At 35.2% G+C, this 144,179-nt stretch overlaps 8 protein-coding genes across 14 annotated transcripts in view; 3 read left to right on the top strand and 5 right to left on the bottom strand.

Moving 5' to 3' along the window:
• Positions 1-1,677: 1,677 nt before the first annotated feature.
• mthfd1l (methylenetetrahydrofolate dehydrogenase (NADP+ dependent) 1 like) lies at positions 1,678-46,386 on the bottom strand. The gene is made up of 28 exons (XM_051138366.1): positions 46,017-46,386; positions 44,253-44,337; positions 44,096-44,146; positions 43,897-43,950; positions 43,654-43,778; positions 43,310-43,410; positions 41,195-41,331; positions 40,791-40,902; positions 40,324-40,406; positions 38,537-38,634; positions 38,253-38,426; positions 37,178-37,314; positions 36,045-36,091; positions 35,455-35,562; positions 35,199-35,273; positions 34,132-34,234; positions 30,483-30,559; positions 28,947-29,087; positions 28,067-28,135; positions 23,658-23,769; positions 14,758-14,897; positions 14,621-14,662; positions 13,691-13,791; positions 13,276-13,453; positions 11,552-11,659; positions 9,670-9,822; positions 5,129-5,253; positions 1,678-3,839 (listed from the first exon to the last, which is right to left on the bottom strand). The coding sequence occupies exons 1-27, from the start codon at positions 46,244-46,246 to the stop codon at positions 5,164-5,166; spliced, it is 2,931 nt and encodes a 976-aa protein (XP_050994323.1). The 5' UTR covers positions 46,247-46,386; the 3' UTR covers positions 1,678-3,839; positions 5,129-5,163.
• A 2,386-nt stretch (positions 46,387-48,772) lies between these two features.
• On the bottom strand, positions 48,773-54,095 carry stx11b.2 (syntaxin 11b, tandem duplicate 2). 4 transcript variants are annotated; one of them, XM_051138373.1, is made up of 2 exons: positions 53,341-54,095; positions 48,773-51,501 (listed from the first exon to the last, which is right to left on the bottom strand). In XM_051138373.1, exon 2 carries the CDS (start codon positions 51,484-51,486, stop codon positions 50,611-50,613), a length of 876 nt encoding a protein of 291 aa, XP_050994330.1. In that variant the 5' UTR covers positions 51,487-51,501; positions 53,341-54,095; the 3' UTR covers positions 48,773-50,610. The 4 variants fall into 4 exon arrangements, with proteins under 4 accessions (XP_050994330.1, XP_050994329.1, XP_050994327.1 ...); XM_051138372.1 differs by lacking the exon at positions 53,341-54,095 and adding an exon at positions 52,129-52,247; XM_051138370.1 differs by lacking the exon at positions 53,341-54,095 and adding an exon at positions 51,901-52,122.
• Positions 52,910-55,982, top strand: stx11b.1 (syntaxin 11b, tandem duplicate 1). Its single transcript, XM_051138374.1, has 2 exons — positions 52,910-53,064; positions 53,944-55,982. Exon 2 carries the CDS (start codon positions 53,949-53,951, stop codon positions 54,834-54,836), a length of 888 nt encoding a protein of 295 aa, XP_050994331.1. The 5' UTR covers positions 52,910-53,064; positions 53,944-53,948; the 3' UTR covers positions 54,837-55,982.
• A 191-nt stretch (positions 55,983-56,173) lies between these two features.
• LOC127182789 (adenosine 5'-monophosphoramidase HINT3-like) lies at positions 56,174-58,872 on the bottom strand. Its single transcript, XM_051138376.1, has 5 exons — positions 58,371-58,872; positions 57,475-57,592; positions 57,243-57,312; positions 57,030-57,150; positions 56,174-56,913 (listed from the first exon to the last, which is right to left on the bottom strand). Exons 1-5 carry the CDS (start codon positions 58,488-58,490, stop codon positions 56,824-56,826), a joined length of 519 nt encoding a protein of 172 aa, XP_050994333.1. The 5' UTR covers positions 58,491-58,872; the 3' UTR covers positions 56,174-56,823.
• Positions 58,873-59,609: 737 nt separating this feature from the next.
• Positions 59,610-63,236, bottom strand: LOC127182788 (adenosine 5'-monophosphoramidase HINT3-like). Its single transcript, XM_051138375.1, has 5 exons — positions 62,627-63,236; positions 61,731-61,848; positions 61,499-61,568; positions 61,289-61,409; positions 59,610-61,172 (listed from the first exon to the last, which is right to left on the bottom strand). Exons 1-5 carry the CDS (start codon positions 62,744-62,746, stop codon positions 61,083-61,085), a joined length of 519 nt encoding a protein of 172 aa, XP_050994332.1. The 5' UTR covers positions 62,747-63,236; the 3' UTR covers positions 59,610-61,082.
• On the top strand, positions 61,856-72,832 carry irf4b (interferon regulatory factor 4b). 2 transcript variants are annotated; one of them, XM_051138367.1, is made up of 9 exons: positions 61,856-62,336; positions 65,854-66,051; positions 66,873-67,059; positions 67,156-67,241; positions 67,320-67,422; positions 67,510-67,617; positions 69,689-70,021; positions 71,519-71,631; positions 71,718-72,832. In XM_051138367.1, exons 1-9 carry the CDS (start codon positions 62,232-62,234, stop codon positions 71,877-71,879), a joined length of 1,395 nt encoding a protein of 464 aa, XP_050994324.1. In that variant the 5' UTR covers positions 61,856-62,231; the 3' UTR covers positions 71,880-72,832. The 2 variants fall into 2 exon arrangements, with proteins under 2 accessions (XP_050994324.1, XP_050994326.1); XM_051138369.1 differs by lacking the exon at positions 61,856-62,336 and adding an exon at positions 65,614-65,709 and having other exon boundaries at positions 67,320-67,429.
• Positions 72,833-76,342: 3,510 nt separating this feature from the next.
• On the bottom strand, positions 76,343-112,620 carry exoc2 (exocyst complex component 2). Of its 2 annotated transcripts, XM_051139281.1 has the most exons (29): positions 112,542-112,620; positions 110,280-110,408; positions 108,344-108,520; positions 107,792-107,918; positions 106,737-106,850; positions 106,523-106,647; positions 101,175-101,255; positions 100,406-100,551; positions 98,831-98,912; positions 98,611-98,713; positions 97,773-97,891; positions 95,882-95,986; positions 94,558-94,682; positions 94,395-94,463; positions 92,448-92,605; positions 91,303-91,424; positions 90,767-90,828; positions 90,589-90,669; positions 90,436-90,495; positions 90,286-90,347; positions 89,832-89,897; positions 88,168-88,234; positions 86,227-86,343; positions 83,154-83,295; positions 81,687-81,742; positions 79,774-79,896; positions 79,604-79,665; positions 79,430-79,489; positions 76,343-76,680 (listed from the first exon to the last, which is right to left on the bottom strand). In XM_051139281.1, the coding sequence occupies exons 2-29, from the start codon at positions 110,395-110,397 to the stop codon at positions 76,587-76,589; spliced, it is 2,823 nt and encodes a 940-aa protein (XP_050995238.1). In that variant the 5' UTR covers positions 110,398-110,408; positions 112,542-112,620; the 3' UTR covers positions 76,343-76,586. The 2 variants fall into 2 exon arrangements, with proteins under 2 accessions (XP_050995238.1, XP_050995239.1); XM_051139282.1 differs by lacking the exon at positions 89,832-89,897 and having other exon boundaries at positions 76,344-76,680; positions 112,542-112,603.
• A 17,492-nt stretch (positions 112,621-130,112) lies between these two features.
• foxf2b (forkhead box F2b) overlaps positions 130,113-144,179 on the top strand; it is a 24,271-nt gene continuing 10,204 nt past the window's right edge. The window contains exons 1-2 of one of the 2 annotated variants that reach the window (XM_051139269.1): positions 130,113-130,139; positions 135,851-135,974. The gene's annotated coding sequence lies outside the window, so the exon portion shown is untranslated. The remainder of the gene's footprint in view (positions 130,140-135,850; positions 135,975-144,179) is intronic. The other variant, XM_051139270.1, reaches the window with a different exon arrangement.

The following is a 144,179-nucleotide window of genomic DNA, read 5'->3' on the forward strand; positions in this document are numbered from 1 at the left end:
TAGTTTGTGGTGGTAAGGGACTGTATGTTTTGAACAAATTGTTAAATACATAATTTAAAAAGCAAAAAAACTCAAATTATGAGAATGTATTGAGAATGTACTGCAAGGGAGTGGCTTCATAACATATATATATATATATTGTCCTCAAAGAACTTTTTCTCATTACTTAGAGCAGTGATTTACTTACACTGAATATTTTGTAGGATTTGGATAATTTGATCAAGGTTCAGACTGAATCATAATGCTTTCACACTGTAATTAAATTAAATAACATTGGCTTTGCCCCATGTGACCCCTCGCACATGCATTCCCGTGTTCAAGTGATTCAAAATAATTATTGTGATGTTTCTTTACCTTTAGGGATCACTTGGTGCAGAATGAGGCCCAATGATAATAAGCTGAAATCCAAAGTAAAGCAACTACAGTTATTAGTAAATAACAGCTGATGCTAAATGAGGCAAATAAACAAGAAATTAAATAATTGGTGCCTGAATTCCCAAGAACTTTGTCTAAATGTCACAAAAGAACAGCTTTAAAATATAATTGAATCAGCATCTCTATGACCCAGACAACAACATAACTTAATTAAAACACAATGACTGATTTGAGTTTCTTGACATAGACATGAACTTATGAAATGCCTTTCAAGGAACTGACGTTCAAGACTCGGTACAGCTAATTCAGACAGCTGGCTGTATTCGTTACGCTAACAGGCTGACGCTGTAATAACCTCAATGATACACAGAATGTTACTATTATATAATACCATTCAAAAGTTTGAGGTCACTAGGATTTTTTTTTAACAAGGATGCATGAAGTGAAAGCAAAGACACTAATATTGCTGACAGCGTAAGAATAAACATTTTAAATACTAAAATAGTTATTTTAAATGGTAATATTTTACAACATTACTGTTTTACTGTATTTTGATCAATTAAATGCAGTGTTGGTGAGTATAAGGAATATTCAAAAACATTACAAAATCTTAGAAACCCCAAACTTTTAACTGTAGTGTATTGTGTGAAATGCATTAAATAAGCAGTAACAGCTCCACATGTGCACCTGACGAGGTGACCACAAAAAAACACCTACAAAAGGTCAAAAGGTCAGATGTCACTATAGCAGCAACAGAAACATGCACTAAATAATAAAACAATTACTTTTCCTCTTTTAAAGTGCACAGTCGATTCATTCAAAAAGGAACAATAACATTCTAGACTAACTGGCCATTCATTTTGGGCACCCCCCAAAAAAAGAGATTAGAAGTACAAGAGACTACAAGTTTTTGTGTTTGAGTATTTGAGTAAATGTCAAGCTGAGCTGGTCAGCTAATTACGGGTGTCTTCAATGACAGGGCAACAGGCCTCTCTTTGAAAGGGGTATGAATGAGTACTGCCGCCCTCACGGGGTGTCTCTGATTGGACTGCGTCCTGTAGTGGCACAAGAATGGAAAGATCCTATGGGGGCTAGTCGTCTGATACATCACAGCTCTTTATCCTAATAAAAGACCAAGAAATCTAATCTAGAGGAATTTCATCTTTGTGGACCAACAGTCTGAGTTCACAATATGGATTAGTGATTCATTAACTCGCTCATACAGTTGAAGTCAAAAGTTTACATACACCTTGCAGAATCTGCAAATGTTAATTATTTGACCAAAATAAGAGGGATCATACAAAAAGCATGTTATTTTTTATTTAGTACTGACCTGAATAGGATATTTCACATTAAAGACGATTACATATACTGTGAAGAGAAAATAATAGTGGAATTTACAAAAATTACCCTGTTTAAAAGTTCACATACACTTGATTCTTAATACTGTGATGCTGTTACCTGAATGATCCAGAGCTGTTTTTTTTTTTTAAAAGTGATAGTTGTTCATGAGTCTCTTGTTTGTTCTGAACAGTTAAACTGCCTGCTGTTTTTCAGAAAAATCCTTCAGGTCCCACAAATTCTTTGGGTTTTCAGCATTTTTGTATATATTAACCCTTTCCTGTATGATTTTGAGATCGATCGTTTAACAGTGAGGACAACTGAGGGAAAATGATACAATTCATATACTTTTTAATGTCAAACGCTCATCTTGTCTCACTCTGCCTAAACTCTTTTCGTTCCAGTTCATGACAGTTAGAGTATGTCGAAAAACTCCCATCTCATGTTCTCCCTTAACTTCAAAATCGTTTGTTATCGCTGTTTTACCATTTTTTTGTTAAGGGTGTTTAAGGGTTAAGGGCGATTGGAGTTTTTTGACATACCCTAACTGTCTTGACAGAGTTCAATAAAAGCAAGGCAAGACGAGTTTGAGAATAAAAAGTATTTAAATTGTATTTTTTTTATGAAAATAACCGATCGTTACGCTAGATAAGACCCTTCTTCCTCGGCTGGGATCGTTTACAACCGCATTGGGATTGTTTGAAGCCACATTTAAACTGCATTTTGAAAGTTCAAAATCGGGGCACCATACCAGTCCATTATATGAAGAAAAATGCTGAAATGTTTTCCTCAAAAAACATAATTTCTTTACGACTGAAGAAAGACAGACACGAACATCAATGGGGTGAGTACATTATATGTGAATCTTTGTTTTGGAAGTAGACTTCTCCATTAAGAGCCGGGGGTGTAAACTTTTGAACGGAATGAGGATGTGTGCATTGTTTCTTAGTTTGCCTAAATATCATATTTCTTTCATGTAGTACTGCCCTTCAGAAGCTACAGAAGATACGTACATGTTCCTTAGAAGACAAAAGAAGTAAAATTTATCCTGATCTTCAAATTTAGTTTTTAATGCATTGTTTTTCTTTCTGAAGCATCAGTGAGTTCTTGAACCTTCTTTAATAGTTGCATATGAATGCCTCAGTTGTCCTCAGTGTGGGACATGAATAAACAAAAATAAAATGAATGAATGAAAATGTTCACAATTCAATTCGATTTACAGTAATTACACTGAAATACTGTTTTATTTTTGTCTGGCCAGTCATCTTGTTCTCTGACCGCCTTTTAGAATCTGTCATCACTGTAAGAATGGAGGTTTTCAAGCACACACAACTATTGCAACAGTCAATGGAATTCTTCTTTACTCACGTAGCACACTGTAGTTTAAGACTCAGAATAACAGATAACAGTGGAATGTCTTAAAATTTTCACAAGACTTTCTGGCATGTACCCACATGCATGCTGAAAACGTGCATTCACAGGTAGTGAGATCTACACTCTAAAAACAAATGCAACACTTGTACATTTATGTCATTTGTATCACAGAGACAGACAAAGGAAGAGAGAGAGAGAGTGAACAGGTGTCAAACCACAAACATCACTTGTAATTTTGTTTTGTGTAGTGTAAATAAAAGCTGTTTAGTCAGATTAATGGCATATTTTGCTGAAACTGTTACACATGATTTAATACTACAAAAGGAAGATGGTAGCAGTACCTAAACAAAAAGAAAATAAATGGATACCATAGCATATTCCATAGGAAATCTGAAACATTCAAGACAGAACTATTACATTAAATTGTAAACACTAAAACACAATGTAAACAGAAATGTTTATGGAAAGAAAAACAAATTGTAAAACTCCAAACTCCAAGTCTCCAAACCAACAATTTAAAATCGATTACATTTTGAGAAAAACAAGAAGTTACTGATAAATACAAAATTCATAAACACATTTAAGATTTAAGACTTAACTTTGTTTTAAAAAAAACAAAAAACCTGTGCAAAACAAATAAGGCGGAATGTTTGTTGATCTAACACTTAGTAGTTCTATTGATAGGAGGCAGTGGATAAGCTGTAAACAGTGGCAAATGAATGGAGGCCTACACGGACACAGAGGAACACCTGAGAATGGAGAAAGCAAGAAAGAGGAGAGTGTTTTAGGTACATTTTGTAAAATCTTTTTTTTTTTTTGTGGCACGTGCAAAATGTAGAGATGCACCGATTGCAATTTTCTTGGCCAATTCTGGTTTGCGGTGACTTGCTAATAATGATTTTTGCAGATTCCGATTTTCTTTCAAATAAAAACAAATGTCACTTCCCACTGTTTATAAATGGACATTTTTTCCCTAACCTTATTAAATGTGTCATCTTTCATATCAAATTCTTACATTGTTTCAGTTCATTCATTATGAATAATAAGAAACTGTAGAGTTGTTACCATTTAAATAGAATCAGTATCAACAAACTCCATCTTTTCACTGCAGGAAACAGAAGCTTCATCTGAAGTGGCATTTGATGCATTTACACAAACTGTTTGATGAAGCTGAGGTGCCATAAGTTCACGTAAATGCATAAATACTTTTATAAGATTGATGTTTTAAATAATTTTTTTGGAAAATACAAATAAGAAATGCAATGATACATTTAAATACAGTCACTGCCAAAGTGTACCAAAACATTTGCAACTGCAACAATTTTCTGAGAGAAGGGTTGCATTTTCTTAAAGAATTGCAAGGGTACCGATATTTTTGGCCAATGACTGTTTTAATGAGTGAGTAATTTCTTCATTCATTCAGCCGATTCATTCAAACGGCTGATTCATTCAGAAACAAAGCAAATTACTGTTTTTATGAATGCGTTACTGAATCATTGACTCACTCAATTCGTTCAAAAAAAGTGAATTCATTCAGTAACGAAACCTTGCTGTGTGTTGCTTGGAGGCACTCAACAGTTCTTCTGTGGCTTTGATTGGAACCATTCTCGTTTGAGAAATTAAGCCAAAACAGTCAACACCGTCTAAAACGTAAATCACTTAAGTTTAAAGTCTTGTTTAATGAACTATTGTATAAAATTGTATTGTATAATACACTGAAATCGGAACGGTCGTGAAATGTTATCTACCTACATTATATATTATAAATATCTTTTTTTTTCTATCGCAGTATGAATCTATAACTTTCTGTGAGTGCTGTTGTGCTCATTTGTTTTGATTTCTGCATAAGTCTCTCTCTCACTCACTCAGACTGCACAAGCCTCATCTGGCACGACATAAATACACTATCAGCTGCCGTAAGTGTGACGTCAAAACAGGCCAATCATGTGAAAAATCGGCTAATTCCAGTCCCTGGCCGGTTGATCGGTGCATCTCTAACAAAAAGTCATTGTTTTGATACTCTTAATTGTGTTCCTACTGGTCAAAAGCATCTATGGGACTGGAGGAATGTCCTCAGAAGAGTCCTTTTATCTCCTCCGTCACAGGATCAAGGTCAATGTCGTAGAAACAGGGTCGCGTAGGCAAGCCTGGCATGGTGCTCATCTAAAAGAAACAAAAAAAAAAAAAAAAAAAAAAAAAAAAAAAAAAAAAAAGAAAAATATTTTTAATGTGCAAAACATTTTATGTGCAAACAAAACATCACACCACAGTAACTGAGTCAACGTTAACTGAAGGTTTTTTGAATTAAGTTTAGGTACTTAAAGAACTATAACTGATACAGTGTTTAAATTAGCCAATGAACTTTAGATTCACTTAGCTTCAAGATCAGTTATAAAGAAGAGCTGGTTTCAAAGATGTTGAAGTATGTTTAACAAACCACCTTGCTGAACATCTATTTTAGGCAAATCTTGTTAACTCCAAATGACTTATCTGGCATATAATTCTCAATTACAAGCAGAGGCTAATGCTGAAGCCACTAAAAGCAGACCTAACGTATGCAGTTTTTTTTTAAGAGACAACTGTGGTCCTTAGTAGCCCCCCAATTTTCATCATTTTGAAACAGTTGCATATCTTACTTTTGGTTCTTATATGAATTAAAGACGTAAATGTGAACAGGTCAGTGTATACAAGCAATCAATATCCACTCAGTTTTACAAAGTATGCAGGCTACAGATTGAATTGTTAGAAGTAAAACTTAAAAGGTCATCATTTTAATTCCCGAACAACAAAATCTATAGCCAGTGGTCAAACCCATTGATTATATAAAAGAAAAATGAAGAGACTTAAAAATACCACAGATTAAAATCAAGTGACTGGCACACATGTGAGACCCAGAAAAAAAAGAAATGAATTATCTTAATTAAATTATCATAAAAAAAAAAAAAAACACTGACTAAGTCAGAAAAAGAAAGAGGAAACAGTGCAACATTTATCCAGCAATTTCACCTTTACAGAAAAATGAAAACTATCATTTTCACATAGGTCTTAGATTATTAGAATAAATTACCTTCTTTGTGGAAAGATAAGGTGGACCAGTAGTTTCATTTCAGCAAAATCTGACTATTCAGTTTTTTTTTTTTAAAGGAAAAATCTCCACAACTAGATAAACTAACTTTTGAATTTCATATGACCCAAAGAATCTAAAACCAGGTTTGTGACTTAAAGGGACAGTTCACCCAAAAAAATTACCCCATAACTTACTCACCCTCAAGCCATCCTAGTTGTATATGACTTTCTTCTTTGTTTTGTATTTTTCATATGTTTTGTATTTTTACTTCGTGACCGGTGTTTTGTTTTGCTCTCGCAAAAAAGTCATATTTAAAACTATAAAAACACATCAGTTCGCTTCAAGAGACCTTTATTAACCCCTAGAGTCAAGTGGAGTACTTTTTATGATGAATGTACTTTATTGGACTACTGAATATTAACACCCATTCACTGCTATTATAAAGCTTGGAAGAGCCAGGACATTTTTTTTTTTTTAAATACAACTGATTGTATTTGTCTGAAAGAAGAAAGTCATATGCACCTAGGATGACGTGAGGGTGTTTTGCATTTAATCATAGGGTAATTTGCATTTCTGGGTGAACTATCCCTTTACGTCCTAATGATTAAAATGTTGTGTACATTCAGCAACTGCACAAATTTCTTACAAATAAATGGCACTTTCTTCCAATCTGCTTAAGTACTCTTATGGCACAGGGTGGAAATTACATTGCAGTTTCAATGCAATATGCCAAACTGTTGTTAAAAGCACAAGAGACTGAACGCAGACTGGTCAGATTGAAACTCACAGAGACAGATTTCACAATCTTTTCAGAATTCAGAAGATGATGACAACAATACAGGGGCTTGTCAATGCACCTATGGTGCTTGACCCCTAAAAAGAGTAAATTCAATGCAACACTGTCTCAGCAAATTCACTTAAAAGGTCATCCACTTGCCTGGGGTGTTGTTGAGATGTCTTCTGTGCCAAAAAACATACAAGGGATTGAGCTATTGACCAGGATACAAATCTGAACTTCAGCAGTTTGTTTTTTCCTTTAGGTTAAAGAGTTCATTTTGTGCCGTCATATGAGCACTGCCATGCAAATAAACTGAAAATCTAGTTGCTATTCTAACTTAAGCCAAGAAATTCCCACAATGATTTCCATACACAATACTCCACTATGCAGTCACTGTTTAAGAACAAATGGCAACTTAATTCAGTTGAACACTGAGCCATGTTTTTTACCACAGACCATTGTGTCTGTTTATACTTTCTACTGAACATGCTCTTTGCACCAGTCCACTGTTGACATGTGTTCATGTCAGCGTGGTGGTCAGGTTGCCAAAACACCATAAGCCTTCCAGCAGTATCATCAGGAATTCATTGTGCGGCTTACAGCAGACACGGATTTGGGCAATAAATTTCCTGAGCTGAATGGAAGCTAAGATCCGTTGAGTCCCATTGTTCTCTGGCTGACCCCTCCCTCACATATCTGGTGCATGACATCAGTTACTTCCTCCTGTAACCCCCCCAGTGCCTGCTTTGGCCCCTTAGGGCCTAGTATTGAAAGTTACAGGCAAATAACACACACCTGTCTTGTAGCCTAAGCCACACAGTTATGTACAGAAATGAATGGAATAGATATGACTTGCCTGTATAATGATTACATGCCATTTAAAATGTAAGTTGACTGTAACTGAAAGACAAGAAACGTGTTCATAAACTAATGTAATCCTTTTACAGTATCTGTAAAAATGGACTAAAAACACTAATGTTTTAAACACAACTAGAGTAATGTTTACTTAAAAAATTGAGCTATGCCATCAAATAATGAATTATATTTTAAATTAGAAAAGTTTTTTTAAATTTAAAATTTTTGTGAAGGTGTGATGAAGACTGACACAGAAGAAAGAAATTGTTGAATAAAGTCATTATTTTTGTTGTCTTTACCCACAAAAAGTATTTTCGTAGCTATATATTATTATGGTTGAACCACTGATGTCAAATGGACTATTTTAATGATGTCCTTACTACCTCTCTGGGCCTTGAACGTGGTAGTTGAGTTGTTCTATGCAGAGTCAGAAAGCTCTCAGATTTCATCAAAAATATCTTAATTTGTGTTTTCGAAGATGAACGAAGGTCTGACAAGTTTGGAACGACAAGAGAGTGAGTAATTAATGACAGAATATTCATTTTTGGGTAAACTAACCCTTTAGGATTTCACCATGGAAACATTAACATCTGACTGTATTGCAACCAAGCAAGTGGAAAAACTAAATAAGGGTAAAATTTGAGGAAAGAAATAAGGAAAATAAAGAAAACCAGAACAGAAGATTACACTGAAGTTCAAAGCATTGGCAGTAAATTCTGAGACGGGTTGAAGGTGAGAGGTCATGAGCGCTGGCCGTGTGTCCCGCAGCAGGCCCATGGAGATGAAAGGGGACAGAGCGGTGGCCAGACCGGAGGGGATGGGTCACAGTCACCCATCTCCCAGCATGCCGCACAACGGACACCTCACCCCAACCCTGACCCCACAATGCAGCCAGGACCTCACTCTCAACCCGGAAATGAGCTTCCTTCCCTGAGCCTCACCCAGCCAACAAAACACAAAATGACAAAAAGATACAAAACTGCTGGCTTGATCAAACTGGGGCACTATACTGTGACGCAAAGTCCAGTTGGTCAGGATGTTCAAACAAAACAATATATACAGCGGCACACAATGTGATCAAATCACAATTACATTTAACCTTTTAACCAGTCAAACCAACAAATTTTACATTTTGACATTCATCTCCATGCACGTTTCTAAATGTTTTTTCATTTATAACTTTAAAATGTACAAACAAAATGAGAGAATAATGAGTCTTGCTTCATACACCCCCTACGCTGGACGTCTGATTGGAATGGTGGTTCGTGAGGTGAACCAGCTGGGTTTAGGAAGAAAGTAGAGAAAACACTGAGAGAAATCCAGGGACGGAATATCCTAATGAAAACCACAAATATGTGCACATACATAGAAAAGCATAGCCCATTCAAAAGTTGACCTCCACTCGTTCGAAAAAACCGACACATGCTCAAACGGCTATTTTCACAGGGCTTAATCAAACTACCACACATGAATCCAAACTGAGAATCCAATAGACTTCTCATTAGATGAAAACTGCCTTGACTAAACATTGTCAGGAATTCAGACAGAGAGATATATCTGCCTTAGGCAAGGCAATATTGGTTTTATAGAGCAAAAACATGAAGGCAGAGGAATTTGGCATGAGTGCTGTTTTTAAAAGCCCTAACAAGGTCATAGATCATAGGTTCAACCATAATCCTGGATCCTATTAGTAACCGAAACATTCACTTAGCAGCCAAAAGGAAGTAATAAAATAAAGTAATGTGAAAAGGTAGTGGATGGCATCAAATAAGTGAAAGCCATCAAATACATCTGGAAAGAAAAAGGGTGGACATGTACATAGAAGGGAACAGAATGGATTAAGACGTGCTTCCATCAGATTTCGAGGATAATCACTTACAGTTCCAACTAAAGGGTAGATAAACCCTGCCCCGATGCTGGCGCGGATGTCTCTGACCGGCAGGATAAAATTGGTGGGAACACCTTTTTTCTCAGGCATATGAGAGAGAGACAGGTGGGTCTTGGCCATGCAGATGGGAAGAGCACCAAAACCCTGTGAGAGATTTACAGACACAGTTAATATCCACATGAGACATGCACATCATTGGCTCTGGCCTCTTGACATCCGTTAGCCGTTATGTTATGAGACACACTGCTTCACTGGATGTAATTCAAACCCGTTGGGCCAAGATTATCGAACCATTTAATATCACTGAGCACACGGCTCATGAAACACATTTTCAACCAAGATCAAACATCAGAAGATGGTGACGTTTAAAAATGGTGAATAAATAAAAGCACCAAAATTTTTCACACTGTAAATGTCATTAGTTGGCAGATTTCCATGAATCAGTTCAACCCACCTGTTTCACTGAATCCATTCTTAACTAATTTCTTATTTATTAAGTATAAATACGCATTTTTGGCAATTCCAGGTAACTTGAATTGAAAGCAGCGCATCCAGTGTGTGTGATACCGGATAGCTGCAAGTTCTTCTAGACGCGGTGCTGCACTTTTGCCCGTTGTGTGACTAACATATTTTTATATTTTTTTATTAGATAACCACAAATGTTCTAGAATAGAAATAGCTAAATTGTGAAAGTACACAATATCCATATGTATGAAATTTCAATACTGAGGCCTTTGTGTAAATATTTAAAGATGGCCATCTTTAGCTTGATTGTTGATGTAATGGTAACACTTTACAATATGAGACCATTTGTAACATTAAGATTGATAAAAGCTGTAGAATAGAACTCCTTGTTCCTTGTTAGAGTGTGTTCATTTCAGCATTTACTGATATATTTAAAAAAAAATTTAGTTGCTTTTGTTAACATTAAATAACAATGAATTAACTGTAATGATCAATATATAAATAATATTTATATTTTTATTCATTTACAAAGTATGGTTCAGTAGGCTACTTTTTTTTTTTTTTTTTTTTAAATATTAGAGCACTATTTATTTTCCATTCAGTATCCACTTTAAAAACTATCGGTCGATTAATCACTATCTGCAAGTGTGGTCCAACCTAGTTATCGGTATGCAATATTGGTCAACCTCTATCATAGACACTTGTGGCACGTTGGACAAAGAAGTGGTTTACCAATTTTCAAGTCGATTGGTTTAACTGGTGCGTAGTTATAGCAATTTTTATGCTTTTTTTCCCCCGTTATAGCACTACCAAGTGGACAAACAGATTGAGCTTTTACATACGTGTTTCAAATTTGCCAGAAAAAAATCCCGTTCTACTTAGTTATAGGCGTTTTAGTAAAAGCAGCTCTGCCCCTTACGAATGTCGAAAGTTCACCTTTTTTTTGATAATTATTGATATTCACTTTCCAGAGAATCTTCCTGCACTGGTTTGGTTCTGGTCGGGTGAAAAACCTAGGACTATTCTGCAAAAGTATGTTTTCCAAAAAACCCAAAAATTTCACTAGGGTGACAATTGAATCCAGTTTGTGAGCCAAGGATATCCAATGATAGAAGACACTTGAACCAGCGATTAACGGTTTAGAAGTTACGCAATTTTGTACTTTTGTTCGTTGTAGTGGCACCATCATGCTGACTGCGGCAAGCCTTGGTGACCTTGTAGACGATGTGAGTATCACCATCACTCCAAGATTCAAGTCTCTGTGATTTACAGTTTGGTCACTTTTAGGTGGAAAATGCTGATCCTTGGCCATTCCAACAATTACAATAGGGTTTCAGTGCTACGTGCTCAAATATCAAAACAGCATATACATTTGTTATGTTCAGTGGCAATGTACAGTTCCTCTCACCTGTTGATTGTAGTAGTCTATCTTAGCTTGAGCCTCAGGTGAAAGCTCAATGTCATCAGCACCATAAACCTTCTGTGCAATAGTCCGAATTTTCTCTACAATAGAATCCTGTTTAAAAAACACACGGCACAGTGATTACTTAACAGATCAAGAGTAAAAGATGCAAGAAAAAAAAATCATTTAACTTTTTTCCAGCTCTAAAGTACAGCTTCCGCCTATCTGGTGGTTAAAAAATCCCCCCAGCCAGTTCTTTGTGTAGATGGTTGGGAGAGCAAGTGTGCAGACCTCTAATAGGATAATAGAGGCCAGCCAGAGCCAAGAGCAGAGATTACTGCACCTTTCATAGCATCACTTAATCAAAGTCACAACCTCCAAAACTTACTAAGGTTAACTCAAACCAGCTGATGGCCTTAACAGCCCCCACCTAAACCTGAAATATACACAATGGAGCAACACTTAGCTCATCATACAAGATGCAATCATGTTTAAACCATCCATCAGAGTCTATTTGCTCTGTCTTTGAGTGGACTTGTGTTTTACCCGAGTTCTATGTTTGTTTTATTAATGTTTATTTGAATAATTTGTCATAATTTTTGTCAATGTCATTTTTTGACCAACGAAAACGAGACGATAATGAAACAAAAACTCATTTTGAATGACAAAAATTATGACAAAAAACTATTGACATTTTCGTCAACTAATAAAAACAAGACGAAAATGTTAAGGAGGGACGATCTGAGAAGAGATTCATTCAGAATGAATCTGCTGAGTGGTTAGGAGATTAGATGCTTACATCTGAACTGTATCAAAGCCTACTGGTCTATCCAGCGGGACATAAGCTAGCATACATTTCTGTCTTATAAAATGTTAAAAAAAATGTCAATATGTGGGAGTAAAATAAGAGCAGACATATGGATAAATTGGACACACAGTGCAAGAGTACTCGCACGAGTACGTCACATAAACGGAGATACACACAAAATGATGACAAATTGTCAGTTTTGACGAGTATTCATGTAAACACACTCAGTTGTGTCTTGGGTGAACGCTATCAGTATTGAACTTGTATCAGTACATTGCATCCATGCATTCGGTTTTAAAGGGACAGCATCCTAATTTAATTGCTATTGTCTGTGGCATTGATGTTAATCAAGTACCAAAATACAGACAGAAAAATCACTCACTGCTCTTGACTGAATCACTTTAGTAGCCCTAAAGATAAATCTAAATTTATTTATATAAATAAACATGTCTTCCCGAAAGAATGAAGAATGTGGTAAACAAGTTGTTACAAAAAATGCATAATTAGCCTATATAACCATTGGTATTTCATTGAAAAGAAGACCATGCTCTTGTTTCTTTATAAAAAGTGGTTTTAGTTCATGTTTATATAAAGGCATGTTGCATGTCACAACAGTTAAATCTGTGTCTATCATGATTAAATCTTAATATCAAACCTATAGAATGAGTTTGGTGATTTTAGAGAACTGCTTAATAAATGCATTACACTATAACTAAATCCATTGAATTTTACTGTATCTACTGTAGATTTAGTCAACTAAAACTAGACTAAAACTAAAAACAATTCAGATGACTAAAATGTGACTAAAACTAAATGGCATTTTAGTCAAAAGACTATGACTAAAACTAAATCAAAATTTGCTGTCAAAATTAACACTGGTTTACAGCAATTCTTTTTTTCACAAATAATTGTCAGGTCTCACCTGCAGATTGTACAGGAATTGGAAACTGTTTTTCTGGGACGCAACTTCCTTCACAGCCTGTGCCAGCTCCACAGAGCCCCGCCCACCTCTGGACCAGTGATGACACTGCACAGCAGCTGAAGCCCCAGAAGCCTCTGCGATGCGACACACCAGGTCGATCTCAGCTTGAGTGTCAGTCCTTCACAGAAAGAGCAATGTCACTGGTTCTGACAACACTTTAACTAAATATGGTTATTAATCAAAAAGTGGAAAGACACACTTAAGCTCAATTTGTAGACGATCTGAGCCTGTTTTTGACCAGACACTCTCTTTAATGATTGGTACTCATGGCTATTTTCAAATTATTTTCAAACATCATGTTTTGGGAAGAAAATGGATGCTCGAGTATGAGCTTTTTAGATAGACCTATTCTTACTTGAAGACATTCAGAGCAACAACCACAGGGACTCCAAAGAGATGAGCGATCTGAATCTGCTTCTTCAGGTTACTGCAGCCATCTGCAACCAGCTGCAAATTCTGACAGAAAAACATAAACATAAACAATTATTTAAGTTAAAAAAGAAAAAAAACTGACTCTCAAAATTTCAGGCTTCAATTGAATTAAGATTTAATTCAAGAGATTTTCAATAAGAACATCTTGTAGAAATTAACTAAACAAAAATGGAAAGCAGTAAAATGTAATCAAATGTTGGCTCTGAGTGGTTAATCAGGGTCTTCATTAAAAGGATGAGTTGGTTTGTCTTGGAGAACGTCATCCCACCAGCTGAGCTTTCCAGAGGAAACTTCCTGCTCTTTTTTCCCCCCCCAACTCAATTGTCGCTCATGAAGCAGAACCAGTCTCAAAGAATAGCGATCCAAAGCTCAGGAGACATGCTTTGGTGCTTTCTGTTTCTCATTAGAGAACCGCACAATTAGCTTAAGCACTTGAGTTATTTTCTCAGCTGGGGTTGCTTTAGAGAGACTGATGAAAAGCAGGTACGGTATTTCTTAGACTACAACTCCCATTACGCCTCTGTGTCTCTAGCTTCAACAACAGAGATTGTATTTACCCTGTTAATTGAATAACACAAACCACATTAGGGAGGAAGAAGGGAGCTGGAGGGGGTGGAAAAGATGTGTTCTGGGCCTTTGCCTGAGCGAGGTGGGGCAGACAGTCATTTATTTACTCCCTGACCTCCTTCCAACCCTCTTTATTTTCATCCTGCCTTTGGGGAGCAACATCGCCACTTATTGTTGGAGTAGGATAGTACATAATAAAAAAAAAAAAAGTGTTCAAAACATCATCTTACTAAATATTTAGCTCTACAAATATGATCATTTGAAGTAAGAAATAAACATCACTTACCTCATTGATATATTCTTTAGGCAGTGGTACACCAGCTGTAACCTTAAAAAATATACAGTATATACAGAAAGTTGTAAACACATGCATTTTAATGCATATAAAGAATGCATGAATGTGTGTACAGCACACACACTTACATTTGGTCCACCTCCATGCATCTTCAGAGCCCGTACAGTGGCTACAAGCACCACAACATCAGGCCTCAGCCCAGACGTTCGACACTTAATGTTGAAGAACTTCTCCATGCCAATATCCGCACCAAAGCCAGCCTCCGTCACTGAGCAGGGAAGGAGAAGGAAATTAAACAATTAAACTGTTGAGAGCTTTTGCAAGCATGGTCTTGATATAAAACTGCTCTATTGTGCAAGATACTGATGTAAACAAACATTCTGTATCAATACCTTATTATTATATTACACAGAGCCGGATAATAGCACATCACTCGCACATGCTTTCTCACACGTACGCATAAATGCAACCTAAAGTTACTCAGTAATCTAATTGTCCCGGCATTCCAGGGAGAGTTATTGCCATTCATTCATGATTAGGATATAATTACAACCATTCAAGAGTGAGCATGTAAGCACCCCATGTGTTACTGTCATCATGAATGAGTGATCAGTAGAACACCCCATTGAGGGGTTGACAGCAGTGTACAAAACATAATCTTTATATGTTAAATATTATTTTATATGTTAATATTTTTCAAGTTTTGTTTGTTTTGTGTATGCCAGACATCTACTGTTTGTTTGAGCTAGTCAGCATTAAAGGAGAACTCCACTTACAGAACAACTATTTACAAATAATCGTCATCCAAGATGTTCATGTCTTTCTGTCATCAACCATAAAGAAATTATGGTTTTTGAGGAAAGCATTTCAGAATTTTTCTCCATATAATGGACTTCATTGGTGCCCTGATTTTGAACTTCCAAAATGCAGTTTAAATGCAGCTTCAAATGGATCTAAATGATCCCAACCAAGGAAGAAGGGTCTTATCTAGCGAAACGATTGACGTCATTTTCAAAGTTCGTGTAGCACAGGCTCTGGGATGCACGTCCACGATGCTATGAATTAGTGATGGGTCATTCTTGAACAATTCTTTAATGTGAAGAACGAGTCATCTCGGGGAATGATTTGTTCAGTCGCGTATGCGCAACATCCTATTAAGTTCTGTACTGGAATTAGTTCACCTGTTTCGAGTCTATAGGTTTTTTGAGTCGTTCGTTCATCTTATGGGGCTGTCACGTGATGAACAAACAACTTGAACCCGAAGACTCAAGAGATGAACTAATCAATTCTTTTTCTGGCTCACACTGCATTGGTTGAACTTATGGGGTTGTCACCCATAAAACTTGTCAAACCCAAAAACTTGTCAGATAAAAGGTGAGGTGAGCTAATCATAGACTAAAGACCCAGGTAAACAATGAATTAATCTTTTCTGTGTCTTATAGCATTATAATTTTGTCTTGTTTGTAGTGTGATCAACGTTTGCATAAGCAGTAGATGTGTTAGGGAAGTAAGACATAACATTTTAATTATAATTTACTAAAATGAACGAAATGACTCGAAAAAAAGATTCGTTCATTTTGCTGAACGAGACTCAAAGGTCCGAGTCGGTAAAATGATCTGAACTTCCCATCATTACTACGAATCACGTCTAAGTTCATCGTCTGTGTACTCCAGCTCAAAAAGGTAGAGAATGGCGAAAACCTCCATCTTATTTTCTCCTACAACTTCAGAATCGTCCGACATTGTTGTACCTTTTCGCTTGTAAACAGCGTTTGACTCACTTGCACTTTCTTAGTCTTTGCGCGTTCGCTTTGTAAACACTGGGTCTGTAGTTCCGCCTACATTCGGCGTGAGCTTTCGACATGATTCAATAGTACGTAGCGTCGTGAACCTGCATCCCAGAGCCTGTGCTACACAAGCTTTTGTGCTTAAAAAGTACACAAATTTTTATTTTCCGAAAAAAAAAAAAAAAAAAAAAAAAAAAAAAAAAAAAAATCATTTCGCTAGATAAGACCCTTCTTCGTGGCTGGGATCGTTTAGAGCCCTTTGAAGCTGCATTTAAACTACATTTTGGAAGTTCAAAATCATGGCACCAATGAAGTCCATTATATGGAGAAAAATCCTGAAATGCTTTCCTCAAAAACCATAATTTCTTCACGACTGAAGACAGAAAGACATGAACATCTTGGATGACAAGGGGGTGAGTAAATTATTTGTGAATTGTTGTTCTGGAAGTGGAGTTCTCCTTTAATGTGTGTATGTGCCATTGCACAGTAAGCGTGTGTGGAGTATTTCCACGTATCTATTTTTCCCAGAACCCTGCAAGCTTCCTGTGCTACTTCCCAAGCTTTTGGAGCAGGAGGGAATGGGAAGGGTAATGTTGTTATTTCCACCAGAGAGGTCTGGCATGTTTTCTGAGGCTCTGCATGTTTATGTGTGTGTGAGAGTGTGTGGTGGTCTGGCATTCGGTTTTGAATTTAGATAATCTCCTGAAGGTAAGTCTTTTGTCCAGTCTCACATGCATCAGGTCTCAGTCACTTACAGTTAACTTTAAATAGTTTGGTTACCATAAGAGGGAAAGATCCACAAGTGTTTAAACAGAATTTAAGAAATCTCATGCGCTCATACTGACAGCATGTCCAGTGTGTAAACAGTACTGCAGCTCTAGAAGACAAGGGAGTTTAGGAAGGAAGCAAGAAAGGAGAGAAGGTATGTGTAGGACAGAAGGAATGATTAGTAAAGAAATAGGAAAAGTAGCAGAAGGAATATATGTATGCACAGGAAGAAGGAAGTTATGTTTAGGAAGGAAAGAAGAAAGCCATGAAGAAAAAAATGCAGGACATAAGGCAGGAAAGAAGGAATGTTTAGGAAAGAAGGATGGCAGGACTGCAAAGAAAGGAAAGAAGGAAAGAATATTTAAAAAGGAAGAACGGAAAGGAGGAAAGTAAGCTTAGAGGAGGAAGGAGGAGAGGCTGGAAAGGCGATGTATAGGAAGGAGGAAAGTTTGGAAAGAAAAGAAGGAAAGCAGGATGGAAAGGTTTTAGTAACAAAGGAAGATATAAAAAGTATGTTTAGGAAGGAAGGTAGATAAAAAAGAAGGAGGATATGCATGGAAGGAAGGTATGTTTAGGAAGGAAAGCAGCATGCCATGAAGAAAGAAATGCAGGAAATAAAGCAGAAAGGAAGAAATGTTTAGGAAGGAAGAAAGGAAGGCAGACAGGAAAAAGGGAAGGTGGGAGTGAATAGAAGATAGGAAGGATGGAATGTTTAGGAGGAAGGAAGACAGTACTACAACAAAAGGAAAGAAGGAAGGAAGGAATATTTAGGAAGGAAGAAAGGAAAGGAAGAAAGTATGTTTAGGGGAGGAAGGATGAAGAAAGAAAGAGAATGTTTAGAAGGAAGGAAAGTTCAGCAAGGAAAGAAGCAAGGCAGGAAAAAAGTTTAGGAAGGAAGGAATGAAAAAGGAATAAATGACATAGCGTATCGCGGCTCGTGGACCTTTCCCGATACCACCCCCTTCTCCCACTTCACTTTCTGTCCGACTACACTGTCCTATCTAAATAAAGGCATAAAATGCCAAAACTAAATCTTAAAAAAGAAAGGAGGAAGGATGTTTAAGGAAGAAAGGAAGGTAGGAAGCTATGTTTAAGAAGGAAGGAAAATATGCATGCACAGGAAGAAGTTTAGGAAGGAAAGGAGGAAGCCATGAAGGTAAAATGCAGGAAATAATGCAGGAAGGAAGAAAGGAAGGCAGGCAGAAAAAAAGGGAAGGCAGGTCTGAATAGACAGAGAAGAAGAAAGGACCGATGGAAAGTTTAGGAGAAAGGAAGACAGGAAGGAAAAAAAATGAAGGATTGCAAAGAAAGGAAAGAAAAAAGAAAGGAATATTAAGGAAGGAAGAGATAAAAGGAGGAAAGTATGTTTAGGGGAGGAACGAAGAAATGAGGAAAGAGAATGTTTAGGAGGAAGTAAAGTTTAGGAAGGAAAGGAGTAAAGCAAGAAGGAAAGGTTTTATTAAGAAAGAAAGATATAAAGGTATGTTTAGGACGGAAGGTAGATAAAAAGGAAGGAAGATACGCATGGAAGGAAGGAAAGCTTAGCAAGGAAAGAAGGCAGGAAGAAAAGTTTAGAAAGGAAGGAATGAAGAAAGGAATGAATGTTATAAAGGAGAAAGGACTGTTTAGGAAGGAAGGTGTGTTCATAAAGGAAGGTAGGTAGGTATGTAAAAAATGAAAAGCAGCGTTCAGCCTGTCACCATGATGCAAACAGGAAATATCAGATATACAGTAGTAGTTCTTGACAGGTTTTTTTTATTTGACTGCGCTGCTTTTCCATTGTTTTTTCTATGTAAACATGGCTGAATTTGTCAGCTGCATTTGCATCTCTTGCAGCGTCTCATGCATGAAGCGGCATTCTAAAAATGCGTCTCTCAAGTTAAAAGAAGTTCACTCCCATCTTCTTGCAGGTTTTTGCTATTCCACTGCCCGCGTCGCATCTTTGTCAACAACAAAGCGCGTTCTGTGTGAATGGCATCTAGTGGTATGAGCACGACACACATTAGTGGTTAATCACGTGAGCCGACATTCGAATTAATCGATAAAAAATAAATAAATAAATAAATACATACATAAATACATAATAATAATAATAATAATAACATTATTTTATAACATTAATAATAACATTATGGCCCAACCCTACCTATAGACAGTCCCAGTAACGTATGCAAGAATGTGTGTGTTGAAACGCACAAAAATGTGTGTGTGTGAAACAGGCCAAAAACCACAGAATTGGAGCTGTATTCTGAAGGCATTGCTCATGACCTTGGGACAACCAGGTGCTGTAACAAACTAAACCACCCCACATATGAAACACCCTCTAAATGACTGTACATTACCAAGCCTCATGTCACCCACACACCAGTCAGATACAGATTTACAAAGGGAATGTGAGGCGAGGATTATGTTATTGCCCTTGAGGGACTTTCAGAGAATTCAGTGTTATCCGACCATCGTCATTCTGAGACTTGGGCGCAGTGATTTTGGTTTGAGTAGACTAAAGGTTACTACCACGCTGCTCTGGTATTCCTGAGTACTGTGGTGGTTTTCCTGTGAAGAGGCTCTGTTGTGTATAATCAGCTGATAGGCAGCGTCCTCCCTCTCACCCACAGCAAAAACACTACATACCACACATACCTTGGCATCAGGTAACGCATACACACGTCCCCCTCCTTCACTGATATTTCGCAAAAGTCAACAACTCCCAGCATTCCTGCTGTTTGTTGAGGCTGATTCTCCAAGTCTAATATGGACTTCTTTGGATTCAAGAACAAGACTGAGCTGCTGCTCTTTCACAATACAGTAAATCAAACCATTCATTTTTTACCATCCCCTGCAGGGGCCTCTAGTAAAGTTTTTAGGGCTGTACAATTTCAGAGAAGAAAAAAAAAAAAAAAAAAACTAATTGTGATTTCTCAAAAAGAATAATTACAGTTTTAATAAGATGTAATATATGGAAGCCTATTTCCACCACTGTATAAAAAAGCAATTGCGTTTTTAAACTTGCAATTCTTACTTTTCTTAGAATTGTATGATATAAACTCACAATTGCGAGAAGTCAAAAATATTTTAAAAACAGAAATATATTAAAAAAAATAAATACATAAATAAAAAAATAAAAATAAAAAATAATTTGCAGTTGACTTTTTTCCCCTCACAAATGAGAGTTTGTGTATCAAAATTCTAAAAAAAAATTTTTATCAGAATTGTGCATTATAAACAATTGTTAAAGTTAAAGTCAGAATAGCGAGATATAAATTTGCAATCGCAAGTAATAGTCAGAATTAAATATATATACAGGTCCTTCTCAAAAAATTAGCATATTGTGATAAAGTTCATTATTTTCTGTAATGTACTGATAAACATTAGACTTTCATATATTTTAGATTCATTACACACAACTGAAGTAGTTCAAGCCTTTTATTGTTTTAATATTGATGATTTTGGCATACAGCTCATGAAAACCCAAAATTCCTATCTCAAAAAATTAGCATATTTCATCCGACCAATAAAAGAAAAGTGTTTTTAATACAAAAAAAGTCAACCTTCAAATAATTATGTTCAGTTATGCACTCAATACTTGGTCGGGAATCCTTTTGCAGAAATGACTGCTTCAATGCGGCGTGGCATGGAGGCAATCAGCCTGTGGCACTGCTGAGGTGTTATGGAGGCCCAGGATGCTTCGATAGCGGCCTTAAGCTCATTCAGAGTGTTGGGTCTTGCATCTCTCAACTTTCTCTTCACATTATCCCACAGATTCTCTATGGGGTTCAGGTCAGGAGAGTTGGCAGGCCAATTGAGCACAGTAATACCATGGTCAGTAAGCCATTTACCAGTGGTTTTGGCACTGTGAGCAGGTGCCAGGTCATGCTGAAAAATGAAATCTTCATCTCCATAAAGCTTTTCAGCAGATGGAAGCATGAAGTGCTCCAAAATCTCCTGATAGCTAGCTGCATTGACCCTGCCCTTGATAAAACACAGTGGACCAACACCAGCAGCTGACATGGCACCCCAGACCATCACTGACTGTGTGTACTTGACACTGGACTTCAGGCATTTTGGCATTTCCCTCTCCCCAGTCTTCCTCCAGACTCTAGCACCTTGATTTCCGAATGACATGCAAAATTTGCTTTCATCCGAAAAAAGTACTTTGGACCACTGAGCAACAGTCCAGTGCTGCTTCTCTGTAGCCCAGGTCAGGCGCTTCTGCCGCTGTTTCTGGTTCAAAAGTGGCTTGACCTGGGGAATGCGGCACCTGTAGCCCATTTCCTGCACACGCCTGTACACGGTGGCTCTGGATGTTTCTACTCCAGACTCAGTCCACTGCTTCCGCAGGTCCCCCAAGGTCTGGAATCGGTCCTTCTCCACAATCTTCCTCAGGGTCCGGTCACCTCTTCTCGTTGTGCAGCGTTTTCTGCCACACTTTTTCCTTCCCACAGACTTCCCACTGAGGTGCCTTGATACAGCACTCTGGGAACAGCCTATTCGTTCAGAAATTTCTTTTGGTGTCTTACCCTCTTGCTTGAGGGTGTCAATGATGGCCTTCTGGACAGCAGTCAGGTCGGCAGTCTTACCCATGATTGCGGTTTTGAGTAATGAACCAGGCTGGGAGTTTTTAAAAGCCTCAGGAATCTTTTGCAGGTGTTTAGAGTTAATTAGTTGATTCAGATGATTAGGTTAATAGCTCGTTTAGAGAACCTTTTCATGATATGCTAATTTTTTGAGATAGGAATTTTGGGTTTTCATGAGCTGTATGCCAAAATCATCAATATTAAAACAATAAAAGGCTTGAACTACTTCAGTTGTGTGTAATGAATCTAAAATATATGAAAGTCTAATGTTTATCAGTACATTACAGAAAATAATGAACTTTATCACAATATGCTAATTTTTTGAGAAGGACCTGTATATATATATAAATTTAAAAAAAAAATTTAAAATTGCAATTCTGACTTCTGAGTTTGTTTCTCATAATTCTGACTTTTTTTCTCAGAATTGATATAAACTCACATTTGTGAGTTATAAAGTCAGAATAGCATGATATAAAATTGTGAGAAAGTCATCATTTAAAAAAATAAAATTGCAATTCTGACTTTTTTTCTCAGAATTTTGAGATATAAAACTGTGATTCCTAGTTATAAATTATGAGGGGGGAAAAGACTTGCATGATCTCAGAATTATAAGTTCATATCTCACAGTTCTGACTTAACTCACAATTGTGTGTTATAAAGTCAGAATTTGTGAGATTATTTCTTAGAATTGAGAGTTTAAGTCAACATTTTTTGTTTATTGCAAGTTTAATCTTGGAATTCTGAGTTTTTTGCTCGCAATTCTGAATTTATGAGAAAAAAAAGGTCAAAATTGCAAGGTATAAAGTCACATTGACTTTTTTTTTATTCAGTGGTGGAAACGGCCTTCCATAATATAATAATTATGATTATTAGTAAAATATTAAAATGTAACAACATAGAAATGTTACCATTTTAATAGCTTACTGTAAAACTAAGAAATTTAAGTGCAACTATTATTAATATTTAATTTCTTCATTTTCAAATGTTAAACCATCAATTTTTTTTTGTAATTTTATTTTGAAGGAAAACAGCTTTTCTTTTGTTGTCAATAGCTGGTTTATAAATGCTTATTACAAGTGTGGGAAGTTGCATAATGATCGTTTTTATGGAGCAGCAGTTACTGCGAACTGAGCTGCTGAAAACTGAAACTGAAAACTGAAAGTGCTACTTGTGTATAATAATGCAGTGCAGCGCCTCACTCCAAAATATGGAGCACATATATTTTATTAAATCACTGCCTTGCAATTTGATAATCGCACTTAAGCCGTTTCGTGATTTCGTTCTATTTGAAATTATCATGCAGCCTTTCAGAAGAATTTACTATTTACACGCTGGCAGAAACTCAGGCATAACAAAAAGTATATGAAATTCTACAGGCTGTAACTCAACACAGCTTAGCCTGGTTTGGTAGGCAGTGTTTTCATTGGGCTCACACACTTCAGATTGTCCTTAAATGAGGGGGTGAAGCTTACTCTGCTTTTAGTGTGGACCACAGGGCCTCCGCCATTCCCAGCATTCTTTTAGTGTCTGGGGCATGTCGCTGAGCAGGGGAGGGATAGAGAAAATAAAAAGGATAGAGAGAAGCAACGGAATGAGAAAGAAATGGAGAGAGGAAGTGATAAAGTGAAGGAGATGGCAAGATAGAGTGTGTGTGCTTTGCAAGGCACGTATGTTCAGGTGTGCTCACAGCGAGAGGATTAGTTGGGTTCAGAAGTTAGTTGTGAGCAGACGTCTGGTTTGAACCAGAGAACAACTCTACTGTTGTTGTTTTAAGTTACCCCCAACATAGCCTTTGCCTCTGGTCAATGAATGTGTGACTATAAAAAGCAGATGTAGTGTGTGTGGTGTGCGACTGAATGTGTTTGTGTGTGTATACACCGTGTATGTGTGTGCACTCACCAACATAGCCCTCTTCTCCAACTAGTTTAAGAGCCAACTTGTCTGCCAAGACAGAGGAGTTTCCATGGGCGATGTTAGCAAAAGGTCCAGCATGCACAAACACTGGAGTGCCCTGACATGACAAAGACATAAACAAAATCAATGCAAACCATTCAAGTCACACCTGCATCACAAAATATCACACATTAGCAAACATGCCTCTAGATCACCTGAAAATTACAGTAGAAATTTTTCATTAAAGGAGAAGTTCACTTCCAGAAACAAATTTTTACAGATAATTTACTCACCCCCTTGCTATCCGAGATGTTCATGTCTTTCTTTAGTCAATAAGAAGTTATGTTTCTTGAGGAAAACATTTCAGGAATGTTCTTCATATAGTGGACTTCAATGGTGCCCCAAAGTTTGAACTTACAAAATGTCTTGTCTCATCTCTGCGATGCACATGCGTAGTCTGTGTAATCCGGGTCAACACAGTTAGGGTATGTCTAAAAACTCTCGTCTCGTTTTCTTCTTCAACGTCAAAATCACCCTACATCGCTGTTTTACCATTTTTTGTAAAGGGCGTTTGATCTTATTTGCATGTTTACTTTGTAAACACTGGGTCGGTACTTTTGCAGGGATGTAGGGCAATTTTAAAGTTGGGGAAGAAAACGAGATGGGAGTTTTTTGACATACCCTAACTGTTTTCCTCAAGTTCACACAGACTAGCATTTGAGGTTAAAAAGTATATAAATTGTCAATTTGTTGCAAAAAAATCATTTTTCTAGACCCTTCTTACTCGGCTGGGATTGTTTAGAGCCCTTTGAAGCTGCATTTAAACTGCATTTTGGAAGGTCAAACATGGGGGCACCATTGAAGTCCATTATATGGAGATAATTCCTGTTTTTTTTTTTTTCCTCAAAAAACAATTTCTTATCGACTGAAGAAAGAAAGACACAAACATCTTGGATGACAAGGGGGTGAGTAAATTATCCGTAAATTTTTGTTGTGGAAGTGGAGTTCTCCTTTAAGAGCTGATGACTAATAATAAAAGATGTAGTTTAAGTGGTCAATCTCCACATCTGAGTATTTTACACAAAACACGTGGTTGAGATTTTATATGGCTAACACCATTTTATATTCAACAACAATAAACTTTAAAGAAGTCTGGAAAATCTGTTTCATCATCAAGTGCCAGAAAGCATTTAAAGCTCTGTGAAAATATGAGGTTTGAACTGATGACCCTGCGGTCCTCTGTAACTTCCCAAAAACACTGAAAAGTGACACTGACAGCTGAAGGGACAGGAAAGAGAGAGTGCAGGAAAATGGAACAGGGAGTACATACAAAACAAAGAACGGAGTGATGAAGTCATTTAAATTCAGGAAAAGGATGCAAAACCTAAACACCAATTGCACACTGATTTTGACAATGTGTAGCTCATTATAACCTAAAAATGTTTCACAGATTTAAAAACAACTCAGACCAAAGCAATCAGTTCTGAAGGTCATCAAATAACTTTGTTCCATCTGCGAAAGAATTCAACAAATCAATTTACTGTGTCGAATTTGCTCACAAAGTAGACATATCTGGCAGCCTGTCAACAAGTCAGTAAGAAAGAACGAGTGATGGTCTTTATGTGCGACTGTGAATGGAAAAAGAGTGGACTGGTTTTCCAGTGAACTGTCCTCTGGAAAAGTTTTACGAAAATAAAAAACTATGATATCAAAAAAAAAAACTAAATAGGAAAGATTGTAGCCCTCTGCCCTTTAAGTGTGGAAAAGAGAAGAGATTTGACATGCCAATGCCAGGAAAGTTAGAAAACAGGAAAAACCAAGCCACAAAGACAGTAGACAGGAACAAGCTGGTTATGCTTATTTAATAATGATCATCTTATTTTGATGATGGTACGGATTATCTAGTTATTCACTAATTTTCATTACGTGAACTACAAATTGATGTCATTAGTTCTGTTAATAGTAAAAACAGTTTTAGAAACTACTACGTTTTTTATGTTCTATAATACATCATAGGTTCAAGTTGTTTTTACGCTCACCAAGGCTGCCTTTATTTGCTCAAAAATGCAGATGACAGCAGTATTGTGAAATATTACATACTTGTTTTCTATTTGAATATATTTTGAAATATGATTACTTCTGTGATGGCAAATTTGAATTTTCAGCAGTCATTACTCCAGTCTTCAGTGTCACATGACCCTTTAGAAATCACTGTAATATGCTGATTTGTTGTTTAGGGAACATTTCTTATTATTATCAATGATGAAAACAATAGAGCTGCTCAATATTTTTGTGAAAACTGAGAAATTTGATTAGGGATTCTTTGATGAACTCAAACATCTTTTATTTGAAAAACAAAGAAAGAAATTATATGTAACTTTTGATCAATTCAAAGGATTAGTTCACTTCAACAGGGATCAGCAGGTTGAAGGTCCAAACTGCAGTTTGGAATAGCCAAGGAATAAGGGTCTTATCTAGTGAAACAATCAGTAATTTTGTAAAACAATTAAACATTTATATTAGGGCTGACCTCAGATTGCGTCAGGGAAAAACAGCAAGGAGACTGTGTTAACGTTTTAATAATTTATTGATAAACTAGCGATTTCTTTGTTTTCGGTTTAAGAGATTAAGTCGGCGACACTGACTTATCATCTCTGTAGTAGTGATACGCCTGTATGCATGTTACATACAAATTACATAATCTGAGAATATTTGTTTTCTATTTGAATTGGCTTATTTAAAAGTAGATATTCCACTCTCTATAGATACGTTTCATGTCTGTAAGGTAAGTATACACAGAGTTTCGAAGTTTCACACTCAAGTTTACAGAGACCAAGACAGCAGAAAGCGCATCCTGTTTGCTTTCATTATTTTACAAAAGCGCAACATTTCATTGTTATTGTAAGTTCACACATAAACGTAGAGTTTTTACAGATTCTAAAGATGCATTACTTTTTTCTGTAAAAAAGTGTGATCTTTCCAACATGACTATGTGATGTGTGAAGCTGAGCTAATGCAAGATGAGCATTTGTGGTTAAAAGTATATAAAATGTAAACTTTTTTTTTGGGAGGGGGGGGGGGGGATATGACGATCGTTTCGCTAGATATGACACTCATTCCTCAGCTAGGATCATGTAGAGCCCTTTGAAGCTGCACTGAAACTGCAATTTGGACCTTCAACCCACTGATCCCCAATGAAGTCCACTATTATGGAGAAAAATCCTGGAATGTTTTCCTCAAAAACCTTTTCTTTTTGACTGAAGAAAGATAGACATGAACATCTTGGATGACATGGGGGTGAGTAAATTACCAGGAAATTTTAATTCTGGAGTGAACTAATCATTTAATGAATCCTTTGAAAATAAAAGCATTTATTTCATAAATAGAAAAAAGAATATCTCACTGCCCCCAAAATTTTAGATTAGTGTAGATGGTCAACATACATACAGTTAACTGGTGTTTTTATCAGCATGACATAAACAAAAAGTTTACCAGGCAAATCTAAATATGAGCTATATTTTTCTATATAAACAGTAAAATTAGGAATAAATATTGGAATAAAGTAAAACTCTAAAGGGAAGTTGTCATATTTAGATGACTTCTACAGAGAAATTTGTCCTTGAAGTGTACAACTAATGTACACACACAAAATCAGTTAACAACAATCCATTGGAGATATACTTTCTCTTAACACTTCTCACATCTTTAGTCTATTATCAATCAAACAGGCTTAGATCCATCTGTGAACACATGCACATCCCCTTGTTCAGTCATTCACTAACTTCCTCTCTCACTCCTCCACACACACACATACATCCCAAACCCAACAGGGACATTACAGCACCACGCAAACAGAATATTCCCACAACCCTTTGCTGCCTGGCTCGTTCTGATATGATTCCTCCTCACAAGAGAAACAGGAAACCAGGCAGGAAAGGTTTCACAAAGCAATTCTGTGGTTCTCTTTACAAACATGGAACCCCTATGCATCTCACACGCACAAACATACGCCCATACATACAAAACAATCAATCACTAGTCATTAGCATGTTTTAAAGCAATAAAGATGAAAGGCATTCCAACAATCAGGCTTTTCACCGCTGTCTATTTCTCATTTCCAGTTTTCTCGTGGTGTTCGGGGTGTGATAGTGAAAGACAGAGACAAACTCCCACTGAGCCAAAACCAAAACCAGATGTGCATGTGTTACTGTATGAGTGTGTGTTTTCTGTGTCATGCCTCGAATATCCTATCACTTCACCAATGCTGAGAGTATCAAGTTTGGGAGTTTCCATCAAGATAGGACACTAATGTGTGCATATGTGTGGGAGACAGAATAAGATAAATAGCACACAAGCGAGCGACTGTGTAAAAGACACTGAGAGTTTGGGGTACAGGAACAGGGAAGAGGTCTCACCTCCAGTGTCTGCATCAGTGTGGGTTTGATAGCATCTTTCATGAGGACTGCCAAAGCCCCGGTTACACCCTAAGAAAACCAAAGAGCAAAGAAATGTCAGAATATATTGCTCGTAGCAGTTGTTGAAAGTTTCTATGATAGAGCTGTCAGCCTGTCACAACCGATGACTTGTGATTAACGACTATATATTGTTTTTTTATATTGTTTACAGTGTAAGTTTAATACTAATACACACTATTTACATTTAGGTAATACTTAAATATTGCAGAGGTTCATTACGTAAATGTAAACACTATATTTTCACAATATTTTAAATATTTCTTTTGGGAACACTTAATTCACAGTCAATTCACACTGCTGTTTTTGTAGCCCAGACAACATGAATATTATTATCAAAGTGAGTAGTCACGATTAATCGATTCAAACTAAGTTTGTTTATATACTATAAGTGTGTGTACTGTCTATATTTATTATGTACTTATAAATACACACACACACATGTATATATTAAGTAAAAATATTTAACATTTATATGTAATATATATATATATATATATATAAAAGTTTGTGCTACATACTTTGTGTGTGTACTGTGTAAATGTATTTATATATATATATATATATATATATATATATATATATATATATATATATATATATATATATATAGTAGTATGTAGCACAAACTTTTATGTTGAATCGATTAATCGTGACCAATCGTTTTACAGCCCTCCTGTCTTCAGCTAGAAACAGTGTTTCCTAATTTTTGGGGATTTTTTTTTAAATCGTTTGATGAATAGAAATTTCAAAAGAACAGCATCAATTTATAGGTATTTATCAGTTATCTCTCTCTGTCTCTCTCTCACACACACACACACACCAAGTCATCTGCAGTGATCGGCTGGCCGTTTCTGCTGCTGCCCACAACCATTCGTCCCAGCCTGGCCCGCATATCAGCCAGTCCATCTGTCAGAGCAAGGATAGCCATGATCTCACTGGCCACCGCGATATCAAACTGGGTCTGTAACAAACAAGAAGGGAACATCACATATTGTCCAGCACACAAACACATCACAGTGGTGATGTGTTTCCATCAAAATGAGTCGTTGCGAGATAGACAGCAGAGAGATTTGTCAGAGACGCACACACGCAACATCTGCCAAGTCTGGTTCTTTATCACATACAGTAAACTGCTCCCACATGTGTCCAAGACAACCCCAGCTGGAGTAAAAGCCAAGCTGTCCTGGTTTAACTCTCAGCTAATAAATACTCCCCCAATAAAACAGCTGGGAGCAGAGGAGTGGTGGCCAGATGCCCTATCAGGAGAGATGGGCCGCTTAATACGTACCTCTTGTGTCATCATTACTTGCCATTTAACTGCATTTACAGCACCTAATTGCTGAGATGATACCCTAAGTCAATGTTTGCAAAGCCTGAAGTAACATGCTTAAGTGCTTTTTTACATTTTAAACACACACTCTCACTGTCTTTCCAAAATACATAAAGCATAGTATCCACCTTATTTTTCCCATTAAAGTGGGTGCAGCCATTTGTAAAATTTTTGTGTCTAGCTTCGGTCTCATCCACTTCCAGCTATTTTTAGCTGCACAAAAAGCTCATTTTGCTGCTTGATATTGCAAATTGGTGTGTCTTACCATATTATTTTAATGTATTATCATAATTATGAACACACTGGTTTGTAGTGCAAAATGTTTTACCGTTTACTGCACTTTGATAATCTTCTTGTTATTTCCCTATGGTGGATTATGAACCGGACGTCATTACCAGAAAACAGATTATGTCCGCATTAAAAAATAAGGTGGATACTGCAGTGGTTCTCAGTCCTGGTCCTGGGGGTCCACTGCTCTGCACATTTTGCATGTCTCCCTTATTTAACACACCTGATTGAGATCATCAACTCATTAGTTCTATTCATGGATCTCTCTCCTAATGAGTTGATGATCTCAATCAGGTGTGTTAAATAAGGGAGACATGCAAAATGTGCAGAGCAGTGGACCCCCAGGACCACGACTGAGAACCACTGGTATACTATATGCTGCTCAAGAACAAACGTGCTAGGGCGTAGTGCACATTTCTGTGGTTTTGATACAGTAGGAGGGACATGCATGACCAGCTCAGAGGGTCTCCTACAGCCTTCTTTGAGACATTTGCTTTTACTTAAACCGTTTCCCATTGAGGTGCAAACTGTTATCTGCCTGATTTGGTATAAAAGTCATTATTTCTGACAGCCGTTGACATACTGCAAGACTTCACAGACTGCAGTTAAGGGAAATATACATAAAAGTCAGAGAGGGATAGAGAAAGGGAGATAAATATTCATTGAGGAAATGTGACAAAACGTCTACACATCACATTTAAATGCTGGTAAAGTGAACCAGAAGTATGAAGCACGTACCTGGCGAGAATGGCCTTTTTCTGTGTTGGCCTGGCCAACAGTGATCTTACGCAGAAATCGGTCATTGGTATCAACAACTGTTTGAAACAGGAAAACGTGTTAAGAGAAAACAGAATGAAGAATCAAAATCCTGTGCTTGTACCAAATCTGTATGACTTACTTTCTTTCTAAAAAGGAGAAATTAAGGATGTACTTTTAAGGATGTTACTCATTTCCATGCAATTACAACGAATGGGAATTGAAGCTTACGGCCCTATGAAATCAGTTTTATTTTTCCCAAATTCCATCTTTTCAATTTGAATTTTTCTGGACATCAATTTATTAAGAGTTTAACAAAAATTGCATGTTTAGGGCCCTATGAAATGTTTTATTATTATCAAAATCTTTTCTAATTGTTTAAATGCATACAAAAACAACTAAATTTATTCTAATTTATTCTTAAAATAGCTTATGAAATTAATTTCATTTATGTTTTAATTACTGAAATTTAAACAAACATTCTTTGGGGCAAACAAAGGGGATCTGCTATTAAAATTAAACATGGAAGAAATGTTGTGTGACTATTCCTTAAAAAATAATGTTAACTTTATTTAAATAGTAGTAGTAGTAGTAATAATAATAATAATAATAATAATAATAATAATAATAATAATAATAATAATAATAATAATAATAATAATATGTACATTTTACGAAACAATAGTAAAATATTTCTGGCGCAATGTCTTCAAGTTAACTGAACTTTTATTTTGACGGCTTGCCGTAAATTTCTTTAAACTTTTGTGTGTATATATGATGCTAGCTTTACTCAAATTAAACTAAAATGCTCATGAAGTGACTCTCAGAGCAGTATGGAGATGTTGTTCATGTATTTATGTCCTCATTTAGTGAGACGACAGATGCTGAAAACACTGTGTGGTTCAGTATGTGTGTAATAAACGAAACTACGCATCTGTGCCATTCATTCATAAAGAGACCAGTGCTGCCTAGTCTGCGGTTTTCCTGCGAAATTGAGCTACATCAACACTGCTGCCACGGGTTGTTTTTCATGTCTGCGTTAAAGCGACCCCAATAACGTGACATTTAGCCCCTGGAATGCGAATTTTTCCAGGGGACTCCCCTCGAAACACAATTGGGCTAGTTTAGAGTAGAAATTGGGCAGGTTTTGATGTGAAAACCAAGCAACTGCGAAAGAAACATGCAGGATTCAAAGTTAATTAGTCTGTAGCGTAATATTCATAGACACTAGTCCATCTCGCAGTTTGATTTAAGTGTTTTTTGGTTTATTCATTCAAACTTTGACAAATTCTGTGACATGATTCCACGTTATACAGTAAACTTGTTTTCATTAATGGATTTACTGGATTCCGCATCGTGGAAATCACAGGGCCATACATTTTGTGAAAGCGCTGACTGGTGCACTTTTAAAAAGTCAATATATATATGGAGGACTGAGTGTGAAACTGAAAAACAAAATGAAGGCATTACGTTTTACACCGAGTTAACTGTCCAATAGCATAAAAAATAAAAAAACTTCTGTCATACAGGCTTTTAGTATGAATATGTTAGCCTTAAGTTTAGTGTGCTCCAAAACAACAACAAAATTTGCATTTTAAAAGATATAAGCATCAAGACTTACAGTCTCTGATCTCCTAATATGGATGAATGATTTTAATGACATCACCCTGCACTTCAGCTTCTCATCAAACTTTGTCCAATCAAATGCTCTCTAGAATCCGAAACATCCTGCCCCCTACACTATAAATAGATGCTGAAGCTGCAGCTGAAACTGGTCACTTGTTCACAGAGCTGTTTTCTGTAGTGCACTATATAGGGGATAGAGAACGATTCAGATGCTTTCCATTGTGCGAAACAAGTCTGGTTTCACGCCGTGTGACACGAGCCTGCTCCAGTCCGAGTACACGAAAGCACGATAGTGGATCATATGCGTGAATTGGTGCAGATCACAAAACATATCAGACCAGTTTGAATTCTACACTAAATGCTATTTTTATAGTGATATGGATGAGATTGTGGCTGTCAAACACTGTCAAATGTGGCTTTAACAAGCTCAACGGCACTGGCCCAAGCTGTGATATAAACAAAATGCTATTGGCTACTTAAAAAAGGGGCGGGGCTGCCTGACATGTCTTCCTGTTTCGGTTGAAATTATGTCAAAACATAGAATACTGCTGCGTTTTTCAAAGCACTTTAATGGACCTTTTGAATTCTCAAATCTAGGTAAAGTTTTCCTACTGCAATTCAAACATTTCAAAAATGTAAGATTTTTCTCCAATAAAAGCAATATTTTTTTCATTTCATGTGGTTGCGATAACATCATATTGGTTGGCTTGTTCTATCTGCTCAAGCGTAGCAGCGCTGTTTGAAGACAATGGCTGGAGAGAATCACGTCATGAGGGAACTCAGCTGGATGCTAAGTGCTGCAAGCTGGACAGATTTTGCAGTCACTGCTGAGGAGATGTATGAGGCAATCTAATGAATCCCAAAAACCAATGACCTAAAGAGACCCAGAGGGATGGACGCCAGGCAAAACCATAACCTTGCAATAAGCATGCATTCCTCAAAGACTTTTTGCATTTCTGATTTTTTTCTTACAGCCAAGCTGAACGTAGGAGGGTGCAGTATGAGACACAAACACAACTCCCTAAGGGCCAGGAAGTCGGAGGAAAGAATTCAAACCCTCTGGTATTTTCTCATAGAAACACAGAACAATCATTATAAGGCTCATTTTAAACATGTCACAGGCAACAGAAATTACAAGAGTGGTTTAGTCTGCTTTCTGGCTGTCTCCCGTGTCGCGTATCTGTTTCAATTCATCCATCTGTGAGAACACAGTGTACGTGAACTACAGCGTAACATACAGCACGGCCAAAATGTTTCATCTGAAGAGTGATTAATAAACAAGAAAAGACCATGATAACGTAGTCCGAGGCTCATTACTCACAATGATATCTTCCCATAAAGGACCATGGGAAACCCTAATGGTTTAAACATTGCATTTATGAACGTCACTTTGAGAAAGTTGTACGGAATTGTCAAACCTTCTCAGACACACAGAGTTTCACATTCGCAGCAGGAGAGAGATGTAAAGCTGTTCTTAATCTTCCAGGCCCCTCATTTTAGTGTGCACTTTTGAACTGACAGAGTAAATATCCCATCAGTCATTGCAGCACTATCTTCCGAATGTAGGGCTAAAGGCAACAGATGTTCCCAGGCGGCCACGAGTAAAACGGGAAACACCCCAATCCAGCTGAATCTCATCCCCCAGTGATCGCAGCTATCAGACGGCACTGTGCCATAACCAAAAGCAGAAGGTCTACATTTGGCATCCCTTCCAGGTGCGAAGAGTAGATGTGTTCAAGAGGGACTAGTTCGCAAAAATTGCTCTCGCATGGCTAGTTTATAGTGCTGTCGCACTAGAAAATTTAAACGGAAGAGTCAAATGTGGCAATAGCATTCCAATGGCCATGTATTGTGTCATGCTGCATGCTTCAGCTCACTGCCTTATGCATCATACATCCTGTACCACAATCTCTCCATCTCTTTATGTGACTCATCAACCATTGATGAGCATTCTTGCATACCGTATGCTAAACAGTAAATCAATCTACATTGCACAAGCTCCTACCTCTCTGCCATGTGACCTTCTCAGGGTCAAGGTCAAGTCGGACGAATGCCTTGACCTCTTCTGGTGTGAGGTCACTGGGGTCAGATTTGTTTATTCCAAGACGCTGAAAACATAGGTGAGAAAGAGACAGACACAAGTGCAGTGATTATTATGATGGAAAAGCTGTTCATTCATATTAACCAAATCTAATATTAAAACATTTTCATTGCTGCAGTTAATTTTGGCCTTGACTCAGAAGAATTAAGAAGATTTTTACAAATATTTTGCAATTGGAGGCCCCAGTATGGTCGTAAATATCTTTCAGACTCTTTTTAATTAGATTTCTACTCGAACGTTGTCCGTCTCTTGTAAATTTACCAGCTTTCCATAATGTAAGTCACCCCAGCCTGTCCCTGAGCAAACATAAACAGTTTGTGTTTTGAGGAGTCTCTCAGCTTATCTGTGTCACAGCCAACATAACACAACACTTGACTTGTTTACTTAAACAAAAAGAGTGAAACTTGTGAACAGCAAGACTTGCTGTGAATTACAACCTTATAAGAAAGCTGCTAGTTTTCGCTGTAGCTGCATGAGGACCCCTGTTGGTTATCTGATGTACTGCTTCCAAATTTCTACAAGTTCTAGAGCAGTTCTTCTCAAGATTTTTGCTCCCCATTGTCCAAAGTGGATTTCCACAAGTTTTAAGAGGTGAATGTTCTCCAGGGTTCCCATTTATTAGATAAGGATTAAAGATAAGGTTTTTTTTTTTTTTTCGTTTTACAATTTTAACCTGATAAAATATTTTGTTTGGCATAGCACATATGGACTATTTTTGGACTATTTTAACAATGTCCTTACTACATTTATGGGCCTTGAACGTGGCCCGTGCTGTCTATGCAGGGTCAGAAAGTGCTTGGATTTCATCAAAAATATCTTAATTAGTGTTCTGAAGATGAAAGAAGGTCTTACGGGTTTGAAACGACATGAGGGTGAGTAAATAATGACAGAATTTTCATTTTTGGGTGAACTATCCCTTTACCAACACAAGATAAAAAGTACAGAGGTACAAAAATCTTGTCCAGACTCACCTGTAGGCGAGCCATCTGTATAGGAGAGAAGCGTCTCACACCATTAATAGATGGCACTAGCCTGCTGTACAGGGCCTAAAAGATACAAAAAAAAACTTATAGCTGAATACTTAAAACATTAGGAAGTGATAAATATGCTATCATAGACTTGTATAGAACCAGAAACTATCCCCTTATTATTTTATTTTAATCATAATTTTAAATTCAAGGGAGAGCGTCCTGTGTGAAATCAAATGTTATGACTGTAGTTGTTTACCTTGTCTGACTGAGTAGCTTCATGGAGAATGCGGGCATCGATGGCTGCCGCCACTAGATTATTGGCTGCGGTTATAGCGTGGATGTCTCCTGTGAGGTGGAGATTAAACTGAGAAGGAAAAAAAAATAAAGTGAGTGAGTAAGCTGCTCTCTGAAGCTTCTGATAAAGACAGTGCTCTCTTACACACACAAACATTCTGTGTTGTCCAAAAAGTCTGAGATAACAAAGAAAATATGTGATTGAAAATGTAATATAAAACTAGAAATAAAAAAAATCTTATTATTCTCATGCATGCTGTTATTAAATCAAAACTTGGACGTATCATATGACAAATTCCAAATTATGTTATTTTTCCATTTCAATTTTTCAAATGGATATGCTGATATTTACCGGTAATATAAATCAAATTATATTAGAAAACCACAAAACAAAGGCATGTTCACTAGTGGTCTAATACTTTTGGACACTGTGCTTTATTTTACTTGGTCTCAAAGGCAGTGTGAGTTTTTTTTAAGGGCTGTCATCAGCTGTGGCATACTAAGGGAAAGGGCTTTGTGATAGCGGGAGACAGGATGTCTGTAGTTGCTCACCTCCTCCATAGGAATGACCTGTGCATATCCCCCACCCGCCGCTCCTCCTGCAGGGAGACAAAATAATGAAGCAGACTGACAAACACACAGCAAAGAAAACATAAGACAATATGTCTGATATAGCCAGACATAAGCTCTGATCCACAATCTAGTGAACTGCTTTGCTGTGTACTGCCTAAATGGGCAGCATCCTAATTATCATAAAACACTAATCAAGTCACCTTTATTTATATAGCGCTTTTAACAATACAGATTGTGTCAAAGCAGCTTTACTATAAGTGACCAACTCTACACGGGCAGCGACTTTAAACGCGACACGTTTGCACAGGAAATGTGACTATTTCAATTTATTTAATTAGAGTTTGGAATTATCATGTTACACGCATACATACATACAGTTGCATGTTTTTTTTGTTTTTTTTGTGGTGATTGTTCATGAATCCCTTGTTTGTTCTGAACAGTTAAACTGAGCACTGGTCTTCAGAAAAATCCTCCAGGTCCTGCAGATTCTTCAGTTTTCCAGCATCTTTTGCATATTGTAACCCTTTCCAGCAGTGACTGTGTAATTTTGAGATCCATCTTTTCACACTGAGAACAACTGAGGAACTCAAACACAACTATTAAAAAAAGGTTCAAACATTCACTGATGCTCCAGAAGGAAACACGATGCATTAAGAGCCGGGGGGTCAAAACTTTTGAATTTTGTTGAAATATAATTTTTTTCAATTTAGTACTGCCCTTCGGAAGCAACAGAAGATACTTGCATGTTTCCTGGAAGACAAATTAAGTACAATTTACCCTGATCTTCAAATTCAAAAAGTTTTCACCCTCCGGCTCTTGGAGGATTTTTCTGAAGAACAGTGCTCAGTTTAACTGTTCAGAACAAACAAGGGGATATTTTAATAATTTCAGCTATTTTTTTGTCTTGTGGACAATATGTAATCTTTTACGTAAAATATCCTACTCATGACAGTACTACATAAAAAACAACATGCATGTATGATCTCTCTTATTTTGTTAAAACTATATTTATATAGAAAACTTCAGGAAGTGCATCTGTAATACCTTGAAATGTTATGGTTGTTTTTGTTATGCATATACTACAATATCAAACTAAGGTAAAGCAAACACACCTTTAACACCAAATGTTGGGCCCTGGGAAGGCTGTCGCAGGCAAGCGAAAGAGTTGAGCTTAAGATGAGCGGAGAGGGCCTGGACAAGACCGATGGTCACTGTACTCTTCCCCTCACCCAGTGGAGTGGGAGTTATACTGAAAAACATTGACCGAAAACATTATCAACACATGCTTTCCCACATTCAAAAGGAGAAGGTTGTGACTACATTCATCTATTCATCTTTCTGCCTTCCTCTCTTTTCGTTTTCCCTCTGATCTCACTATATTAGACTGCCGGCAAACCCTTTCCCCATCAGCATCTTCCCTCTCCCTCTCTCTCTGTCTTTGTGGAGCGGCTCTTTTGGCAGCGCAGTAAAGGCATGCCAGTGGCTGACAGTAATTGAGTAGGCTGGGTGGGGAGGGCAGTGCTGCTTCACAGCGTCTGTAGGCAGAACAAAGAGCGGGACTTAAAGAAGGAGAGTTAAGGGAGAGGGAAGGGGCTGCTGATAAAGCCAGGGGTCTGCGCATTCCCCACACACATGAAAGAGACCCTGGGCCCCCATTTGGAGCTGACCGAGCCACGCTTCACACACACGGATGAAAGGGAGGCTCCTGGTGGGCTCAAGAGCCAGCGGTAGATAAGATCCCTAGGCCCACCAATCACTCTCTCTAGGAATTTAGAGGCAGAGTACAAACGTGCGCACGGACGTGAGCGTGAAAACACACAAAACATTGATCCAAAGTTTTCCTTAAATGCTTTTAACCTTTAAAAGTATGAGTGTTTGTCTTATTTAGGCTGTTGCATTGACTGTCATCAATTCATCTGCCATTAATTGATGGAAAACCTTCCAATGTCAATACAGTTTCAGTTCAACTTTGCTGTTCAATAATAATTGTATCGTTGCCCTTGCGCTGAATCATTTCAGGGTGCATTCATACCTGTAGTTTGGTTCTCTTGGTTCTTTTAGTTCAGACAGCAGTGTTCACTTATATTCAGATGAACAGTTTCAATCATTTTAATCAAGCCACACCCATAAATAAGTAATATGCCATGAATTAAACTTCAGTGAAAGAAGTAAAAACTGATGTCACACCCTGCTACCAGGACATATTTGCCATTAGGCTGATGTTGGAGGCGGTTGAGAAGGGACAAATGGACTTTGGCTTTGGTGTTCCCATAGGCCTCCAGCTCCTCTGGCAGCAGCCCAATCTCCTGAGCCAGCCGGGATATGGGTTTGGGAGTCTGTGCCCTGGAGATCTCTATATCGCTGAGGGTTATAGAAAGATGGAAAGACCAATTATCTCTGTGCAAAAATTAACAAACAAAAGTCTGAGTGATGCATATTCTGCAGAAACTAAAATGCAAAGCTTCTCATACCTAGGCACAGGTGAGAGTGGTTGAAGTTTTAGTGGGTGAAGCCTCCATGGCTGGTACTGGTGTGCTTGTATCCTCCTTCTGCTGCTCCTCACTACATGCTGGCAGGTCAGAGCACAAGCCACAAACATCTTAGTGAACACTTCCACAAAACCAGTGTTAAATAGCACATTAGGATCATTAGGATATTAATTAATGATCATGTTCCATGAAGATATTTTGTAAATTTCCTTCCGTAAACATACCAAAACTTAATTTCTGATTAGTAATATGCATTGTATGCAACTTCATTTGGACAACTTTAAAGGTGATTTTCTCAATATTTCATTTTTTTTTTTTGCACACTCAGACTGCAGATTTTCGGATAGTTGTATCTCAGCCAAATCTTGTCCTAACAAACCATACATCAGTAGAGTTTATTTAATTCAGCTTTCAGAAGATGTACAAATCTCAATTTTAAAAAATAAATTGTGGTCCAGGGTCACAATTCAGCTTTCCCATCACATGAATAAATGACATTTTAAAATATATTCAAATAGAAAACAATTATTTCAAGTTGTAATAATATTTCACAGTATTACTGACTGTATTTATTTTACTGATCAAATAAATGCAGCCTTGGAAATCCTCTTTAAAAAAGAAAAAAGTTAAACTTATTCCTAAACAGCAGTGTGTGAACATATTAAAAATGCACTTTTATAAAACAACTTTTTTTTTTTTTTTAATAAATTACTCTAATAAGTTATAACAACTGTAAAATAAGGGGTGCTGAATTTAAAAGCAAAAATTCCTTTGAACTTTTGACATATAATAGGTCATTGTACTATAAAAACATGTAAGTTTTAGAACTAAAAACTTTGTCGTTAGTTTAAAAACAACTTTTGAAGGAAGTCTGCCAAAACGACAGCTTTTGGAATGTTCCTATGTATGATGTAATGGGTAGATAAGCCCCGCCTCTGCAGAAGATGGACATCACTGCCTGTCCCACCCACTGATTTCCACATAGTGTTTACCTGAAAGTTGAACGTGCAGGTCTACGCAGAAACCAAATGAAAAAGATGGCTCTGAAAACAACAGGATGCTGTGCAGTGCCAATTTGTGGAAAAAGCAGTCTTTGCACTACGTTAGGAAAGAGTGGGTAAACTTTATTTTTAATGAAGTTCAAGACAGCGTCAGTAAGAACTTGTCCTTTGTTTACATCATTTTACCACAGACTCGTTTACAATCACCGATAGCGTCAATGACGCAACGCTTGTTCCATGATCTCAGAATTCAACACAGTTTTTTTTAAAAAGACTGAAACTAAAACACAATGCTGTGCCGTCTATATTGGACCCAACAGTGATGTCACAACAAAAGTGTGAGTAACTGTTTTCATTATGTGGTCACTATTGCGTGGTCTCTTAATTCAGATTGTTTGATATGTACTGAGTTATTTACGTGATTTAAACCTAAATCACAGCAGCATCCATCTATGAGGAATGAATGTACGCTATTATCCAATCATAGCAGCGGACATTTACTTTCGAGTCTACAATCCACCTCGCCCATTCAAATAGAGCGTTCAGATGAGAGGGGATAAATGCAGGACAGAAAATGGCCTGTTTCTTCTAAATTATGATGTTTTTGATGTAATAACCTTAATAACATTATTAGTGGGCCTCAGAAAACAGTACAAAATAAAAAACAAAGGCAGTTCATGACATCTTTAAATTGGCTGAAAGCAGATTCTGAAAATTTGATTCGAATAATTTTTCCCTTTTTTAAAGAAACAACAACATGTATCTCACCTGCATTCTAAGTGCAGCACTTAGAGGGCCGACTCTTGCACCAGATTCAGCTTCAGCCCTGTGCTCCCAACTGTCAGGGTGTTCTAGGAAATAAGATCATATGTATGAAAAGTTGGCCCGGATTGCACATCGAAGGAAATGCAATTAGCAGGGTCTTATTATGTTCCCACACTAATGGAATTTGTGGGTTATGGAGGAAATAGCATGGGCCTCTATATCCATTAAGGTCTCTTGGAGATGGCAGGTAATGAAAGGTGAAGAAAACTGCGTGCCTGACTTAATCAGTTTCGGAGGAATCACATGCTCATCTTTCACTTCCATGGTACTACAATTATAATAGTTCTTTCAATTCTCAAATGACACTTCTCAAGTAATTAAGTTCTCTGTATGTTTTATGTATAACAGCAACGTCAAAACCAATCATTATAATGTCGGCCATATTCAATATCTTTACTTTGAAAATGTACCTTCCATTAGGGCTGAGCTGAGGTTGATGACTGCCACCCCCGGTCTTAACCAAGTGGGTGGGAAGCTCTTGTGGCCAGTCTCTACCAATACTACCACATCCGAATCCATGATCTGAAAGAAAGAAAGAAAGAAAATGATACAGCTGCATATATACAGTACTCCATTATTATTTTCTTTTTTCTACTATTAGCTTACTTGTATGTATGCATGTACCAAGAGCTCCTAAAAAACCACAACAAATTCCTTGTGTGTTTGCACACACTTGGCGAATAAAAGCTCATTCTAATTCTGATATGATTTATCCAGACGTCCCTCCTAAAAAGCAACACTGCCCTCTGCTGCTGAAAATAGCAAACTACACCTAAAAATTGACCTGAAAACTAAGTATCTCCCAATTATTTACCCGTTTCTGCAAGTGCTTTGAGCTCCACTGGCAGGTCTGCACCATCATGCCATTGTTTTGAAGCAAAAACTGAAGAGTTGCCTTCAGAGGTCCCTCAACACCCACCAAGACTGCCATCCTGCCAGCCAATGGGGCATCTAAAGGAAAGTTAAAAAATATATAAAAAATAAAAAATAAAAAACGGTAAATGCTACATAAAACTGGCTATAATCACCATAAACTTTATGGTTACATTACAATAATAAAATACACTAGCATTCTAAGATTTGGGGTCAGCAAGATGTTTTTCGAGAGAAACGGACACTTATCCAGCAAAGACACATTAGTTTGATCAAAGGTGACAGTAAAGATATTCATGTTAGAAAAGAAAAAAAATAAATAAATGCTGTTTGATCTTTCTCTAAATTAAAAAAAAAAAAAAAAAAAAAAAAAAAAGAAGTATCATGGTTTCCACAAAAAATTAAGCAGCACAACTGTTTTCAGCATTAACAATAATAAATGTTTCTTAAACACCACATCAGCATATTAGAATGATTTCTGAAGGACCATGTGACACTTATGTAAAGACTGCTGAAAACTCAGCTTTGCCACCACATGAATAAATATTTTACAATGTGCTGAAATAGAAAACAGCTATTTTATAGTAATAATAATTACTATTACTATTGTAATAATATTTAAAAATATCAGTCTTGGATAGAATTTTTTTTTGTTCCAGTTGCAAATGTTCTGGTATTCATGTGCTTATTGTTTTTGTTTGCACTGCAACAACACACACACAAAAAAAAAAACAAAAAAAAAAAACAAGAAAAGTCGAAATCTTGATAAAAGTCTTGATAAAATTTCACACAGAACTCAAAAATGGACTGGACAAAATTACTGACACCTTGCCAAAACTGTAAGAAATAATTGATTTTCAAGTATGTGACGCTCCTGTAATTTGTATTTAGACACACCTGTGGCAAGTAACAGGTGTGGGCAATATAGTAATCACACTTGCAACCAGTTAAAATGGAGAAAAGTTGACTCAACCTTTGTGTTGTGTGTCACACTGAGCATGGAGAAAAGAAAGAACTGTAAAGAACTGTCTGTGGATTGAGAGAAAAAAATTGTGGAAACACTTGGACAATCTCAAGGCTACAAGTCCATCTCCAGAGATCTTAATATTCCTGTGTCCACTGTGCTCAATATCATCAAGAGGTTTACAGCCCATGATGGCACTGTAGCTAACTTCCCTGGACGTGGACAGAAGTGCAAAATTAATGAAAAATTACAACGAATGATTGTTCGAATGGTGGATAAACAACTCTGATTAACTTAAAAGGACATCATGGCACTGTTTACAGAAAAAGAAATGAGGCCTTCAACAAAAAGAACACAGTCAAACATGGTGGAGGTTCAAAGATGTTTTTGGGTTGCTTTGCTGCTTCTGGCACTGGATTACTTGACAGTGTGAACAGTATCATGAAATCTGATGAGTATCAAAGAATTTTGGGGCGCAATGTAGCGGCCAGTGTGAGAAAGCTGCATCTCCACCAGAAGTCATGGGTCTTCCAGCAGAACAATGACACGAAACACACTTCAAAAAACACAAAACAGCAGTTGGAAGAAGGTATCCTTCAAATCTGAACGACTTGGAGCAGTTTGCAAAAGAAGAGTGGTCTAAAATTCCAGTAGAGAGGTGTAAGAAACTCATTCATGGTTACAGGAAGCGACTGATTTCAGTTATTTTTTCCAAAGGGGGTGCTACCAAATATAAGTTAAGGGTGCCAATAATTTTGTCCAGTGCATTTTTTGGGTTCTGTGTGGAACTGTATCAGATTTGACTTTTCTTCTCAGTTTTTTTGTGTTGTTCCAATGCAAACAAAAAAAAAAATAAACACGTGAGTACCAAAACATTTGCAACTGCAACAATTTTCTGAGAGAAGGGTTGCATTTTCTGACAGAATTGCAAGGTTGCTGATATTTTTGGCCATGACTGTATGGATATGCAGTATAAATATGGATTTTTGTTAAATACTCCATTCAGCAGAATTAGCAGTGTTTGTAAAACATTTTACCTTTCGAATATCAATGTAGTAACATGGAAAAATGCATGAACAAACAGATACACACCGTGCCTGGCAAGCAACTCCAGCACAGCTCCAGCAACAGGTGAGGCAAAGCCACCTCTCTGATCCCCCAACACCACACGGCCAACATTAAGATCGGAGACCCTGCAAACACATCAATACAAACAAGAGTGTCTTTGTGTGGAAAAACAAACAGTTTCTACCCAAAAATAAAATACATTAAATTATAAAGTAAGTAAATTATAAAAAGTGACTTAATTGTCATTAGAATAAAATTATTTTAAAATACAGTATCATGGTAGATGGGAAATATTCATGGCTAGTAAATTCTCCAATCACCCACCACTGGCGGTTACATTCGAAAATAACCAAAAAACTGTAGCTTACCCATCCACATCTTTCTGTGGTTTGATGGCATTCCGGACACTTTTGGAGAGGAAGGACTGAGGAAGGTGCAAAAAAATGCCATGAACACGAGGATCCTCATTTAGTCTCAAGATCTCCTCGATCACCTGTAGAATAGAGACGACAATTTAGGAGGTGGAAAACTGCACAAACCTCTCTAAGGAGGATAGGTACTGTTTAATCAAAAAGCTGCATCTAGCTTCTCAGATCTGCAGCACCACTGACCTCTTCCTCTATGCACTGGCGTGGAAGACAAATCTGCATAACGTTCAAGCCGATCTGTATGGATACAAAATCAGAGTGTACATAACACAATAAGCTATCAATTTGCATTCCCATTCATCTCATCAATCAATAGCAATCAATCTACTTGCACCCTTGTACTTATCGCATGTTGGACAGAAGGGAAGACAAACAGTTATACCTTTCCAGCCATCTTCTTATTTACCTCCAGCAAAGCGTCATCTTCCCCAGCCTATCATAAGTAAAAACATACCAGGTTTCAGTGCCTGAGATTCATTCACATAGCAACAGATACACACAAGTGCTCTCCAACTCTTTATCTCAACACTAATTCATACCTGTATGATAGCTAATGTAGGTTTGAGGCCTGGATTGGTTTCTTTGATAACTTGGAGCTCCTCTGTGCTCCTCTGAACAATGTCACTGTAAAAGAGATGGCAAAGAGTGCATATATTTAACCATTTAGCTCATAGCATATTTCATCAAAAGCACATAATGTATGTTCATTAACTTACACTAACAGTACAGACCTTTAAATTGAATAAACATAAGACAAATTCTACACAAATTTGTACATTATATGTTTATATTTATATTATATGTATATATATATACACACACACACACACACACACATACATATATATATATATATATATATATATATATATATATATTTCTTTTTTTTTTCCCCAACTTATCAAGCTTACAAAGCTGATATGGATTTCAAACAACTTGGTTATCTAGTTCAGGGGGGGGGAAAAAATCAATGTTGACCACACATTAAATGCAACTCCACCATTTTGCCTGTTCTTGTCAGCTCTTTAGTATTGAGTCTCTGAAATGCAGACTTTGAACCTCAGATCGTAGTAGAGTAAGTAAACTTTTATCATTAATATTAACATAATGATTGCTAATACAACCAAAGAAAAATGTTTTGTTTTGCAGCCAAGATCTTAAACATCTTTAAACACACACAAGTTCTCTCTGTGCCTGCCCAGATGACATTTAAAGCCTTTATACTGACATCTCTGCCACACATATGCAGTCTACGATAACAACTAAACTGGCGTCCCATTTTGGACTATGACAGAAAGCAATACATTCAAAATAAATAAACAGTAATCACTCTTTTAGGCTCAGCTAATTTTAATCATTTTAAGCAGACTGGCCAACACATTTTGACTAGCAGCAGATAAATGTATCTTCTGTTATCGTGGAGACTATTGCATCACTTTAAGCATCTTTTGTAAGGCTGCCTGAAAAGGCATTTTTACTTATCATTTTAACCCTCAGTAGCAGATACCTGACCTTTGACTCCATTTACACACATTCAAGATACACAGGGGTCACTTGCAGGGTTTGATTAGGCAATGGTAATTTTCACAAAGTTTCCATCTGTTAAGGACTTTCGAATAAGAGTGTTTTAACACATTTCAGTGACTGTAACTCAATTTTTTGCAAGCTTTAATATAATACCCTTCAAACAAGTGGTTCTGTAAATTCTTTATATTACTGTCTTATAACAAATCACACTGGGGTTGGTCATGTATGACAGTGATTTAAGTGGTGTAGCAACATATTTTTAAAATGGTGTTATAACTCAACCTGTGTTTCAGTACTCCCAAGTCTTTTAAATAAAATGTCATTAAGATTTTCCCGTTTTAAATTTTGCAAAATCCGATATAACAGCTATATGACCGTAAATAAAGTCAGTGTTGTGATAGCCAACCAGGGTAGCGGGTTAAATGAGGACATTCAGTGTAACACTGAACTACAAATAGCAGACTTTCAACTTTAGTTAAAACAAAAGTTTTACTTTTTGTAAGAAAACAACTTGAATTCATACAGTAACACATATTAAAAGGGTGTACAGACGGAAGACTAATGGGAGGCAGAAGTTACATCAGCTGGCGGCCAAACACCGGTAACGTTAGCACGTGGAAACAAATCAACGCCAAGACAATAGATATTTTAGTGAAGTCGCTATATTTACAGCACAAAACTGTTACAGTCACAAAAAAACATTCGGCTTGTTTTAGAAAAATAAATAATTTTGTCGCATGTAGGTTTAGAAACTCAATAACGTGTTTTATTCTTACCCAACAGCACTTTCATACAGCGGTCCGTCGTTTTTTCGTGGATGACTTTTAAAACTGGCGACCGTTTCAGTTGTGCCGCCGGTCGAACTTTCCCGAACCCACAGACAAGAAACCGCGCTGTTATCAGGTATGAATCTGCTCGCCGGGTTTAATACTTTGACACCCGCTCGTGATCGTCGTATGCTGGATTGGCTCCGATGTGCATAGCGAAAAGCGACCGACAGTCTCATCTTAAAACGTCCACCCAGTCTGAGGTTTCTAAGCAGAGCGGTGTCTTGTCTGATGCTCAGGTGATCTGGAGCAGTACTAAACCAGCAGACAAGTCAAGCGCATGCCCGATAGAGCGACGGCGGGAGCGCGCGCAATGTCCCTGAGGAGGAAGGGTTGAACTGTCTTTGCGCTTTTACAATAATTATTCACAAGTCTGAGCAAGACCCAGAACAAATGACTCACCTGGCATTGGGCAACATTTGTTTTCGTAACTTTACATTCTCTCTCTTTAAAAATATATCCATCTATCAGTCTATCTATCAAATTGGTACACATTTCTAGTAGCAGTAGTGCAGTACAATTCTCATATGTGACCCAGCTTCACAAAACCAGTCATAAAGGTCTTTTTTTCAAAATTGAGATTTATACACCATATGAAAGCTGGGTAAATAAGCTTTTTCATTGGTGTATAGTTTGTTAGGATGTGACAATATTTGGCAGAGATACAACTATTTAAAAATCAGGTATCTGAGGGTGCAAAAAAATCAAAATATTGAGAAAATTGCCTTTAAGTTCTTCAAATAATGTTCTTAACAATGTATATGACTAATCAAAAATTAAGTTTTCATACATTTACAGTAGGAATTTTACAAAATATCTTCATGGAACATGATCTTTACTTAATTTCCTAATGATTTTTGCCATAAAAGAAAAATCAATAATTTTGACCCATACAATGTATTTTTGGGTATTGCTACAAATAAACTCCAGCGACTTAAGACTGGTTTTGTGGTCCAGGGTCACATATAGTATTTTCAAAAAGTTTTGTAATATTTTTCCTGTCCTCAAATTTTGTCAATACCAAAACACAGTAATATATATTTTAATAAGAATGGTTATATTGACCTATTAATATTTTTTTTTACATCTACCTTGTAAATATATTTTTTTGCTATTTTATTAAAGTTTTCAGTTACAATTTTAACAATATTTCAAGTCTTAATTTATGAGATTTGTTGTATTTTTAATCCAATCTTTCTTTGTAAAATGCATAGGGTTGATCACACTGGTTTCAAAGTTAAGGATTCATTAGTTTGAATATACATTGAACCTAACACTATCATAACATCTTAGCTGATAATTTAATTTGCTTGATTTATGTTACGTGACTGCACGTTTTTGTTAGTAACAGTATTGTTTTGGTAGCGACTACATCACATTACAGAATTTTAACTCATATACTAAAACATACTAGACATTTGCATAACTGTAGTAAAATGCTGTTTATTTCTCCCAAATAAATCATTATGTGTTCCCTTTTATCACTACAGACAGTTTTAGATACTTCTGAGCCCAGCTCGAGGATGCTAATCAGCATTTTTAACTAGCACAGTTCTAAACAGTTGTACACATCAAAACAAAATTTTATGTAATAACACCCCAAAAACAATTGTGTCACAACCCAAATATCACCAAATGCTTTGGTCGTGACTGTTTTAGTAGTGACAATTTTAGATACACATATAAAAACTAAATGTTACAGAGTAATACCCTAAAAAGTATGCTTAATTGGAGAAAAAAAGGTGTTTGGTAATGACGTTCCTTAAAGTTACACACAGATTTTTAGAGTTTTGAACACATTTACCTCAAAATGATGGGGCCTATCTAATCACCGTGTAGCTTTGAGAGAGAGGGACACAGGAATATTTCCTGAACATGTTGGGGTGTAGTTAAAATCAGTTGCTGCAAATGGACTATAACATGTTTCGGTAGTGACATGAAAATGTGGGACACATTTTTTTACATAAAGTTTCATAAAGAAAACACTTTATTTAGAAAATCTATTTTCTTTTTTATATATTTTTAAAAACAACAATGCAATAAAATGCAAAAATTATTTCAATATTATATTTCAATATCAAGTTGAAATTTACGGGTTAGGGTTCATGACAGCCACCTCCCAATTGAAAGTACCTTATAAATTATGATTATATATATATTAAGCTTACTGATATTTTAAATATTATCATGGGATTTAATAGATAATAGAAGGATCTTAGTAAACAAGATTTGAATACTTAAATGTTGTGTGTGTGTGTATATATATATATATATAGACAAGAAATTTAGCCTGTTAGTTATAGGTGAGCACAGTGGTGGCAATCATGACTACAGTTGAAAATTTAATTAATCCATAACATAATATAACAACTTAAGTACGAACAGCACTGTGAATTGGAGTCATCAGATTGGCCTATCCAGATCCAGCAGTCACATTCATGTCATGAGCTTTGTGTTTGGAAGTTTCCATGAGCCTACATTAGCCTATACACACTACCATTCAAAAGATTTTTGGGAAAGAAGTCGCTTATGTTTACAATGGCTGCATTTATTTGATCAAAAATACAGTAAAAACAGTAAACATATTGTAAATTATTACAATTTAAAATACCTGTTTTCTATTCATTGTTTTAAAAAATTTTTTTCCTGTGATCATTACTCCAGTCTAAAGTGTCATATGATCCTTCAGAAATCATTCTAATAAGAACACTTAAGAAACAATTCCTATTATCGATGTAGAAAAATACTGCTGCTCAATATTTTAGTGGAAACAATGATCATTTATTTGAAATGAAAATATTTTATAACATTATACATTTGTTTACTGTAACTTTTGAATTAATTTAATACATCATTGTGTAATAAAAGTATTAATTACTGACCCCAAATGTTTGAACAGTAGTGTATGTAGGTGAATCAACAGAATTTACAGCACATCTTGCTGTGTTTATTATGCATCATCATACATATCACAGTTGTCCCTGGAACACAGTCTTAAAATAATGTCCATTTTGCAACTTTCTTTACCATAGTCAGAAAGTTTTTTATATCCTTGCACGTGTTAGTTTAATAGTTGTGAGGACATCACGTTTCACGGGGTAGGCACATGTGATCTAATTAGGGTAACAAAATTACACTCTAATTGATGACATCTGCCACAAAACTTTGAATGAATGCACACTGAATGAGAAACAGCTGATAAAAGATTTCTATGCACATGAAATAGTTAGATTCATTACAACTAGCCATCATCCAATACCTAACTTATGTAAAAAATGTACATGACAATACAATACATTTCACATAAAAATAAACACTTGATGAAGCGCAAACCAAAGAAAAAAGGATTTCCGAATCTCACAAAATAAGTTATTTGCCAAAACAGCAATCTGTAAAAATGCATTTAAAATAAACAAAATGTAAATATTTTAGATACTTCTGGTGTCAAAAAACAAAACAAAACAAAAACAATTGAAATAACACTGACAGATTTATTTCAGTGTGTGATGAAGTTTGTTCAAAATTAATGTAATGTTTTTTTTATTCAGAAGATGAATATGAATTTCCCTAAATACAAATAGGACATACACTATACCAGCCAGAACAGTAAGATTTATATTTTTGAAGAAGAAGTGTCTTCTCACCAAGCCTGCATTTATTTGATCCAAAGTACAGCAAGCTATTTACTATTTAAAATAGCTGTTTTCTATCTTAATATATTTTAAAATGTAATTTAATCCTGTGATTCCAAAGCTGAATTTTTAGCATCATTACTCCAGTCACATGATCCTTCAGAAATCATTCTAATATTCTGATTTGCTGCTAAAAATAATTTATTATTATTATTATCTTGAAAACAGCTGAATGAATAGCTTTAATTAATAGAAAGCTCAGAAGAACAGCATATCTAAAACATTTTTTGTAACATTATAAATGTTTTTATTAGTTTTTGATCAATTTAAAGCATCCTTGCTAAATAAAAGTATTAATTTCTATAATTTCTTTTCTAAAACAAAAATTATACTGACTCTAAGCTTTTGAATGGTATAGTGTATAATGTTACAAAAGCTTTTTATTTCAAATAATGCTGATCTTTGGATCTTTCTACTCATCAAAGAATCCTGAAAAAATGTACTCAACTCTTTTAAATATTGATAATAACAATAATAATAAAAAATGTTTCTTGAACAGCAAATCAGCATATTAGAATGATTTCTGAAGGATCATGTGACACTGAAGACTGGAGTAATGATGCTGAAAATTTAGCTTTGATCACAAGAATAAATTACATTTTTAAAATATATTCAAATAGGAAACAGTTATTTTAAATAGTACAAATATTTTAAAATTTTACTATTTTGCTGTATTTTGGATCAAATAAATGCAGGTTTGGTGAGCAGAAGAGACTTCTTTAAAAAACATTTTAAAATCCTACTGTTCAAAAACTTTTGATCGGTAGTGTATATCACAAAAAAATCTGATCATTAGGGACATGTATATATATATATATATATATATTGACAATGTGATATCTGTGTCCATGTCATCGTTTTCGGGAGAACATTTTCTTAAACGGATTGTTCCTATCATGCCTCTTGGCTCGTTCTAGCTTCACAAGGACCTCCTTGACCTCCACCTCAGTTGACTGAACATTGGTGTGAATGTAATCTATCATTGAGCTCTGCACTTCTACTAACATGGCCACATCCAGAAAAACCTCATGAAGGCTCTGAATGCGTTTCTCCAGCTGTACCAGCTCAGTGTGTCGACTCTCGATCTGGATGAGCGCAGACCGTGCCGTTTTACCTTCTGAAACCATGTTCTCACTGAAGACATTCCACTGACCGCTCTCTAACATCTCTTCGATCTGGTCACCTGTGACCTCTCGCCCCACGATCTCCATCTGCCGTTGAATGTATGCCTTGCAGGACTCCCTATGGCTCATCTCAGCTTCGCTGTACTCCACCATGGCATCACGGAAACTGTTGCTTATGCTGGCGTACTGTGTTCGGGCGATTCTTGTCACCGGTGAATTGACGCCATGCTTTTCCTCTAACTCTTTCCTGTGGGAATCCATCTTGCGAAGGTGTACAAGCATCTCCTGTCCACGAGTTTTGATATCAGCTGCAATAGCATTGGAGTCACAGGTAGTAGAAGCACTAGAGCAGACTGCGCCTGTGAAAATATGTGAGTTTTGTTCTCTGAGACGCTTTACTTCCAGACGGATGTATTGAATCTGACGGCGAGCTTCCTGGGCCTCATCAAAGACAGCTTCTATGTCGGGGTTGGTGATGGGGTCCTGAGGAGGGTCATTGTAGTGTGTGTTTTCTGATGGAGAGAGAGCTTGCGCAGTTTCATGCTCTACTGCAGTGCCATTAGACAGTGATACTGCCTGGAGGTGGTCAAGTCTGTCCCTCATGACTGGAATACTGGACTGAAAAGTTTAAAACATACTTGGTCTATAAATTCATTACTAAGTGAACAGCTGGTAAAATGCACAGTATAGGTAACAACAACAAACAACTCTTGAAAACAGAATATTCGTTATTAGACGTAACCCAAACGTCAAAACGACTTGCGGAAAAGTACACTTGTGCCACTAAAAACCTGTCAGACGAGATGGACTTGTTTGTAGGTCCACGTTTAAATATATAAACTTTGTTTTACTCTCATTACGTTTTCTATTAAACTCGACTTCATCATTATGCAGTTTTTTAATAATTCAAAGAGAAGACAATACCGCATTTTCATTAATTAGATTTAGTTACAAATAAAGAAAAAAATCTAATTTTGAATTTAGCCTACACAAATATAGTACATCACAAATACGTACAATCAGACTTGACGTAGGCATCGCATCAGTAGAGAAAATGTTTTAAATTCTTTTTAATAAAACCTGTCCTACGTTTAATGTTGGGAACACAATACTCCGCTTCGAGCATTACTGTCACTGTGGCCTACCTCAAATTATGTCTTCTATGTGCATTCCTCGGAATATTCCCCTTACAAAAATCACGGTATTATCTGTACAATCACATTAAAAGCACACCACCTAATTTACCTCTTCTTGTCCAACACCGCAGGTGAGTGATGACGTGATATACAGACCCCGCCCCAAGTCAGGTGCGAGGAGATCAGCATGTCCGGCAGGGGGCAGCAGAGATGCGATACTTTAGATATGATGAGAACTAAATGAAATATAGAACACGTATACTCTTTTTTAATTGTAAATAAAACAAACTGAACCTTTTTTGTTGATGCACTGTTACTGAACATGCATTTTCAGTCCATTGCATCTGCGCTGTGTTGTTTAACGTACAGGGGGATAGATAGATTTTTGAGAAAGGCTTGAAAAAATACACAGAAACGTAGATCTGAGAACCTTCGCTCAACTTTTACACCGCCACGTAGGCTAACAGTGAAGTTTAGACAAGACATATTTAGTATAAACAACCAATATGCATATTCTCTGACTGCCTGGTTATTATAGCCTTATATTAATTATTCCAATTTATTATATTTGTTAGAAAAAATGCTGGATGAGTTTCATCCAGTTTGTTTAGTAAAATAATCATCCCTGCTGAAAAAACAATAGAAACAATCGGAAATTCTAATGGTTTCGACTGTCAATACGCTAACTGTATTGAAGCTCGAAATTGCTCACAAGTTTATATCACTGACTTTGCAAACGTTTTTGCACGTCAGGGCCTCACTACTACAATATTGCACTCACTTTTATTAAATGTATTATATGACATGGAAGACATGAAGGAGACATCGTACTCGGTCCTATTTCGCAAAACAGAGATTATGTCAAGTGTCTCACGTCTGACATTCTATTCAGCGAACAGGTTTGGCGTCAAAGTTACGCCCTGGAACGCGCATTCCTTCCCCCCCACCCATTAAATGACAGCTGCACCAGTGGAGTGAGGATGGAACTGCAGCCTTGAGATGACATATCGACAGAAGTGGTCGTAATTTTGGATAAAAACACAAGGTAATGTACTTTGTAGTAAATGACAACGAGTTTATTTCTTTCTTTACATCTTTTTTTCAGTTCACTTCTATTTTACGGATTCATGGACGGATATTCCTGCAATAAATATTTATGTTAGAATGTAGTCAGTGTAAAAATGTAATATGCTTGAAAATGTAGCCTATAAAACATTGTTTTATAATTAAAGAAATAGTGAAATGCTGGTTTGAGAGACTTAATCAAATTTTTTCATCTTGAAGTTGGTTGATTTTGAGAAGTTAGATGAAACAGGCTTACCTATTTATTTTGTAAACTGTAAAGCTTTAGTCACTCCAGTAAGGTTGGATATTTTTAGGCATCCTATTTAAATGTTTAAGTAGTAAAGTAATAGAAGAGAACACCATTTGTACAGAAACAAAAGCTTAACTATCAATTCAATCCATTCAAACTTGTTTGGTGAGTGACGCCAGTCAGAAATAGTTTCACAGATGAACAAGTTAGACGTGTGACTTTTTCAGTGTTGATAAGGAAGTATTATCTCCCCCTTTTGCAGTTTGTTTCATAAGGTATACTCTTAAAAATAAAGGTGCTTCACGATGCCATAAAAGAACCTTTTTTGTCTAAATGGTTCTATAAAGAACCTTTAACATTTGAAGAACCTTTCCGTTTCACAAAAGGTTCTTTGTGGTTCTTCAGATTATAAAAAGGTAAGAAAGAGATGGTTCTTTAAAAAACCTTTGACTGAATGGTTCTTTTTGGAACCAAAAATAGTTCTTCTATGGCATCGCTGTGAAGAACCTTTTAAAGCACCTTTATTTTTAGGAGTGGAAATGAAATTTTATTCTTAAAAACAAGGACTAGATGAGGGATAATAATGTAAATATGTTTTTTCACTTCTAGCAATCATGAGGGACAGATTGAATCATCTTCAGACCATTTCAGAGTCTAGCAGCCAACAAGAAGAGCCGGAATCAGACTCTTTCAGCAATGTGGACCTGGAAGAGGATTTCGGCCAGCAGGCTGTCATTTATGACAACAGCGATCAGATGGATTCTGTGCTAGATGAGGCTCAGGACACTAGACGTGAAATTCAGCTCATTCGCCTCGAGGTGAAGCGTCTCAGAGACCAAAACACTCGCATACTTAGCGAGCCGACTCGTACAACTCACGTAAAGAAGGATGCCAATGTCATCGCAGGAGACATCAAGACCCGTGGACAGGACATTCTGGAACGTCTACAGAAAATGGACGCCCACGCCAAAGAGCTTGAAGAGGAGCATGGCATTAACTCGGCTGTGGCGAGAATCGCCCGAACACAGTACGCCACCCTAAGCAACAACTTCCGAGATGCAATGACAGAGTACAATGATGCTGAGATGGATCACAAAGAATCGTGCAAACGGCATATTCAAAGGCAAATGGAGATTGTGGGCAGAGAGGTGACAGGTGACCAGATTGAGGAGATGATGGAGAATGGCCAGTGGAACATCTTCAACGATAACGTCATGTCAGAAGGGAAAACGGCCCGTTCTGCGCTCAACCAGATTGAGAATCGACATCGCGACCTGCTGGATTTAGAAAACCGACTCAAGAGCCTTCATGAAGTGTTCCTGGATGTGGCTATGCTTGTAGAGGAACAAGGACCCATGACTGACTACATCTTAAACAATGTTCAGAAAACCGATGCTATGCTTGGTGAAGTCCTTATCAAACTGGGACGGGCCAAGAGACATGACAATAACAACCCATTCAAGAAAATGTTCTGTGGATGCTTTCCATGCGCTAAAATCTAAGTGATGGTGTGGACTTGTGCCGTGGAGGGCTGCATTATCTACTGACATTTGTTTTACAGTTTATCATTTTAAAAATAGGCAGCCACACTCTTAAAAATAAAGGTTCTTTATTGGAATCGATGGCTCTATGAAGAACCTTGAACATCCTTGGAACCTTTCAAATGCAGAAAAGTTTCTTTAGATTTTTAAAATGTTCTTCAAAATGGTTAATTTAAGAACTGTTCACTGAAAGGTTCCTTAGGGAACCAAAAATGGTTCTTCTATGGCATCACTGCATAAACACCTTTTTGGAATGTTTATTTTAAAGAGTGCAAAAATATGTGGGGAGAAGAACCATATTTTTTCAAAACTAAGCTCTTTGAGAGATTAAACCTGATATTACTAAAGTTAACAATAACACTTAGAGAGCAATTAAACAACTAAACAAACCAAAGATTGTCTTCACAACGTCTTCATAAAAATGCCTTTTCATTAGCAGTTTGATACCTGTAAACATACTACTGTAAATACTGTAGCTAACATAAAAGCAAAGGAGCTTTTAATCTGATTTTATGCTAGAAATTGTGTAATACTGCAAGATATGCATAGGGTATAATTTATTAACATAATTTACATTATTATATCTTTTGATATTCTAATGCGGTTGAACTGAATATGCACTTTCTAGACCCTCTTTCATGAAATCATCCGGAATATGAAGCATTTGCCATGTTTTGCCATATTTTCAATGCAAATTGATCATTTTTATTTCAATCAATTAGTTTTTCTGAAGCAATGTTTATTAAATAAATATCTAAATAAAAAACCTTATATAATTCTTACTTGCTTTGTCGTTATTATTAAATAAATTGCATGTGGCAAAATGTTTGGGTGTTTTCGGTATTTCAAATGGAATTTGTATATTGGATTATCAGAAAATATTCCTGCTGATAGGTAGGCCACCAACACATTACAAATCTTTAACAAATTATTTTTTTAATACATAAGGCTATTCTTTATCTTAATGGAACATTGGGATAGATTCTGTGTCGTCAACACATTTTTCACATTTTGGTACACACTGGACTTTCTTATCTATGTAACAACAGGGAAATCACTGTGAGACCATTAGGGAAATATCCTTACTCGGTTTAGTCTGTCTTAGCTAGAATGAGGAACCAGAGAAAACAAGTGTTCCCATAAACGGTGTTAAGTACTAAGAACTAAATGTGTTGGCAAGGTGCTAATTTGATTGTCTTGCCACATTGTTGAATTGTAAATTTGACTTCGCCTGGACTTTGGACCAAATACAGCAGTCAACATTTGAAGTGGATCAACTAAAACTAAAAACACATATGTCTAAACGTCACCAGAGAAATGTGTCCTTGTTCCTAAAAAATGCCATGCATGTCACAAACGTGATCTACTGTTTATAGAACACAATCCTTGATCAAATGACTAAATCAAACTTACATGGTACATGCTACCATGTTTCGATGATTGTACTGAAAATCTTTTTACCCTTTATCCATTTAATTCTGAGTCTCATCATGTGTTTCTGGCATGTGTAGTGGTTTGGCACATTTACCTTCATTTAGATTTACCTAGCAGCTTATTCATACCAAGAACCGCACACCTAGACAGGATGTGGCCATCTGATCGATATATAAAGAACATGACCTTGAGCACTGAAGAAAACATAACGGTATGACCTGTGTGTAGAATATGTACTAACATAATCAATTACACAAAAATTTCCATACATTTAATAACTTAGACATTGATCAGATTACACTTTAGTTATAAATACATCAGTCAACTGTCAGTCCTAAGGATACCATCCTAGTTTTAAAATAGTTTAGCTTTATATAAAATAAATACAAAAATAACATGTTAAATGGCAGGCCTTTAAGGCTCAAACTAAACAATGAAAAAGAAAAAAAACAATGAACACTAATATTCACAAAAGTATCTTGTGATTTTAAGTTTTTCTGTTCAGTAAAAAGGCTCACATAGCTACTTCTGGCAGAATGCGGTTGATATGTCCTATTCTTTCGTCCTTTTCATTCTTCATTAGTCTCTGAAGCAGCTCCTCCTCCTTTAAAACAATACACACACACAAAAAGAGAATTAATGATAAATTGTTAAAACTTTATGAATTCATATACAACCAAGTGTAATCAAAGAAATGCCTGAGACATTTAGTTTACTCACAGTGATGTACCAGAAGGATGTATACTTGAACTCGGCCCATTTAAACACTTGACTGAAAGGTGCTAGAACATGGAGGTGCAGGTGGGGGACAGTGATTTTTGGAGGCACATGGAAACCTAGACTGAAATACATCCGTATTCTTATTTAATAACTGCTTCATCATCCAAATAAACGATTAATTTGATTAATATGACAGTAGTGTTGCCTTCAAACCTGATGTCTTCCAAATTTGTGACATTCTTGGCTTTCAGTACATCTCTTCCCACAGCTGCCATCTTCTTCACTGCTCAGGATAATCACATTTAGATGATTGAAAATCGCATTTAATCACCGTGTGTGATTAAATGTTGAGAAATAGTGTATCTTATATCTCTAATATCTCTAATCTTGTATCTCTATATTTTTAACTAATTAATTTAATAATCAAAAAAAGACAAAATCTTACCAAGTTTTATATCATCTGCTTGGAGTGACAAACAGCTATAGATATGTTTCTTTGGTACAACCAGGTAGTGATGAGGTGCACCTGGATCAATGTCCTCAAAACAAACGATGTCCTCATCCTTTAAAAAAATAAATCACATTACATTTTTATTTCCCTTGACATTTATAATCTAAAATACTAATTATATAATTGTTTTATAAAAAGCATTGACTATTATTGTATATTTCTGTTACAGAAAACAGAGGGGAAGCCTTGTGAATTTGTAATAGTTCAAACACACTTCATAAAGTACATTAGCCTACTTTATAATGTGTAAGATTGATGTGTGTTTATTTTGTTTACATGACATTGTATTGCGTATATGTACAGACTTTTGGACCCCACTATGGATGAGTTACATCACTTTGGCCAATGAAAAATTACTTACAAATGACCATTAAATGTGACGTCACCCTCCCGAGATCACGGCAAAAGTTATGACTCAAAAATATTTTGAGAACTATGACACTTTCATGCCACTTGGCCATCTATTTTATTATTATTATTATTATTTTTAAAAGATCTTCCTCCATTTCTATAAACGCTGCCAATAGTAGTTCACAAGCGGTAAGTGAAAGTAAAGCTACATTAAGTAATTTGAATGAAAATCTCTAAATTACCCAATAAATGATGTCAATATTGTAAATACATATAATACACACATATATAACGCGCGTATTAGTGAACTGTTACAAATCTTGCTTTTTATATTTCCTTCCCAGTTCATCTTTCATCCTCCAAGTTGGATATATTGTGAAATATATAGGTCTATTGTTATAATGTTGATATAGCATGCTCATAGTTGAGCATGAAACCACTCTGACAACAATAAACCAAGTCGATAAAGATCAACTTACTTCCGCCAATATCTCGGTGTGTGGATATTCTCTGTTCGCGATTTGACAGAAAATACAGGTCTCCACATCGTCGTCAGAAAAATCTTGCTGATTATCAGAGACACATTTTTCTCCAGCCATTCTGACAATGGTGTTCAGGACAAATGAAACTGAACCCACAGGGTCGCTTTGATTGTGTCATCTGTCCTTCCGTGGTAAAACGCTACATCGTTTAATTTAAAGCCCTTGCGTGAGCTCGTATGATGACATTTACAACGCCCACGGTGCGGATTACAATATGCTTTCAGGTCATTTCAGAATTGCTGATCGAAGAGAGCACTTAAGGTTACAGTGGTAAAACAAAACAAACATTTAAAATAAACGTGTAAACTACTTTCACTCGTTGAAGCTGCTGCCATTTTTTATATTACGTCACTAGGGTCGGAGCCTCGGCGGTTTCAAAGTATTGAGTTTCAGTATTGAACTTCTAGCAAGGATAAAGTTTATTTAATCCGCATACTTACTATGTTCAAATACAATTAGGTTTCTTGGCGCACAATAAAAATATGTTCTGTTTACCTTATAATTTTTCTCTTTACCATATGGCACAAATCTCATCTCAGCACATTTGATTAATAGCTACGCTATTTTTAATTTTGTCCATTTATTTATTAACATTTGTGAGATTTAGTCAGTTGAAACGGTTTTGAGATAAACTAATCTAAAGTAAAAGTTATAAAGTAGGCTATAAAGTAAAAGTGGAGTAAAAGTTATAGTTTTTAAAGGAAAAAGATACAATTTGACCAGAATTGGCACAGAAGGACCCCAGTTACTATAGTGTTATTATTTTAAAATGTAATACTAATTAATGGTCATATTATTCAATATTATTAATATATATATATATATATATATATATATATATATATATATATATATATATATATATATATATATGTATATATATATGAAGAGTTTAGATGCAAAACCAGCTAAAAGCCATCTCGGTCAAAAATGAGATAATGATACTGAGTGAATGCTCTCGACACATATTATACATCCATCAAATACTTTTTCTTCAAACTCACTAAAATACCAGCCACAGCCCAATCAGCAGTACCAGTACTTGCATAGAAACCTATACATCTGAGCCTGATAAAATTGCATTTTTTAAAGAAAGACGTCAGATGGATTTAGCTGGTTTTGCATCTGAACTCTTCATATATACACTACCGGTCAAAAGTTTGGGGTCAGTACATTTTTATTGTTTCTTTTTTTTTTTTTTTTTTTTTTTTTTTTAAGAAATTAATACTTTTATTCACCAAGGATGTATTAAGTTAATAATTAAAAGTTTATTAAAAGTTCATAATAAATAATTTACATTGTTATAAAATATTTATATTTTGAATAAACACTGTACTTTTTAAACTTGTTATTCATGAAAGAATCCTGAAAAAAAAAAATTACAGGTTCCAAAAAATTGATCATTTTTATTTCAATCAATTAGTTTTTCTGAAGCAATGTTTATTAAATAAATATCTAAATAAAAAACCTTATATAATTCTTACTTGCTTTGTCGTTATTATTAAATAAATTGCATGTGGCAAAATGTTTGGGTGTTTTCGGTATTTCAAATGGAATTTGTATATTGGATTATCAGAAAATATTCCTGCTGATAGGTAGGCCACCAACACATTACAAATCTTTAATGAATTATTTTTTTAATACATAAGGCTATTCTTTATCTTAATGGAACACTGGGATAGATTCTGTGTCGTCAACACATTTTTCACATTTTGGTACACACTGGACTTTCTTATCTATGTAACAACAAGGAAATCACTGTGAGACCATTAGGGAAATAACCTTACTCGGTTTAGTCTGTCTTAGCTAGAATGAGGAACCAGAGAAAACAAGTGTTCCCATAAACGGTGTTAAGTACTAAGAACTAAATGTGTTGGCAAGGTGCTAATTTGATTGTCTTGCCACATTGTTGAATTGTAAATTTGACTTCGCCTGGACTTTGGACCAAATACAGCAGTCAACATTTGAAGTGGATCAACTAAAACTAGAAACACATATGTCTAAACGTCACCAGAGAAATGTGTCCTTGTTCCTAAAAAATGCCATGCAGGTCACAAACGTGATCTACTGTTTATAGAAAACAATCCTTGATCAAGTGACTAAATCAAACTTACATGGTACATGCTACCATGTTTCGATGATTGTACTGAAAATCTTTCTACCCTTTATCCATTTAATTCTGAGTCTCATCATGTGTTTCTGGCATGTGTAGTGGTTTGGCACATTTACCTTCATTTAGATTTACCTAGCAGCTTATTCATACCAAGAACCGCACACCTAGACAGGATGTGGCCATCTGATCGATATATAAAGAACATGACCTTGAGCACTGAAGAAAACATAATTGTATGACCTGTGTGTAGAATATGTACTAACATAATCAATTACACAAAAATTTCCATACATTTAATAACTTAGACATTGATCAGATTACACTTTAGTTATAAATACATCAGTCAACTGTCAGTCCTAAGGATACCATCCTAGTTTTAAAATAGTTTAGCTTTATATAAAATAAATACAAAAATAACATGTTAAATGGCAGGCCTTTAAGGCTCAAACTAAACAATGAAAAAGAAAAAAAACAATGAACACTAATATTCACAAAAGTATCTTGTGATTTTAAGTTTTTCTGTTCAGTAAAAAGGCTCACATAGCTACTTCTGGCAGAATGCGGTTGATATGTCCTATTCTTTCGTCCTTTTCATTCTTCATTAGTCTCTGAAGCAGCTCCTCCTCCTTTAAAACAATACACACACACAAAAAGAGAATTAATGATAAATTGTTAAAACTTTATGAATTCATATACAACCAAGTGTAATCAAAGAAATGCCTGAGACATTTAGTTTACTCACAGTGATGTACCAGAAGGATGTATACTTGAACTCGGCCCATTTAAACACTTGACTGAAAGGTGCTAGAACATGGAGGTGCAGGTGGGGGACAGTGATTTTTGGAGGCACATGGAAACCTAGACTGAAATACATCCGTATTCTTATTTAATAACTGCTTCATCCAAATAAACGATTAATTTGATTAATATGACAGTAGTGTTGCCTTCAAACCTGATGTCTTCCAAATTTGTGACATTCTTGGCTTTCAGTACATCTCTTCCCACAGCTGCCATCTTCTTCACTGCTCAGGATAATCACATTTAGATGATTGAAAATCGCATTTAATCACCGTGTGTGATTAAATGTTGAGAAATAGTGTATCTTATATCTCTAATATCTCTAATCTTGTATCTCTATATTTTTAACTAATTAATTTAATAATCAAAAAAAGACAAAATCTTACCAAGTTTTATATCATCTGCTTGGAGTGACAAACAGCTATAGATATGTTTCTTTGGTACAACCAGGTAGTGATGAGGTGCACCTGGATCAATGTCCTCAAAACAAACGATGTCCTCATCCTTTAAAAAAATAAATCACATTACATTTTTATTTCCCTTGACATTTATAATCTAAAATACTAATTATATAATTGTTTTATAAAAAGCATTGACTATTATTGTATATTTCTGTTACAGAAAACAGAGGGGAAGCCTTGTGAATTTGTAATAGTTCAAACACACTTCATAAAGTACATTAGCCTACTTTATAATGTGTAAGATTGATGTGTGTTTATTTTGTTTACATGACATTGTATTGCGTATATGTACAGACTTTTGGACCCCACTATGGATGAGTTACATCACTTTGGCCAATGAAAAATTACTTACAAATGACCATTAAATGTGACGTCACCCTCCCGAGATCACGGCAAAAGTTATGACTCAAAAATATTTTGAGAACTATGACACTTTCATGCCACTTGGCCATCTATTTTATTATTATTATTATTATTTTTAAAAGATCTTCCTCCATTTCTATAAACGCTGCCAATAGCAGTTCACAAGCGGTAAGTGAAAGTAAAGCTACATTAAGTAATTTGAATGAAAATCTCTAAATTACCCAATAAATGATGTCAATATTGTAAATACATATAATACACACATATATAACGCGTGTATTAGTGAACTGTTACAAATCTTGCTTTTTATATTTCCTTCCCAGTTCATCTTTCATCCTCCAAGTTGGATATATTGTGAAATATATAGGTCTATTGTTATAATGTTGATATAGCATGCTCATAGTTGAGCATGAAACCACTCTGACAACAATAAACCAAGTCGATAAAGATCAACTTACTTCCGCCAATATCTCGGTGTGTGGATATTCTCTGTTCGCGATTTGACAGAAAATACAGGTCTCCACATCGTCGTCAGAAAAATCTTGCTGATTATCAGAGACACATTTTTCTCCAGCCATTCTGACAATGGTGTTCAGGACAAATGAAACTGAACCCACAGGGTCGCTTTGATTGTGTCATCTGTCCTTCCGTGGTAAAACGCTACATCGTTTAATTTAAAGCCCTTGCGTGAGCTCGTATGATGACATTTACAACGCCCACGGTGCGGATTACAATATGCTTTCAGGTCATTTCAGAATTGCTGATCGAAGAGAGCACTTAAGGTTACAGTGGTAAAACAAAACAAACATTTAAAATAAACGTGTAAACTACTTTCACTCGTTGAAGCTGCTGCCATTTTTTATATTACGTCACTAGGGTCGGAGCCTCGGCGGTTTCAAAGTATTGAGTTTCAGTATTGAACTTCTAGCAAGGATAAAGTTTATTTAATCCGCATACTTACTATGTTCAAATACAATTAGGTTTCTTGGCGCACAATAAAAATATGTTCTGTTTACCTTATAATTTTTCTCTTTACCATATGGCACAAATCTCATCTCAGCACATTTGATTAATAGCTACGCTATTTTTAATTTTGTCCATTTATTTATTAACATTTGTGAGATTTAGTCAGTTGAAACGGTTTTGAGATAAACTAATCTAAAGTAAAAGTTATAAAGTAGGCTATAAAGTAAAAGTGGAGTAAAAGTTATAGTTTTTGTTTTAAAGGAAAAAGATACAATTTGACCAGAATTGGCACAGAAGGACCCCAGTTACTATAGTGTTATTATTTTTAAAATGTAATACTTATTGTAATTAATGGTCATGTTATCAATATTATATACATATATATATATATGAAGAGTTCAGATGCAAAACGAGCTAAAAGGTCAAAAATGAGATAATGATACTGAGTGAATGCTCTCGACACATATTATACGTCCATCAAATACTTTTTCTTCAAACTCACTAAAATACCAGCCACAGCCCAATCAGAAGTACCAGTACTTGCATAGAAACCTATACATCTGAGCCTGATAAAATCGCATTTTTTAAAGGAAGACGACTTAGACGATTTAGCAGATGCTGTTTTGCATCTGAACTAGAATAATTATATGTACATTTCAGACAGCTCTAAATTGGCAAAATATTTTTTTTTAAATATTTGATTTAGTATTTTACATTAATGACACTTTACACTAATGACTAAAGTTGTGTTTGTGTGTGTGTGTACTTGTTTTTGCTACATTGTGGGGACCAAATGTCCTCACAAGGATAGTAAAACCTGAAAACTGGCCTGTGGTCCCCACAATGTTAAAAAGTTATTAAAAATAGTAAATGATATTTATCTAAAAGTGTAATGATGCAAATATGTTTTCTGTAAGGGGTAGGTTTAGGGTTAGGGTTGGGTTAAGGGATAGACAATATCATTTTGTCAGTATAAAAACTATAGAAGTCTATGGAAAGTCCCCACAATTCAAAAAAACAAACATGTGTGTGTGTGTATGTGTGTTTGTGGGAGGGGTTTCTGACAATTTACCCCAGTAGAGGGCCATCTTACCCCTCTTTTAATCTTTTACACTTTGTGCAATAGCAACTGAATTAGCAAATTTATTTCTACTATTTACCTTAATATTTCGCTAAAATATTATAAGTGATTTATTATTATTATTGTAGATTATAGTGTAAAACATGTAATAACTTATATTTTAAATAACGAGAATGTCTGGATATGGGACAAGGGTAAAAACAAAAAACAAAATAATAATAATAATAACATTTCCACAAGTCTTTTATAAAGCAGTCAAAATAAATGATGAAGGCATGATAAAACATTTCAGAGTTGTAATATGTAATATAAAACAAGAAAAAAAGGATAAAAAGTGCATATCCCAGATGCCTGGAAGATGAAGAAAAAGAAATGTGCCAACCATCTCCATTATGCTATTTATTGTACACAAACATCTTGTCTGCCAAGTAACACATGAATTAATGATTTAATTAACAAGTAATTAGAATTTGTGATAGTTTTATGAGAGTGTAAATTACGAACCAGGAATTAACCCATCCGACAATAGCCTCCCACTATCACTGAATAAATATATCTTGAGTAGGATGAAAACTTATATTAAAAGTGTATTGTAATTCCACTATTTATTAATGTAGTGGCTGCTGCGTTCCGTTACCGCCCTCTGCTGGCTACAAAATAGACAGAGCTCAGCCTAACTGAGGAATGCCATTGAGACGCCAATAGTGAGTAGTGGTCTCAAAATTAAAGATGAATGATGCAACACAACTCCAGCAGGGGTCACTCATACTTCATTAAATAAATAACAAACAGTTAAATTTGCCTAAATACATAATACATGAAACCGTTCCAATGTTATATTACTGACTGTTTATGTTAAGCTAAGAGTGTTGCAGTGATAGAACTCTTGGGTGAAGCGCTCATAGCCGAGCTGACCAATCACAACTGAGGACTGGAACTAACGGTTTTATAAATGAGGGGGTTTTATAAATGAGCGACTAGAATATATTTAAAAAACAATGGTAAATTCATAAAGCGTCCCACTTTTCCTGCATTCATTATTACCATAGATAAATCAGTCGTTTATTTAAATATTTCAGAAATGACCAAGGTTTGTTTTCCCTCGGTGTTTAGTATTATTCAACGAGCCCACACGTGTGTCTGTGCCCACCTTAGAATCTAGCATATGGTTTTAACACACAAACAAACAGCTGACATTTCAACGTCACCGAATTCAAAGAAATGAAAAATCTTTTATTAAACGCCAAAAGTCCCGCTTCAGCGCGTGTGGGTTTAATATCAAGCACAGCCCCCGCGTGCTTACGGGACGTCCGTCATATCTCACGCGCTGCAGGTGCGTGGAACCCTTTGAGTCTGCGTGGCGATCAACGCTCCGCCCCTGTCGATGCAAACGATTGAAGAAAAGTCGCGGTCGAAAGCTGAACTACGTTACTGACACATTTCAAAACTCGAAAGCTCTGAAAGAGGGCAGCACACGCTCCTGTACTTTCTGCAGTAGGCATATGTCTTTTTCAATTAGTTTTTCCTGCTTTTTTAGTTATTAGTTTTAATTATTTCCAATACTAGTTTGAACCATATCGGTTTTTACATTTTATTCGGTAATGAAAAAAGCTGAATGATATACGTTCTTGTTTTCAGATGTGTTCAGATGAAGAGCGCTCGATGGCGGGGGGCTCCGGTAACGGAAAGTTGCGTCAGTGGCTGATAGAGCAGGTGGACACAGGAAAATACCCTGGACTCGTGTGGGAGAATGAGGAGAAGAGTATTTTTCGGATTCCGTGGAAGCACGCCGGCAAACAGGACTACAACAGGGACGAGGATGCTGCGCTCTTCAAGGTACAGTCAGGATGAACGTCGAGGGGATGACAAACACACACATGCTGCGCATGTAAAGCATCGTTTCTCCCATGTGATCTTACTAATATTTCATACAGTACGTGGTCTATGCACGTGACGTTCATTTGTGTAATTAAAAGAACATTTCAATGCAATTCCTAGACAACACGTGTTGTCGAATTCAGATATTTTTTTTTTTATATTTTTGTGGTGCTTAAAATGTCTACTGTTGGGAGTAAATCGCATAAAAAGGCTGAAATCATTAACTAGTGCAGTGTTTGAATCACATACTTTGCACTTTTTTTATGAGAAAGCACGTTTTTCTCTTCAGGCTAAAAAAGACTAAAAAATTAATAGAAGAAGGTTAATTAGTTAACATGAACTAAGAATGAATAATACTTCTGCAGCTGTTGTAATTTCAGCATTTCATTTAATGCATTATTTCAATCACAACATTAGTTAACTAATTAACATTAGTTGAAGTATTAACTAACATGAACTAACAATGAACGACTGTATTTCTAACATCAACAAAGTGTAAGAAATAGTGTACTAAATGTATTGTTCTTTATTTGTTCATGTTAGTTAATACTTCAAATAATGTTAACAAATGACACCTTATTGTAAAGCAATACCAAAAAGCTAAAATGTGTTTGAAAACATTTGTGAAAGCAGCAGTTATTTGAAAAATGTATGAAAGCAATATAAAACCAAGGTTAGTTAAGAATTTGCCATATGTATTTTGAACTAGATTTCTTGAAATATTTCTCCTTTTTGTGCACATCCTCAGTTAACATTGGCACATGTTGGTTTTCCTGCAGGCTTGGGCCCTATTCAAAGGCAAATTCCGGGAGGGTATTGACAAACCTGACCCACCAACTTGGAAAACTCGTCTTCGATGTGCTCTTAACAAGAGCAATGACTTTGAAGAGCTTGTGGAGCGTAGTCAGCTTGACATTTCAGACCCCTATAAAGTGTATAGGATTGTTCCAGAAGGATCCAAAAAAGGCAAGGGAGGAGTAAACCATCAAATGCTTACTGCCATTTCTCTCGTGAATACGTATAATGAAAACAATGAAAATGTTTAATATTTAAATATTGCAGGATCCAGATCTCATGAAGATTCACAGTCCAATTCAAGCTCACCCAATTATCCAATACACCCATCTTATGCACCAGCACCATCTCAGGTTAGAATCAAAAATCATCTTTGATTTGTGCGGTCCTGTCTTTGCACTTCAGATCACTATATGTGCTTGTCATTACAGGTGTGCAACTATCTTTCTCCAGCAGAGAGAGGATGGAGGGATTACTCCACCCTTTCTGAGATCCCTTACAGCCAGGGCCCTTACACTCCACGCTGGGACCCTGGTACGTTGTGAGTTTCAGAGAGGAAGTAGTAGACTACTGTAAGTTTAGCTAGCATGCAGTTGCACTGACATATTTCTGTATGTGCAGGGTACCAGTTCAGTGGCTCTTTCTACAGTTGCAATGCATCTGATCCACAGCCGTCACCTTTCACCCTGGACACCAGCATGAGATCTGCTGAGGCTGTGGCCCTTTCAGGTACATCATCATAAACACACAGAGACATTGACAGGCTCAGTATGGGTGGGCGGACTGATCTTTAAGTATTGTAATGTTTTTGAACAGTAAGATTTTTAATGTTTTTTAAAGAATTCTCTTCTGCTCACCAAGCCTGCATTTATTTGATCCAAAATAAAGCACAAGCAGTAATATTGTGAATTTTTTTACTATTTAAAATAACTGCATTTTATTTGAATATATTTTAAAATGTAATTTATTCCTGTGATCAAAGCTAAATTTTTAGTATCATTACTCACTATCATTATTACATTATCATTCTTTGATGAACAGGAAGATCCAAATAAAAAGCTTTTGTAACATTATACAATATACCATTCAAAAGCTTGGAGTCGGAAAAATGATGATAAAGATATTTATAATGTTACAAAAGATTTCAGATAAATGCTGTCCTTCTTAACTTTCTATTCATCGAAGAAACCCGAAAAAAATTCTAATCAGCTGTTTTCAACGTAATAATAATAATACTTTTTTTTGAGCAGCAAATAAAAATATTAGAATGATTTCTAAAGGACCATGTGGAGTAATAATGCTGAAAATTTAGCTTTGTTCACAAGAATAAATTACATTTTAAAATATATTCAAATAGAAAGCAGTTATTTTAAACAGTAAAAATATTTCAAAATTTTGCAAAAATTTTAAAAATGCAGCAGAAGAGACGTCTTTAGAAAACATTAAAAATCTTACTGCTCAAAAATTTTTGACTGGTAGTGTAGGTACAGTATTCCCTATTGTCAAATAAAAATTCTGATCAATAACAAAAAGAAGATAATTATTTTTATGTGATGATGTGATATTAAAAATCTTTACTATTTTGTTTAAATGAATAAAAAAAAACACTAAAAACTAATATTCTTAATTTTTTAATACAAGTTAATTTTGGAATCACAACATTATGATGTACAGAATAAAAAATAGATATTTTGACTAAAGATTGCTGCAAAAGATTTAACATTACAGTGTAACAGAAGTAGTAATTGATCTATTCTTCTGTATTGTGACGTACATCCAAATGAACTACCAAAAATTAATAACATGGACTTGGTTTTAACCAAGAATCCAAATGTTATATGACTGGATGGAGGCAGAATGCAAAGTTGTAGTGGATTGTAAAAAAGGGGTTTAAGAGTAAACGGCAGGAAAAGTCCAGCATACACCACCGGAAAGAAGTTTGACATTTCACCAGAAGACTTATGACATTTAAAAAAAAATTAAATGTCAAAAAAAAACATATGCATGGATGAATCATTCACAATAAGATCAATAACATGCATTTCGAAAATAGATGAATTTTAATTTCAGTAATTTTAATTCCGACTTGTGGTCACAAGCATACAAATACTGGAGACCAGAAATGCAAGCTCAACCAAAATGTAAGTCTAGTGAAGTCTGATATGTGAATTTGTATCATGTGAAGACATGTGACCAAAACAAGAATGATTTTAGCTGAATTAAAAGAATTTTAAATCTGCAAGATTGCAGTAAGACTGCATATTTTTACATATATGTTGAATTTTGATTTTTTATTGGCATTTTTTCCTTAATTGTGATAAGACAGATCAGACATGACAGGAAGCGAAGTGGGAGAGAGAGAGAAAGAGGGGGCGGGATCAGGAAAGGTCCTTGAGTCAGGATTCGAACACAGGACACCCAAAGTGCAATGGCGCTGTATGTCGGCGCACTGCCCACAAGGCTATCGGCGCTGACAAATTCTGATTTTTTAAAATACGCATGACGTAATATGACTTCATGTTACAACCATTAAAGTGTCTGTAGAAATTGAGTTCAAGTTTATTTGTTTACAGGGGCAATGCACAATAATGAAGATCACTGTAAATGTGCCAGAGTTAGCTGAAAGGCTGTGTTTTCATCTGTAGACCCTTGACAGAATGTTAAAAAGTCACCCTAAAACGCAAACAAAGAACCTTATATTAATACAAAAAAGTCTAGGGTGACTGCTGCTTCATTAAATTGAGTGTTAGATGATGCCAGGCAATCTAAGTGTATTTAATTGAATCTTCTTCTCAAACAGATTACCGCTTACATGTGGTGGTGTTTTACCGGGATACTCTGGTGCGAGAGGTAACAGTGAGTAGTCCAGAAGGCTGTCAGCTGGGCCCTAGCAGAGAGGGACAGGCCTTTGCTTCACCTGGGGCCCCAGAACTGGTTGAACTCCCTCATGCTGATGGGGCATCTCTGGATCGTGGCGTTATACTCTGGATGGCCCCTGACGGGCTCTACGCCCGCCGCCGCTGCCCCTGCAGGGTGTACTGGGAGGGAGCTCATGCACCACCTACTGAAAAGCCCAACAAGCTGGAGAGAGAGCAGAACTGCAAACTACTGGATACTCATCTGTTTATAACAGGTTAGTGCATGGTGCATGGCATTTCAGATAAATTACACTAAGATTATGACAAACAAATGATTTGATGTCATTAATTGTAAAACAAGAACAAAAATAGACTTCATCACTCATCATTTTCAGTAAGCACTGACAAGTCATTTATTGTAAGTCTTTATACCTGTCTATTAATTCTGTTTGTATACATCATATTTGACATCTGCAAAGAGCCACACAGTTTACTGTAAACAAACACGTCATAAAGCTTTTACAGTAAATAGTGTGTCACATTATCTGTGGGTTGATATTTAGTGACAGTCACAGAGTCAGTCATCTATGAGTTACAACTCACTCACGCCCACTTTGTGTCACAGATTCACTGATTGTTGTGATTCTCACAGAACTTTCCAGCATATGATGAATACAACTCAAATACCACAGAAAGCACATGAGCCACATTAGACCTAAAGCTCATAGTATGGAAACCAAATAGAGAATGAGAAAAAAAAAAAACTGTATTACAGAAAGAGATAAGATCATATGGTCAACCCAAATGGCTTGAGAATTGATCTGCCATTTACAAACAAACGCTATGCTATCATTTTGATTAACCATTAATCTGAATAATCTGCCACATTTTATGCCAACTTTCAAAAGTTTGGATTCAGTATGATGTTTTTTGGAAATTGCTGCATAAAACTGATACTTTTATTCAGCAGTTTTACACATTATATTAATTATTTAAAGAGATAGTACACCAAAAAAATGAAAATTACCCCATTAATTACTCACCCTCAAACTATCCTAGGTGTATATGATTTTCTTCTTTCAGACTTATATAATCAGAGTTATACTGAAAAATGTCCTGGCTCTTTTGAGCGTTATAATGGCAGTGAATGGCTGATGAGATTTTGATGTCCATTTGATGGTCCATCATAAAAGTGCTCAACACAATTCTAAGGGGTTAATAAAGGCCTTCTGTAGCAAATCGATGCGTGTGTGTAAGAAAAATATCAGTTTTTAAAACTTTAAAAAAACATAATCTCTAGTTCACGACAGAGTTCCAGCGGATGACGTAGGACATTTTATGATGGATGGATGCACTTTATTAGACTTCTCTTGGAATATTGAATATTAACACCCATTCACTACCATTATAAAGCTCAGAAGAGCCAGGACATTTTTAATATAACTCCGACTGTATTTATCTGCAAAGACGAAAGTCATATACACCTAGGATGGCTTGAGGGTGAGTAAATCATGGTGTAATTTTCATCCTAATCATGAATCCTATTATTTATAATTCGGTAAATGTTTTACATTTTTAATAAATGCTGTTCTTTTGAAATATCTATTCATTAAAGAGTCTTGGAAAATCTGTCAAAAACGTTGTAAAAATCTTACCAACCTCAAACAACGCTATTATCAGTATTGCTTCTTTTTCCCCTCTTCCAACTATTTGGTGATGATCTTACCTGTCATTGAATGTGATTAAAATGTCCTCCTCCGTATCTTCTGTAGAGTTGCAGAGTTACGCCCTGCATGCTCGTTCTGCGCCATGCTCCCAAGTGCTGTTATTCTTTGAGGATGAGAGCACCGATGGTCAAAGACCAAGAAAGACCTTCACAGTGCAGGTACATATCTTTGGTTCCTTTAAATACTGAAGTTATAAACAAAATGTAAATGATATTCATGTCATCTTAATTGGCTTTTTTCACAGGTTGAGCCACTGTTTGCTCGCCAGCTTCTTTTCCTCAGTCATCCTGGCAGCATGAACTACATCCGCAGCCATGAGCTTTCACACCTGCCTGCTGAACACAGCCTCTCCCCGACCCAAGACTACCACAGAGTCATCACGCATCACAACGGCCCTCAAAACTGACCCTGACTCTGCGTTTGATCCTGGATTAACGTTTTGTTTAACCCAGGGTTAAAGCAAGTTTTAATCCTGGGTTAATGGGATTCTCTCATCATTTACTCACCCTCATGTCGTTCCAAACCTTGTGGAACCTGTTCCACAGAAGAAAGAAAGACATTCAGGTTTAACATGAAATGAGGGTGAGTAAAGGACAGAATTTTCATTTTTGGGTTAAGCTACTTTTACACTTTTGAAAGGGGGTTAGCGCCACTTTTAACTCAGGGTTATAAAGCTTTGCTTATCAACAGATGATGGACAAGCGGTTATTAAACAGTTTACATGCTCACAAAGTGCCATATTTGTCCAAGTTTAAATATGTACAGTGAAAAATCTCAAACTTAGAAACTCAGGAGTAAGTATTAACCCAGGGTGAAGTTCAAACAGGATTTAACCCTGGGTTAACTGTAAAAATCACACAAGTCTTGTAGGCTAAAGTGTAAAAGGTAAACGTTGGAATTCAGCTGTGCACCTACAGCCACATTCATACCAGGATAATCTATAGTGATAACAGACATTATCAAATGTAAAACTGATGTTTCATACTGAGAAAGACAAAAATCTGTTTTCAACTCACAAGGATAAATGATTGTATTATGCCGGCATACCGCCAAATGTGTGGGCTGTTTGCTGACATGACAAAAGAATGTAAAGTGTGAATATTAGCTATGGCTGATTGTTTCTTGCTACATTTGTTTGAGCTGCTTTAAAAATATAAAAGCCAGAATTTTGATGTATATAGGCTATGCATTTAGGAAAAAGTGACAACCTTTTAGTTTTCAAAATGCTGTTCTTTTATAAACATTTTTGTGTACAATTCTGACAAAAGTTCTACTTTTATTCCACTACTTTTGCTTTTTTTATATGTTACTGAGATGCTCAGAATGCCTTGAAATTGGTGCCACCTTTGGTTTTTAATAAAAAAGTGAAAAACTGAGTGTGTTTGCTTTAGTTCCTTACATCTGAGGTCAAAAGTTTACATACACCTTGCAGAATCTGCAAAATGTTAATTCTACCACCATTTAGTACTGACCTGAATAAGATATTTCACATAAAAGACATTTACATATAGTTCACAAGACTGTATAATTTTGAGATCCATCTTTTCATATTGAGGAAACTGAGTAACTATTATAGTTTCAAACACTCACTGATGAGAAGGAAAAATGGTACCCTGATCTTCAAATTCCAAAAGTTTTTACCCCCTGGCTCTTAATGCTTCGTGTTTCCTTGTGGAGCATCAGTGAGCGTTTGAACTTTCTGTAATTGTTGCATTTGAGGGTCTTAGTTGTCCTCACTGTGAAAAGATGGATCTCAAAATCAGTCATTGTTGGTAAGGGTTCAAATACACAAAAATGCTGAAAAACCAAAGAATTTGTGGGACCTGACAGATTTTTCTGAAGAACAGCAGGCAGTTTAACTGTTCAGGACAAACAACGGACTCATGAACAACTATCAAAAAAAAAAGAAGAAAAAAACAGCTGTGGATTATTCAGGTAACAGTATTAAGAATCAAGCATATGCAAACTTTTGAACATGACCATTTTAATAAATTCATCTATTATTTTCTCTTGCGGACTATGTGTAAATGTATTTTATGTAAAATATCTTATTTGAGCAAGCACTAAATAAAAAATAACATGCATTTTGTTTGATCCCTCTTATTTTGCTATAATAACTAACATTTTACAGATTCTGCAAATTCAGCATATTAGAATGATCTGAAGAATCATGTGACACTGAAAACTGAAGTAACAAGCTGCTGAAAATACAGCGTTGCCATCATAGGAATAAAATGCATTTTTAAAAAGTAATCAAACAGAAAGCATTCATATTAAATTGTAATACTACTTCACAATATTACCATTTCTACTATATGTTGTGTCAAAAAAAAAGCAGCTTTAGTGAGAATAAGAGACTTCTCTTAAAGGAGAACTGTCATCCAAGATGTTCACGATCAGTCATTTTTTTTCGAAAAATAAGCTCAAAAGCTTGTGTATCACAGACGCTGGGATGCGCGTTCTTGAATGATTCGTTCATTTTGAACGGACTTTTAATGTGACTCGGAAAGAACGAGTCGTCTCGGAGAGTGATTCGTTCAGTCGGGCATGCGCAACATCCTGTTAGGTTTTGTACTGGAATTAGTTCACCTGTTTCGAGTCGTTTGTTCATCTTATGGGGCTGTCACGTGATGAACGAACGACTCAAACCCGAAAACATGTCAGATGAGAGGTGAGCTGAGCTAATCATAGACTAAAGACCCAGGTAAACTATGAATTAATCTTTTCTGTTTCTTGTAGCATTACAGTTTTGTCTTGTTTGTAGTGTGATCAACGTTTGTGTAAGCAGTAGATGTGTTAGGGAAGTAACACGTAACATTTTAATTATATTTTGATAAAATGACCGAAATGACTCGAAAAAAGATTCGTTCATTTTGCTAAACGAGACTCAACGGTCAGAGTCGGCAAAACGATCCGAACTTCTCATCACTAATCCCGTCTAAATTCATCGTCTGTGTAGTCCGGCTCAAAAAGGTAGAGAATGTCGAAAACTCCATCTCATTTTCTCCTACAACTTCAGAATTATCCGACATCGTTGTACCTTTTTGTTTGTAAACAGCGTTTGACTTACTTGCACTTTCTTAGTCTTTGCGCGTTCGCTTTGTAAACACCGGGTCTGTAGTTCCGCCCTCGGCGTGACCGTTCGACATGATTCAATAGCACGTGAACGCGCATCCCAGAACCTGTTCTACACGAGCTTTTGTGCTTAAAAAGTATACAAATTTTTATTTTTCGGAAAAAATTAATTGTTTCGCTAGATAAGACCCTTCTTCCTCGACTGGGATCGTTTAGAGCCTTTTGAAGCTGCATTTAAACTACATTTTGGTAGTTCAAAATCAGGGGCACAATTGAAGTCCATCATATGAAGAAAAATCCTTAAATTTTTTCCTTAAAAACCATAATTTCTTTACGACTGAAGACAGAAAGACATGAACATTTTGGATGACAAGGAGGTGAGTAAATTAAGTGGAGTTCTCCTTTAAAACATGAAAAAGTCTAACCCTTAAAGTTATAGCAGTGTTTTTTTTTTTTAAGTTCACTTCTACTGGAGAGAATTCTCTTTAAACACAGGAGTGGACATAATTTCTCTGAGGCCCTCCATCACTGGTGGGCTGACTGTGGTTAACTGAGCTAAACCAGGAGGGCAATTCCTTTAGCCCCCACTACAAACACTGGAATCCCCATGTACGTGTGAGGATCTGGTGGGACGTCAAGCCCTCGTTTACATCGAACGGAAGCAATATGTTATCTGCAGAGAATATAGACAGGGTGTGTAAGCAAATGACAGCACACACACACACAGGATGGTGTTTGTGGTTTGGAGACAGGATGGTGCGGGCAGTCTCAGCTTGATGACATCACAGAGGAAGAGGCAGACTGACAGAAGTATTATTTATTCTTCCTTCTCAATGAAAACAGCCAGAATGCCTCAGTGGTTGTTGTTTTTGTTTGCTTTAAAGCTATAATGAACAATGATGAGTACTAGTAGAAATTCTGATTAACTAATTAGGTCAAAAAGTTTTGAAGCTATGCTATAGGATGGGACTGTTAGCTTTGGGATGGATGGGACATCCTTCAAGGTGTTTTACATAAACAAAAATTCTTCGAGTTTTCCACTGGGCTCACGGCTCTACATTAGCACATAAACATGTTTTGGATCATTTTCCGCTGCCTACAGAGCGGAAAGGTGCAATCATTAAAAACTTCCCTTAAGCTTTAGAGCCTGAGATCAGTACACCCACTCACACACCTGGTGCCGCACGAGGCTTTGATGCTGGGTTCTGTCAAATTGCTTCCCTTAAATGAGTGGGTGTTAGGCGCTCTAAATTTAGAAGAATAGAAATCAACAAACAACACTCAGACTGTTGGGAAAAAGCTATGAATGCGTCACTTCGCAGCACCTTTTCAGGTTTACACAAATAATGGAATCAGTTATGAAGAGACAAAGGTATAAACAAATATTCAGGTCATTGTGGAGAGTTTCTGATGCCATGTTAGCAACCCGCAAGAGCTGTTTTCTAGTCAGTTAAATCTTAACCCTCTAAACCACAAGCCAATGCTGGGTTACACAGCATTTCATTGCAGTTTACAGTAAGGGACACCTCCCAATACTGAACATTTCCTCTAGGGACAGGTAAAATAACCCCCGCATTGCAGAGGAGGGGCAGGGTGTGTGTCTTTCTGTCTGACACTAGCCAGGGTGTGTGCATGAAGCTCTAATCGTGTGGTCATAATAGACTTTAACATAAAACGACTCTCTTGATAAAAATGAGGACAAGAGTCATTTCAGGACTCAATAGTTTCATCTACCAAGAGCAAAACTCCTGCTGTTTCTATCTCTGTCACACACACAAAAACACAAACCTGCCAATTACTCTAGCAACTGTCTTGCACATTAATGTTTGCAAAAACCCACTCTTTGTAAGAGCACATTAATTTATTTTGGCTTTTGATGTGCATCTTGATAGAGGCAGTACAACAACAGCAAGCAGAAAAGGCTATATTAGTGGCACTAAATTGACTTTTAATGGTTATTAATGCTTTTTAAAACTGAAATGGTGTCTTAGTGTTACAACAAAGAGGTGTTGTTGAAATGTCGGGGTTTTGTGAAGGCTTATCGCTTCACAGGCTGAAAAGAAGCAGGCTTGAAGCAATTAAGCTGTAGCTTCATACTACTCTTAAACTTATTCAGTAGCTCCTCCAAGAGTCTGAGAAAAGAGAGAGAGAGATGTATTAGAAAAATTCTGAAACTAATAAACAAGAATTAACCCTCAATAAACAAAATCACTAAAGACATCTGTACATATTTGTAAATTTAATGAATAATCAAGTTTGACACACTACACTCAAACAAGCACTACTGTGCCAAGACTATCTGCTCAATTCTGATTTTTTTTAAAGGAGAACTCCACTTCCAGAACAACAATTTACAGATAATGTACTCACCCCCTTGTCATCCAAGATGTTCATGTGTTTCTTTTTTCAGTCATAAAGAAATTGTGTTTTTTGAGGAAAACATTTCAGGATTTTTCTTCATATAATGGACTGATATGGTGCCCCAAGTTTGAACTTCCAAAATGAAGTTCAAATGCGTCTTCAAACCATCCCAAATGCAGTGTAAACCGGTGTCTTATCTAGCGAAACGATCAGTTATTTTCATTTTAAAAATACGATTTAAATACTTTTTAATGTCAAACGCTCGTCTTGTCTTGCTCTGCCTGAACTCTGTGTATTCTGGTTCAAGACAGTTAGGGTATGTCGAAAAACTCTGTATTAAACTAATCGTATTTTTTCCCTCAACTTCAAAAATCATTTCAAAATCATCCTACATCACTGCAGAAGTTCTGACCCAGTCTTTGCAAAGTGAACATGCAAAGAAGATCAAACACCCTTAACAAAAAAGATAAAACAGTGATATAGGACAATTTTGAAGTTGAGGGAGTTGAAATACGATCTGAGTTTTTCGACATGTATTTTTGACCAGAATACACAGAGTTCAGGGAAAGCAAGACAAGACGAGCATTTGACATTAAAAAGTATATAAATCGTGTTATTTTTATGAAAATAACTGATCGTTTTGCTAGATAAGACCCTTCTTCCTCGGCTGGGATCGTTTACAACCGCATTTGGGATTGTTTGAAGCCGCATTTAAACTGCATTTTGGAAGTTCAAACTCGGGGCATCATATCAGTCCATTATATGAAGAAAAATCCTGAAATGTTTTCTTCAAAAAACAATTTCTTTACGACTGAAGAAAGAAAGACGTGAACATCTTGGATGACAAGGGGGTGAGTACATTATCTGTAAATTGTTGTTCTGGGAGTGGACTTCTCTTTTAAGCAAGGACACATCAAACTGATTAAAAGTGACAGTAACAGGGTTCGTACAGATATTGTAAAATTAAATTTCAGGACTTTTAAGGACTTTTCAAGCACTACTGTTTTGACTTTTAAGGACTTCAATCAGAGATCTCATTTATGTCTTCTAATTCAAATTCTAAAAAAACAGAAATAGATAACAATATTAAGTGAAACACATGCTAGTCAGTTAAATCTTAAGTGAAGCAGTGCTAAGTATTACAAAGTATATTACACTTTTACTATAGTAAAACCACAGTTAATTTTTTAAGGGATTTGTACTTGTGTATACTTAAATTTTTTCTTTGTTTTGTTTTTATAACTGTACTGCCTTAATGGTTTGATGTTTTCTACTGTTTAAGAAAAACAGATTTGGGATTTTGCAAATTTAAGGATCCTTTTTTATACTTTAAAATATGCATTTGCTTAAATGTAAAAGTACTTTTTTATTTGCAGTGTTACCTAAAAATTCATAAACACACTTTGGCTGGAAAATGATGGCATATTATCCAAAACATTACTGATTGGTTTATAACTTTCAACCCATTCAGATGGAAGCTTCCAAGTCTATTACAAGTCATTTACACTTTTGTAACTTAGCACGGCCCACTTTAAGAGCAAATCAATCACTACGGAGAGAATCATGCTTGCCTGCTATTTCTAACAGTTTCATACTTTAAAGTGATTTGTATTATCAGTGAATTGATTTACACCCTCAAAGTGGTCAGTCATGTAGCAATTTATCAGTAGGCATGTGAGACTAATTTAAATATCAAGATGTTCCCATCATCTAGAAGATGAGTGAATTGAACACTTAGATGTGTCATGTCATGACATCTGAGCTCAGCTCTAAATATCATAATCTCTAATGACTAAAATTTCTTTAAATGTTAGTTTTTCAGTGTTAAGTATAACGCTCAGCATGTACACTGCCAGACAAGTTTTTGAACAGTAAGATTTTTTTATGAAGTCTCTTCTGCTCACCAAGCCTGCATTTATTTGATCCAAAGTACAGCAAAAATTTTTAAATATTTTTAGTATTTAAAATAACTATTTTCTATTTTAATATGTTTTAAGATTTAATTTATTCCTGTTATTTCAAAGCTGATGTTTTAGCATCATTACTCCAGTCACATGATTCTTCAGAAATCATTCTAATATTCTGATTTGCTGCTCAAAAAACATTTATTATTATTGTTATGTTGAAAACAGTAGAATTTTTTCAGGTTTCTTTTATGAATAGAAAGTTCAGAAAAATAGCATTTATCTGAAACAAAAACTAGATATTGATAATAATAATAATAATAATAATAATAAAAATGTTTTTGATTAAAAATCAAAATATTAGAATGATTTCTGAAGGATCATGTGACACTAAAGACTGAAGTAATGTTGCTGAAAATTTTGCTTTGATTACAGAAATAACATTTTCAAACCGTATTCAAATAGAAAACAGTTATTTTAAATAGTAAAATTATTTCAAAATGTTACTGTTTTTGCTGTACTTTGGATCAAATAATTGCAGGCTTGGTGAGCAGAAGACTTTGTTAAAAAAACCTTAAAATCTTTGGACTGGTAGTGTATTTGACTGAAAACTTACTTCTTGTCAGCTCCACTCTGTAGCTGTGGTAGAGCTTCCAACGCCTGCTTAAAACTAGTGCTGAGACACAGATGAAACACATGTGAGACAACATCACACACTCACGTTATCATACTAACACTTTTTAGTTTTAATTGTATTAAGACATCTGCGTTGAACGTGTTTATATCTCACCGACTCTCTGACGTTAGGTATGGATCTACGGCATCTCGCAGCGCACAGATTTCCAGACGTGCCTGGATAGAGAAATATTAATGATGGTGTAAAAAGATGATGTGGTTTTCAGCATCCTTAAGATCAAATGCCAACTGTCCTGATAAGTGCATACAAAGGGTGACTTGTACCTGCAGTGCACCGTTTTTACTAAAGGAGGACACACACTGCATCAGACGGCTCATTTCTTCAGCTACAGCTTCTATGATCTTTGACAAGACACGAGGAACCAGCTCCTTGGAAACTGTGAAAACCTGAAAGAGCAAAAAATAGAGAATCATTGAGAATTTGCGTATTAAAGGAGTAGTTCACTTCCAAAACAAAAATTTACAGATAATGTACTCACCCCGTTGTCATCCAAGATGTTCATGTCTTTCTTTTTTCAGTCGAAAAGAAATTGTGTTTTTTGAGGAAGACATTTCAGGATTTCTCTCCATATAATGGACTTCTATGGTGCCCCCGAGTTTGAACTTCCAAAATGCAGTTTAAATGCAGCTTCAAAGGGCTCTAAACGATCTCAGCCGAGGAAGAAGGGCCTTATCTAGTGAAACAATCAGTTTATATACTTTTTAACCTTAAATCCTTATCTTGTCTAGCTGTGCATGCTCTCTCTGCATACCGGTTCAAGACAGTTAGAGTATGTCAAAAAATTCCCATCTCATTTTCTCCTCAAACCACAATTATCCTACATCGCTGCACAAGTACCGACCCAGTGTTTCCAAAGTGAATGTGCAAAGAAGATCAAACGTCCTTTATCATAGTTGTCAACCTGAGTTTGTGTTGGGAATTAGCAGTGGCTAATAGTATTTCAGTGTGAACTGTCTGGAGGTAGTAGCTGTTTTTTGTTCCATTTATTTATTAAGCTAAAACTGCAAGAACCTCTACTCTTTTGAATTTTGTTATTTGTATATTATTGTGGGAAGCGTAGGGAGAGAGTGCCTTTTTCTTTGGACTTCTCCTTCATCCCTGTTTTTGGTTCAGTTAGGGAGTAGAGGGAAGTTTTATGTTGTTTATTTTCTCTTTTGGAATTTGAGGTTAGTTAGTTGCTCCCTAAAATTAGTTAGCTGAATGTTTTGTTTGTTATTTTAGGCCTTGCTCTCTCCTGAGCCATTGCTTCCTATCTGTTTGTTAAACTTACGGTCTCTTTTTGTTGTAAATAAACCACTACTTTTTTTGTACCTCGAAATTGGTGTCATTATCAGTCTGGGACAGGGGACTGAAGTGTGTTCTTGCCGGGGTTTTTTTTATTATTTGCTTTTTCTTCGTTGCTATTTCCCCTCTTAAACCCCTAGACAGTAGGGGAACGTAACACAAAACAAGGCAAAACAGAGATGTAGGACGATTTTGAAGTTAGAGGTGAAAAAGAGATGCAAGTTTTTCGACATACCCTTCACATGCGCATGGCAGACAAACTTTTGAGGGTAAAAAGTATATGAATTTTTACGATTTGTTTTGCTAGATAAGATCCTTATTCCTCAGCTGGGATCGTTAAGAACCCTTTGAAGCTGCATTTAAACTGCATTTTGGACTGCGGGCACCATAGAAGTCCACTATATGGAGAAAATTCCTAAAACGTTTTCCTCAAAAAACAATTTCTTTACAACTGAAGAAAGCAAAACTTGCACATCTTGGATGACAATGGGGTGAGTACATTATCTGTAAATTTTTGTTCTGGAAGTGACTACTTAACTTCGCCAATGTTTCAGCGGCAAATTAAAATATTAACAGCTGCATTTATTTTCATTAAAAATCATACCAGCCTTTTACTGTTGACTGTGCATTTCATCATGTTTTTCTTTTTAACCAAGCTTGTCACATTGAATTCTGAGATTCTCTTATCTCGAATACAACATGTGGTGCCGTCTTTAGCCAATACAAGGTACCTTATAATGAAACACAATTGACAGTGCACCTTTAAAGCTTTTAAATGCTGTCTATGCAAGTAGCTTACAAGGGTTTGGAACAGAAAAGGTGGCATTCTGAAGGAGCAAGATGTCAAACAGGCCATTTTTTAAAACAAAGATAAAAAGTTTGAGCATCTCACCTCAGCATGAACAGAGATAATGCTGACCAAAGCCTCCTTTAAGTAACTTCTCACACCTGAGTCAGAAAGAGAGAAAGGGAATGAGAAAAGGTAAATCAATGAGTCATGTTCTTGCTTTTTAAGGTTCACAGTTTTAAAAAATAACCATCCGAAACATAGACGTGAGTGGAAAATCTTTTGAGCTTCACTTTACAAGTATGACACGGTTTTGCATAGTTGTCATAAATTGTATAAGTGAGTCTATGAGTCTAACACATTGTTGGGGGCAAAAGGATACTTTTCCTCTGTACTGAGGTTGAGCATAATCATCTTGTTACATTTTTTTTGATGTTTACAATATATGTATTTGCCTTCTTTGCACTGTTAAAGTAATCACTTCCTGATTCTATAATATTTATATAGTATATGCATGTGAAATCCACATTTATAAGTCAATCACATAGCATGCAATGTTTAATAATGTAAATCACATTATTTAATTATTTATACTGTATAGCATTATGATTATTATTTCAAAGAGATTCACTACAATTCAAAAGTTTGTGGTCAGTATGTTTTTGAGAGAAGTATTTTATGTTTACCAAAGCTGCGTTTATGTGACCAAAAACAAGGTAAAAACGGTAATATTGTGAAATATTATTACAATTTAAAGTAACTGTTTTTTATTTGAAAATGTTTTTAAATGTAATTGTATTCCTGTGATGGCAAAGCTGAATTTTCAGCATCATTACTCCCGTCTTCAGTGCTACATGATCTTTAGGAAATCACTCTAATATGCTGATTTGGTGCTCATAAAACATTTCTTATTTTTAGCAAAGTTAAACAGTTTTGCTGCTTAATATTCTGTGGAAAATGTGATGCTTTTTCCTTCAGAATTCTTTAATGAACACCATTTTTAAATTTGAAAAAACTTTTGCAACATGTCTCACTGTCACTTTTGATCAATATAATGCAAACGTGCTAAATAAAAGTATTAAAAAAAATCTTACTGATCCCAAACTTTTGAATGCTAGTGTACATTAATGTATAATAATATTTTTTTGTCTATTTTGGAGGTAATGATTTTTCAAACTGATTGGGAGCTAAATTGTAACAGTGGTGAAGATAAGAAGGTTGGTTTTACACAGTTCAGCGAGTTCTTCTTATAATGTCTCAGAAGCAGGAAGCGTTCTTGTAAGTTCACAAATGATTCACACAGCCAATAGAATTTAGTGAAGTATGCACCAACAGACCCAGTCATGCTAAATATACACACACACACACACACACAACCTACCATGTCTGAAACTGACATGAAAGCAATAACTGTAGACTGAAACTGCAGATTCAAGACTAGCAAAAGTGTTTGTGGATCTTTCTCTATTAGTATCATCTCCATGGTGATGATGTTTCAGACAGGCAATGTCTTCTAGAAACATCCACAGAGTGCTGTCAACATACAGATTACATGACTGAGGCATGTGTTACCTGTAGGTGGCAGGCAGTCCTTCCAGTCGAAGTATCCGGCATAGATGCCAGGCTCCAGAGAGCCGACAATAGGATCAGATTTTTTTTCGATGTACGTCTCAAACAGATATTCATCCAGATGTCTCAATTCCTCTATGCTGACCTGAATAACATGAACATGCATTCAGTTTAATCACACACCAGTGAAGATTCTCTCTTTAAAAACAGTGCATGTGAACTTTAAAAAAAAAAAACCATTAAGATCACACTATCACACACTTCTTGCAGAATGAGTAGAGACCACTCATGCATGTCCATCATTCTGATGTGTGTTGAACTTTAGGGAAGTCCTCAAAAAACCAAAATGGAAAGCACCATCTCAACAAGGGACAAAATCTCTGGGAACCTAGCAAAACACCAGAGATGGGCATCTGTCCTGAGTAGCAGTCTAATTTGGTACACATATTTAACTAGACTTTTATATTGTTGGAAGAAAATGAAAAAGCCTTGTCCATGCAAAACTGTGCAAAACTGTGCAAAACTCCCACTGTGACACTTTAGTGTCATGCATGGTTGCAAGATTGTTGCTACTTGGTGTTCTGAGTGTTATATTTTGTTGCTCTGGAGGTTCTAAAGTGTCCTTGGTACTTTTGCTAGGGTGCTGTTAAGTGAAAAGAGCCCATTCCTTAGAATATTCTGATTCTTGGATACCTTTTAAAAGTCAGGCAAAAATGATCTGCAGTCCAAGCAGTTCATAAATAGCACAATTCCCCTCAAGCTAATTTAAAGGGATAGTTCACTCAAAAATGAATATTTTGTTTTTAATTACTCACCCTCATGTCATTCCAAACCCGTAAGACCTTCGTGCATCTTCAGAACACAAATTAAAATGGTTTTGATGAAATCTGAGAGCTTTTTGACCCTGCATAGACAGCAATGCAACTACCACGTTCAAGGCCCACAAAGGTAGTTAGAACATTGTTAAAATAGTCCATGTGACATCAGTGGTTCAACCATAATGTTATGAAGCTACAAAAATACTTTTTGTGTGCAAATATAGCAAAAATAATGACTTTACTGAACAATTTCTTCTTTTTCGTGTCAAAATGCCGGATCCATCAGCAGCAACACAAGAATGCGTTGTGATAATTTTGTGAATGTGCAACGAAGACTGACATAGAATGCGGCTGCAAGATTAATTTTTAATGAGCCGAAAAGAACGCACGTCACACCTCTCTTCAACAATTTGCACTGGCTACCAATAGCTGGTCGCATTAATGTTTGCCTACAAAACCACCACTGGCTCTGCACCCCTTTATCTAAATTCATTACTTCAGACTTATGTGCCCTCTAGAATCTTGTGTTTTGCAAGTGAACTGCGCATTATTGTGCCATCTCAAAGAGTAAATCACTTTTACGGACTTTCACATTAAATGTACCCTCCTGGTGGAATGACCTGCCCAACTCAATTCGAACAGCTGAGTCCTCAGACATCTTCAAGAATTGGCTAAAAACACAAACTCTAGAACTCTTTATTCTAATTGTATTCTTTATTAAAAAAAAAAAAAAAAAACTAACACTAACACTAGCTTCTCTGTTCTTTTTGTATTCTATTTTTTTTCTAACACTGCTTTTTCTTTATCTAGTCTATTTTTTTTCTTTTTATTTATTACATTATCATATAACAAAAAAAAAAAAAAAAAACCTTGCTAATGTACTGCATTAGGCTAACTGAGACTTGCATGTTATTGCTCTTTTGTTGATTCTGATTGCTTCCATTGTCCTCTTTTGTAAGTTGCTTTGGATAAAAGAGTGTTAAATGTCTAAATGTAAATGTAAATGTCCCTATTACATTTCTGGGCCTTGAATGTGTCCGATGTGTTGCTGTCTATGCAGGGTCAGAAAGTTCTCGGATTTCATCAAAAATATCTTAATTTGTGTTCCAAAGATGAACAAAGGTCTTACGGGCTTGTAACAACATGAGGGTGAGTAATTAATGACAGAATTCTCATTTTTGGGTGATCTCTTTAAATCCTCTTACCTGTATGCTGCAAAATATGATTTTCTTGCTCAGTATTTGTGTCTTTTTTTTCAGTACAATTATCTAAATATGCTTAATACAATCACTTATTAAAATTGAATAACTTTACATTTAAAATTTGAAAAAATGTCTGCCAATGCGGTAAGAAAAAAACAATTCTTACCACATTTGCAGGTACTTTTTTTCCTAATTTTACACAAGATCACTTAATTTTGATACATTTTTCAGAAAAGTAATCATGCTTTGAGTAAATGTTTCTTTTAGATATTTGTACTGGAAAACAAGACAATAATTCTGGGGAAGAAAATCATTTCAGAGCAAATACAATGGAATTTAATACTAAAAACTAAAGCTGTGGTTTAAAATTCAGTGATTAAATCAAGGCCGGGTCTCTGAGTTTTTCTGCTAGTTTCTTGTAGGTGGATCAATCGCGGTTATTGACTGGCAGATCCCTTTCTGCACTCCCATTGGAACACTGCTTTACTACATATATGCATAAAACTAAGCTCTGCTGATGTTTATTGTCAGTGTAAACCCCCAATCAAGGTTCAAATCCTTGATCACATTTAGCAAAATAGCGATGCAGCTGTAAATCACTACTATAATGCATGATCAATAATCAATGCTTATTTTTGTCCATACTAAGATATATATCAGTGTCACTTTATGATCATTCTCTCCATTGAGTTATCAAGCTCTTATTCAAAGTTAAATCACTCTGAAAGATGCAGTACAATGCATTCTCATGATCTACACAACATCTGAGCCCAACATACTCATTCACTATGAACTGCATTTACTGGAAAGGCCGACCATAACCTTTCATCAGGGCTTCACCTTCTCATCTACAGGGCGGCGCAAAAAGCCACCTCGAGTGAGTGTGTTGTCATGCCACCATGAAAAACCCTTCAGCTTCTCCTCAATCTACGTGAGTCATTCTCACTTCAGCAAAATATACATAAATTACCACAACTGGAAACACATCTGTTATCGCTTAGAAATAAATGCCAACGGTGGACTGGAGTAAAAAACGAAATGCATGTGTCTTTGTACCCTGATGATCTTCTCTGCAGTGGTGAAGCCGTTCTTCTCCAGGTGCTCAGCCAGATTGAGAAACGTGTGTCTCTCCAGATACTGACAGTTACTGAGGATGATGAGGAGGCGTTGCTCCTACATGGGCCAGAGTAAACACACACAGCAACTGAATCAGTTACAATAAATACTTTCAAATAGAAAACAGTTATTTTAAATTGTAATAACATTTCGTAGTATGACTTGTACTCTATTTTTGATCAAACAAAGGTAGCTTTGGTGAGCATAAGAGATTTAAAAAAAATCCTACTGACCGCTAACTAACTACACATATATATATATATATATATATATATATATATATATACACACACACACACACATGAACAAGAAATAGTCTGAGAGTGTGTGAAGCAATACTACTATAGATATGCGAGTAAAATAGAGAAAAAGAGAGAGATAGAGGGGAAACCTGCAGCTCTTCCACTGCAGGCTAGGGGAAACCCCATTTGAGCGGCTGCTGCATTGTGCTCTCTGAAGAGAAAGCTGCTGTTTTTCACAACACATGACTCTTCTGCGTGATGTCTGAATGTTTGCTGTGTTGCAGATGGAAAGTGTGACAAAGGCATCCATAACGGAACACAGGATGTTTTCTCAGGAAAAGGGTTTTTTAGAAGTAATAAATAACAAAAATTTGCAGTGGCCCACAAGGTATTTAAAGAAAAACAAACCCCAAACAAAAACAAAAAAACAGAGATTTTTGGAACTATATGACTAAAACATTAAACAAAGTGGCTTTTATGTAAAATATAGTGTAGATACTTTAACCAGTCTGATACTACACTACACGTTTCAAATTACAAACCCACGTACGTATAGTTTAATATATACACAAAAAAATTCTATACAGTACAGTTTCTGGCTGTCAAGTGTTGGTGGAACAGGTCATAGTTGACGTGATGAACTGTACCTGTGGTTGCTCTGCCAGGACACCTGTGCAAATTTAAAGGAACTGACTTCATATGGTCACTAAAAATCCCCTTCAGACTAGGTGCAACAGTTTGTTCTTAGATTATGTCTAGCATTATTTCTTTTGCACATGCCAGTTTGATTTGATATTTTGTATCTACAGTAATTAGGCTATTTTAAATCTAACTTCAAACGACAGAAGAGTACAAATATGTTTGGGGTCACTGTAAACTATTTGTGCGGGTTAAAACTTTTTTTCAAGCACATGTGCACACATACATTACTGAATAAGCACAAAAGAAGGGATTAAATGAAGTGAGGAAGCACTTCAAGGTTACTTGAGGTCTCTGAATATCTTCAATCAATGAGGTTTCGTTTTGATCATTTTTAAACACATGGCCTCATTACCTGGTTTCTCTCTCTCTCTTTCTCTATCCGGTTTTCAGCTTTTAGTAACACTGTGACACTCTGTGGTTCTGATACTACACATCGACATGTTATTTGGACTTGTTTTATTTGGACTTTTTTTATTTGGTTTAAAATAAGGTGAGGAGCTGAACATGTCAGAATAGCGTGAAGGCAGCTGTTATCTGCACTCACTTCCTATTCTCTGTATTCAAATATCCTGTCACATACAGTGACATCCACCTCTGCATTTACTGTGAAATAAAATACCACATAGTCCACACATACTGCATTTTTGATGTGACCATGTTTGACATTTCATTGAGAGTGAAAGTGGATAAACAAAAAAAGTGAAGACAGTGGAATGTATGAGTACTTGACGAAAGCCAGATTCAAAGCTTGGCTCCCATTTGAGCACCACAGCTTGATGTGCTAACGGCTAGGCCACAATTCAAATGTATTTTATATGTATGTATAATATAGCACAGAAATTATTTAAATATGCATTATTGGTGTGAATAAATAGAAAGATGAAATGGAACACGGACAAAACTGGAAATCAGGAGGGGAGGGGGAAAATGGCCTTACCGGTTTTGAACTGAAGTCTTCTTGGATGCCCTTAAAAAGATCAGGTGAGGCCAAGTCCACAGACAAACTGAAAGAAAAAGACCTTTATATTATACTCCCACTGTAAACTTAAACATTCAGCCAAAATATTATATATATGGCTCAGTGATGTACATTCATGTCTGGATGCAAGTTTTTCAAAAATTTAAATTTAATTCATACAGACAATGATATTAAATTATTCCTATGATTAACATTTTTTCAATGTCTGATTTATAATTTATAAAAGTATATATATATATATATATATATATATATATATATATATATATATATATATATATATATATATATATATTATTATTATTATTATTAATCAGAAAAATGTCAGTCAAATCAAAGTTAGCATGGCATAAGGAGCATGTAGGTAGGGATGTAACGGTATGAAAATTTCCTATCACGATTATATTGACCAAAATTATCACAGTTATCAGTATTATCATGGTATTGCTAAATTGTGCTGGAAATGTTCAAAAAGTACTGACACATAAATCACTTCACCAAACTTTATATTTAAAATCAACAAACAACAAATAAAATGACTTTTTGTTTTCCTAATCACCAAACAATAACAATACCAATAATGTCCTGATTTTAAATGACAACATGACTGACAACAGTTTAACTAATGGCATGTTCAAATATCTAATGTAAATGATCAAATAAAGCTTTGAAAACGTTTCATAAAATGTAAACCTCACATTTCAGCCTTTAAATGAAGAAAAGGGTTAATCATTTAATAAAATTTAATAAATAGTTTTTTTGGCCAGACAAAAACAGCACACAAGCTGAATGTAAATGTAAGTCTCTGTAAATCCACTGTATGACACTAGATGGCGCTTATGGAAAAGCTGAATTATAGCTGTTTCCGTGAACTCCGTGGATGAAGCAGTATTGCCATCAAAAACACTACTTTAGATATTACATGGAGTGAAAATTAAAACAAAATGCCACTGAATCTGACTGAAGACAGTCAGAACCTCCAGAGGTACATTCATATAATTAATTCATTCATAGCTTAATTGCTTAGTGAAATGCAAGGACTGCAAATACATTAGTTACCAAATAATACAAACATTCTTTCTATGAGGGTTGCATTTCACTAAATAAAATGATTTAATAAATACCTGTTTAGAATAAGCACTTATTCAGGCAAAGTTTGACATGTAATATCTGAGGGAGTGCAAAGCCATGATCACTATATATTTGGAAGAGCAAGCCCGCTGCAAGCTGAGAGATTCGTGCTGGGACCCTCTCGTGTTACATTAATGCACTCTTTGCATTTGCCAATAACACCAAAAACTTGAAGTTCAAATGAACAACAAAAATTAGAATTCAGTCGTAAAAGCTTCAATCCATTTCTTATTGGGTAAAATGAACGGAGACTATCTCGTGTTTTTCCGTGGGTGCTCAGAGATCTGCGCCTTAGCGCCCTTTTAAAATATCCCAGCTTTTCCGCCGTCTTTTCACACAACACAAAACTACTCTGTGTGCTGTGCGCTAAAGAAACTGTTATGTAAAACTGTGCTTTATGCTGCAGAGTATTCATTTATCGTCAGTTGTTCATATCGCGGTAATCGAATATGGTTATAATGATAATTAAAATATGAAACGGTAATACTAACCGTGGGGGAATTTTATCATGATTCGTTACATCCCTACATGTAGGAAGCCATTTAGATGTCAAATAACTACAAAACCAAGAAACAGAATATGAAGAGTTAATTTGCAAAAACAGATAACAGTTTTCAAAAATCATGTTTTTTTTATTGTGCATCCCAGTTAATCTCAATCAAACTGAGGTTGGGTTATTTTGATTAAGTAAAAATAACTAAAATATACAGCAATAACGCAATAAAACAAAACAAAAAACATGATAACATAAAAAAACATGATTTTTAAACATTTTAAAAAGAGTTACATTTTGAATTTGTTTATAAACTATTCATATATTTTTTATAATTTGATATACTATATTTTTACCATATATATTTCATTTAACTTTTTTTTTTTGAGATTTGAAAATGAAACTTTATAATGTAATGGACTTAATATGTAATGAAATAAAATAAAACTCACTGGGAGGTGTTGAGGTCTCCGTCAGTCTTGGTGCTGAGCTGCTCGAGGCATTTAATAAAGACCTAAAGCAAGCAGAGACATGCAAATTCTTTTTATTCAGAACAAATTATATTTATAATCCCATCATTCACAGAAAACAGCACACAGTACCTTCATGATAGAAACACACTGTTCGCAAGCTTTGTCTTGAACCACATCCAAATTCAAGATCTGAGGACAAAAAGACAGACACATATGATTGATTACTCTCCATATAATCTGCAGTGGTAGGGCGCAGAATGAGTGTTTTGTGAATATTTGTACATTGATCTCTCCAGGTTTACATTCCATGGGCTCCTTCAGAGACTGCAGCATCTGAACCATACACTGCTCAAACTGGGCCGGCTGAAACAGACACACAATTTATGCTTAGGTTTTTGATTTTTACGTTTTTAGAATGAAATAAACTACATAAAATATAATAAGTGTATAAAACATGCACCAGTGACGTGATTCCTTCATTGTCCACAACCCAGTCTTCCTTTTCTGCAAGCCTCTTTACGTCTAAACAATAATCAATAACAATAAACAAATACATTGAATACTCATTCAGGAAACTACTTTTACTGGGAAAGCTAGTCGTTTGAAACAGTACTTAGCTAAAATAACTAAAACAATTTACAGTGAAATAATACAACTATAAAACATCCTAATATATATATAGAGTTAAATCCTAGTGACAGATGGTAGAATTTAACTGAATATTTTACATAAAATGAGCTGTTTATACTGAACTTGCAAATGCAAATCCATTTAGTTGAGAGCTCTATAGCTCCCCCTATTGTTTTCATCTGGAGCAATCGACATCAGTGACAGAATGATATATCAGCCAGTCCATCTTGATCAATGTTGACCATTAATCTTATCTGCAAAGCATTTTAAGCAAATATTCTGTAGATATAGTTCAGCTTATTTGCTATTGTTTGCTTGAACTGAAACCAAGATATTAAGAAAAGCCGAGTGAATGTGTAGTTTTACCCTCTTCAGTATGCTGTAGTGTGGTCAGCAGGCAGTGCACACGCAGGTCCTGCAGTAAATCCTGAATCACCTGCAGCAGGTCATTAGGAATCTCTAAGGCTGACAGAGCTTCATGACTTAACCTAAGAGAGAGATTTAAATGAGCTTTATATGAAAATACAAGGAAAGGATAAACATAAATCATTCCTACTAAGGATGTACTAAAATTTTGCAGCTGAAAGAAAACGAAAGGCTGAAAATGGCAACAGAAACCAGTAATTTAACATTAATTATTAGAATATGGGACATTAAAAACAGCAGCCTGGCTTATATGGATCTAGTGTAAATGTAAATGAAAAAGTCTTATATTTCAAGTTTACATGAAACAGATGAAAACAACAAACTTGCTTAAAGGGATTTTTTTACCTAAAAATGAAAACTGTGCCATAATTTTCTCAACCCTTAACCCTTAATGACTGACCTTCCTTTGTGCAATATAAAAACATACAGTTTTAAGAATGTCTGTAATATAAAAAAAAAAAGACAGAGACTTCTCCAAATATTTTCTGTTGTGTTTCACAAACGCAAGAAATCCGTGCAGGTCTGGAATGACATGATGGTAAGTAAATGGACCCTTTTCACAAGCCTGTGATGATGCGTTTCAACGGTCATCATCATCATAAATCCCTTAAAGTTTTTTACAGTTTGATTTTTTTTTTAAATATGTATGTACATTTATAACACTATACTTTGTATTCTATCACCTTTTCATCAAGTTACAAAAAAGCTAGTGTTTCTAATGCCGCGTCTATTGGAGGGACGGTAAATTTGACATTGTTTTCTCTTCTGACTGCCGTTATCAGTCTAGCTCAATTTTTTTCCCTTGATTGAAAGTCGTGAAAACACTATCGAGTACATTTTCTTTTGCTATTTGAGCAAATGGGAAGGCAAAAAATATATTTGTGGTACTCCCCCATTCACTGCTCTCAGATTTTACCTAACTATGATGACTTCCGCTACGAGAAATTCCAGAAATGTGAGAAAGGTCCATGAACTATCCCTTTAAGTCTACAGAAGAGTATGCAAATAGCAAATTTGTTTTTAGCCGTGAATTTCATTTTGACCTTACTAATTCCTACATTTCTTCTACAAACTCAGTCACTTACCTGACGGTGTGGATGACCTGAGTGAGCCAGGCTCCACTGAGAGGGGTTTTGGTGTCCCAGCCTCCATACTGTCTCAGCTGCTGCTCAGTAAGCGAGGAGGGTAACAGAGCCCCTCGAACCAACTTCACCAAACGACGAGTCACCTCCTCAATCATGCCCTAAACGCAATCAAATTTACCAAACCCATTATGGACTAAAACAGCCCTTACCAAAAAGTAAACTGCATTTAATAATCAATTAATTGGGTCATTCCTGGGATTCGGTGCCTTTTGTGTCCCCAGTAAAGATCATGATATTATTGGCTTAAAATTTTCAACATCCATTTTAAAAGTTGTCTCTGAAGTAAATAACACCTTTTGAACTTATTAAGCATATTTAAGTTTTATTTTTAAATAATTCTAAACATTCTACAGCATTTTAAACCAAATAATCTAACATCACCATTTTTCCTATGTCCCCAGATCTGTGCCTGTCATTTTGATGATGATTTCAACATTTAATATGAGTGATTTTTTTATTTTATTTAATTATTTTATTTAATTTTATTTAATTTTTTTTTTTTTTTTTTTTTTTTTTTGGTGTATCAGTAATGCTTTTCACTAATGTATATATAATTTCTCAAGTATTATATTCATATTTTTAAAAAAATTTTAAGTTTGTCCCTCAAAATATTGTCCACCCTGTAATAATTGACTACTGGCCCTTTAAATGAAAGTAAAAAAAAAAGGAAATTACATCATATCGAACGCCTGACATTTTCTTGGAGGCAAAACAATTTGGGAATGTGAATGTGAGACTTGTTAATTGTCTGTTTTAATTATTTTATCTTTCCCATCTGATGTTGTCAACTTCAACATGTCCACCCTGTTAAGGGGAACATGAAAAAAGTAGATATACTTAAATACTTATTTGTAAAAGTAGCATTTAAAAAAAAAAAAAAAAAAAATTCAATTCTTTATTCAACAGACCTTCTGTGTTAGCATTTTTGCAGAAAACCTAAGAGGGTGGACACATTTAGTTTACATAGTGATTGTGACAGAAATTGATGTTTAAGTTGAAGATAGTGTATTTAACCTTTATTACCAAAACCAAGTTCAAATAAAATTAGTATTGTAATTATCTGTATGCCTCACAAAAAATGTCCATACATTTAATTCATAAATCTTTCAAACTGTTGTTAATTTGTCCCCAACAGGGTGGACGTTTTTGGTCCTCCTTCTTCTTGAATTTGGCTCATAATTGCTTAAATTTATACACCTAAGGTTTCACATGTTTTACATCTCCCTATCATAACCATACAATAAATGAATGTTGCATTTTTTTAAATGTTATGAGGTCCACTGAATACAAGGAATGACCAATTAATCAAGTTTATTTAATAATCAACACTCAAACAAAAGCTATAAGAGTTATATATAAACATTTAAATTGCACAAAAGGTAATTTTTATATAAACTTTGTAATGATATAGTTATGTTTCTACTTAAAGGTGTCATTGAAACATAAATACTTGGTGACTGTATAAGAAAAACTTGTTTTCAAGACAACAGGTTGAGTAAGTATATATATTGCTCCTTTCAACATACCAACTGATGTTAATTCATTCTTATTCCAAATCTTGGTTTATCAAAATGAGAAATTTATTTTTATATTGTCAACCCAGCCCTAGCGTCCACACAGTCGACGTGTTCATGAGTTACGTGCACAAAACAGACACTGACACAGTCAAAATGGGCTATAGAAAAAGAAAAACAGATTAAACATAGTTTCAGTCAATGATTTTGTCCCTCTGAACAGTTTCAGATGAAACCGAAAATGATTTTTTGGGCCAAATATTTTCAGTTTCAGAAATTTTGATGCATCACTAGTCTTCATCCCTAGTGGCTCATGTTCATACTTTTAATCTCCGGAGTACAAGAACAAAACCATTACAGCCGCTTTACTGACCTTAAAGTCATTTTGTCTTTGCCGGGCATTCTTCTTTAACTTCTCCACTTGACCAGACTTTTCTCCTGTCTGTCCAAGACAACAAAATGTGTGTTGTAATTAAAACATGATTATACTAGCCCTTGTTTCTAACACTATTGAGTTTATCTGTCCATGTATCTACCTCACTGAACAGGCTGCCGTTGACATAAGAGATCCAGAGTTTCCAGAAGTTGGGCAGCTGGCTGATGACCACGTCTGAGAGCTTTTCCACAAACCTGACCTGTTGAGGGCTCTTATAGTGCCATGCTGAGAAAATATGTATGATATAATGTTACGAAGACAGCAACATTCTGCTTCTGAAATGAAAATAGCTGACAAAGAGCTTTCTATGAGTTTCACAAATCATTTTAACTTGGTGCAGTTTCAAAAATCGAACCAGCTTTTACTTGAACTTTGACTGAAAGTGAAATTAAGCAAAAAATCACAGCAAATCAGAACATTTTCCATAATTTTATATATGGATACTTCCATTTAAAAGTTTGGGATCAGTAAAATTTTCAATGTTTTTTAAAGAAGGCTTTTTCTGCTCATCAAGGCTGGATTTATTAGATTAAAAATACAGAAAAAACAGTAATACTGTGAAATATAATTGACATTAAAAATAGTGTTTTTCTATTTTAATATACTTTAAAATAGAATTAATTCTCATGATGCAAAGCTGAATTTTCAGCATCATCATCAATGATCCTTCAGAAATCATTCTAATATGCTGATTTATTATCAATGTTCGAAAAAGCCACGCTGGTTATTATTTTGTTGGCACCTGTGATTAATTTCTATGATTCTTTGATAAATATAAAAAACCTTAAAAAGAGCAGAATCTTTTTAAGATAAAAATCTTTTGTAACAATATACACTAATATTCAAAGTACTTTCTTTCTTTCTTTCTTTCTTTCGTTATATCGAAAAAAAGTGATAGTAAAGACTACATATTGTTAAAATTTATATTTTAAATAAATGCTGTTCTTTTTCAACATTGATTATTAAATTGATTATTGATGATTTCATCAGCATATTAGAATGATTTATTAAATATTGTGTGACACTGAAGAGTAATGGCTGATGAAAACACAGCTTTGCATCACAGAAATAAATTATTTAAAAAAAACATTCAAATAGAAATCTGTTGTTTAAAATTGCATTAAAATTTCATATAACTTTTTTGATCACATAAATGGAACTTTGATGAGCATAAAAGAATTCTTTAAAAAAACACTAAAAATCGTACCGATTCCAAACTTTTGAATGGCAGTGTGCACTACTATAAAAACAGTAAAAATGATTATACTGTAAAATATTATTACAATAACTTTCCTATTATAATATTATATACAGAAAATTTGATTGACACATTTGATGACAAAGCAGCAACACTGGAACCTTCAGAAATGATTTAATCTTTCAAACAGTGTAGTGTATGTTAATCATTCTGTTTTTGCACTCACAGTCGTCTTTAGGTGTCTGGAAGCTGCCTCCTCTCTTCACCGGAGCTGAGAGGCTGATCCTGTTCAGAGCCGAGGACCGATCCATCTCTAAACCGACACCACCCACTGACACAGAGAGACAAAATGAATGTTCATCTACATGCGTCGGCAATTAAAGGAGAAGTTCGCTACCAGAACAAAAATTTACAGATAATTTACTCAACACCTTGTCATCAAGGACGTTTGTGTCTTTCTTCCTCAGTCGTAAAGATATTATGTTTCTTGAGGAAAACATTCCAGAATTGCTCTCCATATAATGGACTTCTATGGTGCCCCAAAATCTGAACTTCCAAAATGCAGTTTTAAAGGGCTCTAAACGATCCCAGTCTAGGAAGAAGGGTCTTATCTTGCAAAACGATCGGTCATTTTCAAAAGAAATTGACAATTTATATACGTTTTAACCTCAAATACTCATCTTATCTCGTCTCTGCGATGCGTATGCGTAGTCTGTGTAATCCGGGTCAATACAGTTAGCGTACGTCGAAAAACTCCCATCTCGTTTTCTTCTTCAAAGCCAAAATCATCCTACATAGCCATTTTACCGGTAAAGGGCGTTTGATGTTCTTTACATATTCGCTTTGTAAACACTGGGTCGGTACTTCTGCAGCGATGCAGAACAATTTTAAAGTTGGGGAAGAAAACGAGATGGCAGTTTTTCGACACACCCCAACCTTATTGACCATATTGAATTGGAAAAAAACCCAGTCCACACAGACCTAGACAAGACGAGCATTTAAGGTTAAAAAGTATATAAACTGTCTTTTTTTTTTTCGGAATTGACCGATCGTTTTGCTAGATAAGACACTTCTTCCTTAGCTGGGATCATTTAGAGCCCTTTGAAGCTGCATTTAAACTGCATTCTGGAAGTTCAAACTTGGGGGCACCATTGAAGTTCACTATATGGAGATAATTCCTGAATTGTTTTTCTCAAGAAATTTCTTGACAGAAAGAAATAAAGAAAGAAAGAAAGAAAGAAAGACCCGAACATGTTGGATGCCAAGGGGATGAGTAAATTATCTTTTGGAAGTAAACTGCTCCTTTAACAATGAATCACGTTTATAAAAATTAGGGTTTCAGTTAACCCGTCACATGGCTGATAGTCAGTCAAGAGTGATAATTCATGCTTGAATTAAAAGAAACATTTCTGGTCTTATGTTGATGAAGGCATATTTGAGCCTTGCCTATGAGGAAACACTGGTCTAGATGATTCTGCACTTTTTTTCCCCCCTCTGTGATTTGCATGCAAATCATAAGGCGAATGCTTACAAGTGACTTTCAAAATACCTATCATAGGACAATCACCCTGTGGTAAGATTGAAATCTACAACCACTGGGTTACCAGACAAAAACTGGTAAACATTATGCAGTAGCTCTTCTCTGACAGAAGATGGCACTAAAGATCTTTCTTTTTTCTCTTTCTCAGTCTTGATTAAATTGTTGATATAGTCTGAAACACTCAATACGTCCACATAGTGTACACATGTCATGTTTCTCTCTCACAGATAAAGATGTATGCCATACAGCCACTTGGACGTTTACTCTCCCTTTCTTTTGATAAAAAATGAGTGCTGGTGTTGATCCAGGTGTCCAATCATCTCCTGTGTTTATCTATGCTCCTCTCTCTTCTTGTATTCCCCGATGTCTGTCTCTCTCTACAGCAAACCCCCCCCTTAGCTCTGCCACACTATAGAGCTCTGTGGACTTCCTGTTCTCTATAGGGTCATGACCAGACCACACACGGGCTGCTCACTATCTAAACACACACACACAGGGCAGAACACACACACTGCTTTCACTCTTCGGAGCCGTAGAGGAACCATCAATTTATTTCAAACTATCTGTGTGTGTGTACCTTTCTGCTCTTTGATAAAATCTTCTTTACAGTTTTGCATCAGCTGCAGGATCCATTTGTGTTGAGCGACTATACACTGCCACGCCGGGTCACCCGGAGCATGTAGGTCCGACAGATATCTGAGTAAGGAGAGAGAATTATTAGATCAACATACTACATCCTTGTCAGGACCCCCTTAAACCCCTCTCGCAATGACAGGTCGTGTAAGGCAGGGAATGTAATTACGTAAAATAAATAGTTGAATATAAAACATTTACACTACCAATCAAAGGCTTGGGGACTTTTTTTTAATTAATACTTTTATTCAGAAAGGATGCATTATGTTTTCAATAGTGATAATAATAAGAAAAGCTTCTTAAGCTCCAGATCAGCATATTAGAATGATTTCTGAAGGATCATGTGACAATGAATACTGGAGTAATGCTGCTAAAAATTCAGCTTTGCCACCACAGGAATAAATTATATTTAAAAACATATTTAAAAACAACAGAAAAAATTAAATTGTAATAATGTTTCTCAATACTACAGTTTTTACCGTATAAATGTTTTGATCAACAAGCAAAACATTTGAACAACAGTGGGTATGTTATAATAAATTCTATATTTATAAATTAAAATAAGCATTTTTTGAGTTGACTTTCTCACACAGTATGCGTCTTTTTACTTTTGTTTTTTTCCATATTTGAGGGTCCCTGGCATCAAAAAGCATGAAAACCCCTGTCACAAGTGATGATTAATGTGAACACCATGGTCTTCACTTATATTCTTCTGTCACGTGGGTTTCGGTTCTCTTAGAAACACAATTGGAATTATTCTTTGCGAGTCACTTATTACACACCTGATATAGCGTTTCTGATCGTGTAGAGTTGAAGGCGTCTCCAGAAGTTTATCCAAAAGCAGTTTTCTCAGGGCTTCTATCCGTGTCTCCACCTCTGAGTACACTACGAACGCACATGCAGATCTTTCTTAACATTTACACAGCTAATGTGAAAGTATATAAGAAGATGCATGTCACATTAACATGTGTTATCAGTCATTATCAGTAAAGATCAGATTACCTTTTTTGAAGACTGGGACTTCTGTGTTTCCAAACAGAGATTTGGCTTTCTCATAATCATTGATAACAACATCATAATCGCCCTGGAAGAAAAATATACAGTCAGTTTAGCATTTAGAAATCATTTTTATACATCAGAAAATTAGTATACTACCTTTTAAAAGCTTGAGGTCGGTAAATATTTGCAGTGGTTTTAAAATAAGTTTTATATGCTGCATTTTTTTCATTTTATTTTCCATAATTTATTTTTCATTATTTTTCAATACTGATAATATTATTACAATATATAACCACTTTTTTATTCGTATATATTTTAACATTTACACTACCATTTAAAAGTTTTTGAAAAGTACGACTTTTAATGTTTATAAGTCTTTTTTGCTCACCAAGCCTGCATCTATTTGATCCAAACTACAGCAAAAACAGTAAAATGTTGGAATATTTGTACTATTTAAAATAACAGTTTTTTATTTGAATACATTATAAAATGTAATTTATTCCTGTGTTTAAATTTTTAGCATCATTACTCCAGTCATATGATCTTTCAGAAATCATTCTAATATGCTGATTTGCTGCTAAAAAAAAACATTATTTTTATTATGTTGAAAACAGAAGAAGAATTTTTTCAGGTTTCTCTAATGAATAGAAAGTTTAGAAGAACAGCATTTATCTGAAATAGACAACTTTTGTAACATTATAAATTTCTTTATCAACACTTTTGATCAATTTAAAGCATCTTTGCTAAACGAAAGTATTAATTTCTGATTTCTTTCCCCCTCAAAAAATAAACTGACTCCAAGCTTTTAAATGGGTATAGTGTATAATGTTACAAAAGCTTTTTATTTCAGATAAATACTGATCTTAGGATCTTTCTATTCATCAAAGAATCCTAAAAAATTTACTGTTTTAAATATTGATAATAATAATAATAATCATAACAATAAATGTTTCTTTAACAGCAAATCAGCATATTAGAATGATTTCTGAAGGATCATGTGACACTGAAGACTGGAGTAATGATGTTAAAAATTTAGCTTTGATCACAGGAATATATTACATTTTAAAATATATTCAAATTGAAAGCAATTGAAAAAATATTTCACAAAATTATTGCTTTTGCTGTATTTTGGATCAAATAAATGCAGGCTTGGTGAGCAGAAGCGAATTCTTTAAAAAACATTAAAACTCTTACCGTTCAAAAACTTTTGATTGGTAGTGTAATTTATTATTACTTTCAGCAGCTATTACTCTAGTTTTCAGTATCAAATGATCCTTCGGAAATCATTGTAATATGTTAAATTTGGTATTCAAGAAACAACCTTTCCTTACTACTATTCTTAACGTTGAAAACAGATGTGCTGATTAATATTTCTGTGGAAACTGTGATATATAGATTTTTTGATAAATAGAAATAGAAATTAATTTATGTGAATTATTTTTCAACAATGTAAAATAAATATACTAGTTTAGAAAAAATCCCAATCCCAAATAAAATCCCTGAACCCAAACTGTTGAACAGTAGTGTGTAGGTGAAAGCGTTAGCCAAAAAAACGTGTGTATTCATATGGGTTGCCACCTTCTGGATGTTGCGTTCAATGTTGAGTGGCAGGTTAAACAGAAATTTGAATCGCTGGAGGACATTGAGAGCGTTGCGTGTGGAGTCAGCCTTATCCTTTCTGCCCAACACTTCTTGAAACAGAGTGTCAGCAGTTTCACTTGCTCCTGAGAGGAATGAGCAAATGGAAAGAGATGAGAAAAGGGTGTAGAAGGACAACAGCTGATAAAAAGCGGTTTAATCATCCTCGCTTGGTTTGAAATAAATTCAAGATCTCATACGCTCCCTCTTCTTGGGTGGTCGGAGCTATTCTGGATTCCCTATGGTCAGATTTAATAAGAACCAGCCCCCTGACCATTATAAAAGTCTGACCAGCCTTTTTTTCACTATCGAGTCTGTTTGTGATTGGCTGAGGGAGTTAAAGACAGTAAGTGGATTTGGTAAGAACATACATCTAAATGTACTCGCAAAGATGGGTGGTGAGGAGGAAGAGGAGGGGTTGGCGATGAAAGCATGTCAGTGTGTGACTGGTTTATTTGTGCGGCCCGCAGGAAACGAGCGTGTTTATTGACCTACCGTCACATGAGAGAATTGACATGGAGATATGATTGGGATATGAGTGGTCTCGAACAGACGCGCACACACGCACTCACAGAAACACGTCGAGGTCTGTGTGAAATGTGTGGCTTTGATGGTCTAAAGAGAATGCATATGCAACTCTGCAATGCTAAATTTAGCTGCTTTTGTAATTGTGTGCGATTTTGAGCATGTGTTTGGTTTTATGTCTTACTGTTAAGGACTTTCTCCAGTCGCTGGGTCATAGAGCCCTCCACCTTCTCCGTGCCGTCTGATTCAAGCTTCTGATGGATAGCTAGACAACGAAAGTGGGAAAGAGTAAAAAATAAAATTTTTGAGAGTGTTTACACTACTGTTCAAAATCTGGAATCAGTCATTTTTATTTAAAGAAATTAATACTTTTATTCAACAAGGATGCAAATTGATCAAAATGACAGTAAATACATTAATAATATTACAAAAAAAATTATGCTCATCAAAGTTCGATTTATTTGATCAAAAATACAGGAAAAAATGTAATATTCTGACATTTTTTGCAAATTAAAATAATGGTTTTCTATTTTAATATACTTTAAAATCTAATTTATTTCTGTGATGCAAAGCTGAATTTTCCTCATTTCTGTGATGCAAAGCTGATTTTTTAATCAGCCATTACTCCAATCTACAGTGTCAAATGATTCTTTAGAAATCATTTGAATATGCTGATTCATTATCAAAGTTGGAAAACTATTTTGTTTTTGGAACCTGTTATATTTTTTCCAGGATTCTCTGATGAATAAAAAGTTAAAAAGAACAGCATTTCTTCAAAATAGAAATTGACATCTTTTCTAACAATCGACATCTTTACTATCACTTTTTATCAATTTAACACATCCTTGCTGAATAAAAGTATTTATTTCTTACAAAGAAAAAGAGAAAAAATGCACTAACCCCAAACTTTGAACAGTAGTGTATATTGTTACAAAAGATTTCTATTTTAAATAAATGCTTTTCTTTTTGATGTTTTATTCATCAAAAAATCCTAAAAAAGTATCACAGGCTCCAAAAGAAAATAAAAAAAATGAAACAGCACAACTGTTTCCAACACTGATAATAAATCAGCATATTAGAATGATTTCTGAAGGATCATGTGACTTTGAAGACTGGAGTAATGATGCTGAAAATTCAGCTTTGCATCACAGGAAAAAAAAATTAATTTTAAAGTATATTAAAACAGAAAACTGCTATTTTAAATTGCAATAATATTTCACAATATTACTGTTTTTTCTGTATTTTTAATCAAATAAACAAAATAAACTTGATGAGCAGAAAAAACTTCTTTAAAAAAAGCATTAAAAATCTTTCTGATTCCAAACTTTTGAATAGCAGTGTATATTACACTGTCTTAACAAACATATGGCATATGCAGTTTTTGAAACCAAATTTATGACTTTAAGACCTTTTTTAGATCTGCACAAATAAAATTCATATTGTATGTCTAACCATACAAAAAAACGTCAAAATAAATCATGTATTTCAATTTTTGCTTGATTAAACAGGCTGTGCACATCCAATGAAGACTTAATACTAATTATATCAGCAAAACAGGGTAACTGCGAGATTAAAATATGACAAGTTTTATTCCAATATGTGCATATGTATTGAAATTGGTTCGTTTACTACTAATATAACAATACATATGAATTTGAGGTCAACCAATAATAGATTTTGCTGATATGAAAATAACGCATTACCAAGAAATCGATTTTCTGAACGTCCTAAATAATGTTCTTAGTCTTTCCATACTGTAACAAGGTGGTCCAAAGAGAAGCTACAAGAGTTTATGTCGAATTAAGTGGTGGTGCAACCAAAATACTAATGATAACAATAATAAAGATTTTGTGAATAATGCAGGAGTTTATCTATTCTTATTTTGAATTGTCTATGCATTACTTCTCCAACCTGCAAATAAAATATGAACTTTTACAACCACCTACAACGTTTTACAATATAAACCTCGCAATGTAAACACTGTCATAATTCATCAACAGTAGACCATATACAATCACTTAGCATAAATGTGCGGTATCCACTGATTGCGAACTGCTCTGAAACCACGAGCCTGTTGAACGAGCATATAAAATATAGAACGCCTTTATATTGGAAGATAAAACTTCAAAAAAAAAAAAAAAAAAATCAATGAAGTCTATATTCTCTCTTCACATCTGGATTTTGGAGACTTCTGTACACAATGACGTCAGGGCTAACCTCCGGCTCCCCCCGGGGTCCGGAATGCTGTGTGGTACGCTTCCTCTGTCTCTGAGGTATGTTTTGACTTCTGCCTGGTAAGTTTTGGGAGTCTTCTCTGGGAATCAGCGCAGCTTCCGTTTGCTGCTCTCTCGTTTCCTCTCAGCACAATGACAACCTTATTACAACCTCATCTAAACATTATGACAACCACGCCTTGTTATCCGTCCCCGTGGCTGTCAATCACCGGACAAGCAGTGCTAAGAATAGTTCGTCTGTTTGACTCGAGACAAGTGACCCGCGACAAGTCCTACACTCACAGACAACTTTGAAAATAGAACCTGCAGGGTGATATTGACCTCTGATGAGAGCAATGTGTGTAGACACATACACCTGTGGACAATGAAGTAAAAAGTGCCTGGATTTAGACTTTTTTGACGACTTACTGGTTCCTTGGTTTCTTTATTAAAGGAAGAGTTTGCCCAAAAATGAAAATTCTGTCAATAATTATTCACCCTCATGTCATTCCAAATCTGCAAGACCTTTGTTTATCTTCGGAACTCAAATTAAGATATTTCTCATGAAATCCGAGAGCTTTCTGACCCTGCATAGACCGCAATACAACTGACACGTCCAAACAACTTTGCTCAATAATACATTTTGTGGAAAAAAATGTACAACAATCATGAACTATTTCTATCTAAGAGAGCCCAAAAAACAGACGTTTTGGTCTCACAAAGTTTTCTGGCAAGCTTAATAATTCTTCACTAGAAGTCAAAAGAATGCATCCAAAAAGCCTACAAAGCTAAACTGTACAATCAGTATTCATAAATAAAACTTATTATACTCAATTCCAATTTGTTTCTAGCCTTTAATTCAAATCGACTCAAAAGCCGAGGCATAAAAGAAATCCTATGCTTCCCAATGGTCATTACAACATTGTATTTACACGATGAGTAATTTTAACACAATCATGTCCTAAAGGCAACAAATTCCTCATGGACACAGTCCAGTTCCACCCTATATTAATTCCCACACACTTTTTGGTTTCCTTAAAAAAATGCTTCTGTTTCCATTGGTTAAATGCAAGAATGCTATTTTATGTTGTCTTTAGGGGTGTAATGATTACCGGTTTGACGATAAATCATGATAAAATTCCCTACGGTTATTATTACCGTGGTATTACCGTTTCGGATTTTAATTATCATTAAAACCGTATTTGATTACTGCGATTTTAACAACTGACGATAAACAAATACTGTACAGCATAAAGCACAGTTTTAAATAACAGTCTCATTTGCGCACAACATGCAGAGCAGTTATATTTTGTGTGGAAAGACGGTGGATGTTTTAAAAGAGTGCTAAGGGCATAGGCGCAAATCCTCACATAAATAATCGAGCACCCACGGAAAAACACAAGACAGCCTCCATTCATTTTAAGCAATAAGAAATGCATTGCAACTTTTACGACTTTATTCTCGTTTTCATAGATAATTTGAAGTCGTTTTGGCGTTATTTTAATGGTAAATGTCAAGAGTGCGTTATGAGAGGGTGGCAGCAGGAATCCTCTCGGCTTCCAGCGGGCTTCCTCTCCCATAAATGTAGTGATCATGACTTGCGCTCCCTCAGATATTCAGTGTGCGCCCTCAAACATTGTCCTGTGCGCTCGCGAACAAGTGCTTGTTGTAAACAGGTATTTATTAAATAATTTCATTTAGTGAAGCGCAACCCTCAAAGAAAGAACGTGTGGTAACTAATGTATTTGCAGTGTACGTTTCACTTCGCAATTGTGGGTTGGGCACCCACAGACAGAAATATATATCGGGAATTATAATGAATATATGAATTAATTAATTATAAGAATATACCTTTGAAGGTTCTGACTGTCTTCAGAAAAAATTTGATGGCATTTTGTTTTCATCTTCGCTCCATGTAATATCTAAAGTAGTGTTCATGATGCAATGCTGCTTTATCCGCGGAGTTCATGGAAACAGCAGTAATTCAGCTGTTCCATAAGCGCCATCTAGTATCATACAGTGGATTTACAGAGACTTGCATTTACATTCAGCTTGTGTGCAGTTTTTGTCTGGCCAATAAACAGACCGAATTTGCATGCCCTGCTGTAGCATAAATTCTGAAACAATCTTAAGTGGATTCTACACATTTAAACAAGTCAGACCAGTTATCTAGATTATTTATAAAACAGACAAAATACATATAATAATTTATTAAATCTATTATTATTTTTCTTTATTTAAAGCCTGAAATGTGAGGTTTGTCTTTTATGAAACTTTTTCATAGCTTTATTTAAAAAGTTACATTCGATAATAGAAATATGCTATTAGTTAAACTGTTGTCAGTCATGTTATCATTTAAAATCCGGATATCATTGGTAGGCTACTGTTGTTGTTTTAGTTATTATGCAAATAAAAAAGTAATTTTATTTATTGTTTGTTGATTTTAAATATAAAACTTGGTGAAGTGATTTATGCATCAGTATATTTTGAACATTTTCAGTACATTTTAACAATACTGTGATAATACTGATAACCGTGATCATTTTTGTTACTATAATCGTGATCAGAAATTTTCATACGTTACATCCCTAGTCTTTACTTATGTTTTGTAGTTTTTAAAGGAGTAGTTCACTTCCAGAACAAAAAAATAACAGATAATGTACTCACCCCATTGTCATCCAAGATGCTCATGCCTTTCTTTCTTCAGTCATGAAGAAATTACAATTTCTATATTTTTTTTTAACCTCAAATGCTCATCTTGTCTAGCTCTGCCATGCACATGAGTACCGACTCAGTGTTTACAAAGTGAACGTGCAAAGTAGGTCAAACACCCTTTACAAAAAAAAGGGAAAATAGCGATGCAGGAAGTTTTAAAGTTGGAAAAGAAAATGAGATGGGAGTTTTTCGACTTACCCACACTGTCTTGACCCGGATTACACAGAGCATGCGCATCACAGAGCTAGACAAGAAGAGCATTTGAGGTAAAATAGTATATAAATGTTAATTTTTTTTTTAGAAAATGACAGATCGTTTCGCTAGATAAGACCCTCATTCCACGGCTGGGATTGTTTAGAGCCCTTTGAAGCTGCCTTGAAACTGCATTTTGGATGTTCAAACTCAAGGGCACCATAGCAGTCCACTATATGGAGATAAACCCTTGAAATGTTTTCGCAAAAAACATAATTTCTTTACAACTGAAGAAAGAAAGCCATGAACATCTTGGATGACAATGGGGTGAACACATTATCTGTAAATTTTTGTTGTGGAAGTGAACTACTACTTTAAATGTTTTTTAAATGTACACACCAAACACATGTACCTGCAAGAGCATCCTGAGCCTCAAAGAAAGTGCTGAGACCTCCTTTCACATAGGCCAGACTGCCCTCATTCTTCTTACTGGCCTGTTTCTTAAGATTTCCCACTGCCACACGCAGTTGCTCAAAGCTACAAAAGCAACAAACATAACACCACATCACACACAAATCTATTTTTGCAGGTTAACACATGGATAGACACATGGTATATAGACTGACCTGGTTGAAGAATGGTTCTCGATAAGATACCAGGTGGCAGAGAAATTCTCGCTAGTGAAGTCTCCACTCATACAAGGGAACATGTTCTCCAGATCCTTCAGAGGAACTTTCCCTCTGAAAAACAAAAGACAGGGTTATATACACAGACAGCTGATCTATAAAAACCTATAATGAAAATACCACAGATCATAAACCATCTGCTCTACCACACTACAGACCATAGAGGAAACCAGACGGGGTACAAACCAGATCTGTCCGCATATAAACAGCGCTGCATAAGCCAACCCACTGTGTCTTTTGATGTGTCACAGAACAGACTGATGAAATACACATGACTCATATACCGCCGAAAAGTTTGGGTACAATAAGATTTATTTTTTGAAAGAAATACAAAAATCAGCATATTAGAATGATTTCAGAAGGCTAATGTGATACTGAAGACTGGAGTAATGGCTGCTGAAAATTCAGCTTTGCTAACACAGGAATAAATTACGTTTTAAAATATATTAAATGTTATTTTAAATTGTAGTAATATTTCACGAATGACTGTTTTTACGGTATTTTTGATCAAATAAATGCTTGATGGGCATAAGATAACTTAAAAAAAAACATAAAATCTTATCCACCCCAAACTTTTGAACTGTAGTGTATCTCATCTTACTAAATGTATAGATATAAATCAGTAAACGGTCCTGCAGAGGTCAGGGAAAGGAAGAGTTTCACTTCCTATTCAAGGAAATGGTGTACCAATGACATCACCCAGGTAGAAGACATACACACAATGGGCTGTTTCTACTTTCTGCTGAACCTCCTTCCTTATAAACACAGCAGTCCACTTCTATAAACACAGGGCAGTGCTTTTTGGGTGAAGTGTGTGAGGAAATGCATTTGTTTTGGTCTATGTGAGTGTGCGTTTTAATCAGGCAGTCAGAAATGAACCACATATGTGCGTAAGTTGAGTACAGCAATGCATGTGCTTCGATGTAGGTGTAAATGTACTACTTTGCAAGTTCATAAGAGGACAACAGAAACTCAATTGTGAATGTTTTTTTTACTTGTCTATTTCAATGCCCAAAGGGTTGGCCGGCCTCAACGAGAGAGGAGAGATCCCTTTGTTGCGATCGGTCCTCATGTCATAGTAATTCAACTCATCAACCCAGACCGCAGACTGATCCAGAATGCCTAAACACAAAAAAACATGCACATACTCAGTGGTTGAATGCTTAAAATCCATTGCCGTCTTCAAAGAGCGTATGTGTACATTTGAAGAGTGTGTAATCAATCAAACTAAAATTGTGATTTCGCCTATAACGGGCACTGAGTGTGTTTACATGCACATGCTGACAACACAAAAAACATGGGATCAAAAATTATCAGGATTTTTTTATTTGACATCAAACATAAATTGACGTCAGTTGGGATAAAACCAGGTGTGCTAATTGTTTTTTGATTAAGCAGACTTTTCCGCAAATGAAAAGAGAATTTAAGGTGTTTACATGACTTTACAGGTTGTCATGGTTAAGCATAATTGGTGTAAGACTGAGCACTGTAAACACACTCACAGATTGTGTATATGTGAGTTTGAGGTCACTGTGAGTGCATCTCACCGATCCTCTCAGGTTTGAGGAGTTTGAAGGAGACTGTGGATGTCCCTCTGCCTCCGCTCTTAGTGGTGACGATGATCTCACCCTTGTCATCTTTAGCAGGACCCACTCGACACACTATCTTACTAGCAGACATCCATTCTGCTGTCAGCAAACAGTTATGACCACAAATAGACAGACCTGAAGGACAGAGACAGACAAATACCAAGAGAAAATAAGTCAACCAGCATGCTGATCTAATTTGATGTTACCATCCAGGCTCCTTAAAAACCAAACGTATTTTAATTAGATTCTAAATTATAATATTTTGGATCAGGTTTATGAACATCAGACTGTACTGTGTGTGTGTGTGTGTTGTTGTTTTTTTGGCTGCTGCTTAATTACAAAAAAATGCACTAATTTAATATACACTACCAGTCAAAAGTTTTTGAACAGTAAGATTTTTAATGTTTTTTTAAATAAGTGTTTTCTGCTCACCAAGTCTGAGCTTTATTTGATCCAAGTACAGAAAAAGTCAAATTTTTTCAATATTTTTACTATTTAAAATAACTGTATTCTATTTTAATATATTTTAAAAAGCAATTTATTCCTGTGATTTCGAAGCTGATTTTTTAGCATCATTACTCCAGTCACATGATCCTTCAGAAATCATTCTAATATTCTGATTTGCTGCTCAAAAAACATTTATTATTATTATAATGTTAAAAACATCTGAATAGAATTTTGTCAGGTTTCTTGATGAATAGAAAGTTTAGAAGAACAGAATTTATCTGAAAAAGAAATCTTCTGCAACAAATGTATTTATCATCACTTCTGATCAATTTAAAGCAAGCTTGCTAAATAAATTAATAACCTTGCTAAATTAATTAATTTCTATAATTTCTTTAACAAAGACAAAATAATAATAATCAAATTATACTGACTCCAGGCTTTTGAATAATATAGTGTATAATGTTACAAAAGCTTTTTTATTTCAGATACAGTAAATGCTGATCTTTGGAACTTTCTATTCATCAAAAAATCTTGAAAAACTTCTTTATACATTGATGATAATTTAAAAAAAATGCTGTAAATTTAGCTTTGAAATCGCAGGAATAAAATATATTTTTAAAAATATTTAAATAGGAAATTATTATTATAGTTATTTTAAATTGTAAAAATATTTCAAAATTGTACTTTTTTGCTATACTCTGAATCAGATAAATGCAGGCTTGGTGAGTAGAAGAAACTTCTTTAAAAAAAACTCAACTTTTGATTGGTAGTGTAACTAACAATAAAAAATACATATTTGCTTATATGAACAAATTATTACTTCAGCTTTTAGTTTCTCCTCTTGTTTTACAGATATGAGTTGAAAACTCGTGTGAAGCATCTATTTAAACTATGCCAAGAACTGATTTATTTATTTTTCCTCAAATTTCATAGACTGATCATTTCTGTATGAAGAATTCATTTTAATGTATTCACGTATTTCATGTATTTATTTTAACAGTTGCATGCTTGTATTTTTGCTTTATTAGCATTTTGCTCAATTAGAAGAAAATGTGAAAATCAGAAAAGTGTTCAGATGTTTGAGGTTGATAATGTTTCTTAATGTTTTTTAAGGTGTTTTGTGGTCACAGGGTTAAAAATTACTATTTATTATCACTTACTTATTATTACTTATTAATAATACTGTTGAAAACAATTGTGCTGCTTACTATTCAAAACCATGAAATATTTTTTTAGGATTTAATAATAAATAGAAAGCTCAAAATAACAACTTTTATATTAAAAATAGAGTTGTTTATAACATGTCTTGACTATCACTTATGATCAATTTAATACACCCTTGCTGAATAAAAATATTTTTCATTTCTTAAAAAAAAAACAAAAAAACCCGAAAGCCAAAAAGGAGGGTGTGTATCTGTAACGCAATGGCTATGTGCATGATTATTACCTATGAGATCATTGGGTCCAGTTCCCAGGTTCTCCCCTCGAATAGTGACTTTGGTCCATGGCGCGCCCTCGTTAGGTGAGATGCCAGTCACCAAGGGAGGCTGGCGTGGACGAGACATTCTTCACACACCTAGATGAGACATGGGTAAACACTAAGTGTTTTATTTAGACTAAGTAGACATTCTCATCACTACTGAACGCGACGCATTAAAACATACAGCACTTTCAGTGCACTCAAAGACAGACATGAACAAATAAATCTACCCATCGGGCTCACACTGAGTGACGCAGACACTACACTATATACAATATGACTGGTAGTTCAGCAATCAAGGCATTTTTTTCCTGCGGCTTTTGCACTGTCACAAACGCTCGCTCTCATATACAAACACCCACACGGAGCACAAGACTGACAGCTCCAGGGCGGTTTGCGTGCAAGACCCCATGGCTGTTTCTGTGTGGTCTGGGAGGGCGTGTTTCTGTGTCTGTGTGGTCTCTGGCATGGGCCAGAGAGAGAGATAAAGGGGGACAGGGTGATGGTTGAGTTCTACAGCAGACCTCAGAGTCCACAGTGCAGATTCAGAAGACGTCTCGCTGCGTCTAGCAATAATATAAACTGGGTGTCCGACATGTATATTCACTGCAGAATTTTTAAGGGGATGCCATTTTTGGATGTGCATTAAAATGTAGTTCATGCATAGATGATGCATATTAAATATAGCATGTTTTCAAAATTCAAAAGCGTCCCAAAAATGCCAAGGTTTTTTTTGAACACTTTTGAAAATAAATGAGGAAGAAAATGGAGGAAAAACAATCTATTAAGTAGCTTTTTTAATTCTTTAACAAAACAAAAACAAAAAGAAACAACAAAAAAGAAAGAAAACCAAAGGGTGGGGGAGAAAACAAATCACATTAAACAAACTTTTAAAATCATTATATTTAAACTTTTAAAAAAAAAAAAAAAAAAAAAATCTACAGCAAAATCTGATGGAAGCAAAAACGGTAAAATAACACTCACTCTCTCTTCTATGTGGCAACATTTGGAAGTGATTGACTGCTTAGATGATTGACACCAGAAAGTCTCTATGGACTAAGGAGCTTGTCCCAGACAAATTACTAAGCACCGTCCTATCAACACTCAGCCCCCTTTATAAACACAGTGACCTCCCACCTACAGCACACACTTTCTCAGCAGGAGAAATTAACACTCAAGACATAATAGCAGGAGCTTGAACAAACTATTTAACACGAGAGCATCACATTGCTGACTGCATACAATTTTTAGACAATTATTACCTAAATTTTTTTTTTTAGACACAACAGTATACATTCTAAATATTGGGCTTGATATAAATAATTATCATCTTATTTTACCTGCAAGAATTGTATTAATTGCTGCAATTTTGTATTTACAAGACATATTAAATAGAAGCAGCAGAGAGTTTATCTCATAGCCAGTAAACAACAAATAGCAAAAACAGAAAACATGCATTCTATAATCAACACGAGAAGAGGATAATTAACTATCATTAATAATTTAGCTATAATCTGATTTCAATTTACATTATGATCAGCCATAACAAGACATCAAAAGAAAACCGAGCTCTTGCTGAGCATGATGGGCCCTGGGTTGCATTTTAAGTTGCTGCTATTATTTAACACTGACAATGATGAAAAACACAGAAGATGAACTGAAGATGAGACGGAAGAAAAGCAGTAACAGAACATGTCTGAATGCTCATTTTGTTTCAAGACCCCAAAACAAAACAAGATGTTAGATCTGTCGTAGATACGAAATCAAACCAAATGATGCAAATTATACTGATTGCACATAAACGTATCTACTTCTCAAGCTCCAGTCAAGTTAAATTTCACTTACACAGTCTTACCTTGCTCAAATGATTATGCATGAAAAAGGATTAAGAGTTTATAATTTTGTAGCTGTGATGAGTTTGTAATTACTATGTAATAAACTGACGGAGTTAACAAGCAGTTTATCCGTTTTAATTACAAACATGAAGATAATAATGACAAACTCATTTCCATACATTATAGTGAGGGCGTCAAACTAAAAATGATAATAAACACCAGCTCTGACAGATGCAATAGCTGGCAATAGCTGACTAGCTAATGCTAAAAACAATCTGACAGAAATGACAAGCCGACGACAACGAATTTATTGAGACGCTAGTTTTTCCACACAATCAAAACCCTGCTTTATCAGCTGCAAAGCAAGGTACAATAAAACATTGCGATTACTTACAGACGTAAAGGCAGTGAAGACAATGTGTATACAGCGCTTCTTTCCTCTTGAAATACAGTTCCGGTTTAGATGCTGTGGCACCGCCCACATGACGAATCACATGACAAGACATGTGCAATGCAATGTTATTTTAAAGTATGTGCTATTTGTGCTTTATTGTAAACGTGTTAATGTCTACAAATGACAGTGTACCGCAGTTACGTCCAAATCTGTTGTATGTGCGTCGAATTAAAGTTTAAAACACAACAAAAGACTGAAAAATCCTGCACGACACTCGAACTTGCTTGGTAAATAAATAACCTTAATATACAACGTTTCGGTAGATTGTCTCCTGACCGAAACGTTGCATATTTAAGGTATTTAGTATCAATTTAGGATTTCTCATTCTTTGTTTTATTTTGAACTAAATCGTCATTAAATATAAATGAAACCTTAATTTTATATACAAATGATAATATGCTCAATAATTGTGTGAATAAGATAGATTAGATGCATTAAAATATGCATGAGCATGACATTTCTAGTTGCTTGAATGATTCAAATTCAAAGAATTTTCACATTTATAAAGTTATTAATTATTTCATACAATAGGCCTATAAATGCTCCAGATTTTATTTTGAGTTTCATGCTATTATGCAACACTCAATTTAAGTAACTGTATGTCAAGTTTAACATCAAAGTCATCCTGTGAGGTCACATGTAGATTATGAACCATTTTCACAGTGTATATCGCGGACCTTCCACTTGTTCTGGGAAAGCGCCGCACCATAACACCACACAACACAGACCACCCAAGCGCCGAGCTCTATTATGCCCTCTCTTATCTGCTTAAATAGTGCACGGCAGAGATACTTTCCCTCAGATAAGGCCTTTTGGGCTCTTGGGAACGTTAATTTTTCAATCATTCTGAACTAATCTGAGGAATCAAATCCAATTTGACTTTCTTGCAGCCTCAACGTGCTGTGTTGCGTGTGACGGCACCACAGGGGATGTTCAACACGTCATGCATCCTTGGCTATTTTCTCAAGAGGGCCACCGCCAAAGATCCATCCAGCTAATTAACAGAGAAAATGTTAGTAAAATAAGATAACTCACTTAAGATCTCCACTGTTTGTTTGTTCAGCTTATCCGCTGCTGCTGATGGTTCCACATTCCTGATATGAGAGGCAATTACTACACCATGGGTCACAACACAGCAATAAGACTCTGACCTCAAACACCAGCATTATGGTACAGAGTAAGAGTAGAAGAGACAAATAATACAGAATGAATAGAGAATGAGAATTTATTTATTTATTTGTTATGAATTAGTGCTGATTCATGGTTAAAAAGTGTTTTTAAAATTCACTTTTACACTCAGATGGCACTGTATACACATGATGGGGGCAGAAGAATGAAATTTCTCTACATTATTGTTCTGCTTGAATGTGTTCGTCAGTGTGTTCCCATGGGTCCTGAGCCAGCACAGGAAATACTGTGAATAGGCTTCCTATACACACACACACACACACACACACACACCTAAACATTACTCTCACAGAGCACTGTTACTGTAATAACAGTATTTTGAGCTCTTGACGTCTTGATGAACTGCATAGTGCAATGAATTTAACAGGTTGCACTGATACTGTACATAAGAAGATAAGATCCTATAGCACTAAAACAGTTTTAAAATAATTTAATGGGAATTTTTGTAGGACTTCCAGGTTCCAGTTTACTATTTCCCTTTAGTTATTTGTAATGTATATATTAATGAATGTATTTTTATTTGCATTTGTAAATATTCAAATACTTTGTATTATAGAATACAATTGCGAGAGACAAGCCTGCAAGCCTGCATTTATTTGATCCAAAATACAGAAAAAGCAGTAATATTGTAAAATATTTTTACTATTTAAAATAACTGCTTTCTATTTTAATATATTTTAAAATGTAAGTTATTCTTGTGATCAAAGATAAGTTTTCAGTATCATTACTCCAGTCACATAATCCTTCAGAGATCATTCAAACATTTATTATTATTATTATTATCATCATCATCAATATTAGTAAAGTATTATTGAAATTAATACATTTATTTAGCAAGGATACTTCAAATGGATTAAAAGTGACGATAAAGACATTTATAATGTTACAAAAGATTTCTATTTCAGATAAATGCTGTTCTTCTGAAATTTCTATTAATCAAAGAAACCTGAAAAAATACTATTCAGCTGTTTTCAACATAATAATAATAATTTTTTGAGCAGCAAATCAGAATATTAGAATGATTTCTGAAGGATCGTGTGACTGGAGTAATGGTGCTAAAAATTCAGCTTTGAAATCACAGGAATAAATTACATTTTAAATATAAAAATAGAAAATAGTTATTTTAAATAGTAAAATATTGCTGGTAGTGTATTAACTTTTATCCTATGTTTAATGGACATTGTGCTAACACCCACTAATCAGGCAATATTTTATTTTCACTTTTTTTGTCAATATTGTTTTAGTTAAAATATATAGCTAATAAGTCAAATTAAGTACAATAATAATAATAATAATAAAATAAAAGATACTAAAAGTGGCACATATTCTCATGTACACATAATGACATTTCCGGGTAACAGTGGAAAATTAGAAATAAAATGTTCTATGTAAAGTAGAACTGAAATATCTATTTCATTTAAAAGTATTACATGAAACGTCATGTGCCAAACTTGACCAGTTGGGGGCGCTACAAAAGCAGAGATTGCTTAGCAATTATTCTAATACGCGTGTATCTGCGTACAGTCATAAAAAATACTGCTTTTCAGTAGACGTGTATATTCTCTTAAAATGCATAAAATATAAATGATTCAGTTTGTATTTGTCTGGCAGCGAAATATCATACGGAAATGTGATATACATTCAAGAATTATTAGCAAGGTTATACAGTTCTGTATTTACACAAGCAGAGCCAACCTGTTTACAGTCGCTGTACTGAATTTATGAGCTAGAGGAAGTTTAGCGTAAATAGGGTGTTTGAATTTGGCAGGACATTCATCTAAACGTATAAGCCTAATTTTTAAGTGTGTGCGTGAGTAATGAGCTAAGCATTAAAAAAGGAAATAGGGGCTCATTTCCACTATGTGGATAAAATGGGTACCTGGCAGAGGAAACTACGTGTGTGAGAGAGAAAAATACATCGGGGTCAGTTTTAACGGGCTTTTGATCCTCTTGGAAAGGGTGGATGAAAGACATCCTGTACTGTAGAGAAAAAGAAGAGGAGGGGTCACCATTCAGCTCTATCTTACCGTCTTAAACTCTCTTTTATTTCCAGCTCTCTTATTATGTAACTACTTTATAAGCTGCACCTACTGTACTTTCTGTATATATAATGTATTGCTACTATAAATAGTATTAATATTTACATATCATTGCACATACCCTTAACATTTAACACATAGCCTTAAATACAAATTTAAAAAATTGTTTTTAAAATATAAACAAAACAAATGAAAAAAAATCTAAAATATATAAAATTAATTTCTTTCTCTATAATAGCAGTTTAAATGTATTATTATTACTAATATGTATGCTGTTGTTATATATAGCTATACTATATACAGTTATAATTTATTGCAATAATAAATATTCTCTAAATACTAAAAAGTATCATCTAAATATAAACTGTTGATTATAATCTAAACCATATCATCTAAGCTATTGTTTAAATGCCGTAATATATTACTACTGACAAAAAATTGGAAGTGTTTTGGTATTTGTATCGGCAATTGATATGTTATCAAAGGTTTTGCTAAATATTTGCTTACCTGGTACATTGTGCATGTGGCACCGTTCCTTTTCTCTCTCTCTCTCTGTCAGACTGAGATTTTATCTCCACCTACTCTGTGTAAATCACTTAATATTTTAATGCCAATATAAACTTGATTGATGTGTCAACCCACTCTCTCACCTGCCGCATTCACTCGAGGCAGAGACAACATCTGAACTCTGGTTCACCTGCAGGATGTCAAACTGCAATATTCACAACACATATACACACACAAACGCTGGATGATAGCTGAAAAGCCAATCGTAAGACCAAAATAAAAAACACTCCACTGTCCACGCATACAGTACACACAGAGGATGGAAATGACGTCACTGTAGACCCTCTGTAATATCAAAGAGGCCTGTGGTGCAGGTTATGGGAACATGGAGCAGGACATGGAAATGCTTATGACACATTGTTCTCCGACTTTGTGTGTGTGACCTGGGGGAGAAAAGATAGGAACGCTACTGAGAGGAGCTGCTGACAGCGGGATAAACGGCTGGATGCAAATCAAGGCAAATGTAAAATATGTGAACTAATGAACAAATCAGAATATGTGACGCTGATTGTGCTGTGATTAATTAATAAAGCCTTTATGCTGAATTTCTAAACATCCTGCAAACAGTTTATCACAACAAAACCCTGCTTTATATATTTTGAAGAAAATCCAAATTTAAGTTAATATTTAATATTTTTCCATTCGGATAAAAGGGCCCTACTGCACCACTTTAAAAATACGTAATAATGTAAAAAGACAGGTTTATAAATGTGGTGCATTTTTATGTTGAACAGTATTTCTGTGTGCATATATGTGTGTGTGTGTGTGAGAGAGAGTTCTCCCAGTGTAGTGTAATAAAGGACAACGTGGGACTATGTAAATTGAGAATCAATCTTCTCCATTGCTTTAATTACCTTCAACTCTTTGGCCTCGTCCAACAGGAAATGAAATAGTAGAATTTGCATCGCCTAATGCATTTCATAACCACAGTAAGAACAGGATTGTTGGGGTAATTTTGTTCCAGGTATACATTAGTCACAGTAATAATTACCAAAAAATACCTAAACCATAACTCACACAAACACAAACACATGCTTACATGCCTGTCTAAATAAGTACATACCTTAGACTTCATTGGTTTCTTATAATGCTAACGATAATTACAGACTAAACCAAACCCCACCCACACAAGAAAATGGTTAGCATTTTTACAATTTATTTTATTTTAATATTTATTTTAGCATTTAAAAAAAAATACACAGATTTTTCTTATTAAATAATAAAAGACAAAATGTAGTATACATATATAATTTGAAATTAAATGAATCAATTAATAAAGAAATATATGTGGTACAATAAGGTTCCATTTGTTGAAATTAGTTAACCAGATTAGTTAACATAAACTTGCAATGAAAAATACTTATTTAGCAATAAAAAATTGTATCTACTGTATCTAATGTTACTTAATGGACCCGACCATTTTACATCTGAACAGATGTTTAACAAAGACTGACAATGAACATTTATATTTTTGCTAACTAATGTTAACAAAGATTAATAAATACGGTAACAAATGTGTTAAAGTTAGTTAACACATGGGACCTTACTGTAAAGTGCTACCATATGTAGAAAGATTTAATAGATTTAACTAGCATTAACTGATTCAGCAAGCCAGTATTTATTTAATAGTATATTTGAAAGTACTACCCACATACAGAATGTTAATCAAACGCTAGAGTGTGAACTAATTTCTCTCGAATGTCATCATACAGTAAATGCCATTTAAAAGATTTATAGAGAAAGCTTAGTCAGATAGGTGTATGATAGCTAGTACAGTTGTGTGCAAATACTACCATCAAATGATACATTTTTATATTTTTAGAGGATACGATGAGTCTTTTTTTGTTTTTGGAAAGTCTTGCTTTCATCTGGTATCCTAGCAGTGCTTTCATATCTGTGTTTATATGGTAATGTGTGTGTGTTTGTGTGTGGTCTGGTTGCGCTCCTGCTATAAGTTTGTTTACAAAAGTTCACATAGATGGCTCTACAGAGCCTGCGGCCCACATTCCAACACTGTGTGTCATACACGCAACACAGCCTCTCGCTCTCTGTCTCTTAAACGCAGTTTAATTCACTCCCTCAGAATGCACGTCAGTTCAATTCAGTGCCAGTCATTTCAAGTCCGTTCCACTTCAAAGACAGCATGATCAGCTGCAGCAAAACAAACATCTGCAGTCTTATTCAAACTAAAATTATTCAGGGATTTGTGAAAGTCTTTTCGTTCTTTCTCACCCCATTCATTCAATCTCTCATTCGGTTGCTCTCCCTCTCTCTCTTTTTCCAACGTCTCGTCAATAATTACAGGGAGTGTGGGCAGCTAGCGTGTCTTAAAATGAGTTGTTACTCATGAAACGCGCATTTGAATGCAGAGATAAGATGTCTCTAACTGATAGAAAGCTCCCAGCCTTTGTTTGAGGTGTTTGCGTCTCATTCCATCTCTGTCCTGGACTAACTGTCAAGTTGAACTTCAGGATTTAAATTACATGTCTGTTGTAACACTGTTCCCTGTGAGCACATGCATGTATTTTTCCATTTATATAAACATTACTCAACTGTTTCTTCAGGCAGTGCTTTACAGATAAAATATGATCTATGACCTTTGTAGTCTGTGTCTACTATATTACTACTGTATTTTTTATACAGACGAAAATAAAAACATGTATACTAAAGCTATTATATGATATTATTAATTATAATTATAATTATATAATATTAATATGAATATATTATATAATATTATTATTATTAAGTGATTTTGCACTTAAAATAAAAATAAAGATTCCAAATGGTTTTTGCATGTCGTAGAAGGACTATTTTTGGTTCCCCAAAGAACATTTTTCCACTAAAAAAAAACATTTCTACAATGAAAGGCTTCTATTAATTTAAAAAATTCTTCATGGAACTACAGATTCCAGTAAAGAACCTTCATTTTTAAGAATGTGGGCTGTTAGTAGGGTAGTAAAATGTTTCTAAATCTAATTTTAACTTTACCTTAAGTGTCTCCTTTCTATTTTTATTGGAAAAGCTGGAGTCTGTAAAAGTAACCACCGTTTTTAAATGAGGAAATGTTTTCCCTGATGTACACAATGATCTGACATCATTGCTTACAGGACTTCTGATGAAAGCGATTGCTCATAATGAACAGCAGAGAAAGCCTCAATAAATCACAGGCCTGTGTTAAAAATCATTTGATTTCGAAATCAACATAACCTAAGCAAAACCCATTTAAGATCATTACAATATACACAATATTTGGGTAAATATATATTGATCACCAAAAAAATCTATTTCTTACACCTTTTTAAAACAATAAAAATTAATATAATAGATCAATAATATTAACATTATAATATTACTAATAAAAATAAAACTACACTCTAAAAAAAGCTGGGTTAAAAATATAATATATGGACAAACCCAGTGATTGGGTTAAATGTTTAACCCAGCCGTCAGGGTAGTTTTATTTAACTCAGCTATTGTTTAAAAAATACTATATGGCGCAAATGAGCCCAAAATAGGTTGTAAATTAAAAATCAGACAAATAATTGCTAGAGGCTAGGGCTGGCAAACGATTAATCGCAATTAATAAAATTTTGAGTTTGCCTAATATATGTGTGTGCACTGTGTGTAATTATTATGTATATGTAAATACACACAAATTACTGTATATATTTAAGAGAAATATGTTATGTACAAAACATTTGTATTTATACATAATATAAATTCTATAAAAAATATAATAAATACGTATACTAAATATTTCTTAAATATATACATGAATGTACTTGTATTTATATATACATAATAATTACACACAGTACACACACATACATTAGGCAAACTCAAACTTTTATTTTGTATGCGATTAACTGCAATCAATTGTAATAAATTGTTCAATAAATTAATAAATTGTTCAATAAATTAATAAATTGTATTAATATGTTCAATTTATTGAACATATTAATAAATGTTCATTTTAAACCTGTCTTGGGTTTGTTTTAAGTAAGAACTATAGTAATTTTTAAGCAATAGTTCAGTTAAATAAAACTACCCAGAAGGCTGGGTTAAAACAACCCACTTGCTGGGTCAATATTTCGCCCAGCTCTTGGTTGTTGAGTGTAATATTTAACATTACTAATTTTTCTTAACATATTATACCTTAATTTCAAATTATAATATTAACTTCCAACCACATAGGGTAATGCATATCAAATGAAATCGCATCATTTGCATACAGTCTATCATTTCTTTTGTGCTTTTTAAAAGACACCAGCAAATACAAGGAAAGTAGTGGATTATGCAGCAGTTCAGTCTAATCCTGAAATGTGTGTGTGTTTGAGAAAAGGATTGAGAAAGCAAGAACGAAAGAGCTTAAACGTATGTCTGCGCGTGCGTGGCTGCTCCACAGAGTCACTTGCCTTCAGGATTACACACTGAGTTATTACCTAAACAGGAGCCGATCCCAGCTTCACAAAAAGGAATAGATGTAGCGACAATAAACTTTCTGTAAATGCTCATTTCTGCATGTAAGCACAAACATACACATTAAGCCATCCTGCCACCCAGCTCCACAAACATGTCAAACTTTATTCGAAAGGCCAAAAACGGTCACTTTGCCAAAATTGAAATTTCGCTTAAATTTCTGTATGGTGTGTTTGTGGGATGTTTACTGTTGTTGACGTGTCTGAACATTGGTCAGTTAACAACAAGGAGTTAGAAGAGTAAGAATGAGATTGCTGAGATATATATTGTGCTGTATAATGGGTATATTACGATGTTGAAATCTCCACTCATCAATCACTGTCACCCTGCCTCAACCTAAAACCATGAACTGAAGTATGACGAGTCCAGTGGTGTAGAGAGTGAGGGTAAGCACTGCTGGCACTGTTATGATGGGAGAAACAGCGATTAACATTCATGAATGAATTTATCATCATACATGTACTAATTTCTGTGAATAAAAACTAGTGGTGGGCAACGATTAATCGCGATTAATCGCACCCAAAATAAACGTTTTTGTTTATATATTGTATGTGCGCGTGCTGTGTATATTTATTATGTATATATACAGACACACAAATATACAGTATATATTTTGTATATTATATATTTACATTTATAAACATATTACACATATACACACACATATATTATGTACACAAAAACTTTTATTTTGGATGCGATTAATCGCAATTAATCATTGCCCACCGCTAAAAAAAACATGCTGTCCGATGTCGGACATTTTTATCTGCTATAAAACCATTACACTTGGAGGGGGTCCAATTCAGACTGAACTAAACAAAAATCACCCACATCATCAATCTGGTTGAAGGTGAATAAGGCCATTTTTAACCTTTGGGTTTAGATAGAAGCAAGACCTTTAGAATGTAGAACAGGTTAATGTGATTGTGTAAATATTAAGGGCCCAATTAATCAACTAATAAAATGATTAATCTGACACATGTGCGCTGAGAAAGAAAAAATAACTGAGTTATGACACAAAAGACCCAGTGTCCGTCATATAAACGTTTGCAAATCGAAAACCAAATAAAACGAACATAACTGAAGTAACGCTTAACCCAGAAGGGTTTAAATGACTTTTAAGAATGATTTTTTAAGAAAATGGGTTTAACTTATCTTGGTTTATTTGTCCAGCCTCTGGTAATAAATATATAAATCATACAAAGAAATCAAAATCAATTCAGCACCCATACGCTTATCTCTCATTACCCTAATCAGCATGTTTACATAACTTTACGAGCGCGCTGCTATACTCTGTGTGTTTATCTTTCCCTCTGATTAGCTGCATTTATACAGGACTTTGAATAATAATGACTGACTTCATACTGAAGCTTTATGCAGTGGAAATGAATGACAGCCAGTGGCCAGCTGACTGATAATAAAACCAGTCAGGGCTTGTGTCTGTCAGGCCATGTTTGCGTAGCAATGTGTGCGTATGGCGTTTGTGTCAATTTCAGGACAGCTCTATGTATTAGAGGTCTGTTTTTCTCAGTAGTTCCTCATTATTCCTCATTGACTTTGAATTTACATACACAACTTTGTCTTATTGCATACTTATTTTTTAACAAATAATGGCAAACTATACTTGCAACAACTGAACAAATACAATACCTACATTGCTTTGAAACTGGATGAAATATGCAAATAAACAATGCTAATCATAATCACAAATATTCAATGTCCTTTTCCTATAGTACATGTCATAAACTCCTGTATTTTATCTTATCACTAAAGTGTTATGCAAGTGCAAGAATACTGTGCGTCACTGAAACAGAAGCTTTTACTGCACCTTTATTTTGAAAATGTTTATCACATCTGTTTATCTAATATATAATGATTTATATAATGTATCATGACTATAACTTTTTGTTAATACAACTTAAAATATGCCTACATGAGGGTATTGGAATATAACACTGCTACAACACATAATGTATTTTTTTATATTTGCATTTAATTAATATTGAAGAGCTGAGACTAAATGTTCTGCAACATGACAATAACACTTAAATAGCTGTGCAATTTAAAAAGATTTGGTAACCCTCCTTCAAACATGGATTTTATCAGTCATTTCTGCTTGAAGAGCTTAAACTGAAAAAAGGAGACAGAAGTGATTGAAAACTTTTCTCTTTAATACCCTCATGTAATCCTTTAAAAGACGACAAGCAGGAATGAAGTGATAAAACGATAGCTTTGTAAATGCTCAAGGTTTGTTTACAAGCCCTGTTTCAAGTGCTGCCAGCAAATTTACACAATCAACGATTATAATAATGAGAAAAGCACTTTAAGAGAAAATGGACTGAGGGACGGCGCTTGAGATGTAAAAAGACCATAAAAGCCAGGAATATTATTTATTTGGAAGTTCTTAAATGGTTTATGAGATGCTGTCAAGGAGACCTATAATGTGGGTGAACTGATAGTTAAAAGGCTAGTTGACAAAAACATTTTTATTGTTGCTCAATAAAGAATCTATCTACACTGTAAAAAAATTATATGGCCAATACGTTATGACAATGTCACATTAACTCATCAAAATAAGTTGAGCAATTGTCAACTGCAATTTATAAGTTGTACAAGGTTCAACTAAAGAAGTCCCTTTTACTCACCGAGCCTCCATTTATTTAATCCAAAATGCAGCAAAAGCAGGGATTTTGTGAAATATTTTTACTATTTAAAGTAACTATTATCTATTTGTATATTTTAAAATGTAATTTATTCCTGTGATCAAAGATAATTTTCAGCATCATTACTCCAGTCTTCAGTGTCACGTGATCCTTCAGCAATCAATCTAATATGCTGATTTGCAGTTCAAGAAACATTTATTATTATTAATATTATTATTAATATCAATATTTAAAACTGTTAATAAATGTTTTTTGAGCAGCAAATCAAAATATTAGAATGATTTCTGAAGGATCATGTGACTTGAGTGATTATGCTAAAAAAATCAGCTTCGGAATCACAGGAATAAATAACATTTTAAAATATATTCAAATAGAAAACAGTTATTTTAAATAGTAAAATTTTTTTTGAAATTTTTGTTGACTTTGAATCAAATAAATGCAGGTTTGGTGAGCAGAAGAGACTTCTTTAAAAACATCATACATTAAAAAAAAACAAACAAAAAAAACGTATTGTTCAAAAAGTTTTGACTGGTAGTCTATCTAGGGGGCAGCCGTGGCCTAATGGTTAGGGAGTCGGGCTTGTAACCGAAAGGTTAACCCCCAACTGCTCCCCGGGCGCCGCAGCGATAGCAATATGGCTGCCCACTGCTCTGGGTCACCATACTTGGCCACACGTCACGTCCTTTCCTTTCCTTTTGAAATCTATCTGTCTATCTATGTATCTATCATGTTCTCACAACCACACAAAACACTCTTGCAACCAACAATAATCTCTTTGTTTGAAAGACCACATGGCCTTAAAACATTGAGATTTTAAAAACTTAAACCTGTTTCTAAATTCAAGCTTTTAAACTATTTCAAACTTAAAATCAAATGTCAAGCTTTTTAAATGACTTTAATTTAAAAAAAAAACAACAACTTTTAAACCAAATATCTTACTTAAATTGTGCTGATAATATAATTTGTAATGAAAAAATTATATTTAGAAAAAAATCAAAACAGAAGCATATCAGTTGTCTCAAATTTGCATTCCACAATATATATATACAAGGTAAAAAAAATGTGTTGTTTTAACTTAAAAATGTAAGTGTTCATGCTGCCTTAAAATTTCAAGTTTGGTCAACTTTGAAATGTTAAGTTGTACTAAGTGACAGCATGGATATTTGTATTTAATAAACATACAAGTCTAAGGCAGCACGAACACTTACTTTTTTAAGTCGAAACAGGAGGAGACCTGTATTATAGCAATAAAGGGAGTCCCAGAATGGGTTGGCGTTCCTGTAACTGGATTGAGAGGCGGTTATCTGATAATCTGAATAACTTTGCACAGGTGTGTTATTAACCAAATATACTCCTCTCATCATCCTCTCACTAACTGATACAGCGATGAAATGGAAAGATTTTGAAGGGCTGATGAGAAACGTGTGTGTGTGTGTGTGTGTGTGTGTTAAAAGCCTTATCGTCAGGAGTGTTTCGATGTCAATGTCTCTCTAATTAATCACAGTTAAACAAATGAACTGTCTCACACACAAATACACCCACGTCTACATGGATAGTGCAAAGGAGCTATTTAAAATCACATTAGGCAGTCAAAAACCTTCCTTCAAGGGTAATAAACAGCCTGCTGCCTTGGCAACACAGTAATGTTGCATTAAACAGTACGCGCAGTTGATATTTTACGTTATCGAGTTACATGTAACCACATTCCTCGGCACTCACAGCGCACATATGCGCAAACACACCTGGGCCACACCTACACACATCAACAGGGCCCAACAACCACTTCAAAAAAAAACAAGAAGTGAGTGGAGAAACGAAGGAATGAGAGAAAAGAGATGTTTGCAGGTGGATTGCCTCGCCGAAAGCTCTCCGTCAGAATACAACCTCAAAACAGCATCTATTTATGACTCTGTACTGTTTGATGTAGGTGTGTAAGTCTTTCTGAATAGAGCAGAGCAAAGAAAAGAGAAGCAAATGAAAGAGAAAGAGAGAGCGATATACAGCACAGAGAGGTGCAGGGCAATGTTCAAGAGCACATATCATCTGTTAACCTGCGCTAAACAAAGAGAGGTTTACACTGCTGAGGAATTCAAAGAACTTTTGGCAGAGAAAGAACAAGACAATAGCGGGCCCCAGCGAGAGCGAGACTCACTCTAAATCTGCCACATTGTGTTTCTGGCTTTGATCTCTTCAAACTTGCCTGCATGTGTAAGGTTTTGCTCTTTAAATACATTAAGACCTCAGACGCAGTTGGGGTATTTGCCCAAAGATTAGTTTACTTAAAAACAGAGAGACAGAAACCACCCGAGTCAAAGAGCCAAACGGCTCGGCTAATCTGCCATTCAGAACGCTATCGCTGCATTACAACAAGGCCGCGTGTGTACGTGTGTGCCTGTGTGTGCGTCTATGGTAAAACATCAGGTTCAAAGGACTTCGGCTCATAAAGCAGTCAAGGCCTTTTGTGTAAATACTTTATTCTGTAACAGCATTTGATCCAGGAGCAGCAAAAATATACAAATGTAACAATTTGGAGTTAAGCTTGACAAGAAAGAAATGCATGAGCGCACGTGTGCGTGGATGTGTAGAGGTTTACGTTACTGGGAATAAGCTTGTACTTTCGCAAAACATATTTAGAAGTGTCACTTCAGCATGAAAAAGAACATGTTTAACCTGACGACAAACATCAACTTAGCTACATAACTTTTAAAATGTCAGGGAAAAATGCATACAAAAACACACTAAAGGAAAGTTTAGTCTGCGGCCCTTTAAAAAAGTATTTTAGATATAAATATATTATGTTTTGACTAAATACTTTTGATAAAATTCATCCTCCCACCTCACAGTCTATAGGCCATGTAATGTCACATTCAGCTTCACTAAAACAATAATTAATCTTCTTAAAATGTCATGATGTGAATTCTTACAATTTTCTTTTTAAATATATTTTAAAATGTAATTTATTGCTAACTTTTAAGCATCATTACTGCAGTCTTCTTTCAGAAATCATTCAAATATGCTGATTTGCTACTCAAGAAACATTTTATGATAAAAACAGTTGTGCTGCTTAATATTTGTGGAAACAGTAATTAATTTTTCAGGATGCTTTCATGAATAGAAAGCTTAAAAGAACAGCTTTTTCTTTAAAATATTAATTTTCATTATAAATGTTTTTACTGTCTATTTTCATTGGTTTAGTGGATTCTGGATGAGGTATTAATAATTTTCCAAAAAAAAAAAACAAACAAAAAAAAAACATACTGATCCTAACTTTTGTGCATCATTAACTGTAAAGTTTAATATCAAAAAGGGTCGATTTTTGGACACTTTTGAAATTTAAAGGGGAGGTAAGAGCTTGTCTTTTTAATGTGGGTGCATGTACTATAAGCAAGATGCAGAACTAGGATAAATACTGTATTAAATATCCCATAAATAATGCATTAGGAAATAATGATAAGGAAATCATTAATAAATGAAATAATTGATTACAATTTATTCAGCTAAAACTAATTATTTTGCCAATACAGGTACTACTGTATCTGCTCAGTGCAGATCAACGATTAAATTAACACAATAGTTGAGAAATTAATTGTCTAAAAAATAAGAACAGAGAAATGTTTATGTACTTTTACTCACCATCAACAGACACAGCCACATGCTCAGTTTATCAGAGTTTAACCTGTCTGATTTAGAGTCATTGGTAAGAGACATATTGAGAAATAAACTAAAGTAAAAGTCCAGAATACTGTCATGGCAGACGATTTATTGAGGCAACAGTTTAGGTAGAGACATGAGTCACACCTGACAGGGGTCTGTGACCCGAAACATTGCCACAGCAAACTGGAAATTACAAGTCAGTGTACTGTACTGTTTATATCATCCATCAGCTCTGTCCCAGTCATGAGCACTTACCCAAATGCAGTCTTTAGTTATTGTTTTCACTTATTAGAATAAACATAAACATTGTATTTTGTGTTCAGTAAGCATGTCAGTGTGCTAAATGCCCTGAGGAGAGGTCAAGATAACTTAAAAGCTGACGGGGCAGGGGTGACATCTCGCACACCTCAGTAACATCTTGAACAAGGCAGCACATAGAGAGAAATCTGTGATCTGTCATCACGTCTTTAGGGTGTGGAGGAAACCCTGAGGTTCAGACACACTCACCTCACTACAGCGCAGACACATGCATCCAAGAATTTGAGGAATTTCAGACTTCTTGTCTTCTCACCTGAAGATGGTGGAGAATGTTAAATTAATGAAATAAAGAGCTTATCACACAATCACATCCTTTTTAGCATATTATTTGGCATGAAATGCGATTGCCTATTATATTTTGTATTTCTGCATGTGCTATAAGTTGAGAAGGCCAGCATGTGTTTCTGCTCAGAAGGAAGGCGCTAATCAAGCAAATGTTCTGACCACCCTGCCAGCTTCACAAATTCCATAATGACAAATCATACAAGTTTCCAGCAGAAATGAACACTAGAGGTAGTAAAACATTGACAATTTTCATACCTTTTTACACAAATTATAATTATGGGGCAGATTATTTATTGACAAATAGTTATTTTCTCACAGTTCCTTGCACAAAACGTAAGATGTGTAAAAAGAAGGTAAAACTGCATGCTTCAGCAAATACGTTTTTATCTCACTTTTTTTTAAATTAACACTATCTTATGTTATTGTCAAATGCCATAGAACAGAAATGTTGGCATTGGCATTCGCTGGCATATCACATTTATCTGTTCAGGGCAAAACTGAGTGCACTTTTAGCCCCACTTACTGAACTGCCGCGATGCGTACAGTAACAACGTCAGAAAACACTGGGCAAGTCAACCCACATGGAAAGAACCTATATGAGGATATATGCGCATATATGAAACCTATATGCAGTATATATGCACATATATGATAATATATATGCTGCATATATGCGTATATATGCCACATACAGGCAAAATTGAGGTGCATATATGTGCATATACAGGCCATATAGGTCTCCTGTATTGCTTCTTTATATCCACAAAAAAGCCCTATATGTACATACAAGATATGTTTCCTATATAGCTCATGGCAGGATCTGGTCATTTTAGCTCATATCTCACTTTGGCAACTGTCATACATGATGCCTAGCTCATATTTTCTATTATCAAGGCAATAACTAAGAACTAACTAAAAAAAAAAAATGCAAAAAACTTATGTGCGAACACGTGAAATTGGTATCACATGTAATTGCCCCTTGTCAAAAAATCCTATTGGTATTTCAGTTTATCCTTTAGGATCTTACTGGATTCTTAAAATCTTATTGGACAATCTGATTTATTTTAATGGAATTTTTACTTTGTCCTATTGGATTTTAGAATCTTATTGGACATTCTGATTTATCTTACAGGAATTAAGATTTTATTTGATCCTAAAATCCTATTTGACATTCAGATTTATTTTAATGGAATTTCACTTTGTCCAATAAGAATTTAAAATCTTATTACACATTCTGATTTATTTTAATTGAATTTTACTTTGTCCTGTAGGATTTTGTATTTTTATTTTTTAATGGGATTTTAATTTCTACTGACTTTTTATTGATTCATGGAATCTTATTGGAATTTGTGATTTTTAAATGGAATTTCACTTTGCCCTGTATTATCTTATTTGATTCTGTTATTCAATTACTTTTTAATTGTGTGTGTGTGTGTGTACTTGTACACAATAAAAATGCTGCATATATGAAAACACAAATATAAACACTGAAATCCATAATATTACAGTAAGACGAAGATAATAAATATGATATTTTATAATATACGAATAAGTTTAAGTGTATTATATGTGACTAAGAATCCACAGAAATACAAACATCTATATAGATTATTGTCCTGACGCTTCCCCTTTAAGAAATCCGAATGTAGTGCGCGTGCAACAGTAGCGCGCATATTTGAACAGTAACGGTCAACGAGAGAAGAAGCTGAGTGATTAACGTTATTTAACTCGTTAAAAGTTGACTGTAAGACACTACCAAGGAAGAAATACTCGTAACGCTTATCTGGTCTGCATCCTATACGAACAATTTTTGGGTGAACGACATCTGTCGGTGAGTTGTTGAACTTGTTTGACTGTTTCTGGTGATTAGCATAAAAGTCTGCCGTACGTCAAAAGCTATGAATCTGCGTAACTGCCCACACGGAAATAACCTATATAAACATATATGTTTTAATATAGGTTTTGATATAGGTTTTGATATATGTGCATATATGTACATACATGTACATATAATATAGGTATATTGATATATGTGCATATATGTACATACATGTACATATAATATAGGAAAACGTCCAATTTTATATATATCACATATTATATGTACATATATGTGCATATATGTACATATATGTACATATAATATAGGAAAACGGCCAATTTTATATATGTCACATATATTAAAAACCTATATCAAAACATATATTAAAACATATATGTTTATATAGGTTATTTCCGTGTGGGAAGTTTATCTGTTCCGGGGAAAATCGAACGCACTTTTAGCGTCACTCACCGAACTATCGCAAGGCCTGCAGCAACCAATTTCAGAAAACGCTGGAAGGGTAAGTTTATCTGTTCGGAAGGAAATCGAAGCACTTTTACGGCACTTACCAAACACTTACCGAACTGCAGTGATGCATAGAGCAACCAACGTCAAAAAACCTTGGCAATCAAGTTAATCTGTTCTGTAGAAAATTGAACACGCTTTTAGCGCCCACTCACTGAACTGCAGCGATGCCTGCAGCAACCAACGTCAGAAAGCACTGGCAAGTCAAGTTTATTGGTTCCGGAGAAAATCGAACACACTTTAAGCGCCACTTTGAACTGCCGCAGTATGTACAGCAGTCAGAGTAATAAACCGCTGGTACAGTCACGTTTATATTTCAAAGAACATCAAACGCACTTTTGGCACCACTCACTGGAGATTTCACTTTAAAACTATAGTGAAACATGCAAGGGCAGTCGTGGCCTAATGGTTAGGGAGTCGGGCTTGTAATCGAAAGGTTGCGGGTTCGTGTTAAGTGAATAACCAGTGCTCTCTCCACCCTCAATACCACGACTGAGGTGAGTCTCTTGAGCAAGGCACCAATCCCCCAACTGCTCCCCGGTCCACAGCAATAGCAATATGGCTGCCCACTGCTCCGGGTGTGTGCGTGTTTGTTCACTACTCACTACTGTGTGTGTGCACTTGCATGGGTTAAATGCAGAGCACAAATTCCGAGTATGGGTCACCATACTTGGCCACACTTCACATCCTTAAAAAAGAAGCAACATAATATCATTTTGCAAAAAAAAATTATATATATATAAATAAATAGCCTGGGTTTTAACATTGGGATTCTAGACAGAGTAAAACCGAGTGTGCCCATATTTATACAGCTACAGTAAATCTGGTCTAGATTAGATCTCTGCTGTGACACTGTGTATGTTCTCTGACACCAGCATGATTTATCAGCCAATACAAAATAACTTTAGCTTTCTTCTGTAGGCCAGTTAGCTTATCAAATATAGAAAGAACAAATCAGTACAGCAAGTTCAGCGCTTTGAGATTACAGTCTGTGTTATATGTTTTATGTTTTTCACTATGTTTGGATTCAAAGGCATTTGATTGTATTTCAGCATTCAGCCTATGTGATCTTTTTTAACTAACAGCAATAAAATAACATTCTAATTATATTTTCAAAAAGGCACAGTGTTTAATTTCTAAAACCAGACCGCAAAACAAGTTTCTAATGTTTATTTTGGACAGTGGCTTTTATTAATAATCTTATCATTTGCACATATTTTGGTTCGATGCATGGACATTGATGTTAGCAGGATATATCTTCCACAAAAGTAAAATGTATCTTCATTCAGTAGATATACATAAAATATAATTTATTACTCTGTCACACTGCTGTACTTAACAAACTCATTCAGTTGTACAAAAGAAATGCATGCACACACAACATAAAAGTCTGAGCTTCTGACATTTGTGTTGAGGAAGAAGCATGCATTTGAAGTCTTTTGATCCCTCAAAGTATTTCTTTATTTCTAATGGGGATTTAGAGATTTGTGTTCATATTCAGAGTTGTTTTCTTAAATAGGCCCAGCCTCTTCAATCATATTTCTTCACTGATCTTCAATTAAGAGCCTGCTTGTTGTCTTAGATGTTTGTTTATTTCATGTGGAAGAATATTACAGTAAACAACTGCAGTGCTATGAAAAATAAATAAGATGAATTTAGATCAAATCAAACCACTTTTCTTGCCATCTCAAAGTCAGAAGTGGCCCAATTTTGGGATAATAGGACATTTAATTATTATTTTTACATTTTTACACACACACACACAAACACACACACTTGTATAAAGACAAAAGTCAATTGTACATATAAAACACACAACTCATATACTTAAAAAAAAAAATACATTAGCAGAGTTTTTGCAATAGAGTTTCAATCTTAAAGAACGAACAATGAGCTTGAGAGCTCTAATTTAGACTCTTTTACTTCAGGCTTGGTCTGTTTATAAATGAATACATTTCACTGCTATACTTTCGACCTGATGAGAAGAGTATATCATGTTTTTTTTTGCATATATCTGGGCTATATCTGAGCCTTTTGTATATGTGCAAATGTTGTTCTCTCTGCAGAACCTACAGGCCACCTAGGAGTTTTGTTTATGGTAGCACGCGCCAGGGCTGCCGGAACTCAGCGCAAGCCCTGCTCAAATTTGTTTAGATGAAGAGGGAATGGAGTGCCTTGTAAGAGGGGTCTGAGAGGGAGAGCATTAAATTGAAAACATAATTCGCTGACACAGTGTGCAAGTCCTTGTATATAGAAAAAAAATGCACAAAAAGACTTTTTCCAAGTCCAAAAAGTAGTGCTTGACTGGGAATGTTGTTGTTTTTCTAGGTCTGCCTGAATATTTCCGGCACAAGATGTTTGGAAATTCTGGAAAAAGATGAATCATGGTTTGATTGCTCGATCAACAATGCTACTATAAACCATTGTGACTTCTCTGAGGGTTTCGTGCGACGCCCTTTTGTTCGTCCCTGTGCGCTGTGAAGTGTGTTTGTAAAACAACCTAAATAGTTCTCGCGCAACCACAGAGATTGCAATCTCGCTCCAGGCGTGAGGGTTCTCCTGAGCAGCTCCTCCTGAGAGCAGAATGGGTTTCTCCTCTGAAAAAGTCAGCATGTCTTGATTGGCAAACCAACCCACACTGGAAAGGCAAGCCAGGTCTAGAAATAGTGCTATTTCTGCTCGTTCTCCAACAAAATTTCATTGTGTGTGGTTAGATAAAAGCTAAAGCTTCAATTATGTAGGGTTGTCCTGACCTAGGTGTGTATCTGTGTATGTCTGAGAGAGAGTGAATGAATGAAAATGAGTTCAAGAACAAAAGAAAGAGAGCGAGAGAGGTGTTTCAACAGGTGTAACTGCCTGGTAACCGTCTTCTTTGCTCATAATATTATTCTAAAAAAAGACTTGGAAGTACCACAGGGACATCCGTTACGAAAGTTACTGGGTTGCAAAATGTTTTTCTCCTAGATAACAGAAAATAATACACTACAGTTCAAAAGTTTTAGCATATTAGAATGATTTCTGAAGGATCGTGTGGAACTGAAGACTAGAGTAATGGCTGCTGAAAATTCAGCTTTGCCATCACAGAGATAAATTACATTTTAAAACGGTAGTGAACATACAGTGTTGGGAAGGTTACTTTGGAAATGTAATAGGTTACAGATTACAAGTTACTTGATTTAAAATGTAATAAGTAGTGTAACTTTTCAATTACTTTATAAAAGTAATGTAACTTATTACTTTCAATTACTTTTTGATTTTTCAACTGTTAATCATTTTGAAACATTTAAACCAGGCAGAGTTAACCTTACAGTAGCATTCAACACTGATTACTGTCAGACTTTCAAAATCCTTCATCACTTGAATTAAGATTATAAGTAAGGGATAACATACATCTTTATTTTACGATAACAACTGGCTACATTATCAACAATGTTATCCCACTTATTACACAGCTGCTTGATAGATTATTTAGTTTCATGTCAAAATAATTAGATACAAAACACTGATCTGAGTTGAAATATTTGAACGCAAAGCTTTCATGAAGAAATCAGTTGCTAGCAAACGGCAAGTTCAAACTAGACATTTTAGGGATACAGTGCAGTCATACCACTTTTCTTACACAACATTTCACCACATAAATAAAAAAAAAAAGTTTATGCATAAACCCAAATAGGAAATAAAACAGTTAGCGAATAAGCATGTGTCCTAAACTTCTGAAACATTGGTGTCTCATTTTAGAGCAGTCAGTGCAATTTATGAACAAAGTCAATTGAATCTGTAAGTGGGGGTGGGTGTGTGAAAAAAATTCAGATGTAATCCCCTTTGTAATCACTGGCATTTTTCAAAAGTAACTGTAATTTAATTACACATTTTTTCTCAGTAACTGTAACTAATTACAGTTACATTTATTTTGTAATTAAATTACGAAATTCAATACAGTAGTCCTCATATCTTAAGCAGTGTTGTTCTCAAGTAAATTGATATAGTTCCAACGTTTTTTTTTTTTTTTTTTGCCACAATGGGGTGAATATTAGTTCAAACAAACTGCTGTCTACTGCCACTCAGTTACCAGCCAAAAGGACTGAATGACCCTCTACAGTGACATCCAAACGATAAAAGTATGTGGTGAAGCCCAAGTGGCTGCCACACAAACATTATCCTAAGAAATTCCTTTAAACAATGGCCATGAATTAACAACAGCATGAGCTGCATGATCGTATACTGAGTCACAAAGTGCACTTAAAACTAAAGGCAAGTCCCAAAGGGACATGACCAGCTGTGATCTTGCAGTGATTTGAGTGACGCAAGTGACCTACTTGTAAATACAAAATTAGTGTTTGCAAACAAGTGTTTGGCGTTGATACTGAAGTGTCCTTCAGGCATTCTGACTTAGTTTAGTGCTGACACATAAAAAACTGTGTGAGGCTTGATTTGTCGGGTAGGCAGGGCTGCATGGTGTCACTGTGCATCTCTGGCCTTTCAGTCACAAATAAAGCTTCTGTATGTAAAGTGTTGTATAATTAGAGCTGGCATCAGAAGCATTTCTGATGTCTTAAGACAGAATGAAACAAGTGACAAAAAATTTTCTGTCAGCATTTGATTGTACTATTATGTAGTCTCACCTTTAGCTGAACTGTTTCGTGTAATGAAGTGCTGACATGAGCCAAGAATTTCACCATCACTCTCTCTCTTTCACACACACACAAACACATACTCATCCACTAAACACAGACTATACAAACATTTTTTTGACATACTTGCATAACAAGGCTCATGAGGAACCTGGTTTGAGTCTGGCCTGGGTCATGATCCCATTATTCCTTTCGTGTCTCCACCCGAAACTCCTATGAAATAAAAGCAAAATGCATTTTGACATCACAGAGGTGTCAGTGTCATTACCGTCTAGTCCACTGCAAAACACTGCTGGTAGAACCTGTACTTGTAGACAAAAGTAAAGTGTACACAAAAGCTATGGAAAACATTATTCATAACAAGCAGTTATCTTGTGCTTACTTTATCATTCAGGGTGATTACTTTTAGCAGGGCACAAATGTATCCCTGTGTTTCTGTGTATGTGTGTGTGGGTTAATGGATCGATGTTGAATTACCCTGTTTTTTCTGTAATCTGCATCTGGAGATCCGTTTGTTCCAGTGTAACTTCCTCTGATTAATAACCCAGACCAATATAAATGAGTAACACTGGATCAATACAGGACTATATACTGACCAACAATAGCATCTGCTACTCAGTCAGTGTCTCCACTGAACATTACTTTATTGAGTATACTTAAATAGTCATCATTTACTCACCTTCTTGTCACTTCAAACCTGTATGACTTTAATTCTTCTGCAGAACATAAAAGAAGACATTTTGAACTTTTATAAAAAGATTCTGAACTGTTTTTCATCATGTGGGTTCCAAAACAACAATGGATCCCATTGACTACCATTGTGTTGTGGACAAAAAGCATATTTTGAAATTTCGGCTTCTTTTTTCAATTTTACGATTTAAAGAGCATGTTAATCTGTTTTAAAGAAAATGCTGACTGGTGTGATTTTTATCGTAGTGAGGACAGTTTATCATTTAATCACAGATTATTTTGCACCACTTAAGTAAATCATGCACAGCTGTGTTTCAGAACAGATTTAAACTATATAAAATAACAAAATATGAATATCAAACACCCACTCTGGTTTCTTTTACAGTAAATCAGCGCAGCAGTAAAGCGAGGGCGGGGTGTGTCGTGCGAAGCACAGTGCGTGAGGAGGGCGAGCGTTTGGATCCCCTTTCAAGTTTAGACAAAGACAGCAGAACGGCTACGCTCGCCAGGTAAACACAGATCCACCGGCAGACCATAAGGGTGGAGGGAGGGGGGAGCCGGTTGCTTACATTTCTCTTAAAAATGCCTCCTGCACAGCACAGAGCCCAGTTAAAGCTGTCAACACGTGGCACAGAGTGCAACTCGTATCAGATAATCCACTATCAGATTTTTTTTTAGAAAATACCTTTTGTAATGTTTTCTCCGGGCTGCATGCGAGCAGGGCTGCCGTGGCGTGTGAGGAGCCGTGATAAAGAGCTGAGGACCATCTAAATCAGCATGCGTCAGAGATGGTTCAAACATGATGTTCTCTTCTATATCCTAAACTTGTCATCCCACCGCCTTGATACACAAACTAGTGGATGTAGACCCACAACACTTCAGGTCAACGCTCTTAGCCTCGCTGATGTGTAACCTGTACAGATTTAAGGTTTACTCTCACACACATACATCACCTCTGAATAACCTCGCTGTAATAACAGTGCTTGCCTACCTCTGTATGTTTGTTTATTTTTCTTTTACTGGTTTGGCAAGTTAACAACACCTCAGGTGAAAGCCCTCCATGAGCGTCTGTGAGTTTTAAAAAGTGCATAGAAAGGACACACACACACACACACACACACACACACATAAACGCTGAACAGACAATGAGGGCAGACGTTTTTGTTGTTAAACACATGGCTACTCTCAGCAGACACGAGGAATCACAGAGTTTACGTGTTTCAGATTCCTCTCACATTATTGCACACCCACATGCGCACAAGCCCATTTCACACGAGAGAAATCAAACCCTGTCAGGAATGTTCTCTAAACACATAGTTTATATTCAGTTATTTTGAATCCATTGTTTCCTGATCAATAACAAGCCTAATCTTATAGGGTCTGATTAAAAATCTGATTATAATGTAAATTTCAAATTGATTCCAAGCTTTAACCATCCGAGTACCACGACGCATGCGTGTGGTGCTGCTGACGCAATAACCGGCGTTCTGATATAGAACCTGGATGTGCTGCAACTTGTTTACAAGCTGAAGATGACGCATTCTGTACATAAAATAGTCTTCGTAAACATGTCTGAAGATTTTGACAGAGAGGATGAATTTGTCATTTTTTATCCAGCCTTACTTGTTACTGAGTACACTACCAGTCAAAAGTTTTTGAACAGTAAGATTTTTAATGTTTTTTAAAGAAGTCTCTTCTGCTCACCAAGCATGCATTTATTTGATCCAAAGTATAGCAAATATTTTTACTATTTTTAAAAAAATTATTTCTATTTGAATATTTTAAAATCTAATTTAATCCTCTGATCAAAGCTAAATTTTCAGCATCATTACTCAAGTCTTCGTGTCACACGATCCTTCAGAAATCATTCCAATATGCCGATTTGCTGTTCAAGAAACATTTATTATTATTATTATCAATATTTAAAACAGTTGAGTACATTTTTTTCAAGATTCTTTGAATAGAAAGATTCAAAGATCAGCATTTATCTGAAATTAAAAGCTTTTGTAACACTGTACACTATACCATTCAAAAGCTTGGAAAGCTTGAATTTTTTATTTTTTTTTCTGGGCAAAGAAATTATAGAAATTAATACTTTTATTTAGCAAGAATGCATTAAATTGATCAAAAGTGATGATAAAGACATTTATAATGTTACAAAACAATTCTATTTTAGATAAATGCTGTTCTTTTGAACTTTCTATTCATCAAAGAAACCTGAAAAAAATCAGAAATTTTTGAGCAGCGAATATTAGAATGATTTCTGAAGAATAATGTGACTAGAGGAATGATGCTAAAAATTCAGCTTTGAAATCACAGGAATAAATTACATTTTAAAATATATTCAAATAGAAAACAGTTACTTTAGTAAAAAATATTTCAAAATTGTACTGTTTCTGCTGTACTTTGGATCAAATAAATACAGGTTTGGTGAGCAGAAGAGACCTCTTTAAAAAACATTAAAAATCTTACTGTTCAAAAACTTTTGACTGGTAGTGTATACCAACATCAAACTAAGAGAGATGGGCACTTTATGTCAGAGCGCTGGCTCCTGCGTCAGCAGCACCACATGCATACGTCATGGTAAATCCATCAATGGCGGCAGAGACTGCTGGAACTGTTGAATAAAGTCGTTATTTTTGTTTTGTTTGCGCACAAAAAGTATTATCGTAGCTTTGTAAAATTAAGGTTGAACCACTGATGTCACATGGACTATTTTAACCATATCCTTGCTACCTTTCTGGGCCTTGAACGTGGTAGTAGTGTTGCTGTCTATGGAGGGTCAGACAGCTCTTGGATTTCATCAAAAATATCTTAATTTGTGTTCCAAAGACGAACTAAAGTCTTACAGGTTTGTGACATGAGGGTGAGTAATGATTGACAGAATTTTCATTTTTGGGTGAACTATAGTTAAGATGTTTAGTAAGATCCTTCTATATACGTATTGAAACCCGCAATAATATTTAAAATATCAGTAAGCTTAATATATATAAAATCATCATTTATTGGGTAATTTTATTTGGGAGGGGGCTGTCCTGATCCCTAACCCTTAAATTTCAACTTATAAAAATGATACTGAAATATATATATTTTTTTCCATTGTTGTTTTTAAATGTATCTTTTTGATTCTGATGATATACGCTACCGTTCAAAAGTTTGGGGTCAGTACATTTTTATTGTTTCTTTTTTTTAAAGAAATTAATATTTTTATTCACCAAGGATGTATTAAGTTAATAATTAAAAGTTTATTAAAAGTTAATAATAAATAATTTACATTGTTATAAAATATTTATATTTTGAATAAACACTGTACTTTTTAAACTTGTTATTCATGAAAGAATCCTGAAAAAAAAAATCACAGGTTCCAAAAAAAATATTTGGCAGCACAACTGTTGATATTATCCAACACTGATCATTCTAATAATAAATCCGCATATTAGAATCATTTCTGAAGGATCATGTGACACTTAAGACTGGAGTAACAGCTGATAAAAATTCAGCTTTTCATCACAGGAATAAATTCTATTTTAAAGTATGTTAAAATAAAAAACATTATTTTATATTGTAAAAACATTTTGCAATATTACTGTTTTTTTCTATATTTTTAATCAAATAAATGCAGCCTTGATGAGCATAAGAGACTTCTTTAAAGACTATTACAAGTCTTACTGACCCCAAACTTTTAAACGGTAGTGTATATATATAATCTTATTTATTTATTTATTTATTTTTTGTTAAATAAAGTTTAATAATTTACAAAGAAAATATTATATATATACACATTTTATAATTAAACCTGTGCCTAGTAACTCAATACCAGCTCAGGTGACAAAGCATTTTTGTCCAGTTTGCTCAGAAGAAAATTTGTCAGTGCATTTTAATGACAATGACAATGCTACAGTGCTTTCACATGACTACACAAAGCTGCAAATTGTTTAAATATTCACTACAATCGTATACAGGCTTTCAAGCTCTTTTAAGTTCTGAAAACAAGCAATTTTATGCCTGCAAATAAACTTCGTAACGTAAATGGTTCAGTTCTTCACTTGTTGATTCACTCATAAACTGAAATAAACCGCCTGTGTTTTATTGTCAGAGACTCAAAACAGACCAGCTTCTAACATGACACCATGCACCTGCAATCCTTGCAACTCTGTCACGCCAAATACACACACACTTTACTAAATGTTATATAGTTGCTGTCACGCGAAGAGTTAGCAACACACTTTAAAAACAGAATTAGGTTTCACACGTCATAGTGATAAAATGCTTTTCGCACTTGCAGATGTAAACACATATCCACTCAACAACAAACACACAACTACTCATTGTATCAAATTACACACTTGGAACAAAGATAACAAAAACAAACCTAAGTGGGAGGAAGGAGAAAATTTAAGGAATTCATTAAGAGAAAAAAGAGAGGGAAATGCTGGGAACAGCGTATAGCATGAACCAAACAAGGCATAAAACAGGTGCGTGTTCTCTCATGACAACTCTGTAAAGGGTGTCTTTGGGAGGTAATCAAATATGAAATACTTTTCACACACGTAGAAACACCGGTGCTGCTATACGAGCCAAAGCCTCTTTGATAATGAGAGCGTAGGCTCAGCTGCCGTATCATTTCTCTCGGCTGTTAGCTCAGCGGTGCGCTAACATCTTACCATCATTTTATGTGCCAAACCTAAAATGGTGTAGTAATCATAGCATCTGGTGGTGGTTAAAGATTTGGAATGGTAATCCAAACTATAGTAGTGATGATTTATCAGCTGGAGAGTGGTGTCAGCCACTGACATGACCTCTGTGAACTCTGTGACCTTGTCTAGGCACTCAATCCCATTTATCAACAGTAATATAAGTGGTAAGTGTGCTGTATGTCACTTCGGAAACTGCTAAATAACCAAATTTCAACTTAAACGAACAAATCTATAACCAATAATTGGCCAGTATTGAAGTTCTATAATTTTTTGTTTGTGTAAATAAGTACAAAAAATGCAATAATGCAATAATGCATTATTAACAATAATGTGAAAAATTTTAAAATACCATGATTGAGGTTGGAATCATGGCAGTTGTAGTCTTCATCCCCATAGCTGATGCAATCCGACAGGACTCAGGCAGAAATCATGTTCATGGATGAGCTATTGTATTAAAGATTTATTAACGTCACTGTAGTATGAAGCAGAGTGAGACTGAAAGCCGTGGAAATGAAGCGAAGCTGCTGAAGCAGCGGAGCTGTTATTATTATTATTATGTCACAGTTGATCGCTTCCACTCTTTCAGTCATGCGTATGTGGGGTAAAGTAGTGCTGTTTTACCATACTAGATACATTTGAGTGTGTTGAAAGTTCTGTTATAATGCTACTCTGTGCATTCGTCACCTGTCTAATGAAATGCAAAACATATTAAAGCATCTTTGGTGTTTCAATGTTTTCTACAAAATAAAACCCTCGGAAATTGAGGGTGTATGACGTCACAGATATGCGATGCAATAACAAGGGATGGGCCACTAGTTAAATTCTCTTTTCTCTGGATTTAAACAATCTTGAAAACTTTTGGGATAATGTAAGTACACAAGTCAACAAAATAAACAACACTGTTCTAGTGTTTTTTGGATATTTTAATAAAAAGAAAATTGTACATATTGTGCGTTGTGTACAATGTATTTAAATGATGATTAAACATTAACTTTATTTGTGTGTTAGATGATGGTAAAGGTAATGTAAGTGTCAAAATAGAGGAACTGAGAAGCACAATTAAATATTTACTACCAATAAATACTGATAAATGCAGTAAATCTCGAATTGGTCCAGAGTTTTATCCAAGGTACACATTTCTAGTAATTGTGCAGTTATTTTATATTGTATTTTCAGAAGGTTTTGGAATATTTGTCCTCTACCCAAATTTGTCACTACTAAAACATAGTAATAATAATTTAATGTATTTTATTGTATTGTATTTTATTTGTATTTTATTACAATTTTTGTCAGAGGTAAATCAATAACAATTACTTTTTTAACAATATTTCATGGATAATTTATGAGATTTGTTGTATTTTGAATCCAATTTCACTTTGTAAATGGCAAAAAATTTAAATCAAAGTTAAGGATACATTAGTTTGAATATACATCATAACGTCTTAACTGACAATTCAGTATACTTTATTTTTGACAAAACATCCCATGTTTTGTTAGGGACTGCACATTTTCTAATGCTTTGGTAAAATTGCATATTACAAAACTACTAAATACAAAAAAAAATTGCAGAACTGTACTAAAATTTTATTTCCCCCAAATAGAGGATTATGTGTTCCCTTTTGTCATGTCATCACTGTTTCAGTCGTGACTGTTTCGGTAGTGACAAATTTATGGGATAACACCCAGAAGAAAAAAAAGATGTCACTACCAAAATGCCACCAAATGTTTTGGTAGTGACAATTTTAGATACTTTTGAAGCTAGCTCAAAGATACTAATCAGTACATGGTTAGCTAGCACAGTTCTTGAACAGTGGTACACATATAAAAACTAAATGTTACGGAATAACTGCCAAGAAAGTGTTTATTTGCAGAAAAAAGATGTTCGGTAGTGACGTTTCTTAAAGTTACACACAGATTTTTCAGACTTCTAAACACATTTATCTCAAAATCATGGGGTCTATCTACTCACACCTTGTAGCTATGAGAGAGGGGGACACAGGAATATTTCCTGATGATAAATGTAGGGCTGTAGTTAAAATCAGCCTCAGCCAATGGACTAAAACATACACTGTTTCAGTAGTGACATGAAAATGCGGGACACATTTTTTTAAACATAGTTTCATAAATTACAAAGAAAATATAATATTTTTTTGAACCTCAGAATCAGAAAGATACTTTTAACACTGGAAAAAAAAATAGAAAAATATTTAAGAGTTAGGGTTTGGGACAGCCACTTCCCAATTGAAAGTACCCAAAAAATGATGGTTTTATATATATTAAGCTTACTGATATTTTAAATATTATTGTGGGTTTCAATGGATAATAGAAGGATCTTGGTAAACATCTAAGATTTGAATGCTTAAATGCTTTTTATATATGTTTTTTGGTTATGGAACAGCAGTTTGCACGAATTCTGTAGAATGGCCCATATATTGGTATTGACATAATATGCATCACAATTTTAAGCACTAAATATATTGTATTTTAATGCCGAAATGTTTTATATGCTAAATAAAAGCCAGACAGCCAAACAAATTCTTGAAATACTTGATGGCTTCGTTGGTATGTAAGGCTGAAAAGATAAGAACTGTGTTGATCAAGTGCCGGATCCTACGGATGATAAATGGATGACTTTGAACTTCTTATTCAAGAAAAAGATCATGACACCTGCATTTCAAAAAGATAAACCACACGCACACCTGTGCGCACACACACATCGCGTCCCAGACAGAAGGCCTGAACTTAAAGTTATCAGATGGCCGCTGGGACTAAACACGGCAGGTATGAGAAGAACGATCATTTCAGCTGTCACAAAGAGAGAGAGGTGGTGACTTTTGCAAGCCCCGACTCAAACTGCCAGCCATTTAATATGGCCTCTTTCTATTAGTGTTCGATTACGCCTCTAAAACGGAGACATGCCCTTTAAATGTCAGTTTTAGGCCTGCTCATATGTTCAGCCTGCTGGAAATCATTTTGTCTTGGAATGGTAAGGGAAATGAGTAAGCACAAGGCCGAAACTCTATCTGACTGCAGCGGTTTGAAGCCGCACACGGTGCCAAACAGCTAAATTCATATTTATTTGAGTTTATGACTGTGGAAGCAGTCAAGGTTTTTGAATATATCCAGGGATATTCCAAGACATTTTGGTCTCTTAACAGAAATGTGGTCAGCATCATACATCAGGACATAATTTATTTCAAGACAATTCATCAAAGTAAAAGGTTTTGTTGTTTAAAAATGAAGTAGATCTGCGTTTCGTGTGTGGCTTATGTGAGCGGATTTAGCAAGACCTTTTCGTTTTAAAATGGATGGTTTTACAAAAGTATGGTTTACGTATGACAGCACTAGGCTGGTTACATTGGAGGTCTGTAAACTTTTCAACGCATAGATGAGTTTAGCAGCATAATGGGTGGACGTTTTGCTGTGCAGATGGATTAGAACATATTTAATGCAACCCTGCATACTATGTGCATCATTATTTCAAACACTAAATCTATGCTTTTTTGTACAAAACTGAAAATCATTTACTTACCATCATGTCGTTCCAAACCTGTATGACTTTCTTTATCTGTGGAACGCAAAAGAAGATATTTTGATGTCTCTTTGCCCATACACTGAAAGTCAAATTGGGTCCAATGTTGTTTTGGACTCCCATATTTTTTAATATATGTTATTTGTTGTGGAAATTTAAGTTATGGTTACCAAGAACCCAACGGTAACACATGCTCAGACTGTCTCCATGGAAGACTATATAATCATTTGTGTATGTATGTGTATTTGTGCCAGTGTGTTTATAGGCACACACCACAAGTCGCACAGGCTTGCTTGCCTGCCCCATGAACCCAGAAAATTACACACACCATCGGTGCACAAGAGAATGTTTTGGATTCACTCAAAGAAAAAATATCCCAAAGGCTTTATGTAGGTGTGGTTCAAAAGACAGTTAAATGATTATCACTCACCTTAGGGCATGTTAGGAACTTACGAAACTTTGTGACCTTTCACTGTGCCTTCACC

Source organism: Labeo rohita, chromosome 20 (assembly GCF_022985175.1).
Source record: "Labeo rohita strain BAU-BD-2019 chromosome 20, IGBB_LRoh.1.0, whole genome shotgun sequence".
NCBI classification, from domain to species: domain Eukaryota; kingdom Metazoa; phylum Chordata; class Actinopteri; order Cypriniformes; family Cyprinidae; genus Labeo; species Labeo rohita.

Bases quoted from the DNA above. Each gene is read 5' to 3' on its own strand.
- mthfd1l (XM_051138366.1), bottom strand. From the start codon at position 46,246: ATGAGACTGTCGGTCGCTTTTCGCTATGCACATCGGAGCCAATCCAGC. The intron at 30,560-34,131 runs GTAGGAGCTTGT...TGTTTCAAACAG, and splicing joins GAAGGTCACATGGCAGAGAG to TTGTTGATACCAATGACCGA. The intron at 11,660-13,275 runs GTGAGACCTGAC...TTTTTTAAACAG, and splicing joins AATTCCTGTACAATCTGCAG to GATTCTATTGTAGAGAAAAT.
- stx11b.2 (XM_051138370.1), bottom strand. From the start codon at position 51,921: ATGCCTACGTCAAGTCTGATT. The intron at 51,502-51,900 runs GTACGTATTTGT...TAAACTTTTCAG, and splicing joins TGCCTACGTCAAGTCTGATT to TCCAGTATTCCAGTCATGAG.
- stx11b.1 (XM_051138374.1), top strand. From the start codon at position 53,949: ATGAGGGACAGATTGAATCATCTTCAGACCATTTCAGAGTCTAGCAGC.
- LOC127182789 (XM_051138376.1), bottom strand. From the start codon at position 58,490: ATGGCTGGAGAAAAATGTGTCTCTGATAATCAGCAAGATTTTTCTGAC. The intron at 57,151-57,242 runs GTTTGAAGGCAA...GATGTATTTCAG, and splicing joins ACAAATTTGGAAGACATCAG to TCTAGGTTTCCATGTGCCTC. The intron at 56,914-57,029 runs GTGAGTAAACTA...ATTGTTTTAAAG, and splicing joins CATCCTTCTGGTACATCACT to GAGGAGGAGCTGCTTCAGAG.
- irf4b (XM_051138367.1), top strand. From the start codon at position 62,232: ATGACACTTTCATGCCACTTGGCCATCTATTTTATTATTATTATTATT. The intron at 67,060-67,155 runs GCAAGGGAGGAG...TAAATATTGCAG, and splicing joins TCCAGAAGGATCCAAAAAAG to GATCCAGATCTCATGAAGAT. The intron at 67,242-67,319 runs GTTAGAATCAAA...TTGTCATTACAG, and splicing joins ATGCACCAGCACCATCTCAG to GTGTGCAACTATCTTTCTCC.
- LOC127182788 (XM_051138375.1), bottom strand. From the start codon at position 62,746: ATGGCTGGAGAAAAATGTGTCTCTGATAATCAGCAAGATTTTTCTGAC. The intron at 61,569-61,730 runs GTAAGATTTTGT...TATCCTGAGCAG, and splicing joins AGCAGATGATATAAAACTTG to TGAAGAAGATGGCAGCTGTG. The intron at 61,410-61,498 runs GTTTGAAGGCAA...GATGTATTTCAG, and splicing joins ACAAATTTGGAAGACATCAG to TCTAGGTTTCCATGTGCCTC.
- exoc2 (XM_051139281.1), bottom strand. From the start codon at position 110,397: ATGTCTCGTCCACGCCAGCCTCCCTTGGTGACTGGCATCTCACCTAAC. The intron at 98,714-98,830 runs GTAATCTGATCT...GTGCGTTCGTAG, and splicing joins AGTCCCAGTCTTCAAAAAAG to TGTACTCAGAGGTGGAGACA. The intron at 83,296-86,226 runs GTACAAAGACAC...CATGTTATTCAG, and splicing joins CTGCAGAGAAGATCATCAGG to GTCAGCATAGAGGAATTGAG.